Below are 123078 nucleotides of genomic sequence, written 5' to 3'. Positions count from 1 at the left end.
GTTTCAGAGGACGCATGGCTTTCGACCTTCGTCTCTCCTGAGCCCGTAATGGGAGTTGCAGCAATGAGACAAGATAGTAACTACTAACAATTGGGTACCACGCAGACCAGCTGGCTGGTGTGTTTACGGACATATTCAATCGCTACCTATCCCAGTCTGTTGTCCCCACATGCTTCAAGATGGCTACCATTGTTCCTGTACCCAAGAAGGCAAAGATATCTGAACTAAATGACTACCACCCCGTAGCACTCATTTCTGTCATCATGAAGTGCTTTGATAGACTAGTCAAGGATCATATCACCGCCACCTTACCGGCCACCCTAGACCCACTTCAGTTTGCATACCGTCCCATAGGTCCACAGACGACGCAATCGCATTCACACTGCACACTGTCCTATCCCATCTGGACAAGAGGAATACCTATGTAAGAATGTTGTTCATAGACTACAGCTCAGCATTCAGGACCACAGTACCCTCCAAGCTCATCATCAAGCTGGAGGCCCTGGGTCTCAACCCCGCCCTGTCCTGGACTTTCTGACAGGCCGTCCCCAGGTGGTGAAGGTAGGAAACAACATCTCCACTTCTCTTCCCCTCAACACTGGGGCCCCACAAGGGTGCATGTTCAGCCCCCTCCTGTACTTCCTATTCACCCACGACTGCGTGGCCATGCATGCCTCCAACTCAATCATTAAGCTTGCAAATGTCACAACAGTAGTGGGCTTGATTATCAACAACAATGAGACAGTCTACAGGGAGAAGGTGAGGGCACTGGGAGTGTAGTGCCAGGAAAACAACCTCTAACTCAACATCAACAAAACAAAGGAGATGATCGTGGACTTCAGGAAAGAGCAGAGAGAGCACCCCCCTATCCACATCGAAGGGACAGTAGTGGATAAGGTAGAAATGTTTAATTTCTTTGGCGTACACATCACAGACAAACTGAAATGGTCCACCCACACAGATAGTGTGGTGAAGAAGGAGCAACAGCGCCTCTTCAACCTGTGACGACCCTCCCACTCTGTCTGCCGTATTCTCTTTTTGTTATTTCCTTATTAGGATGCTGGTGGGCGGAGTTGTGAGGGTCGTCAGCTACATGGGAAACACCTGGGCCCGGTGTCTCCCAGGATAAATACACCACTTCCCCATTCATGGAGGAGACTCTCTCCATGCAGACACCTTTATAGATTTGGTTGTTTTTCTTGGTGGTTTTTTGGTTGTTTGCGTTAACATCTTTCAACACCCTGCATTATCACATTCATGCATGCAAAACACTCACTTACACTACTGATTACTGATTACAGACACCATTGTATATTATACTTAGTTACTTATTTAATAAATATATATTTTGCTACTCCTTATCTCCACGTTGTCTCCCTTTTGTTACGGGCTTTGAGCCGGTTCGTGACATACCTCAGGAGGCTGGCTGAAGAAATTTTGATTGTCACCCAAAACCCTGTCAAACTTTTATAGATGCACATTTGAGAGCATCCTGTCGGGCTGTATCTCAGCCTGGTGCGGCAACTGCACCACCCTCAACGCAAGGCTCTCCAAATGGTGGTGCGGTCTGTACAACACATCACCGGGGGCAAACTACCTGCCCTCCATGAAAGCTACAGTACCCAATGTCACAGGAAGGCTAAAAAGATCATCAAGGACAACAACCACCCAAGCCACTGCCTGTTCACACTGTTACCATCCAGAAGTCGAAGTGAGTACAGGTGCATCAAAGCTGGAACCAAGAGACTGAAAAACAGCTTCTATCTCAAGGCAATCAGACTGCTAAACAGCAATCACTAACTCAGAGAGGCTGCTGCCTACATTGCGACCCAATCACTGGTCACTTTAATAAATGGATCCCTAGCCACTTTAAACAATGCCACTTTAAATAATGCTACTTTAATTATGTTTAATCATGTCATCAGGCTTTCACGCCTCAACCAGATCGTCAGGCTCCCACGCCTCAGCCGGTTTGCCAGGCTCCCACGCCTCTGCCGGTTCATCTGGCTTCTACGCCCTAGCCGGCTTGTCCAGTGCCCATGCCCCGGCCGGCCCGTCAGGCCCTCCCAGGTGGCGCCCCTAGAGGAGGGAGGGGGTGGTACTGTCACTCCTGGTCCCAATCTCTCCCTCTCTGGCACTTGAGGGCGCCAGACTGCCTATCATTACGCACACCTGTCCCCTTCATAAAGTGCACCTGCGCCTCAGTGGACCCACCTGAACTCCATCATTATTTGATTGCCTCCCCTTGATCTGTCTGTTTCCTCTGTTCCATCCCTGTGTCAGCATTGATGTCGTTATTTTGTCCGCTGTCCAGATGCTGTTCCTGTCCTGTTTCATGTCCGTTATTTATTCAACGTTCTCCCTGTATCTGCTTCCTGTCTCCAGCTTCGATAATCACACAGATAGAAATGCAAATGGAGGAGGTGTTGCTATGTATGTCCATAGTCATATTCCTGTTAGGCTGAGAGAGGGTCTCATGTCAGATTATATGGATGTAACGGCGTTCTTCGTTTGTCGAAAGAGAGACGGACCGAAATGCAGCGTGGTTGTTACTCATGTTCTTTAATGAATGAAAATGACGATACATGAAATAACTATACAATACAAAACAACAAACGGAACGTTAAATCTAATTACAGCCTATCTGGTGAAACTACACAGAGACAGGAACAATCACCCACAAAATACACAGCGAAACCCAGGCTACCTAAATACGGTTCCCAATCAGAGACAACGAGAATCACCTGACTCTGATTGAGAACCGCCTCAGGCAGCCAAGCCTATACAACACCCCTAATCAGCCGCGATCCCAAATACTACAAACCCCAATACGAACATACAATATAACATAAACCCATGTCACACCCTGTCCTGAACAAATAATTAAAGAAAACACAAAATACTAAGACCAAGGCGTGACAGAAACCCCCCCTCCTAAGGTGCGAACTCCCGGACGCACCTCAAAACCATAGGGAGGGTCCGGGTGGGCGTCTGTCCATGGTGGCGGTTCCGGCTCGGGACGTGGACCCCACTCCATTAATGTCCTAGTTCCTCCCCTTCGCGTCCTGGGATAATCCACCCTCGACCGCCGACCATGGCCTAATAGTCCTCACCCAGAACCCCACTGAACTGAGGAGCAGCTCGTGACTGAGGGGCAGCTCGGGACTGAGGGGCAGCTCGGGACTGAGGGGCAGCTCGGGACTGAGGGGCAGCTCGGGGCTGAGGGGCAGCTCGGGACTGAGGGGCAGCCCGGAACTGAAGGGCAGCCCGGAACTGAGGGGTAGCCCGGAACTGAGGGGAATCCCAGTACTGAGAGGAAGCCCAGTACTGAGATGAAGCTCAGGCAGGTAGTAGGCGCCGGTAGATCCTGGCTGGCTGGCGGAACTGGAAGATTCTGGTTGACTAGCAGATCTGGAAGATTCTGGTTGACTTGCAGATCTGGAAGAGACTGGTTGACTGGCAGATCTGGAAGAGACTGGTTGACTGGCAGATCTGGAAGAGACTGGTTGACTGGCAGATCTGGAAGAGACTAGTTGTCTGGCAGATCTGGAAGAGACTGGTTTTCTGGCAGATCTAGAAGATCATGGCTGACTGGCGGATCTAGCTGCTCTATGCAGACTGACAGCTCTGGCTGCTTCTTACAGACTGACAGCTCTGGCTGCTTCATGCAGACTGACAGCTCTGACTGCTCCATGCAGGCTGACAGCTCTGACTGCTCCATGCAGGCTGACAGCTCTGACTGCTCCATGCAGGCTGGCAGCACCTTGCAGACTGACAGCTCCTTGCAGACTCGCAGCTCCTTGCAGACTGACAGCTCTGGCTGCTTCATGCAGACTGACAGCTTTGGCTGCTTCATACAGACTGACAGCTCTGACTGCTCCATGCAGGCTGACAGCTCTGACTGCTCCATGCAGGCTGACAGCTCTGACTGCTCCAATGCAGGTTGGCAGCACCTTGCAGACTAGCAGCTCCTTGCAGACTGGCAGCTCTGGCTGCTTCATGCAGACTGACAGCTCAGGCTGCTCCGAACAGGCAGGAGGCTCCGGCAGCGCTGTAGAGAAGGAAGGCTCTGATAGCGCTGAACAGGCGGGAGACTCCGACAGCGCAGGAGGGAAGGAAGGCTCTGATAGCGCTGAACAGACAGGAGACTCCAGTAGCGCAGGAGGGAAGGAAGGCTCTGGCTGTGCTGAACAGGCGAGAGACTCCGACAGCGCAGGAGGGAAGGAAGGCTCTGGCTGTGCTGAACAGGCGAGGCGCACAGAAGGCCTGGTGCGTGGTGCGTGGTGCGTTGTGCTGGAACTGGTGCTACAGGATCGAGGACACACACAGGAAGCCTGGTGCAGGGAGCTGCTATCGGAGGACTGGTGTGTGGAGGTGGCTCTGGATAGACCGGACCGTGCAGGCGCACTGGAGCTCTTGAGCACCGAGCCTGCCCAAGCTTACCTAGCTCGATGCCCACTCTAGCCCGGCCAATAGGAAGGGCTGGTATGTGCCGCACCGGGCTATGCACCCGCACTGGAAACACCGTGCGCTCCATAGCATAACACGGTGCCTGCCCGGTCTCTCTAGCCCAACGGTGAGCACAGGGAGTTTGCGCAGGTCTCCTACCTGGCATAGCCATACTCCCTTTAGCCCCCCCAAAAAAATAATTTTTGGGCTGCTTTTCAGGCTTCCAACCGCGTCGCCGTGCTGCCTCCTCATACCAGCGCCTCTCCGCTTTAGCCGCCTCTATTTCTTCCTTGGGACGGCGATATTCTCCAGGCTGAGCCCAGGGTCCTTTACCGTCCAGTTCTTCCTCCCATGTCCATTTCTCCAGGTGGTGCAGCCTCTCCCACTGCAGCTGCTCCTCACGATTAACAGGGAGAGTAGGCTCAGGTCTGACTCCTGACTCTGCTACTCTCTCCCTGAGCCCCCCCCCCCAATAAATATTTGGGGGTTACTTTCGGTTTTCGCTCTGCGCCGACGTGTCTTTCTTTTTGACTCCATTCGCCTATAGCCCTCTTCGCATTGCTCTAGCGAATCTCAGGCGGGCTCCTGCACTCTCTCTGGGTCGGCCGCCCACCTGTCGATTTCTTCCCACGTCGTATACTCCATGCCTCTGCTATCCATAACGTCCTCCCTTCGCTGTTCAAGCTGTCGCTGCCTGTTAACACGCTGTTCGGTCCGTGTGTGGTGGGTGATTCTATAACGGCGTTCTTCGTTTGTCGAAAGAGAGTCGGACCGAAATGCAGCGTGGTTGTTACTCATGTTCTTTAATGAATGAAAATGACGATACATGAAATAACTACAATACAAAACAACAAACGGAACGTGAAATCTAATTACAGCCTATCTGGTGAAACTACACAGAGACAGGTTCAATCACCCACGAAATACACAGCGAAACCCAGGCTACCTAAATACGGTTCCCAATCAGAGACAACGAGAATCACCTGACTCTGATTGAGAACCGCCTCAGGCAGCCAAGCCTATACAACACCCCTAATCAGCTGCGATCCCAAATACTACAAACCCCAATACGAACATACAATATAACATAAACCCATGTCACACCCTGGCCTGAACAAATAATTAAAGAAAACACAAAATACTAAGACCAAGGCGTGACAATGGAAGTAATATGGCTACAGGTTCATCTGCCTCACCTAAAGCTTATTCTCGTAAGAAGTTGCTATAGACCACTGTGTGCTAAAAGTCAGTATTTGCACTATATGTCTGAAATGCTCGATAATGTATGTGATATAAACAGAGGTATATTTTTTTGGGTGACCTAAATATTGACTGGTTGTCCTCAAGCTGACCACTCAAAAAGAAGCTTCAAGCTGTATCCAGTGCCTGCAATCTGGTTCAAGTCATAAGTCAACCTACCAGGGTATTTACAAACAAAACAGGAACTTAATAATCCATGTGTATTGATCACATCTTTACTAATGTTGCAGAAATCTGCTCTAAAACAGTATCCACACCCATCAGATGTAGTGATCATAATATAATAGCCATATCTAGAAAAACCAAAGTTCCAAAGACTGGACCTAAAATTGTGTAAAAGCGATCATACAATAGGTTTTTCACGATTCCTATGTCGAAGAGGTGAACAATATGGTCTGATGTTGGTCTGATGTGTGTAATGAGGAACATCCAGACGCTGCACTTGAAACTGCTTCTTCCGGTTACTGATAGGCATGCGCCCATCAAGAAACTGACTGTTAGAACTGCCAAATCCCCATGGATAGATGATGAATTTAAGAACTGTATGGCTGAGTGGGGTGAGGCAAAGGGAATAGCAAATACATTTTAAGTATCGCTGTTAATTCAGTTGATTGTGGTGTGCCGCAGGGCAGCCAACAAGGACCATTCTTATTTTCTGTTTTCACAAATGACCTTCCACTTAACTTGAATAAAGCCTGTGTGTCTATGTATGCTGACGACTCAACAGCATACACGTTGGCTGTAACAGTAAAATAAATAAATGAGACACAACACAGAGCTCCGGCCTGTTTTCTAATGGGTAACTAGTAATAGGCTGATGCTAAATATCTCAAAAACTAAAAGCATAATTTTTGAGACAAATCACTTCCTCAACGCTAAACCTCGTTTAGATCTATTATTGAGTAATGTGGCTATTGAGCAAGTTGAGGAGACTAAACTGTTGGTTGTAATCCTAGAAAGCAAGCCGTCATGGTCAAAACGTATAGACTCAATGGTTGCTAAAATTGGAAGAGGCCTGTCCATGACAGGGCGTTGCTCTGCCTTCTTGATATCTCAGTCGACCAGACAGGTTCTGCAGGCCCAAGTTTTGTTGCACCTGGACTACTGCCCAGCTGTGTGGTCATGTGCGGCAAAGAAGGACATGCTGTAGGTAAATTGCTGTTGGTTCAGAACAAAGCAGCACGTATCGCACTTAGATGTATATGGAGGGAAAGTGTCAGTAACATGCATGTCAGTCTCTCCTTGATCAAAGTTGAGGAGAGATTGACTGCATCACTATTGGTCTTTGTGCAAAGCATTGATACGTTGAAGGTACCGAACTGTCTGTTCAAACAGTTGGCACACAGTTCAGGCACTCATCGGTACAACACAAGACGTCTCTTCGCAGTCTCCAGGTCTGGGAAACGCACAGTATTAAATAGAGCCATGACTACATGCCACCCCAGGTAACTCAAGCTAGCAATAAAACCAGTTTCAAGCAGATAGAAAAACACCTTTCCGCACAAAGGGGACTGTGAAGAAAGAGCCATTTTCTATATATATTATATTGTAATTTGCAATGTACTACGTATTAGACCTAGATCTTGTGTGTATGTACTGATAGGTAGGCTATGTGTGACGTTTTAAATGTACTGTATGTATTTCAGTCCTTGACTAATAATGTTCTATACTATGTATTATGTCATGTCTCATGTGGACCCAGGAAGAGCAGCTGATGCTTTTGCAGCAGCTAAAGGGGATCGTAATTAATACCAAAAAACAATAGAGAGGTCTATTTTCATTTATACTCTATTGTGTACAGTTCTAAAGTTTGGTTTGAAAAGGTCAACACGGTTGCACATATTGGCTTCTTATGTTTTGGTTAGTGGGAAGTGGCGGCTCCTGATAAGGTCACTGTCCACCATCCTTTTTTGCTGAACTTTGGAATTGTGATTCGGTTGCGGTCTGCTTCAATGGTGCTGAATTGGCGATTGGCGCTGTTACACCTTGTTTACTTTACCCCTGACCTTTTACATTGTGACAACAAGTTTACCACAGGAGTGTCGCTCAGTGGGCAAAGCTTGAGACCCCCGAAATAGAGGACATATCAGCAGTAGGGAAGTGTCGGAAAATCCAATTTCACCACGGAGACCTTGTCAGTTGGTGTGTACACTGCAAGTCTACCCACACAATTTACAAGGAGGGATTGTGTAGTTCCCTTGGGTTTAGCTAACTCTAGGTCCATGTGAAGATGAAGAATAAGACTGTCGTGTCCTCTGGGTCCTTTGAGGAATAAACAATGCTTCCTCCAGTTAATACTAAACCCTGAACCAGTCCTATAGTTACCCAGCTGCAATGTACCTTTATATCAACACAACCGTATTGTTCTGTGAACGTTTCCTAGTTCCATTATTCATTATTTAGTGCGATGGGGTTCTCAGGAAGCGAATGGAGGAGACTGTTTTCCTTGTTGTCTCTTCTTATTACAGTACAGATGTGTTAAAGAAATTATTCATAGAGTGTGTTCTCTGTCCCTGCAATGTCTCGAAGCCTTGTCTGTGCCACCACTCAAGCCTTAGTCACTATACAGCAATAAAACAATGCAAAATAAATCATTATCCCACCAAGAGTGTCCATAGAGAGCGCATGCAGTAACTGAACCAAGATGGCTGTTTAGTTTTGCTTGCTGACTGAGCTACCCTGCTTTATTTTAGGCATTGTGACAAATCCATTTGTAGGCTACTCTCTGTCTCAACTCCACATGTCCTATTTAGATTCCAAGTCTCATCACCTCATACTCAGATTGAGGCTACCCTGTCTCATTGCAAAGGGTCTAGCAGGATTGTGTGCATTTCTTTGTCTATTGCTGTTGTGCCGACCTGAGAAGGATTGATTTAGTACATATATTCAGGTGTCCCGCAGTGGACCTTTACTGAAAAGGTGACATTGATCTGACGTTATGAAATATGACTTGTTGACTGGGATATAATCTCAGTTAAGACATAACTAAAATCTAGGGTTATTTGGTCTGATGCTTTTTGTAGTCTACCCATGAGAGGCTAGAATGGATTATTTTTTAAATCAGTTCATCTCTAGTAACAGCGAGGTCATCATCTTGTCAGGACTAGGACACAAACATTTTCTTGTTCATCATATTCCACTAGAGGGCACACAGGCATGCCACAATATTGTTAAAGCAAGGGAACTAAAACCAGCCATGATTAATATTTGTTATCAAGAGCCTTAGTTCTTAGTTACATTTCCACAGAATAAAATGTTACTGAATATGCTGGACTCTCCCTTCTATTCAATGTGCTTGATTGTCAAGGAGATCTGAAAATTAGTGGTGTCAGGTTTTCTTGGTGAATATTGGACAGTAGTAAATAGTAAAACAAGACACTTATAGTAAAACAGAACACTTCATCAGTCTTGGTGTTACTGTAGCCCACAGTATTTCATTCCTCGTGTACTGTACATTCAATTAATTCACAGTAAAAGCATCCCTATCCTCTCAAACCACTTGTCTGTGCTGTAGTATCGAAGGGAGACCAGCAAAAGCCACGATAGTTATATCGTCTCAAGAAGCTTGTGATCGAGACAATGAGGGCAAATACATAATAGTATCAGCATCTGATTTTTGCCATCCATAATCTGAGGATTTATCATCTTAATCTGTGGGCTACTGTACTTCAGATCGCCTCGCTTCTGTTTATAAAGTGAGCCTTGTTTGTTACCTCAAAAAAAACTAAATATTGAAGATTTCCAGAGTGGCCACTCGAACAATACCTAATTTCCTTTGAAATAATAATGAGATTGCTGAATAAATTATGGAGCATTCAGCTTGTTTAGCTGAGCCACAACTTTTAGAAAGAGGGATTGTGACAGTCACGGCACATCTTAGGTTTGGACGAGGAGCCGCAGTCTCATTGGATCACCATCAGAAACCCTCTCTACATAAATTAAGTGGTTAGTAGGGGAACACGGTTAAAGATGATGATCAACAAGATTTATGAAGACAGTGAGGAGGACCGTGGCAGTAACGATGTAAACAAGAAGAAGAAGAAGAATACAGACGGACATAAACACAATATTGGATACACTACGTAAGGCTATTGGCGTTTAGAGGGGCAAGTCCATGGTCCCCACCAATACTAAACTGTGGTCTCTTTATGTTCCGAGTCAGAGTAAAGCCTATTGCTAATTCACTTCTTACACAAAGTGAGGGAATCAAACATAAAGGATGTGTCAAATCTCACTGGGCAAATGTTCTCTTATTGTTCTACAGCCATCCATTAGTGTTGGATTTGCATGGATTTAAGCACTATTACAATGATTTTCATGTAATCTTCACAGAGCTCTGTCTCTAATGATTTTCTGTCCAAGGATAAAGAGAAGGATTTCGGTTATTCGGGAGAAGGAACTAAAAGTCACATTTACTAAGTCTTACCACTATGTTCTGGCTATTTTCAGAGTGAAATCTTTCTCTTTTCAAGATACACAGTTTATTAGGTACACCCATCTAGCACCATGTCGGACCCCCCTTTGCCTCCAGAATAGCTCATCAGGGCATGGAAACGTTGCTCAATTGATATCAAGGGACCTAATGTGTGCCACCAGCCTGTATCATTGACATCAGGCAGAATGGGGCAATGGACTCATGTTGCTTACGCCAAATCCTAACTCTGCCATCAGCATGACGCAACAGGAACCAGGATTCGTCGAACCAGGTGATGTTTTTCCATTCCTCAGTTGTCCAGTGTTGGTGATCGCACGCCCACTAGAACCGCTTCTTCCTATTTTTAGCTGATAGGAGTGGAACCCGATGTGGTCATCTGCTGCTATAGCCCATCTGTGAAAAGGACTGACTAGTTGTGCATTCCGAGATACCGTTCTGCGACCACTGTTTTACTGCGCCATTATTTGCCTGTTTGTGACCTGCCTGTTAGCTTGCACTATTCTTGCAATTCTCTTTCGTCCTTTTATTAACTAGCTGTTTTTAACAATAGGTCTACTGCTGACTGGATGTTTCTTGTTTGTTGCACCATTCTCGGTAAACCCTAGACACTGTCATGCGTGAAAAGCCCCAGCCATTTCTGAGACACTGGAATCGGCGCGCCTGGAACCGACGATCATATCACGCTCAAAGTCACTTAGGTCACTCGCCCAATTTAATGTTCAACAAATAGTAACAGAATGCTATGTCTGTCTGCATGCTTTATATAGCAGGCCACAGCCACTCACTGTCTGTAGCAGCGAACCATTTCTGTGAACAGAGTTAGAAACAACACCATAAATATTCACCTCAGATGTCCCACTTCCTGGTTGGATTTTTCTCAGGTTTTCATCTGCCATATGAGTTCTGTTATACTCACCGACATCATTCAAACAGTTTGAGAAACTCCGGAGTGTTTTCTGTCCAAATATACTGATAACATGCACTGTGAGAGACGGAATCTAAAACAAAAATCCAGAAAATCACATTCTATGATTTTTAAGTAATTAATTTGCATTTTATTGCATGACATAAGTATTTGATCACCTACAAACCAGTAAGAAATCCGGCTCTCACAGACCTGTTCTTTTTTCTTTAAGAAGCCCCCTGTTCTCCACTCATTACCTGTATTAACTGCACCTGTTTGAACTCGTTACCTGCATAAAAGACACCTGTCCACACACTCAATCAAACAGACTCCAACCTCTCCACAATGGCCAAGACCAGAGAGCTGTGTAAGGACATCAGGGATAAAATTGTAGACCTGCACAAGGCTGGGATGGGCTACAGGACAATAGGCAAGCAGCTTGGTGAGAAGGCAACAACTGTTGGCACAATTATTAGAAAATGGAAGAAGTTCAAGATGACGGTCAATCACCCTCGGTCTGGGGCTCCATGGAAGATCTCATCTTGTGGGGCATCAATGATCATGAGGAAGGTGAGGTATCAGCCCAGAACTACACGGCATGACCTGGTCAATGACCTGAAGAGAGCTGGGACCACAGTCTCAAAGAAAACCATTAGTAACACACTACGCCATCATGGATTAAAATCCTGCAGCACACGCAAGGTCCCCCTCCTCAAGCCAGCGCATGTCCAGGCCGGTCTGAAGTTTGCCAATGACCATCTGGATGATCCAGAGGAGGAATGGGAGTAGGTCATGTGGTCTGATGAGACAAAAATAGAGCTTTTTGGTCTAAACTCCACTCGCCGTGTTTGGAGGAAGAAGAAGGATGAGTACAACCCCAAGAACACCATCCCAGCCGTGAAGCATGGAGGTGGAAACATCATTCTTTGGGGATGCTTTTCTGCAAAGGGGATAGGACGACTGCACCGTATTGAGGGGATGATGGATGGGGCCATGTATCGCGAGATCTTGGCCAACAACCTCCTTCCCTCAGTAAGAGCATTGAAGATGGGTCGTGGCTGGGTATTCCATCATGACAACGACCGAAACACACAGCCAGGGCAACTAAGGAGTGGCTCCGTAAGAAGCATCTCAAGGTCGTGGAGTGGCCTAGCCAGTCTCCAGACCCGAACCCAATAGAAAATCTTTGGAGGGAGCTGAAAGTCCGTATTGCCCAGCGACAGCCCCGAAACCTGAAGGATCTGGAGAAGGTCTGTATGGAGGAGTGGGCCAAAATCCCTTCTGCAGTGTGTGCAAACCTGGTCAAGAACTACAGGAAACGTGTGATCTCTGTAATTGCAAACAAAGGTTTCTGTACCGAATATTAAGTTCTGCTTTTCTGATGTATCAAATACTTATGTCATGCAATAAAATTCAAATTAATTACTTAAAAATCATACAATGTGATTTCATGGAGTTTTGTTTTAGATTCCGTCTCTCACAGTTGAAGTGTCCCTATAATAAAAATTACAGACCTCTACATGCTTTGTAAGTAGGAGAACCTGCAAAATTGGCAGTGTATCAAATACTTTTTCTCTCCACTGTATATGTCACACACTGATCTGTTTCTTCTGTCTTTGTGCTTGTCTCCACCCCCTACAGGTGTCGACCATCTTCCCCATTATCCCCTGTGTATTTATACCTGTGTTCTCTGTTTGTCTGTTGCCAGTTCATTTTGTTTCGTCAAACCTACCAGCGGTTTTTCAATGCTCCTGTCTTTCTCTAATTCCTGTTTTCTAGTTTTCCCGGTTTTTACCATTCTGCCTGCCATGACCCTGAGCCTGCCTGCCGTTCTGTACCTTATCACACCACCCTGGATTACTGACCTCTGCCTGCCCTGACCCTGCCTGCTGTTCTGTACCTTCCGGACTCTGCTCTGGATCAGTGACCTCTGCCTGCCCTTGACCTGTCGTTTGCCTGCCCCCCTGTTTTCGTAATAAACTTTTGTTACTTCGAAACTGTCGGCATCTGGGTCTTCTCCTGAGCCTTGACAATATATACATATACATACGGATCATTACTTTATTTGAAAAATATTTGAACACATTCACAGATCATGGTTTCATTTGTGAAACATTTTAATGTATTCACAGATCATGGTTTTATTTGTGAAATATTTGTATATAGTCACAAATCATGATTTTATTTGTGAGTTATGGTGAAAATTCATATGGATTGTGGGACACTATACAGACCAAACATTGAGACTTTTCTCACTCCATGCTAGACGACCAGGCGTGTGTTTGTGCGAAGAACATTGTCCATATGATTTGCTTTTGCTGCCAGGATGACCTGAAATGCACAGCTTAGAAGATCAAAAAACATCAATAACTTTTTCGTCTAGCTAAACACGGACAAACTGTGGACCCCCAAGGTTTCTAGTAAAATCATGTTTTGTTTGTTTTTATTCAAGAAGACCACTAGGAATTCAGCCAAAAAAAAATGTTTAATATTTATAGGAAATCTGTTCCCAAAATTCCCACCAAAAAATTATATATATATATAATGCAATGAAGCTGTGAAATTATGTTATTTTCAAATACAATCTCCTTTTGGGCTTAGTTGTGGTCAATTTGAGGTGGACAAATTATTATTATCCAACAAACAACCACTCGTTCCGACAAAAATCGGACTGAATCTAGTTGCCTACAGATGCCTACAGATGTTGCTGTCGTACACATGAACGTTAACAAGATCTTGTGGCTCATGCCAATGGTTGGCGCGCGCTGTCACTCATCATAGCTCAAGGCGGTAAGAAGTCTGCATGCCTATGGTTCGGTACATTCCACGCATATCTCTCACGCAACGGAAGGAAAGTCTATTCCATCCCACGCGCTCATGTTCCCAATCCGCTCCACACTCTTTTTTCTGTTTTTAGCGCTAACCCTCGCATGGACCTCTGAGCGGTGTCAAGACTGAACACGATGTTTAATGGATTATCTGCCATTGTAGTAGCGAGAGATATATTTGGATGGAACGCGGAGCGAGGTGGAGTACTGGACGGGTTACAGCAGTAGCCTAAAAACCGGGCGGCTGGGGGGTTCCATTCAACCATGCTTTACTTCCAGCTGGTGATCATGGCTGGGACTGTCATGTTGGCATACTACTTTGAGTACACCGACACTTTCAACGTGCACGTCCAAGGGTTTTTCTGCTATGACAATGCCTACACCAAGCCCTACCATGGACCCGAAGCGTCCAGCGCTGTTCCTCCTGTAATACTTTACGCAGTGGTCTGCGGATTGCCGTTGCTTTTGGTGAGTTTTGGAAAATGGGCAAATATTTGTATAAGGAAGGCATAAACTAATGGACACACCAACTGCATAGGGATGAACCACACAAATGTACAACTTTAGGTTACAACAGTAGCAGTTGAACAGGTCTCCATTGGGAAAGAGGTATTCAGACCTCAATGGTGCAACCTGTCTAGGTAAACATTAAGTGTTTGTTTTTCTACATTGGCAATGAATCGACGGAAATCAGTTGTGCCAACCATATATCTTATTGATAAGACATACAATATATCCCCGTTGCTTTTACATGGCTGATACTGTGTAGCACCCGCTGTACTGTACCCTTTTGAAAGTCCCCATGGATGTTTTCAGGTGTTTCGTGACATGTAACTTTCTACTGGGCAAAAACTGGTTGAGTTGTTTCCGTCATTTAAAAAAATAATAATATGTGATTAAATTGAATCAATGCGGAAAACTAATTGGATTAGCAAAAAGTGGTGCTGAGTTACTGCTTTTTGAGGTCGGTTTAGGTCAAATATATAACGTTTTCAATTTCGGTTTTTGCTAGTTACATTAAATGCACTATACATTTTGTGGGTTGAATTCTGTAACAACACAGTATACAACAATTAATAAAAGCCCCATGATGGTAGTGTACCCCATGATTACTTTAATAAAATAATTCAATTGTTATGTACGGGTTAGAATGGTTCAGGGAACATAACCTAAAACTGGAAAATAACGAAATGATTTGAGGAACAAAACCCAAACCGGAAGCGATCTATACTGTTCCGAAAGAGAAACATTATTTTAAAAGCATGGGAACCGCTTAATAACGTTATTTTACGTTCCGTGCATTTTTTCCAGCCCCACAAAAATCGCAACAAAGCGCCTATGCAAAAGCCCTCACTCACTCTGTCACTCAGAAATGTATTCCAGCATCTGCCTGCCAGCTGGAAATCTTGTGCCGGTGGGTGTGTAGGCTACATGCCCCACCCCTCTGAAGTTACTGTTGCCTGCTGATGACATTACAAGAGTGATTCAGAAATTAGGGAGAAATGTTTAGAAGAATGCATTAACTTTTTAAGTGCTTGTTAATAACCTCTTAATGCTCCACAGCATACTGCTCTATCCACACTGATTGGTGAAGTAATTTAATGTTGAGCTAAATGTTTTAAAAAAAATGGTTTTGTTCAGAACAAAATTGGCTCTATACACTGAACAAAAATTTAAATGCAACATGTAAAGTGTTGGTCCCATGTTTAATGAGCTGATATAAGAAATCCCAGAAATGTTCCATACGCACAAAAATAGTATTTCTCTCATATTTTGTGCACAAATCTGTTTACGTCCCTGCTAGGTTTTGCCAAGATAATCCATCCACCTGACAGGCATGGCATATCAAGAAGCTGATTAAACAGCATGATCATTACACAGGTGCACTTTGTGCAGTTTTGTCACACAACACAATGCCACAGATGTCTCAAGTTGAAGGAGCATTCAATTGGCCTGCTAACTGCAGAAGAATTGAATATCCATTTCTCTACCGTATGCTGCCTCCAATGTTGTTTTAGAGAATTTGGCAGTACCTCCAACTGTTCTCACAACCGCAGACCACGTGTATGGTGTTGTGTGGGTGAGAGGTTTGCTGATGTCAACATTGTGAACAGAGTGCCCCATGGTGGCGGTGGGGTTATGGTATGGGCAGGCATAAGCTATGGACAACAAACACAATTGCATTTTATTGATGGCAATTTCAATACACAGAGATACCGTGACGAGATCCTGAGGCCCATTGTCGTGCAATTTTTATTCATTTATTTGATTTCACCTTTATTTAACCAGGTAGGCTAGTTGAGAACAAGTTTTCATTTGCAACTGCGACCTGGCCAAGATAAAGCGTAGCAATTCGACACATACAACAACACAGAGTTACACATGGAATAAACAAAACATACAAGAAAACAAAAAGTCTATATACAGTGAGTGCAAATGAGGTAAGTTAAGGAAATAAATAGGCCATGGTGGCAAAGTATTTACAAATATAGCAATTAAACACTGGAATGGTAGATCGGCAGAAGATGAATGTGCAGGTAGAAATACTGGGGTGCAAAGGAGCTAAATAAATAAATGAATACCGTATGGGGATGAGGTAGATAGATGGGCTGTTTACAGATAGGCTAAGTACAGGTGCAGTGATCTGTAAACTGCTCTGACAGCTGGTGCTTAAAGCTAGTGAGGGAGATGTGAGTCTCCAGCTTCAGAGATTTTTGCAATTCGTTCCAGTCATGGCCAGCAGAGAACTGTAAGGAAAGACGACCAAAGGAGGAATTGGCTTTGGGGGTGACCAGTGAGATATACCTGCTGGAGCGCGTGCTACGAGTGGGTGCTGCTATGGTGACCAGTGAGCTGAGATAAGGCGGGGCTTTACCTAGCAGAGACTTGTAGGTAACCTGCAGCCAGTGGGTTTGGCGACGAGTATGAAGCGAGGGCCAACCAACGAGAGCGTACAGGTTGCAATGGTGGGTAGTGTATGGGGCTTTGGTGACAAAACGGATGGCACTGTGATAGACTGCATCCAGTTCATCCATCACCTCGTGTTTCTGCATGATAATGCATGGCCCCAAGGATCTGCACACAATTCCTGGAAGCTGAAAATGTCCAAGTTCTTCGATGTTCTGCATAATCACCAGACATGTCACCCATTGAGCACGTTTGGGATGCTCTGGATCAACTTGTACGACAGCATGTTCCAGTTCCCGCCAATATCCAGTAACTTTGCACAGCCATTGAAGAGGAGCTTGATCAACTCTATGTGAAGGAGATGTGTCACGCTGCCTGAGGCAAATGTTGGTCACACCAGATACTTACTGGGTTTCAGATCCATGCCCCTGCTTTTTTTAAAAGGTATCTGTGACCAACAGATGCATATCTGTATTCCCAGTCATGTGAAATCCATAGATTAGTGCCCAATAAATGTATTTTAGTTTCCTGATTTCCGTATATGAACTGTAACTGAAATTGTTGCATGTAGCGTTTATATTTGAGTTCAGAATAATTTTGGTTCCAACTCCTGGTTGTGTATATTACATTTGTTTTATTTGATTACTTTATTATTTCATTCCAAATCATCATCAGATCTCTATAGAGCTGCTGCCTATGCCTTCTGACAAAATCACTATTTTAGTAATTCTTCAAAGTAAATAAGGCATACTTTTATGACTGCTGAAAATGAACTATCAATCACTTAGATAATGTCTTTTCAAGTATAGATACCTCACGAAGCAACCCCTCTTTATCGCGCATTCTTCTCTCTCCTCTCCCTGTCTGGCCCACACTAACCTAATGTAGCAGGCATAAAAAAACACACTGGACAAGTAGGCGCTCAATGGATTATGTAGTTAATTACCACGTTTTCTGAGCTAATATGTTGATTTTTGGTCTTTTGGAAACTACAACTCCCTACTATATCACACAGTTCAGGGTTGAATTGATTTATCTCTAGAGAAACAGTGCAATGTGCGCATTGAGCTTACATAATAGAAACATACAAAATGGAATTCAAATAATTGAACCTAATTTATTTCAGGCAATTAGTGGTTTAAAAAAACTAGCAAAAAGTCATTAAAGTAAGGGCATTTCATCCTTCTTTTAACCCAACTTTTTACCTAAATCCAATGACATGGTGAATTTTTTATATATTTTTTATTTCACGTCAAATTAACGTTAGTTAACAACTTAACCAAAGGTACATCAAAATTAAACGTCCCAAGTGGGTAGTTTTGCATATAAATAAATGTATGTCTGTGCATCAAGCAGATGTCTGAAAGGAATAGTGAAGTTGCCATATGGCCAAATAGAACTACTAGGCATAATGTAACTTTCAATAGTCATTCAGGTGCTGTACTCTGCTGTTTTGGATTCAGGCTTAAAAAACAGCTAGATGTATTGGGTAACAAGGATAATAAGTATAATTATTGGCCATGGCCCATGGGGCCCTGCCGTTTGCCAAACCTATCTGGTTTATTTATGAAAAACACAGCCAAACCCTGTCTATGAATTTACTCATATTCTTATACTTATCTCTTCGTATCTGTCAAGATATGTCCTATTTGTCAAGATGTGGTCCCCTGAGTCTGTTCGCTTACAGGGTCGTTCCATGGCATTTCAGCAAGCCATGACACCCACCATCTCAGATTGCTCTGAAATCGTTTCTGTAGTTAGAAACAGATAAGAGTATCACTTCTGAAACGTTATTTAAGTTGAAATATAATTTGATCTCAGAGAAATTAAGCTAATTGATTGAAGAAAATGTAGTCTATTTCAGAAGAACAGAATAGCATACTCGGAGTTGTCCTTATGTTTGGTCCTGATCTGGCTATGTCAAATGGCTGTGGGCTACACTAGTTCATTTAGCAGACAAGATTTGCTTAGAATTCTATGTCATTTTTTTATAGTATGAAGAATTCAATTGAAAAAAGCTGAATAAAATAGAAAGGATATTTTCTCCAAACGATTTGAGGGAGTGCGCACATACAGCTATTCTGTGTTGAGTGGTTAACAAAGAAATAGGTATTCCAGATGCTTAATTTAGTTATTAATGTAACTTTAGTTTTTATACAAACGTTGGGCTATGTGTTTCGATTTTTAATACATTGTAAGGCTGCATGATACGACTCTAATGATGATTCGAAAAAAGTTGCTTGAAGTCATCAGCTCTGCTTTTGTTTTTTTTGCGCAGGCTGTACACACTAGATCAGTCACTCATTCACAATTGGACAAGCACTGGATAATGCCTAGAATTTAACGGCAGCATCCCCTTTGTGTGGGCTTAACGCACCATAAAAAAATCCATGCCTTTTGCAGCCAGTGGCCTGTGTGCCCTTCTCCCTGAGTGCTGAGTGCTCTGAATTACCTCTCACTCTCATGACTCTTCATCACGTGATCGGGTCTTTCTCACAGGCTACAAGTGAAGACAGACACATCGGGGACGCAATTGCGCGGGTCCTTATCCAATTCCAGAGTTGGAATTGAAGATATTGCAATGCACACAAGGTAGTAGGCTATAAGCGCGAATGTTCCATTATCAAATTGTTATGCTTTTATTATAAATGCACATTTTTATGGTGAAAATGGTCTTCCCCAAACTTGAAACACACATGTATGCCAGTTAGGCTCTGCACCCCTTGTAAAGCGGATTAATGTGCTTCATTTTAAGAAGTTATTTGGCAACTTTAGTTGTGATACAAACTATCAAAACATACAGGCCTATGGGCTAGGCTACATGAGGTGTGCAACTGATTTGAAAAAGACACACAAAAAAGGCATTGTTTCTTATGCTGGGCATCATTCACAAGTGATAGGCTAATATTGTCACCCATCAGACTATTCTTGATTTAATTTTGTCTTTACATATACTAAATAATATATGTCTGAAATTTGTTTTTGATTTAGAATGGACCATTATCATGCACCTGTATCGAAACAGGGGCAGCGGGAATACAAGTAATCTATGTACTTGAATAGCGAATGAAGGATGTTTTTGGCGTGGTTCAGTAAAACAAAGTTTAAATATAAAAAAAAAAACATTTCACGCAAGCCAGGTAGGCTATACTCTGTTGTAAATATAAGCAATGTGCTTGTTATTAGGAAAGTTGAGAAATACATATAGTAGGCCTCCTCCTCTTTTTTTCTCTCTCGCAATTACATAGCCTATAGAAATGTTGCTCAATATGAGCTCATGGGCTCTCATGAAGTGTTTGATTTGATTTACGATTCATTTGCATTGATGCCAGAGTGATTAGAGGGACAATAGAGTGCTGAGTACCAGTCAGTTAGCAAGTTTGGTAGGCTACTAATGACCATCAGCAACATCATAGCTTGAATATTAAGTCAACTTTGTATAAGACTGTAATTACATTTACATTTACATTTAAGTCATTTAGCAGACGCTCTTATCCAGAGCGACTTACAAATTGGTGCATTCACCTTATGACATCCAGTAGAATAGTCACTTTACAATAGTGCATCTAAATCTTAAAGGGGGGTGAGAAGGATTACTTATCCTATCCTAGGTATTCCTTAAAGAGGTGGGGTTTCAGGAGTCTCCGGAAGGTGGTGATTGACTCTGCTGTCCTGGCGTCGTGAGGGAGTTTGTTCCACCATTGGGGGGCCAAACTGTACAGCCTAACTGTGCTGGAGGACATCTGCAAGATGGTGCTGGCATGCTTAAATAAGGAAATTAATGTAAAATCATTTGCACTAAGTTGTTGATCTTTTTGTTTGCTGTCACAATTTACCGTAAGTTGTAAAAAAAACTAGTTCTTAAGTAGATTTCTGACCAGATACCTTTTTACTTTTACCAGAGTCGTTTCTCAAGAGGGTTACTTTTACTTGAGTAAATTACAATCTAAGTAAGCTACTTTTACTTTAGGTCAAACGTAATATCAGAGCTCTGACTTTGTGATAGACTGAGTGTAACAGCATTCCCCCTTCTTCTGAGGAGGAGGAGTAGCGAGAAGGATTGGAGGACCAATGCGCAGCGTGGTAAGTGTCCATTATGTTTCATACGAAAAACAACAACTCACGCCCTGACCATACTAAATAAAGACACATCAAAGGAAATAAAGGTCAGAACGTGACACTGAGTCAGGGCAGGCTTTGGGTCAGTCCTTACCTCATCTCCCCAACTGAGTCTGACTACCCTACACCTCTGTGCCGTTAAGCGCTTCTATCCTGTCTCATTACTGTCACTCATCTCGCACACCGCTCCTCTAGACCCATCCATTCCCATTCATTCCCCCAGAGTTGTTAGCTTTGAGAAGGAAGGGGACAGAAAAAATTAAATCCATACCAATATAAGATTCAGGGTTTTTTTTCAAATAGAGAGGGAACAGCGAAGAGGTTCATAAAAAATTAAGCTTTTACTCAACTACACTGAGACCTGAGCTTTGGGCAAATTTACAGAGGTAGAGAGCTAGATTAAAAAACATGATTCGACACCTCAGTGTACTTGTCACGGCCGTTGTTGGTGGAAGAAGGTGAGGACCAAAGCACAGCGTGGTCATGATGTTAATATTTAATGAATCAAACTGAACACTGAAATACAAAACAACAAAGTGAAAGAACGAAACAGTCCTGCCTGGTGAAGACACACAACAGAAAATAATCACCCACAACTCGAGGGTGAAAACAGGCTGCCTAAGTATGGTTCCCAATCAGGGACAACGATTGACAGCTGCCTCTGATTGAGAACCATACCAGGCCAAACACAGAAATCCCAAATCATAGAAAAAAGAACAGATTGCCCACCCCAACTCACGTCCTGACCATAATAAAACAAAGACAAAACAAAGGAACTAAGGTCAGAATGTGACAGTACTATTGCAAATTTTAACTAGCTAGCGAGAGCACGTCATGGCTTGTCGAGTGGTCACCTTTCTTTGGGCCATGAAGTATTACCATATTTTTGGTAGGCTACTGATTGTCAGTAGCTATGGTCTTACATATTGTTGTGAACTCAAGTCTTTTTCAACCCTGCACCCAAAGACTTTTGTCTAAGGACCTTTGATTTGAGTGCACCAATCCTTGACTCTGTGGGTTCCTATCCTGGGCGGGCAGCAATGGATGTTACATCATTAGATGGGACAGTCCGACTCCTGAATCCTAGGCAGACGAGAATCAGAAACATCCACTGAAGAGTGTCTCACCACTAGCCTTCCCCTAGCCTTCCCCTAGACTTCCCCGGACATCCCTTATGGCCCTATGTAATGTTGAGGGGGAATTTATGATGAGCGGATATTGACGGACCCAGCTATCAATAAAACAGTAGCAGCGTGACCATTGAGACCAAATCAAATCAAATCAAATTTATTCATATAGCCCTTCGTACATCAGCTGATATCTCAAAGTGCCGTACAGAAACCCAGCCTAAAACCCCAAACAGCAAGCAATGCAGGTGTAGAAGCACGGTGGCTAGGAAAAACTCCCTAGAAAGGCCAAAACCTAGGAAGAAACGTAGAGAGGAACCAGGCTATGTGGGGTGGCCAGTCCTCTTCTGGCTGTGCCGGGTGGAGATTATAACAGAACATGGCCAAGATGTTCAAATGTTCATAAATGACCAGCATGGTCAAATAATAGTAAGGCAGAACAGTTGAAACTGGAGCAGCAGCATGGTCAGGTGGACTGGGGACAGCAAGGAGTCATCATGTCAGGTAGTCCTGGGGCATGGTCCTAGGGCTCAGGTCAGTTGAAACTGGAGCAGCAGCATGGCCAGGTGGACTGGGGACAGCAAGGAGTCATCATGTCAGGTAGTCCTGGGGCATGGTCCTAGGGCTCAGGTCCTCCGAGAGAGAGAAAGAAAGAAGGAGAGAATTAGAGAACGCACACTTAGATTCACACAGGATCAAATCAAATCAAATCAAATTTATTTATATAGCCCTTCGTACATCAGCTGATATCTCAAAGTGCTGTACAGAAACCCAGCCTAAAACCCCAAACAGCAAACAATGCAGGTGTAAAAGCACGGTGGCTAGGAAAAACTCCCTAGAAAGGCCAAAACCTAGGAAGAAACCTAGAGAGGAACCGGGCTATGTGGGGTGGCCAGTCCTCTTCTGGCTGTGCCGGGTAGAGATTATAACAGAACATGACCAAGATGTTCAAATGTTCATAAATGACCAGCATGGTCGAATAATAATAAGGCAGAACAGTTGAAACTGGAGCAGCAGCAGTCAGGTGGAATGGGGACAGCAAGGAGCCATCATGTCAGGTAGTCCTGGGGCACTGTCCTAGGGCTCAGGTCCTCCGAGAGAGAGAGAAAGAAAGAGAGAATTAGAGAGAGCATATGTGGGGTGGCCAGTCCTCTTTTGGCTGTGCCGGGTGGAGATTATAACAGAACGTGGCCAAGATGTTCAAATGTTCATAAATGACCCAGCATGGTTGAATAATAGTAAGGCAGAACAGTTGAAACTGGAGCAGGAGCATGGCCAGGTGGACTGGGGACAGCAAGGAGTCCTCATGTCAGGTAGTCCTGGGACATGGTCCTAGGGCCCAGGCCAGTTGAAACTGGAGCAGCAGCATGGCCAGGTGGACTGGGGACAGCAAGGAGTCATCATGTCAGGTAGTCCTGGGGCATGGTCCTAGGGCTCAGGTCCTCCGAGAGAGAGAAAGAAAGAGAGAAGGAGAGAATTAGAGAACGCACACTTAGATTCACACAGGACACCGAATAGGACAGGAGAAGTACTCCAGATATAACAAACTGACCCTAGCCCCCCGACACATAAACTACTGCAGCATAAATACTGGAGGCTGAGACAGGAGGGTTCAGGAGACGCATTTCTCCGCACCATAACTTGATCAATGAAAGGTTGCCCTTGCCTGATACCAAGGCCTCTTAGATTCCCTCTCCCAATCACTATTATTATCCGCTATGTTCTGGGGAATTGTGTTCGATAATGGGCTAGGATGGATGGGACTACTAACAGGTCATAATCTCACACTCCACTAGACACGTAATGATAGCCATTATTATCATAAACCCTCCAGAAGCTGTTCAGGGATGCACTGAAAAGCGAACAAATTCTCTCCTGCACCCTGAGGGTTATGGTGGTGCACATCCATTTAGTAATCTTGACAATGGCTAAGGGTGCTAGCTTTGCTGCAAGGTTGATAACTTACAAAGAGAGTATACAAAACAAGGACAGGAACCATGCCTCATTTATGAACGTGTTATGAGCACAAACACGTGTAATGCACAGATTATACATGTTATGAGCTACAAAGGGTATTTCTTTGGTATTTTAGGGAATGGTGCTCCTTGGACTGAAGTCTCACAACATGAGGGTGACAAGCCGTTGTAAACATTGACTTTACGATCAAACCGTTTTTGATTCATAACCACAGGTCCTCACTACTCTGTCTTGTCCTGACCCACAGCAGTAACTCGCAGCTGTAAGAAATAAACTCTGCAGGAGAAATCGATATGTGTGTGGAGAGCTGTCTCCGCACACACACACACACACACACACACACACACACACACACACACACACACACACACACACACACACACACACACACACACACACACACACACACACACACACACACACACACACACACACACACACACACACACACACACACACACACAGACATACATGCAGGCACTTACTCACACACACTGACAATTCGAACAAGGACTACTCAAGCTGAATCAAAGGAGACGGCCCAGTTATCCACTGTGCCATCTGTCTGTCTGTCTTAACAAAGGAGTTAAGAGACTGAAAACAGAGACTGTAAAATACAGTCCCACAGTGGAACTAGAGAGGCATATTTGGTTGTTGTAGAGAATATAGTTGAAAGCGGCAATCTGCACTTGCTACATACATTTTTGGACTTATAAATGAATGATGTGTACCCATTGATTCGTGAAGAATATAACTTATTAATTGCTCATGAGCTTAGTTCAACTGTACAATATAAGCTTGTTTTACTCCGTAGTTTGTTAACGATGTACACTGAACAAAAATGTAAATGCATGATATAAAGTGTTGGTCCCATGTTTCATGAGCTGAAATACAGTGGTGGAAAAAGTACCCAATTGTCATACTTGAGTAAAAATATAGATACCTTAATAGATAGTTACCCAGTAAAATCAACCAGTAAAATACTACTTGAGTAAAAGTCTAAAAGTATTCGGTTATAAATACACTTGAGTATCAAAAGTAAAAGTAGAAGTATACATCATTTCAAATTTCTTCTTTTAAGCAAAGCAGACGTCATCATTTTCTTATTTTTTTTATGTATGGATAGCCAGGGGCACACTCCAACACTCAGACATCATTTACAAAAGATGTATTTGTGTTTAGTGAGTCCACCGGATCAGAGGCAGAAGGTATGACCATGTGTTGTCTTGATAAGTGTGTGAATTGGTAAATTTTTCTGTCCTGCTAAGCATTCAAAATGTAACAAGTACTTTTGTTGTCAGGTGAAATGTATGGAGTAAAAATTGCATTATTTTCTTTAGGAATGTAGTGAAGTAGAAAAGTTGAAAAATATAAATAGTAAAGTACAGATACCCCCCAAAATGACTTTAGGTAGTATTTTAAAGCATTTTTACTTCAGTACTTTACACCACTGCTGAAATAAAAGATCCCAGAAATGTTCCATACACTCAAATTTTGTGCACTTATTTGTTTACATCCCTGTAAGTGAGTATATCTCCTTTTCCAAGATAGGTGTGGTATATTTGCCGAGAAAGGTGTGGTATATCAAGTAGCTGATTAAACAGCATGATCATTACACAGGTGCACCTTGTGATGGGGGGACTATAAAAGACCACTCTAAATGTGCAGTTTTGTCACACAACACAATAGCACAGATGTCTGAGGTTTTGAGGGAGCGTGCAATTGGCATGCTGACTTCAGGAATGTCCACCAGAGCTGTTTCCAGAGAACTGAATGTTTATTTCTCTACCATAATCCACCTTCAATGTCGTTTTAGAGAATTTGGTAGTACTCCCAACCGGCCTCACAACTGAAGATCACATGTATGGTGATGCGTGGGTGAGCTGTATGCTAATGTCAACGTTGAGAACAGAGTGCCCCATGGTGGTGGTGGGGTTATGTTATGGGCAGGTATTGTATATGGACAATAAACACAAATGCATTTTATTGATGGCAATTTGTATGCACAGATATAGCATGATGAGATCCTGAGGCCCATTGTCGTGCCATTCATCCGCCACCGTCACCTCATGTTTCAGCATGATAATGCACGGCCCATGTCACAAGGATCCTGGTGGTCACACCAGAAACTGACTGGTTTTCTGATCCACACCCCTACTTTAAAAAAAAGGTATCTGTGACCAGTCGTGTGAAATCCAAAGATTAGGGCCTAATGAATGTATTTCAATTGACTGATTTCCTTCGGTGAACTGTAACTCAGTAAAATCTTTGAAGTTGTTGCGTTTATGTTTTTATTCAGTATAATTGCAAACAAACACTCTATAGCTGTCACGTCCGGACCTTAGTTCCTTTGTTATGTTTCTTGTTTAGGTTGGGAAGGGTGTGAGTTGGGGTGGGCATTCTATGGGTTGTTCTAGTTTTGGTTTTCTATGTGTTTGGCCTGGTATGGTTCTCAATCAGAGGCAGCTGTCAATCATTGTCTCTGATTGAGAACCATATTTAGGTAGCCTGTTTTTCCCCACTTGATTTGTGGGTAGTTGTTTTCTGTTTAGTGTATTTCACCTTACAGAACTGTTTTGTTTCATTCGCCGTTGTTATTGTGTTTAGTGTGCTCTGTTTAATAAATATGAACATGGACACGAACCACGCTGCATATTGGTCCGATCTCTCCTACTCCTCCGAATGTTACAGAACTACCCCCCCCAAAGGACTAAGCAGCGTGGTAACGGGCAGCAGCAGCGATCTCAGGACTCCTGGACATGGGAGGAGATCCTGGACAGCAAAGGACCCTGGGCACAGGGTGGGGAATAGCGCCGCCCCAAGGCAGAGCTGGAGGCAGCGAAAGCTGAGAGGCGACGGTATGAGGAGTCAGCACGGCAGCGTGGCTGGAAGCCCAAGAGGCAGCCCCAAAAAATTATTGGGGGGGGCACACGTGGAGTGTACACGGCGAGTGTGGCGAAGTATGGTAGGAGACCTGCGCCAACTCCCCATGCTTACAGTTTGTATAGTAGTGTGTATTACTGTATTTAGTAGCCTCAAGCATCCTGACATATACTGTACCTCTCCCCAACTCATCAAACAATATATTGGTTGCAATCACTTTGCTCTCATTGTAGCCTTGATAGGACTAGGAAAATCTCAGGGCCCTCCAAACCATTGTAATTATCATTATTGAGTAGTGATTTGACATCCATTATCCACAATGTGAAAAAAAGTCCATGCCTGCTATTTAATTATTGTCATGGTATTATTTATTTTCATACCATGACATGTATAGCATCATGGGATGGGACACATTAGCTCTACACATTGTGCACTGCTTCTGACTTGATCAGGACATCAGTCTCTCTCCATGTCCAGTAGAGTATGTCAACATTGATTAAACCACACATTGATTAAAACACACATGAACACACCCATGCATCTACTCAATCATGCAGACACAATCATTTGGACACACACACACACACTCATACACACTTATAACTTCTCTTTTTCCTTTTGATGGATGAGGTTGCAAGTTCAAATCCCCGAGCTGACAAGGTACACATCTGTTGTTCTGCCCCTGAATAGGCAGTTAACCCACTGTTCCTAGGCCGTCATTGAAAATAAGAATTTGTTCTTAACTGACTTGCCTAGTTAAATAAAGGTAAAATAAAAATAAATAAATACAATTTCATTAAAACCGGAGCTATGTGAACCTGTCATTATGTGTATAGTCCCCACACATATAGTGAACTTGCTTCCTCCCCCCCTTCAGCTTCCAGCTTTATTTATACTGTACATCATCTGTTTAAAGCACTTCAGGCCCCTGCGACTGGATCTCAGGATGCTTAAAGCTAGATCTAGGCATTTATTAATCCACGGTGCTGCGTTGTGAGATTTTCCACTTGACGCGTTGCTTTAAAAGGGTTCATTTGACTCCACGAGGTGGACTCACTTTACCAGGGTGATTTACGCAAGTGAGATTTTAGGGGGAGTTGGTCTCTTTCCCTAATCTCAATATTGTGAAAGACTGAATTTGGGTCATCATTGGTAGTCACAAAACTTAATTTCAAGTGGAAATGTTTATTTGTAATTCTTTAAATGGATCATGTGGTGTATTGGGATATGTGTTAATGAGTTTCGCTGTAAAATGGTTGCAAATAGCCAATGGGATTTGTATGCAGGGGTTGAGTTATTTGAATTAACAAATGATAATGGGGTTTCCGTTCTTGCATTGAAGGGATTGGATTATGAGATGCAAGGGCGGTAAAAGTTCATTGATGTATTGGAGAGTTGGGTTGAAGACACTGGAGACAGTAGTTGACTGCAATGTGTTAAGGAGAACATTAAAGAAATCTGTTCCATTTACAGTGGGGCAAAAAAGTATTTAGTCAGCCACCAATTGTGCAAGTTCTCCCACTTAAAAAGATGAGAGGTCTGTAATTTTCATCATAGGTACACTTCAACTATGACAGACAAAATGAGAAAAAAAGTATTTGGTCAATAACAAAAGTTTATCTCAATACTTTGTTATATACCCTTTGTTGGCAATGACAGAGGTCAAACGTTTCCTGTAAGTCTTCACAAGGTTTTCACACTCTGTTGCTGGTATTTTAGGCCCATTCCTCCATGCTCACCGTTCTTGTGATCCTTTTGACCCCACGGGGTGAGATCTTGCATGGAGCCCCAGATCGAGGGAGATTATCAGTGGTCTTGTATGTCTTCCATTTCCTAATAATTGCTCCCACAGTTGATTTCTTCAAACCAAGCTGCTTACCTATTGCAGATTCAGTCTTCCCAGCCTGGTGCAGGTCTACAATTTTGTTTCTGGTGTCCTTTGACAGCTCTTTGGTCTTGGCCATAGTGGAGTTTGGAGTGTGACTGTTTGAGGTTGTGGACAGGTGTCTTTTATACTGATAACAAGTTCAAACAGGTGCCATTAATCAAATCAAATCAAATCAAATGTATTTATATAGCCCTTCGTACATCAGCTGATATCTCAAAGTGCTGTACAGAAACCCAGCCTAAAACCCCAAACAGCAAGCAATGCAGGTGTAGAAGCACGGTGGCTAGGAAAAACTCCCTAGAAAGGCCAAAACATAGGAAGAAACCTAGAGAGGAACCAGGCTATGTGGGGTGGCCAGTCCTCTTCTGGCTGTGCCGGGTGGAGATTATAACAGAACATGGCCAAGATGTTCAAATGTTCATAAATGACCAGCATGGTTGAATAATAATAAGGCAGAACAGTTGAAACTGGAGCAGCAGCACGGTCAGGTGGACTGGGGACAGCAAGGAGTCATCATTTCAGGCTGTCCTGGGGCACGGTCCTAGGGCTCAGGTCCTCCGAGAGAGAGAAAGAAAGAGAGAATTAGAGAGAGCATATGTGGGTGGCCAGTCCTCTTCTGGCTTTGCCGGGTGGAGATTATAACAGAACATGGCCAAGATGTTCAAATCTTCATAAATGGCCAGCATGGTCGAATAATAGGGCTCAGGTCCTCCGAGAGAGAGAAAGAAAGAGAGAAGGAGAGAATTCGAGAACGCACACTTAGATTCACCCAGGAAACCGAATAGGACAGGAGAAGTACTCCAGATATAACAAACTGACCCTAGCCCCCCGACACATAAACTACTGCAGCATAAATACTGGAGGCTGAGACAGGAGGGGTCAAGAGACACTGTGGCCCCATCTGAGGACACCCCCGGACAGGGCCAAACAGGAAGGATATAACCCCACCCACTTTGCCAAAGCACAGCCCCCACCCCAGGTAACGAGTGGAGGACAGAGGAGCCTCTTAAAGAAGAAGTTACAGGTCTGTGAGAGCCAGAAATCTTGCTTGTTTGTAGGTGACCAAATACTTATTTTCCACCATAATTTGCAAATAAATTCATAAAAAATCCTACAATGTGATTTTCTGGAATTCTTTCCCTCATTTTGTCTGTCATAGTTGAAGTGTACCTATGATTAAAATTACAGGCCCTCTCTCATCTTTTTAAGTGGGAGAACTTGCACAATTGGTGGCTGACTAAATACTTTTTTGCCCCACTGTATTAGAAGTACGCTTCGGAGTTTTCAGTAAAAGAACCCAGCTTCTTAGGATGCAACAGATCAGTTATCATTTTACAAGATTCTCCAAGGCATTAGATAACAAATAGTTAATTATTATAGCAGTTTACGACAGTCTTGTCTTTCAGGCTTTTATTTCACAGTTATTCTGCTTTGTTCAGTTCTTCAATGTCTTCACAAGTTCTTCAGAGGCAGACACAATATACTAGTTAATATACTAGTTAAGTTATACAGCAGGATGTCCAATATGTCCTCTTTGCCATTGTCACGCCCTGACCTTAAAGAGACGTTTTATTTCTCTATTTGGTTAGGTCAGGTTGTGATGTGGAGTGGGCAATTCAATGTTTTGTTTTCTATGTTTCTTTATTTCTATGTTTTGGCCGGGTATGGTTCTCAATCAGGGACAGCTGTCTATCGTTGTCTCTGATTGGGAATCATACTTAGGTAGCCCTTTTTCCCTCCTTTCAGTGTGGGTAGTTATCTTTGTTAGTGGCACTATAGCCATGTAAGCTGCAAGGTCGTTTGTTGTTTTGTTGGTGACATTTACTAAAATAAAAGGTAAATGCACGCGTACAACTCTGCACTTTGGTCTACTTCTTATGACGCCGTGACAGCCATCTCATGTTAGCACATCATTTTCAGATGTAGCCTAGCTCTGATTGTCCAGGCCAGCTTTGATTGACCACTAGCCGCACAGCTTGAGTAACCTCTAACTAATACTCACCTCATTTCAATGTAATTTGAAGCTTCAAATGAGCAGTGTAAACAGCAAAGTTTAAAGCCATCTATGATGTACACACCAGAACACCAGATCCCTTTTTTTTTTTTCACCCAATCAAATGTGTACTTATGAGAGGCATAAAGTGCAAGTATCAAATTCCACCCAAAGTTGTGCCCCATATGGGAATGAGTTGTCATCTGTGACAGAGCCACATATATGGGTTGGTTTCAATACTAGACCAGTGGTTCTCAACTTGTTTTGCTTTGGGACCCAAATTGAACCAGGTTGTCTCAGTCGCGATCCAATATTCACATCACAATGTTTTTGTTGTTGAAAAATGCAATCTGGAAAACTATTTGTAATGATATATTAATCGTAAATGTATCAGTTATATTACAAGGGAACGAAAGTCCCCATTTTTTCGTTGTCAATATTTCCATTTTGCCTATATTCTTGATGAAGAATGTTAAGCTCACTGCTATGAGACCACAACATCAACCAAATACGCTAAATAGCGCTGCTAATAACTCTATTTTGAAAATACTGTGATTGAAGACATAGTTCAAACTTCAAAGGTTACTTTCTACCTGGTTTTAGTCGTTTAAGTTTCGACTGGAGTATTTTTCATTAAATACATCTGAAACTCGTGACCCATTTAAAACCTCCCACCAGCTCCAGACTAGCTCCCCTCCCCTGGTCTTCTGTCAATCATGATTATCAATCAGTCAAATGTATTCATAAAGCCCTTCTTACATCAGTTGATGTCACAAAGTACTGTACAGAAACCCAGCCTAAAACCCCAAACAGCAAGCAATGCAGGTGTAGAAACACGGTGGCTAGGAAAAACCGGAACCAAGGATGAAACCGAGAGAGGAACCAGACTATGAGGGTTGGCCAGTCCTCTTCTGGCTGTGCCGGGTGGAGATTATAACAGAACATGGCAAAGATGTTAAAATGTTCATAGATGACCAGCATGGTCAAATGATAATAGCCGACCATTCAGAGTACTCTACCGCTCCCGCTGTCTCTAGAGAGTTGAAAACAGCAGGTCTGGGACAAGGTAGCACATCCGGTGAACAGGTCAGGGTTCCACAGCCGCAGGGAGAACAGTTGAAACTGGAGCAGCAGCACGACCAGGTGGACTGGGGACAGCAAGGAGTCATCAGGCCAGGTAGTCCTGAGGCATGGTCATAGGGCTCAAGGAGAGAGAGAGAGAAATAACTTAAATTTACACCGGATAAGATACAGTATATCTGGAGAAATACTCCAGATATAACAGACTGACCCTAGCCCCCCGACACAAACTATTGCAGCATAAATACTGGAGGCTGAGACAGGAGGACACTGTGACCCCGTCCGACGATACCCCGGACAGGGCCAAACAGGCAGTATATACCATTAGAGGGATATCTTCACCACCAACTTACTATCCTGAGACTAGGCAGAGTATAGCCCACGGAGATCTCCCCCACGACACGAACCCAAGTGGGGGCGCCAACCCAGACAAGTCACTCAAGTGACGAACCCCTCCTAGGGACGGCATGGAAGAGCACCAGTAAGCCAGTGACTCAGCCCTTGTAATAGGGTTTGAGGCAGAGAATCCCAGTGGAGAGAGGGGAACCGTCCAGGAAGAGACAGCAAGGGCCGTTCGTGGCTCCAGTGCCTTTCCGTTCACCTTCACACTCCTGGGCCAGACTACACTCAATCATAGGGCCTATTGAAGAGATGAGTATTCAATAAAGACTTAAAGGTCGAGACCGAGTCTGCATCACTCACATGGATAGACAGACCATTCCATAAAAATGATTAGGTTTGCAAAATTCCGTGAACTTTAAATATATTCCCTGATTTTCCCAAAATCCCTGATTTTCCCAAAATCCCAGTTGGATCCCAGTTGAACTATTGAAAGTTGCATCCCTAACTAGAGGTCAACCGATTATGATTTTTCCACGCCGATACCGATACCTATTATTGGAGGACCAAAAATGTGTAATAATGACAATTACAACAATACTGAATGAACACTTATTTTAACTTAATATAATACATCAATAAAATCAATTTAGCCTCAAATAAATAATGAAATATGTTCAATTTGGTTTAAATAATGCAAAAACAAAGTGTTGGAGAAGAAAGTAAAAGTGCAATATGTGCCATGTAAGAAAGCTAATGTTTAAGTTCCTTGCTCAGAACATGAGAACATGTGAAATCTGGTTGTTCCTTTTATTATGAGACTTCAATATTCCCAGGTAAGAAGTTTTAGGTTGTAGTTATTATAGAAATTATAGGACTATTTCTCTCTATACGATTTGTATTTCAAATACCTTTGACAATTGGATGTTCTTATAGGCACTTTAGTATTGCCAGTGTAACAGTATAGCTTCCATCCCTCTCCTCGCCGGTACGTGGGCTCAAACCAGGAACACATCGACAACAGCCACCCTCTAAAATGTGTTACCCATGCAGAGCAAGGGGAACAACTACTCCAAGTCTCAGATCGAGTGACGTTTGAAACGCTATTAGCGCTCACCCCGCTAACTAGCTAGCCATTTCACATCGGTTACACCAGCCTAATCTCGGGAGTTGATAGGCTTGAAGTCATAAACAGCGGAATACTTGAAGCATTGCGAAGAGCTGCTGGCAAAACGCACAAAAGTGCTGTTTGAATGAATGCTTATGAGCCTGCTGGTGCCTACCATCGCTCAGTCAGACTGCTCTATCAAATCATAGACTTAATTATAGCATAATAACACACAGAAATACGAGCCTTAGGTCATTAATATGGTCGAATCCGGAAACTTTCATTTCGAAAACAAGGATGGCATCCCTAAGTCTAATAAATATTGCTGTTACATTGCACAACCTTCAATGTAATGTCATAATTACGTAATATTCTGGCAAATTAGTTCGCAATGAACCAGGCGGCCCAAACTGTTGCTTATACCCTCACTCTGCGTGCAATGAACGCAAGAGAAGTGACACAATTTCACCTGGTTAATATTGCCTGATAACCTGGATTTCTTTTAGCTATATATGCAGGTTTAAAAATATATACTTCTGTGTCGTGATTTTAAGAAAGGCATTGATGTTTATGGTTAGGTACACGTTGGAGCAACGACAATCCTTTTTCGCGAATGCGCACCGCATCGATTATATGCAACGCAGGACACGCTAGATGAACTAGTAATATCATCAACCATGTGTAGTTATGGTGGTGAATATGGTGAATATGATTGATTGATTGATTTTTTTTATAAGTTTAATGCTAGCTACCAACTTACCGTGGCTTCTTACTGCATTCGCGTAACAGGCGGGCTCCTCCTGAGGCAGGTGGTTAGAGCGTTGGACTAGTTAACCGTAAGGTTGCAAGATTGAATCCCTGAGCTGACAAGGTACAAATATGTCATTCTGCCCCTGAACAAGGCAGTTAACCCACCGTTCCTAGGCCGTCATTGAAACTAAGAATGTGTTCTTAACTAACTTGCCTCGTTAAATAAAACTGTAAAAATAAAACTGAAAAGAATATATATTAAAAAAATTCTGCATCCAGAAATACCGATTTCCGATTGTTATGAAAACTTGAAATCAGCCCTAATTAATCGTCCATTCCGATTAATCGGTCGACCTCTAGACTTGACCATTCCCACCAACTGGTGATCAAGTCAAAGTGACCCATTTGGGTAGAGTTTGGGACACGCAAAGCGGGATGTAAAGGCAGCCAACAGCATCACAGAATCCTACTATAACTTTGAGAGTTTTCATTGGCTCGATAGGCTGCAAATATAGCTCGGCGCTGACAGTATACGGAACAAGAATAAAATAATAACCTGCTGAAGTTCTTGTAAAGCGTCCAGAGGAACATTCCCACTTATCAGGGTTATACTGCTGACATGTATGGGCCAAAGATGGCAAGATTGCTATTATTAGTGAGCAGTGAATAAGGCTCTGGTTCGTTCCTGTTCACAGTAGCAGGGGGATGGGTTTGCAGTGAGATGTGAATAAATTAAATAGGGTTTAGGTCCCCGTGCTTTGCCGAGATACACTGGAAAAGGTTGAGCTGGTCAGAGCTTCATTAATGGCTGCCTTTTTGAATGATGTAGTTTTAGTGAAATATGAACAATATATTTGCATGTTTTTTTATCGCAAAGAACGAGTGATGTGTCATTAAGCAGATTGACAAAACTCATGTCTTATTTACAGTAACCTTCTAAAGCCTAAATAATGAGTGTTAGACAACATTAAAAGAAAAGTGGGAATAGATTAAATGGATGGTTTGTTAAGTCACATATAAATTAAAAAACAGTACTACAATAATAGAGTGAATGCGGTTTGTTGGTGCTCCACAGTAGGCCTACCTGTGAAAAATTCTGTTGTGCACTGGGCTCAAGTGCTGATGGGTCAAATGGTACAGTGCCTTCAGAAAGTATTCACACCCTATTACTCTTTCCCCAAAAACTGTGTTACAAAGTGGTATTATAATTGATTTAATTGTCATTGTTTTGTGAACGACTACACTAACTGCTCTGTAATGTCAAAGTAAAAATAAATCCAAAATAAACAAATATATCTTGATTAGGTAAGTATTCAACCCCCCATGTTAGAATCACCTTTGGTAGTTATTACAGCAGTGAGTCTTTCAAGAGATTTACACACCTGGATTGTGCAATATTTGCGCATTATTCTTTTTAACATTCTCTTAACATGCTCTGTCAAGTTGGTTGTTGATCATTGCTAGACAGCCATGTTCAAGTCTTGCCATAGATTTTCAAGCCGGTTTAAGTCAAAACTGTAACTACAGTAGGCCACTCAGGAACATTCAATGTCATCTTGGGACGCAACTGTGTATATGTGGCCTTCTGTTTTAGGTTATTGTCCTGCTGAAAGGTGAATTTATCTTCCAGTGTCTGTTGGAATGTTGGAATAACCGGGTTTTCTAGGATTTGCCTGTGCTTAGGTCTATTCCATTTCTTTTTATACAAAAAACTTAATCTTCCTTGCCGATGACAAGCATACACATAACATGATGCAGTCACCACCATGCTTGAAAATATGAAGAGCGGTACGCAGTGATGTGTTGTGTTCGATTTTCCCCAAATATAACACTTTGTATTCAGGACAAAAATTGAATTTCTTTGCCACATTTTTTGCAGTTTTACTTTAGTGCCTTCCTTCTTTTCACTATGTCAATTAAGTTAGTATTGTGGAGAAACTACAATGTTGTTTATTCATCCTCAGTTTTCTCCTATCACAGCCATTAAACTCTGTAACTATTTTAAAGTCACCATTGGCCTCATGGTGAAATCCCTGAGAGGTTTTCTTCCTCTCCACCAAATGAGTTAGAAAAGACGCCTGTATCTTTGTAGTGTATTGATAAGTGATGTAAAGTAATGAAGTAAAAATACTTTTTTGGGGGTATCTGTACTTTACTATTTATGTTTTTGACAACTTTTACTTTTACTTCACAACATTCCGAAAGAAAATTACGTATTTTTTTCCCATACATTTTCCCTGACACCCAAAAGTTATATTTTGAATGCTTAGCAGGACAGAACATGGTCAAATTCACACATGTAAAGGGTGCGTAACCGGTGGCAGGGAAGTCAGACTCAGGAGAGCAGAACTTTGTAATAGCCAGAGTAGTTTAATAGCAAAACCAACGGCATAAACATAACAAGATATTGGGTACAAAAACCCGTCGCGCACCAATCAACACGTGCACAAGCACTTACAATAAACAATCCCACACAAAGACATGGGGAGGGGGGCAGAGGGTTAAATACACAACAAGTGATTGAGGGAATTGAAACCAGGTGTGAGGAAAAACAAGACAAAACACATGGAAAATGAAAAGTGGATCGATGATGGCTAGAAGACTGGCGACGCCGACCGCCAAGCGCCGCCCGAACAAGGTGAGAACCCGACTTCGGCGGAAGTCGTGACAGCACACTTATCAAGAGAACATCCCTTTATTTAAATATATTTTAGCAACTACATTTACTTTTGATACTTAAGTATATTTAAAATTAAAATAAATGTACTTCTACTCAAGTAGTATTTTCCGGGGCGACATTCACTTTTAATTGAGTCATTTTCTATTAAGTTGCCTTTACTTTTGCGAAGTATGAGAATTTAGTACTTTTTCCACCACGGGTATTGATACACCATCCAAAGTGTAATTAATAACTTCATGCTCAAAGGGATATTCAATGTTTGCTTTCTTTTTTCTTTACAAATAGGTGCCCTTCTTTGTGAGGCAAAAGAGAAGAAAACCTCTCTGGTCTTTGTGGTTGAATCTGTGTTTGAAATTCACTGCTCGACTGAGGAACCTTACAATTATCTGAATGCGTGGGGTACAGAGATTATGGAGTCATTAAAAAAAACTATTCTTGCACACAGAATGAGTCCATGCAACTTATGTCAAATATTTGAGTGCTTCAGAACTGTACCATTATGACTTGTGAAATGTATGTTTACAGCTTACATAGTGCTGAAAATCAAAGTACTTACAAGGGATAAGCCCAGTTGGCATACTTTTCTGGTGTGATTCCATCATGATTATGTTCTTGATTGGACCACACTCACAAACAGTGGCAAACAAAACAAAAAAATATGTGATGCATGCCAGCAAAGCCACTACACTACACAACACAACACTAAGCAATATATTAATTGCACTATAACGGTGACAAATGGTGCCCACAAACTGTTATGGCTGTCCCAACAGCAGAGTCCCAACAGCAGTCCCAACACCTTACCACTGCTACACCTGGCTATCAGCAGAGCCTTGTCTGGCAGCGAAACAGTTCATTCAGCCTCCTTTAATGCCTTTAAAAAAACATAGCTGATATGGCTCACTTTCTTAAACAAATGTGGTTAATACTGACAATTGAGATGTACAAACTTTGGCATAAGGGGACAACAAGCAGATAAGAGGCAATCCGTAATTTCGATTAAGACATTAATGAGCGAGCTAGGACAGACGTAGTCAATTTAACTATTGGTTCAGCACTTTTGAAATGTACAGCGACAGAATTCAGAACATGGGCCATTCTTTCAGTGTTCTCCCTGTACACCAAGTCGGAACAGTAGGTAAAAGAAAGGGGGCATATAAGCACACAATGAAAGCTCTTACAATATTTGATGATTACATTTCTCTAAAACAGGTTATTGGCTACATGTGCACCACAAATGTGATACCTGTGCACCACAAAGTCAGAACAGTAGGTGAATTTAAGAGGGGAAAATATACCAAATTATTAGGGTGAGGCACATGGGCTACTAACAGCTTACTACACAACATACACTTAGTATTACTTTCTTACCTACAGTATACATATCTCCCTGGCATATTACATAATTTATGCAGCAGCGTACAACACGTTTATGGACTCACCTTGTTGTGCTGTGCTCACTTGCACAGGAAGGTGGTGCGCCAGTCCTTTGTGGGCAAATTTTGTCATTAAACTTTGTCATCACAGTATGGCATTCTCTGGATTTATGGTGCTTTCAAGACAACTGGGAATTTGTTGACGTCAGTGATCTTCAGGTCGTAGCTCTAGAAAGAGGCCCGAGTTTCCGACTTACAATTCCGAGTTGGCTGACCGTTCAAAACGTATTTTCCCAGTCGGAGCTCGTTTTTTCCCCAGAGTTCCCAGTTGTGTTGAACTCATTGAAGTCAAATTTCCCAGGTCTGTGTTAACAGTTGTTTTGAGCGTGGCAGAAATCATGCTGGATTGACAGCATGGCCAATGTTGAATGTTTATCATTTTAAGCTTGGAATAGAGACACTTAGACCCAGAATTAGGACCACACACCCACTCCACTGAATAGCAGGCTAGTGATTGCTTTGCAATGCTTGCAGTTAGCCACTGATTCCTTCCAAACCTTTCATTGTTAAGTTTGCGATTTGCAACTTGTAATGTTTATATGCAATGGTCGATGAGCACCGATACATTTTGTCTATAATTTCTCTTTATAATTTCTCTTCATATGACAAGAATTAAAAATTATTTGACAGTAGAATGTCAACTTGATTCATGATGATGACTGCTATCTAAGATTTTGAAAGTATGATGTTGATCAGTCCAATCAAAGCTACTGTAGATATAACGTGATTTGACGTCATTTTATCTGTGGCCAATGACCTTGAGTCTTCTTGGATGGGCACTTCTAATGCAACTCTATGGCAGCACCCAAGGGGCTTGAATTTTCACTGTGTCCCCATTAGTGACAGAACAATGAGCCAATCATGGCGCAACTAGAGAACATTAACAATCCCAATTACCAATTTTCTGCTGGCTGCCCCACCCCAACAGGAAGCACTGAGCTAGACTGAAACGTCTACATTTTGGAGCTGTCTTACTCAAGAAAGCAATAAAGAGACCATGCCTTATTAACTCAAAGATTATTATTTATTTTTTTGACATTGTTTGCAAACTGATATATAACACGTATTAATGCCAACACTTTTTTCCCAAAATAATGTGGGGCTCAAAACAGGTGGGGCTCTGACTGCAGCTAGAGTCTAGGGACACCAAGGAGACAGTATAATATAATCTCACTGAAATGGATTCAACTCACTGAAGTGGATTAAACACAGCATTCCTGATGCGCTGGTCTAGGTGTTGGAATAGGTAAACCTGCAGACTAAACCTGATGCCCTGTGTCACGAATGTGTCATGATCGCCAACCTACCTTGTCACATACCAAGGATAAACACTCTACCACCACAAAACGCCTATGTTTGTTTCCGGGAAATTATTGCAGACATTATACTGGGTGTCTGCACAGTGTCTTTACCTAAAGGTGCTTATCACCCCATTGAACTTTGGCAATTGGGCTAAATGGCCCAGTCAAGTCCAACAGCTGTTGTTGAACACTGGCATTACAGCTGAACCGAATCTCAGCCCAAATCAATTTCATTGTTCACTGGTGCAGTATTCTTCCGTCTTAGGTCTAAGTGTTGTACTCTATGCGTGGTTGCAGAGAGAAAACAAAATAGATGTTAAATGCATGCCCTCAATAGGACATTTGGTTGATGTGGCACGAAGGCATTGCTACAGGGAAGATGGTTTAACGGGGACCATGGTGTGCATTCTTTACCCACAAAATTCACAATATTCAGATCCTGTAATCAGTGATTAAAATCTCTCTCTCTCCCTCTGTATGTTAGATCACAGTCATAGAGTCGGTGTTGTTTCTGCTTCAGTATGTGTCAGAGGACCTGGACAACAGGGAGAAGATCATCGTCATGGGAGACTGCTGCTACCTCAATCCTCTGGTGCGCAGGACCTTCCGCTTCCTGGGTATGTGTTTTGGCAGTAACCTACCTCCATACCACTTGCCGAATGCTTACTGTCCCCATGCAGAATGGCTGCCCGAATTCATGATGTGGTAGCAAGGACCTTCGTTGCAATGTGATGTCAAAGGTCTGCACTCAAAATAAGACAAAGATTGTTGGTATACAGTAAGTGGTGTACAGGAAATGTCTGACTCAAAAGGATGAGTGATGATGAGTGATGTTTACCTATATTTAATGCAGCTAGAAAAGTACAATGTAGCAACATTTTCTAAGCTATCATTAGTGTCAACAAAGTTAAACCTACCCACATATGCCTAGGTCTGGCTGCAGTCAAGATGGTGAATGGAGTGTTTGTCATTGTCGTGTGCTTGCTTGAAGCCATGCTCTGTGGTGTTTACCCTTGCTGTAAGAAAATAACATTTCCAAAAGCCCCAGAGAAATTAAGTGGAGCGGAATTGATTGGATAAAAGCTGTTTGAATATCTGTAATGTGAGACTGTGTTTTGGCCAGTGACAGCTTATAGGACAAGAAGCCCAATGCTAGTGTAATCAAATCAAATCAAGTGTTATTGGTCACATACACATATTTAGCAGATGTTATTGCAGGGATGCGAACAAGTCACCTTTCGGGGGAAATTCGTCGTTTTGAATCCAAAATAGGTGACCTACGTGAATCGTGCAGATCCGATGAGAAAAGTTTAGGAGGGAGAGGCTTGGGATCATTACTGGCTGTAAGCAAACGAGTGATGTGCGTTTGGAGAAATACCTGCTGTATCCAAGGCTCAGCCAGTCGTTCACATAACAACAGAATGCCGCACGCGACTGAAGAATCAGCGTGCGCTCTAGAAAGACAGCAGGTAGTGCAAAGACAGTTACAGCAGTGTGTCCCCTGAACTATAACGAAGAGGTAGATGAGAAGCCTTAGCTCGCCAGAGAAATGTTGAGCAACATTAGCCTACTTAGCTGATCTAATAATTGAGTTTAATGTGTGAAACTTTTCTGGCTAATAAAGTCAGACAGCTAACATTAGCTAGCTAACGTTACAACATCAGATGAGCTAACGTTAGTAACCTAACCAATTCGCTACAGTATTAACTGGTATACGACTCCTTGCCGTTCCTCAAGTTATAATGCGTTAGTTGCTTATTGGACCCTGGCAATCTGTGTGAAATGTTAACTAGCTAACTAGCTAACGAACTAACTACTATCTGTGAAGTAATGTTTTTCCTCTAAAGAATGCGGTTCATTTTCAGAATGAGAGAATTAGGTGAAAATGTGTAGCTGGAGTTGGGCCTGGTTTATTATGCTAGATGCTAATCGAGGTGAAAGAAATGCCATAGACTAACCCTCTCAATACAGTGGATAAAAGGGGTATGCCGGGTGTACTCTCTGCCTGAAAGAGATTATACCAACCAAGGGTATCATGCTCTGCTGGCACATTGTAGAACAGATGTCCACAGGCAGAAAGTGTACAATGTAATAATGTGCAGTGTAGCTCAAGGATATTGCTTTTTTTGTGTTGAACTTGACAGGAACACTTTTGTGTGAGTGAGGGGGGTTATTTTTGCACACATGTAGCCTTGTGCACTTGATCAATGTCTCCTATAGTGGCCACTATAATAGAGCAAACTTAGAATGCCTGTTTGTTTCATTCTATTTCTACTTTAACCCTAGGATGCATAGTAAACATGGCGCCCCAAGAATGCATATGCCGGGTCAAAATGACCCGATAATGTAATATCTGTGTTTTATTTATATGTGTCTAAAATATTATTATTGTGGAACATAATTATTTTGAGTGATGATTTGGACCTTTCAATAATTATTTTGTTTGAAATGCTTTTAGCCGCTCTTCAACAGAATTGATGCACATTTCAATGATAAACATATTATGAAAATTCATTACAGCTTTTGAAAATCTTAGCATATTTTTTATTACAATCAATCTTACAATCAAAGTTTCACATTCAACCTTTTAGTGTGAAAAACAAAATAAAACCACCTTAAGACTGTTTATAATATTTCAAAACATTTATTTGAAAATCCGAAGTTCATCATCAATTTCAACGACAACACTAACAATTGTGAATTCAGAAAACATGAACACTAAAAGGAACAAAGTGTGCATCTTGCATTTGTTACAAACCACAAGCATATGACTGCTCTTTGCAGACACGTGTGTTGCACTGAGAACACCAGCAGCTGACTTTTCCATCCTTTGCGCTTGGGCAGAGCTGGCACCTCTTCCTCTTCTGGACCTGGCTGCTCTGAGTGGTGGTGGCATGGCTCTCTTGCATCACCCCACATCTTTCCATTGCCTCACTTCTTCTGTGGAGATGGGAGAACCGTCCAGAAGAATAACCATCTCTGCAGCACTCCACCAATCAGGCCTTAAGGTAGACTGGCCAGACGGAAGCCACTCCTCAGTAAAAGGCACATGACAGCCCGCTTGGGGTTTGCCAAAAGGCACCTAAAGGACTCTCAGACCATGAGAAACAAAGATTCTCTGGTCTGACGAAGCCAAGATTGAACTCTTTGGATGGAATGTGAAGCGTCACGTCTGGAGGAAAGCTGCTCATTCACTGTGACGCAGTCGCTGGGTATGAACCTTCACAGTTTGCTGGACAAGGTCCCACACATACCGGAATGCTGCCAGGTGGTCAGTTGCCTCTCTGGACACTCTGGTCCTCTTGTCATCAAGGCAAATGATTTACTGTATGACAAATTAATACTACTACCAATATTGTTAATACATATTTCTAAAACAAAAGTCAAAGAGAATAACACACAGCTCAAACATGTTTTTTCTTCTTCAAAAGTGGCTTGTAATTCACCTATCATCTTGGCGATCTCACTGCAGAGTTACAGGGTCAGAGAGTTAGAGGGCTAATCCTTAGGAAGACATCCTGACCATCCAGCAGACCCAATCTGGTGAAAGTTGTTATTGAAGCAAGAGTAACTCAACCATTACCAACATATTTTTCCTTTTACTGGCAGGCATGTGAAGAAAAGCTATTTTGCATATTTACCAAAGGCATAGGAAACCTAATTTGCATATTTACCATAGGGGACCGGTAATACCCCTTTGGATACATGACTCTCACATCGTGACTCATGCGTCCCCAAAAACCAACACTGCCTAATAAATCAAAAATAACAAATCAAATTACAGCTCTTGATAACTCCATAAAGTAAAAATAATTGTATCTCATGAGGTAATGGTAAAAACAGACTAGAGACAGGTGTCCCACATTCAGGGGCAGCGCTCTCTCCCTGACATTCACGTGGCCTGAAAGCACACATTAGCACACACTCTGAAATGCCTGATTTGGTCAATTGTTGAACACGACACTTGATTAACTACAAGTTAGACATTTCAGAGTTTCCTAGTTCTGACTAGCAAGTGAATATGGCATCAGTTCCCCCCCCCCCAAAAAAACTATTCTGCCACAAGTTGCCCATCCCTGGTCTAATCAGACACTGCAGTCAAGCCTTTAACAAATGTTCATTTTCTGGAGGATTTCAAGCTGAAGGAAGGAAGACATTCAAGGTGAAGGACTCTCGTCTAGGCAAAGATAATCACATACTCATCATTAGTCTATGACTCATTTAACACAGTGGTTGGAGACCGACCACCCTTTCTCTTCACTTCCTCACCTCTAACCTTTGTTGATTTTTTTCTCTCCCTCTCTCTCTCTGCTCTCTCTCTGATTCCCATCTCTCTCCAGGTGTGTATGCGTTCGGACTGTTCTCCACAGACATCTTTGTAAACGCAGGCCAGGTTGTAACAGGAAACCTGTCCCCCCACTTCTTGACTGTGTGTAAGCCCAACTACACGGCCCTGGGCTGCATGGAGACCGCCCGCTTCATCAACCAAAAGGGGGTGTGCACGGGAAACGAGGACGACATCATGCGCGCCCGCAAATCCTTCCCCTCCAAAGAGGCGGCACTCAGTGTCTACGCCGCGCTCTACACAGCGGTAAGTGTCGTACACTATTTGTAGAAGTTACTATTATGTATTATTTATTTATTACTATTATTTATTACTATTACGTAGTTTGTTTGTTGGTGGACTATTAGGGATGCAGGATGATATTACCACAGTTATCCATTATACAGTACATACGGTGAAGTGGGGGATCTCATGCTAACTATGCATATCCGATCCTGCCGACTACGCCAAATGTACTTCTAAGGACAGTTTGAAGATGATCTACACCACTTTGTTTAAAAGGCCTATTATCCATAGTTAATTTCTATTGGTGGTCCTACTTCAGAAATTTGATGTTGATAGAGAATCTTCCCCGATCTGCTCAAGCGAGGTTGTTGCTATCAAATCCAAAACGGAATTTCTGCTTATTTCAGAATGTTAATGATTGCCCATTAATTTTTATGAGACTGAGCTTAGTTTCATTGTAAGGTTTTTGGCTTTACTTCTTTGAACAGACAAATTATGTTAAATGTGTACAACAGACATTTTTACAATATCCTTGTGGTAACCATCTGTTTAGTTCAGATTTAGAACCAAATTGCATCCAGGTTTTCAGAAAAGTAGGCCCATGGCTTTTCACTCCGAGCCTATATTGTGCTGCTGTGCTATTGAATGAAACAGTTGGATCTAGACTGAGCAGAATGCTTTGCTCTGCTCAGAATGCTCCTCCGTTGATATTTTGGAGGGTTGCTGCTGTTGTTGGTGGTGTCTATGCTGTTGAGCACCTTGATCAAATTAGTTCTTATTGAAGAATTTCCTCTCCGAAGATGGTGCAGGGGAAAGGGTGCTCCAAAATCACTTCCCCATCCTATTCTGTGCTCCCTCCTTTCCAATTTCAGCTCAAGTGGCCCGCCCTCTAAGATTGGATGTCTCTGTTTTTCTCAAAGCGACTGATTGTACGTGAAGCCTGAGGGTAGAGGCTAGACACAGCAGTTTGGTGACATGCTTATCATTAACACTCATCCAGCATTAAGAATGTTTAGAAGACAGTATTTATATTTGCGCAATCATGTCTAATATTTTGTTTGAATTATTTATTGTTGCCATAGGAGGGGTGCATTTGGAGTCAATGCAGGGCTAGTTATTCAAATTGCTTTCTGGTTCATACTGTAGGCTATGTCTCTGGGCCTCAGGGCTGCTCTGTGCCTACTAGCTAGCGCTTAGCGGTAATTGCTGCCTCTTGCTCTTCAGCCTTATTGGACGTTGTCTCTCAGAATCAGACACAGAGCCGGCTGAATAACCCTTGTCTCTCCTTCATTCTTGTCGCTAGAGGGGTGAGGGACTGGAGGTTAGTTGGAAGAGCAGAAACAATGTCCTTTCCAAACGTTACTAGAGCAAATGTTTCATATCCACTTCATTGAAACTTCAAATTAATTGAAAGTTTAAATATATACTGAACAAAAATATAAACACAACATGTAAAGTGTTGGTCCCATGTTTCATGAGCTGAAATAAAAGATCCAACATTTTTTCCATACAACACAAAAAGCTTATTTCTCTCAAATTTGTTTACGTCCCTGTTAGTGAGCATTTCTCCTTTTCCAAGATAATCTATCAACCTGACAGGTGTGGCATATCAAGAATCAGCATGATCATTACAGAGCTGCACCTTGTGCTGGGAACAATAGCAGGCCATTCTAAAATGTGTAGTTTTGTCACACAACACAATGCCACAGATGTCTCAAGTTTTGAGGGAGCGTGCAATTGGCATGCTGACTGCAGGAAAGTAACCACGCTAGCCCAGGACCTCCACATCCGGCTTCTTCACCTGCTGGATCGTCTGAGGGGGCAGTTCTGAAGAGTATTTCTGTCTGTAATAAAAATATTTTTGTGGGGAAAAACTCATTCTGTTTGGCTGGGCCCTGCCCCAAAGTGGGTGGGCCTGTGCCCTCCCAGGCCCGCCCATGGCTGCCCCTGCCAAGTCATGTGAAATCCATAAATTAGGGCCTAACAAATTTATTTCAATTGACTGATTTCCTTCTATGAACTAAATCTTTGAAATTGTTGCATCTTGTGTTTATATTTTTGTTCAGTATAATTAACCTTTGGTGGCAGATTCAACATGACTTTCTTTCAGCAAATTAACTACAGCGACATAGAACTTAGAACTCTTAATAGTGTTCATTGCAATTGACCCTGGAGCGGTAGGTAGGAAAAGTAAGCCTTGCCTGAGTCAGACTCCTGCCCTATGGGCTATTCTATCTCCTGTTTCTGTAGTGTGAGGCAGCTTGACATACAAGCACAGCCCCATAGACAGCAGAGACACCAGGTCCCAAATGTTTTGTCTTTCAAATGAAACGACTGGAAATCGAACACTCAACCTTCCAATCTGATGTACTGAGTACGGAGACTACGCTTCTCGGAGTCATGGCTGAACAAGGACATGGATAATATACATCTAGCTAGTTGTTCTATGCATCGGCAGGACTGATTGGCAGATTCCGATAAGATCAGGGGGGGTGATGTGTGTCTCTTTATTAACAACAGCTGGTGCACAATCTCTAATATTAATAAGGAAGTCTCAAGGTTCCAAAAGGGTTCTTTGGCTGTCCCCATAGGAAAACCCTTTTTGGTTCCAGGTAGAAGCCTGTGGGGAAAAGGTTTTACATGGAAAATAAAAGGGTTCTACCTGGAACCAAAAAGCATTCTTCAAAGGGTTTTCCTGTCGGAGAACCCTTTTAGGCTCTAGATAGCAGCTTTTTTTCTAAGAGTGTAGAACACCTCATTATAAGCTCTATACCAGGGTTATTTAACGCTTGCCCTACGAGGTCCGGAGCCTGTGGAACTGGCTTCGAGGTTCAGTGTTGACTTTGAGGACTGTAAGACCACACTATTCACCAAGAGAGTTTTCAACTGTATTTTCCGTAGTTGTCTCTTTACCATCACAAACCGATGCTGGCACTAAGGCCGCACTCACCGAGCTGTATAGCGTCATAAGCAAAACCGAAAATGCTCATCCAGAGGCGGCGCTCCTAGTGGCCGGGTGATTTTAATGCAGGAAAACTGAAGTCCGTTTTACATAATTTCTACCATCATGTCACCTCTGCAACTAGAGGAATAAAAACTCTAGATCACCTTTACTCCACACACAGAGACACATACCAAGCTCCCCCGCCCTCCTTTTGTCAAATTGGACCATAAATATATCCTCCTGATTCCTGCTGACAAGCAAACACTCAAATCACACTCTCTCATGGTGAGTAAGATATTTAAACAGGTTAACATTCAGAAGAATTACCAGGACGCATACATAGAGCTTGTACTTACCAGTTGGCAAGTGTCCTCACTGACATTTTAAACCTCTCTCTGACACATCTGTAATATCTAAATGTTTCAAGCAAACCACCATAGGCCCTGTGCCTAAGAACGGCAAAGTAACATGTCTAAATGACTACCGCCTCTGTAGCCATGAAATGCTTTGAAAAGCTGGTCATGGCTCACATCAATACCATAATCCCATACACCCTGGACCCATTCCAGTTCGCATACTACCCCAACAGATCCACAGATGTTGCAATCTCTATTTCATTTCATACTGCCCTTTCCCACCTGGACAAAAGGAACACCTATGTGAAAATGCTGTTCATTGACTACAGCCCAGCGTTCAGTGCCCTACAAGCTCATCACTAAGCTAAGGACCCTGGGATTGAACACCTCCCTCTGCAAATGGATCCTGGATTTCCTGATGGACCGCCACCAGGTGGTGAGTTTAGGCAACAACACATCCGCCATTCTGACCCTCAACGTGTGGGCTCCTCAGGGGTGCGTGCTGAGTCCCCTTCTGTACGCCCTGGTCACACACGACTGCATGGCCGCGCACTACCCTAACAGTATACTTAAGTCTGCCGACAATGTGCCGGTGGTGGGCCTGATCACCGATGACGATGAGACAGACTATAGGGAGTAGGTCAGAGACCTGGCAGTGTGGTGCCAGGACAACAACCTCTCCCTCAACCTCGGCAAGACAAAAGGAGCTAATCGTGGACTACAGGAAACGGAAGCCCGAACAGATCCCCCATTCATATCAACAGGGCAATAGTGGAGCAGGTGTACACATCAACTAAGGACCTATCATGGTCCAAACACACCAACACAGTCGTGAAGAGGGCATGAAAACGCCTCTTCCCCCTCAGGAGGCTGAAAAGATTTGGCATGGGCCCTCAGATCCTCTATGTTCTACAGCTGCACCATTGAAAGCACTTTGACTGGCTCCATCACTGCTTCGTATGGCAACTGCTCGGCATCCGACCGTAAGATGCTACAGAGTGTAGTGCATACGACCCAGTACATCACTGGGGCCAAACTCCCTGCCATCCAGGAACTCTATACCAGGCGACCAGTTGGTGTCAGAGGAAGGCCCTAAAATTTCTCAGACTCCAGCCTACCCATTTACATTGACTCCCTTTATTACCTATTTATTTATATTAGTTGTTTTGCGCTGGCTCTATGCACACTCACTAGACTCTACCCACACACTCACAGATACTACTCTGACACTCCAACACACACACACACACACACACAAACACACACACACACACACACACACACACACACACACACACACACACACACACACACACACACACACACACACACACACACACACACACACACACACACACACACACACACACACACACACACACACACACACACACACTTCACATATGCTGCTGCTACTCTGTTTATTCTGTATTCTGATTGCCTAGTTACTTTTACCCCTACCCACATGTACATACTGTATTACCTCAACTACCTCGTACCCCTGCACATTGACTCAGTACTGGTACTCCCTGTGTATAGCCTCGTTATTGTTTTTATTGTGTTACTATTTCCTTTTTTATTTAGCAAATATTCGTCTTACTTTTTAACTGCATTGTTGGGAATGGGCTCATAAGTAAGCATTTCTCTGTAACGTCTACACCTGTTGTATACGGCGCATGTGACCAATAAAATTGGATTTGATGTGTGTCTCCCTGCTGCAGATGTACATCACGTTAACAGTGAAGGCCAAGGGGACCAAGCTGGCCAAGCCTGTCCTATCTCTGGGTCTCATATGTCTGGCTTTTCTCACGGGCATCAACAGGGTGGTGGAGTACCGCAACCACTGGTGTGACGTCATCGCCGGATTCATCATCGGAGGGGCCATAGCAGTCTTCATGGTGAGGGATCTCAACATCTTTATACTACAGCCTTCTTTTTAAAGATAGAGGGATCGTTTCTTTGAACGGGTTTGTTACGTTTTGTTAGGTTCTTATTTTTCAGAGTAAATGACTCACGGACGCTAGAGAAGCTTTAATCAAGTTTAATTCTTCCCAAAGGTTCTGTACAGCTGTATTCAGACGGCAAAACATTTCTCTCCGTAACAGTTATATACATCCCACTTAAGACCCTCCTTCTCTCCAATCCTTACATCTTATGGTTCAACAGAAAGAGGGTAACAGGATACCAAACCCTTATTACTACCTTAAGGGAATCTGTCCTCACCTCCTGACCTCAACCCCTCCGTCACCTAATCCACAGATATCCATCTGCCTTGCCTATATCAACAGTTGCTCTCCTCTCGTTCGCCCAACACATTCCAAAGCCTTCTGGCTTTCTACAGAGAACCATTCACTTGTGACATAAAACCGGATCTCTTTCGCTCTTTCTATTGAAGGCTTCTTCTCTATCATTTATATAATATCTCAATGTTAAAAGTTTTGCCGATTCCAACAGTATGTATTACATGCTTATTATATGCTTGCTACATTAACTCTTCATGATAAGGCCTTCTCTGTGGTCACATGTACATACGTTTTACATGTAACATGTTTGAACTCTATACAGTCCAAGGTGAAAGTCTACACATCCCTTGCACAGTCTTCATATTTTGCTGCCTTAAACCTAAAAAGTGTTTAGTTTAGATCCCCCCCCCCCTACTGATCTACACAACGTCCTCCACATTTTCAAAGTGAAAGAAAATAAATGACTTAGTCTGGTCCAAGTAAATTTGCCTACATAACTCATTTGCATGATATTGTGTAAGTGGGAAATGCTGGTCTTGAACGTACCTTGGTAAGATTTCAGGGAATAGAAAAGACTGCCCTATGAATATTTTAAATGAAATGAATGCAGAGATGACAATCTGTAGGGGACTATGACACCACATTCCAAGACTGTCCTAATAACATCATCTGGGATGCCCCTGGAACATACCGGGAACTAGACAAAATCTCCAGGGGACCATAATACAATGCCCAAGAACGTCCTAAAATAGTCCTTGTGGACGTCCCTGGGTAAATGCAGGAACTACACAAACCTCCAGATGACCATGAAACAAAATTCTGACAACCTTTGGCACACACACCGCGGCGGTGAGGTCAGCATGTAATGGACATCATAATAATTTGTTATAAAGTTATACTGTGACCAAACCGGGACCTATACTGAACATCCTCTTCTGGTCCCGAGGTTAACGATATGTTTTAATATTCCTGGAACGTTCCCAGAACGTGAGTTGGATAAAGTCTCGCCAAAACCCTTAAATAGACCTAATGGGAACTTTGCAGAATGTCCTTAGGACGTCCCCTGTTTGCTGGGTAGTGAATACAACCCTGTGTGTGTCCCTTTTCTCTCACCATCTTTTAAAAAAAGAGACACCAGGGATAGCCACAAGATGTAGGATGAAATGTCCTCTAAGCACTGATCTAAGGCCTGTTTTACCATTCCCTCCCAATGATTAATCTTAAGACTGTCATAGATTGATCTGTGTTTAACTATCTACTGTAGATCTGGGTGGAAAACCTGGAAAATCAATGGTCATGGCTCAGTTCTGTTTTCTGTAAGTACATGGAGTAGCCAGCCAAATAACAAAAGTAACCAACCAGGGAGTTCTGGGCTTAAGAGGTTCGGGGGGAAAACATTGCAGAACAAGCTCTATTTTGGTGGCCTCTGGTACATTCGAATGCCTTGAACTACACAGCTAATTTGAATACTTTAACAACTTTACCTCTAAGATTGTGGTATTGAGTAAAAATACATTACTTTACAATTAAAATGACTGAAAATGTATGAATTCAGTGTTTCGGATATCGTCTATTGTCTAGGTCTATATGATTAGGACTATTTTTTTAAAGTAAGATAACCTTTTTTAACATTTAACCTTTGTCCTCTTGAGATTAAAGTCATATTTACAGTTTTACTGCAATATATGAATTGCCACAATAATGTTTGTTTTTCAAATGACAGTGCATTCGGAAAGTATTCAGACCCCTTGACTTTTTCCATATTTTGTTACTTTATAGCCTTATTCTAAAATGGATGAAATAGTTTTTTCCCCCCTCATCAATATACACACAATACCCCATAATGACAAAGCAAAAACTGTTTTTAGAATTTTTTTGCACATTTATGAAACAAAACCCCCCCAGAAATCATGCATTTACATAAGTATTCAGGCCCTTTACTCAGTACTTTGTTGAAGCAGCGATCACAGCCTCGAGTCTTCTTGGGTATGACACTACAAGCTTGGCGGAGTTTCTCCCATTCTTCTCTGTAGATCCTCTCAAGCTCTGTCAGGTTGGATGGGTAGCGTTGCTATACAGCTATTGTCAGGTCAGAGCTGTTCGTTCGGGTTCAAGTCCGGGCTCTGGCTGGGCCACTCAAGGACTTTCAGAGACTTGTCCCAAAGCCACTCCTGCGTTGTCTTGGCTGTGTGCTTAGGGTCGTTTTCCTGTTGGAAGTTGATCCTTCGTCCCAGTCTGAGGTCCTGAGCGCTCTGGAGCAGGTTTTCATCAAGGATCTCTCTGTCCTTTGCACCATTCATCTTTCCCTCGATACTGACTAGTCTGCTGCTGAAAAACATCCCCACAGCATGATGCTGCCACCGCCATGCTTCATTGTAGGGATGGTTCCAGGTTTCCTCCAGACTTGACACTTGGCATTCAGGCCAAAGAGGCCAATCTTGTTTTCATCAGACCAGAGAATCTTGTTGCTCATGGTCTGAAAGTAATTTAGGTGCCTTTTGGTAAACTCCAAGCAGGCTGTCATGTGCCTTTTACTGAGGTGTGTCTTCTGTCTGGTCTCTCTACCATAAATGCCTGATTGGTGGAGTGCTGCAGAGACGGTTGTCCTTCTGGAAAGTTCTCCCATCTGCACAGAGGAATTCTGGTGCTCTGTCAGATTGGTCATCTGGTTCTTGGTCACCACCCTGAATAAGGCCCTTCCCTGATTGCTCAGTTTGGCTGGGCGGCCAGCTCTAGGAAGATTCTTGGCGGTTCCAAAGTTCTTCCATTTAAAAATTATGGAGGCCACTGTGTTCTTCGGAACCTTCAATACTGCAGACATTTTTTGGTACCCTTTCCCCTGTCTCGGAGCTCTATGGACAATTTCTTCAATTATCATGGCTTGGTCGACTGTTGGACCTTATATAGACAGGTGTGTGCCTTTCTAAATCATGTCCAATCAATTGAATTGACCACAGGTGGACTCCAATCAAGTTGTAGAAACATCTCAAGGATGATCAATGGAAACAGGATGCACCTAAGCTCAATTTTGAGTCTCATACCAATACTTATGTAAATAAGGTATTTCTGTTTTTTATTTGTACATTTAAAACAGTTGTTGCTTTGTCATTATGGGGTTTTGCATGTAGATTGATGAGGGAAACAAAATGATTTAATACATTTTAGAATAAGGCCGTAACGTAACAAAATGTGGAAAAAGTCAAGGGGTCTGAATACTTTCCGATTGCACTGAATGTATTTTATTGGCTCTGCTGCTATGGACACTTAGGGTAAGGAAAGCAAATGTCATTTTGTCATTTGGGTGAACTATCCCTTTAACAGTTTGTACTTTCAATCAATCACTGTGGGTGGGACTGTCGGGAGGGGGCAGGGTGTTTTTGAGTCACAGAGTTGTTAGGGTTTCAGACCTGTCAACCACTGTGGGTGGGACTTAGAGGAAGGCTGTAGATTAGTAATCAAGTCAGAAAAACTAGTCTAGTCTACTCTTTTAATTGAATTTATTGTGGCAAAATCTAAATCTAGTCTACACTTCAATTGAATGTATTGTGGCAAAAACCTAAAAATGTTTTGTGTTCTTTCAAGTAAACATTGATTCCCTGTTGAGAAAAAATATTGAATCACAGGAAATGGTTTTAAAAATGCTACATTTTCAGGGGGAGGACCCTCAGACCCCCCCGCCAGATACAAAGTCAGGCACCCATGAATAGACCTACAGGTATGATTCAGTGGAGGCTGCTGTCGCGGGGCGGACGGCTCATAATAATGTATGGAACGGAGTAAATGGAATGTTATCAAACCATGTGTTTGATGTATTTGACACCATTCCAGTCATAATGCTCCAGCCATTACCACGAGCCCGTCATCTCCAATTAAGGTGCCACCAACCTCCTGTGGTATGATTCCTTGTATCCTGATGACTAATATCCAATTGCTGGATAATAAACTTTGTGACCTCGAGTAAGGCTTCAATTACAGAAGGACATCAGGGAATGCTGTATCTTTGTTTTTACAGACACATGGCTTACATACAATTCACTCGACTGTGCTTTGTAATTTTGCGTATGGATCGTATGGTGGCTTCTGATTAGGGTATGGTGGAAGGTGTATGCTTCCTCGTCAACAATTCCTTGTGTACCGAAGTTGAAAACGTCTCGAGCTCCTGTTCACCTGACATGGAGTTTCCGATGCCTCAATTTCGACCCCACGATATGGCGAGGGAATTCACTTGTGTTATTATCACAGCTGTGTACATACCCTACAAGCACACATCAAGGCCGCACTTAGTGAACTATATAAGCACATTAACCAGCAAGAATTGTCTCACCTGGAAGCAGTCTTGATTGCCGTGGGAGATTTTAACCAAGCAAATTGTAAAGAAAATGATTCCAAAGTATCACCAACATTTAAACTGCCACAGGAATGGAAACAACGTGCTGGACCATGTGTACGCAAACAGCCGTGATGTGTAAAACGCCATCCCCCACCCTCACTTCGGCCAATCAGATAGCGTCTCTCTGTTCCTTCTCCAAGCCTACAAGCAGCAACTCAAGAGGGAGCCATCAATACAGAGAATAGTGAGGCGCTGGGCATAGGAGGCAGACTCGATGCTTGCAGGACTGTTTTTGAAAATACTGATTGGAATATGCTCAAAGATTGCTCAACCCAGGATTCATCCATCGACTTTGAGGAATATACATCGTCAGTCACGGGCTTCATTATGAAATGCGTTGATGATGATGTACCCACAATAACAATCTGGACATACCCCAACCAAAAAAACTGGATGAACTGAGAAATCCATACCTTGCTGAGAGCCCTAGGCTCAGAATTCAATGTCAGCAGAACGAACCCCGACAACTCTGTGTCGCGCAACGCATAGAATGCAAGTAGGTAGGAGCTCCGCAAATCCACCTGTGTGGTGCACACACACATAGAGTATATGCATTCATGCTACACACAAATTACAACGACTGCTACCAGACTCGATTTGCTCATACTGCACAATTTAAACACTTGCCCTCCAATCCCTCCTTGTGTAAATATTGCACTATAAATTGTGCCTTCCTGTATTATACTTATGCTAAAATGTCTATTCTATTCTACACAGCCATTTACTGTATGTTCATATTTTTATTTTCTTATTTCTTATTGTTGTTGCATTGTCGAGAAGGAACCTGCAAGTAAGCATTTCGTTGGACAGTGTATACCATGTGTATCATATACATATGACGAATAAAACCTGAAACATGATTGAAGCATGTTGGTGATCAGGCACTGTTGTGTCATCAGCAAACTTGATGATTGAGTTGGAGACGTGTCTGGCCACGCAGTCATGGGTGTACAGGAGGGGGCTGAGCACGCACCTTTGTGGGGCCCCCATGGCGAGGATCATCGTGGCGGAGGTGTTGTTGCTTACCTTTACCACCTGGGGTCGGCCAGTCAGGAAGTCCAGGATAGTTGCACAGGTCGGGCTACAGACCCAGGGCCCCGAGCTCAGTGATGATCTTGAACAGGGAGAGGAAGTAGGGGGCTAAGCATGCACCCTTTTGGGGCACTGTGTTGAGGATCAGCTTGGCGGGAGTGTTGTTGCCCATCTTCACCACCTGGCGTCGGCCCGTCAGGAAGTCCAGGCCCAGTTGCACAGGGTGCGGTTCAGACCAAGGGCCCCGAGCTTAGTGATGAGCTTGAAGGTCACTATGTTGTTGAAGGAGAGTGTTCAAACAATAAATGGTGTTCAATGGCGTTCAATCAAGAAATTGATAATTCAAACTTTTGCTAGACTTTTGACTTTGCTGAAAAAACGTATATGTATATATTATTGATTTATTGATTTATTGATCTAACCGAACACAGAGGGTGTTCTTTAATATAATTCTCTTCAACATAATCCAGGTAGAGTCGGGCACTCCCCAGGGCAGCTGTTTACTAATGACCTGTGTGTGTCTATGTATGTTGATGACTCAACATTATACACGTCCGCTACCACAGCAAGTTAAATCACAACAATACTTAACAAAGAGCTACAGTCAGTTTTAGAATGGGTGGCAAGTAATAAGCTAGTCGTATATATTTCTAAAACTAAAACCATTGTATTTGGGACAAATCATTAACTAAACCCTAAACCTCAACTAAATCTTGCAATGAGTAATGTGGAAATTGAGCGTAGGACTAAACTGCTTCATGTCATCCTGGATTATAAACTGTCCTGGTCAAAACATATTGATGCAACGGTAGCTAAGATCGAGAGAGGTTTGCTTTCTTGACATCGCTATCAACAGACCAGTCCTACAGGCCCTAGTTTTATTGCACCTGGACTACTGTCCAGTCATATGGTCAATTGCCACAAAGAGGGACATAGTAAAATTAAAATTGGCCCAGAACAGAGCAGCACCTCTGGCCCTTAAATGTACACGGAGAGCTAACATCAATAACATGCATGTTAATCTCTCCTGGCTCCAAATAGAGAAGCGATTTGACTGCATCACTGCTTGTCTTTTTGAGAGGTATTGACTTGTTGAAAGCACCGATCTGTCTGTTCAAACGGCTAGCACACCCATGCATACCCGACAAGACATGCCACCAGGGGTCTCTTTACAGTCCCTAAGTCCAGAACTGACTCTGGGAAACACACAGTACTACATAGAGCCATGACTACATGGAACTCTATTCCACATCAAGTAACTCAAGCAAGCAGTAAAATCAGATTTAAAAATCAGATAAAACTACACCTTATGGAACAACAAGGACAGACACGCACACGCATATGCAAACATATTCTAAACACACTACACAGACGTACATTGTAACGTTGAAATATTATGGTATTACATATTTTGTATTGTCATTATGTAGTAGTAGAGTAGTGGTGTAATAATGTGTTGTATGATGTTAAATAAAGCAGTACATGTTGGGGGATGTAATTGCCTTAATCCTGTTTGGACCTTGGCAGCAGCTAAATGGGGATCCTTAATAAATACAAATGCAAAATCTGTTGTCTTTTATCGTATTTTGGACCAGACTGAGGCACTCTCTTCGCTTCCTATTGATCCTGCAGTGAGGATTCAACACCGTTGAATGTTTTCATGATTTATCTGCAGATAATCGGCAAAAAGCAGTAGCAGCCTACCAGTATGCACGTGCCACAAAACAATAATTAAGTGGATTTCAACTCATCGTTACCAGTTACATTACATAGGACGTGTAAATTCACTTAAAGGAGATGAGGAAGAAGCATCATGCTCTCCTCCGTAAATAGATTTGACTTCAGCCAACCACAGGGCACAAAAAATAACACCGGTACCAAGAGGTGGAACAGACAGCAGATTGAAAAACTGTACAAACCAGCAGTCTCCCTGTCATCGCTCGCTTTGTGACTGACAGGTGCCTGTCCTACCAATAGATCAATGTAAGATGCACATCGTTCATTCTAGCGGGAGAAGACTACGGATTTTTCTGGCTAGCGAATTGAAACGTCTAAATGAAAAGAAACCTAGTTAATTTATGAAGTGGAAAAAGTAACCAGCTTACAAAGACTCTGTTATTGTCTATTTAGCCGACGGGCCAGCACTTACGGAAAACACTGGGTTTTCCCCCTAGTATGGCTGGATAATTGGCTCAGATGAACACAGTAGGGCCATGTGGATCTGTTGTGTTTAGTATAGGGAAAGTGACTGAGCTCCTCTATGAGTGGGCTCCTTTTGATATCTCTGCAATACACGTATTAGTTGTTGTGTCTCTTGCTAGAGCGAGTATGAACACCGTTAGATTTGCTTGAGTTTCTCGGATTTCAGATTTGCACTACTCCATGGAGAAATCTTGGGTTGTGCATACAAATTGGGTGTGGAAACATTAGTGCAAAGTTGCTGCTCATGGCATGTTTATCCTCAACAACTCAAAATTACTACTAGCACAAAGATCATCAATTTCTGACAGGATAGGTGGAGAGTTGTAGTGTATCCCTGGGTAGAGGAGAGGTGGAGGGTTGTGCTACTGTGCGTCCCAAATGCCACCCTATTCCCTATTTAGTGCACCACTTTTCTAACGGCCCCTGTCAAAAGTAGTGCACTATGTAGGGAATAGGGTGCCATTTGGGACACAGTCTAGTATGACCTAGTTAACGAGAATGGGGAAAGGTGGGAAAGGACCCAGCAGGAGATATCGGAGATCAAACCACCGTATAACAGGCGAGCAGGCGCACATCACGCATCATCAGCAAGAAAGCACAGTGCCTAACAGAAAACAGCAGGGTGCCTGGGCCGTGTGTGTGTGTGTGTGTGTGTGTGTGTGTGTGTGTGTGTGTGTGTGTGTGTGTGTGTGTGTGTGTGTGTGTGTGTGTGTGTGTGTGTGTGTGTGTGTGTGTGTGTGTGTGTGTGTGTGTGTGTGTGTGTGTGTGTGTGTGTGTGTGAGCGTGTGTGTGAGCGTGTGTGTGTGAAAACCGCAGGGTGCCTGGGCCATGGGGTAAAGGTGTGTGTGTGCAGGTTTACTTGCATCCATGTCTGTGTCTTGTGTGACTGCATGTTTTTCCCCCTAAAGTGTTATAGAGTACATGAACCTATAACGACAGAATGCTATTTCCTGGATGTATTCGCAACATGTGTATGTGTCTCACGTTAAGTCAAATATGTCTTTTACCTTTGATGTGCCCTACTTTTGTCAATTATCTGTACTCCTGTGCCCTGCTTGTGTTATTCACTCTCACATGCAGTGTTCAGTCATGCATGTGTATATAATTTAGTGCCGTGGCGTAAGATTACAACTTGCGCACAAACTATTATTACTACATTGCAATTTCATAACATACCATATCTGAAGCAGAAGTATACTGACCCATATACTGAAAAGAAGTACCACACATACGGTATTATTTATTGTTGGGATATAAGTCAGCAAATGACTGCAGGGCCGTTTGGTCTTGTAATGGTAATGGAAGAGTCCCTCTAGATCAGTGGTCACCAACCTTTTCTGAGTCAAGATCACTTTCTGAGTCCAAAAGCAAGGCAGGATCTATTAAACATTACTTTAAAAAAACAGAAGCGAATGCAACATTAACTTGTTAAAAAACAGTTCTGTAGCAATGAGGTTTGTGCAGTAGGCTATAGGCCCAATACATTATTACTGTATACTGGCTTTGCTTGAATTGACTTGCCAATGTCGTTCTTCTCAGAGCATTTTGACATTATACTGAACAAAAATATAAATGCTACATGTAACGTATTGGTCCCATGTTGCATGAGCTGAAATAAAAGATCCCAGAAATGTTCTATATGCACAAAAAGCTTATTTCTTTCAAATGTCGTGTACAAATTTGTTTACATCCATGTTAGTGAGCATTTCTCCTTTGCCAAAATAATCCATCCACCTGACAGGTGTGGCATATCTAGAAGCTGATTCAACGGCATGATCATTACACAGGTGCACCTTTTGCTGGGGACAATAAAAAGCCACTCTAAAATCTGCAGTTTTGTCACACAACACAATGCCACAGATGTCTCAAGTTTGAGAGAGTGTGCAATTGGCATGCTGACTGCAGGAATGTCCACCAGAGCTGTTGGCAGATAATTTCATGTTAATATCATAAGCCGCCTGAAACGTAATTTTTGAGAATTTGGCAGTACATCCAACTGACCTCACAACCACAGACCGACCACGTGTAACCACGCAAGCCCAAAACCTCCACTTCCGGCTTCTTCACCAGCGGGATCGTCTGAGACCAGCCACCCAGACAGCTGATGAGTATTTCTGTCTGTAATAAAGCCCTTTTGTGGGGAAAACCCATTCTGATTGGCTGGGCCTTTCTCCCCAGTAGGTAGGCCTGGCTCCCAGTTGGGTGGGCCTATACCCTCCCAGGCCCACCCATGGCTGTGCTCCTTCCCAGTAGTGAAATCCATAGATTAGGGCCTAATGAATTTATTTAAATTGACTGCATATGTCGGGGGTCACTACTTCACAGGAGAGCCGTTTAAACTTTTAAAATGTTTAAAAAGAAGAAATGCCTTCTGAAACATGTGAACTTTCATGTGCTTTAATAACAAACTTGTATGCCATCTGTAAATACAAATAAAATTGTTAAATGACAAGCCTAGTTGGTTTGGCCACATAAATAGACAGCAACCTTCCCACTAGCCATGATTGGCTGAGATAGAGTTCAGTGATTGGCTGAGATAGAGTTCAGTGTGTCAAATCGGAGGGCCTGTTGTCCGGACCTCTGGCAGTCTCTATGGGGGTGCCACAGGGTTAAATTCTCGGGCCAACTCCTTTCTCTGTGAATATCAATGATGTCGCTCTTGCTGCTGGTGATCAACCTCTACGCAGACGACACCATTCTGTATTCATCTGGCCCTTCTTTGGACACTGTGTTAACAAACCAAACAAGCTTCAACGCCATACAACACTCTTTTCGTGGCCTCCAACTGCTCTTAAATGCTAGTCAAACTAAATGCATGCTCTTCAACCGATCGCTGCCCTCATCCACCCGCCCGACTAGCATCACTACTCTGTACGGTACTGACTTAGAATATGTGGACAACTATAAATACCTAGGTGTCTGGCTAGACTGTAAACTCTCCTTCCAGACTCACATTAAGCATCTCCAATCCAAAGTTAAATCTAGAATCGGCTTCCTATTTCCTACCGATCCTTGACTTCGGCGATGTAATTTACGAAATAGCCTCCAACACTCTACTCAGTAGATTGGATGCAGTCTATCACAGTGCCGTCCGTTTTGTCACCAAAGCCCCATATATTACCCACCACTGCGACCTTTATGCTCTCGTTGGCTGGCCTTGCTACATATTCGTCGCCAGACCCACTGGCTCCAGGTCATCTATAAGTATTTGTTAGGTAAAGCGCCGCCTTATCTCAGCTCACTGGTCACCATAGCAACACCCAACCGTAGCACGCGCTCCAGCAGGTATATTTCACTGGTCATCCCCAAAGCCAACACCTCCTTTGGCCACCTTTCCTTCCAGTTCTTTGCTGCCAATGACAGTTATTTGCTGCCAAATGAGAACTTGTTCTCAACTGGCCTACCTGGTTAAATAAAGGTGAAATAAATAAAATATATATATAAAAAAAAGAATAAGTGGACTGGACATGCCGAGAGTTGAGTTTGGATTGGTCTGCCATATAGCATGCTTCTGTCTATTTGAGCTGGTCAGTATGTCTAGGTAGTCCTCTTTAACGCTGCTTTGAAAAAAATGTATCGCGTATTAAAACTTCATAAGCCTAATGTCAAGTTAAAGTGTACTGTTAGCTAGTGTAAGCTCTCCACTTTCTGGAGGACTGAGTTTTGAGACTAGTGGAATTTGAGTATGATAGCTAAGGAGATGGAGAAAACACCTGTCTCCATCTTCATACTAAGAGCAACCATGGCGTCCGAAGGAGATGCATCCATCAATGATTAGTTCGGGTAAGATAGCTAGCTACATTTTCAGATTTTGACAAAGTGGTTGCATTTAAATTTAAAGTGTACTGTTAGCTAGCTAACGTTAGCTGGCTGGCAAGCTAGCTATTGTTCTGTGTGTGATCTTATTATTTGTATCTCAGACCTATTTGCTTGACTAGTTATAGCCTAATGTTAGTTACTGTAGCTAACATTAAACCTGGTTGGTTAGCTACCTACCGATTCCTGCATGGTAATAACGTCATGAGTTAAGATAGTGCCGGAAGAAATGGCAGCCGTTTTACAGGCGCCTAACCAATTGTGCTATTATGTGGTTTTTTTGCCCTATTTGTAACTTATTTTGTACATAATACAGGAAATCGCTCACCCAAAGGCAGCGCTCCTAGTGGTCGGGGACTTTAATGCAGGGAAACATAAATCAGTTTGACCTAATTTCTATCAGCAACCAGAGGGAAAAAAATTCTAGATCACCTTTACTCCACACACAGAGATGTGTACAAAGCTCTCCCTCGCCCTCCATTTGGCAAATCTGACCATAATTCTATCCTCTTGATTCCTGCTTACAAGCAAAAATTAAAGAAGGAATCACCAGTGACTGTCTATAAAAAAAAGTGGTCAGATGAAGCAGATGCTAAACTAAAGGACTGTTTTGCTAGCACAGACTGGAATATGTTCCAGGATTCTTCCGATGGCAATTTGGAGTACACCACATCAGTCACTGGCTTTGTCAATAAGTGCATCGAGGATGTAGTCCCCACAATGATTGTACATACATACCCCAACCAGAAGCCATGGATTACAGGGAACATTCACACTGAGCTAAAGGATAGAGCTGCCACTTTCAAGGTGTGAGACTCTAACCCGGAAGCTTATAAGAAATCCTGCTATCGTACTACACCGGCTCCAACGCTCATAGGATGTGGCAGGGCCTGCAAACTATTACAGACTACAAAGGGAAGCACAGCCACGAGCTGCCCAGTGACACGAGCCTACCAAACGAGCTAAATACATTCTATGCTTGCTTCGAGGTAAGCAACACTGAGGCATTGATGAGAGTATCAGATGTTCTGTGTGATCTCGCTCTCTGTAACCAACATGAGTAAGACCTTTAAACAGGTCAACAGTCACAAAGCCGCTGGGCTAGACGGATTGCCAGGACTTGTGCTCCGAAGCATGTGCTGGCAGGTGTCTTCACTGACATTTTCAACATGTCCCTGATTGAGTCTGTAATACCAACACGCTTCAAGCAGAACACCATAGTCCCTGTGCCCAATAGCACTAAGGTAACCTGCCTAAATGACTACAGACCTGTAGCACTCATGACCATAGCCATGAAGTGCTTTGAAATGCTGGTAATGGCTCAAATTAACACCATTATCCCAGAAACCCTGGACCCACTCCAATTTGCATACCGCTCAAACAGATCCACAGATGATGCAATCTCTATTGCACTCCACACTGCCCTTTCCCACTTGGACTAAAGGAACACCTACGTGAGAATGCTACTCATTGACTACAGACTACAACTATGACTACACCATAGTGCCCTCAAAGTTCATCACTAAGCTAAGGATCCTGGGACTAGACACGTCCCTCTGCATCTGGATCCTTGACTTCTTGACAGGCCGCCCCCAGGTGGTGAGGGTAGGTAGCAACACATCTTCCACGCTGATCCTCAACACTGGAGCCCCTCAGGGGTGCGTGCTCAGTCCCATCCTGTACTCCCTGTACTCCTTGTTCACCCACGACTGTATGGCCAAGCATTGTTCCGACACCATCATTAAGTTTGTAGACTACACAACAGTGGTAGACCTGATCACCGACAACAAAGAGACAGCCTATAGGGATGAAGTCAGAGACCTGGTCGTGTGGTGCCAGAATAACAGCTTTTCCCTCAACATATTCAAAACCAAGGAGATGATTGTGGACTACAGGAAAAGGAGGACCAAGCACGCCCCCATTCTCATCGACGGGGCTGTAGTGGAGCAGGTTGAGAGCTTCATGTTCCTTGGTTTCCACATCACCATCAAACTAGAATGGTGCAAACACACCAAGACAGTCGTGAAGAGGGCACGACAAAACCTATTCCCCCTCAGGAGACTGAAAAGATTTGACATGGGTCCTCAGATTCTCAAAAGGTTCTACAGCTGCAACATAGAGAACATCCTGACTGGTCGCATCACTGCTTCGTACAGCAACTATTCGACCTCTGACCGCAAGGCACTACAGAGGGTGCTGCATACGGCCCAGTACATCACTGGGCTAAGCTGCCTGCCATCCAGGACCTCTATACCAGGCGGTGTCAGAGGAAGGCCCTACAAATTGTCAAAGACCCCAGCCACCCCAGTCATAGACTGTTCTCTCTGCTACCGCATGGCAAGCTGTACCGGAGTGCCAAGTCTAGGACCAAAAGGCTTTTCAACAGCTTTCCCCTCCAAGCCATAAGACTCCTGAACAGGTAATCAAATGGCTACCTGAACTATTTGCATTAACATTAATAATAGTTTATTTTAAAATGACCAGAGGAAATGAAATATTCCTCAATATTAAAAAATACACAAGCCGCTAAAGAGAATCTTGCAAGCTTATCGAAACGCTTTTCTATACTCATTCATTGCAGCTGCAGTGCTGGTTGTAGTGTGAGTGGAAGTAGTGAGAACACACATTTAAGACTTGTAAAAGTGTTGAATAAAATGTTGATAGTGCTGAATAACAACTTAAACATGAATTTACTTTTAAAAACAGTAGCTCTTTGCTGTATTCATTGTCTCTCTCTAGTCATGGTTTTAAACGTTTGGAAATCTCACAGTATCAACTTTGCGGTGGGCTTTGTTTTATGTCTATGGCTCGAGGAAACTGCAGACACAGTGATCTGAACTATCTGATTGGCCAGCGATAGGCCTATAGGTGCACTTGCTCTCTGGGCCTGTCGGGTATGAAGAGTTCTACCTTCAGACACATTAAATGGTTCAAAATAGGAACACTTTGCCTTCTTGGCGCTAGTGCTGCTGAATCATGTGCACCTACCACCAACAGCGCTAAACAAAGAAAGAGTTATAGGAACGCAAGGCTTTATCATTTTTTTTTTTTTTTTTTTACAGAAATGTTTGGTCAACGACTACAAATGCCTTAGAGGTTGAACAGGTTGGTGACCACGATCGACTGGTTGGTGACCACTGCTCTAGATGATCATTGTTCTCTGAGTTGCATTTCTCCTCCATCTGAACATTGCCTTAGATAGACGTCTCACAAAAAAAGCTCATTTGGGCTCTGGTAATGGATGAAACTCCTTGAAGACACATGAATTCATGAAACTCCTTGAATTCATGTTTTTGAGCAACAAGCCATGCGATTCCTTTATAATAGAAAAAAAAATACTTACATAACCCATACTAACATAACCCATGTTATGAGAAGTGAAAGGCACTCTGCCAGGCACTCAGCTCTGCAAAAACACCACAGAGCCTCTATTTCCATCTCAGCCTAACTAACTTACTAAGTCTCCCACTCCTTCTCCTCTCTCTCACATCTCTATTTCTTCTTTCTTTCCGTCTCTCTCTTCCGCACACATCTATCCCCCCTATCTATTTTCCTTTGTCTGTCCCGTGACCGTGGCTGTGAGTGCAGGTTCTAGGGGTGGTGCAGAACTTCAAAGGGAAGACCCTGCTGAACGAGATCCCACCGGAGGAGAGAGTGGTCGGCAGTGTTCCTATGATGGGCCAGCCCCGCATCATGGACAACACCATGGAGAAGTACATAGCCTCACAGGTATTGTCAGCTACACTTCACTGCAGTAGGCTAAATATACAATATAATGTGCTTTTGCTTGGAACAGTTTTCTAGAGTACCTTGTTTGTCAGCCTCAGTCCATTCTGCTGTGTCCACCATACAGAAAGACACATCAGATACAGTATATCCTTCATTATCTCTGTATAGAAAGATACAAATGTCTTCCAGATGTGTATTATGAAGGTTGAAAATTGACCAAAGAATATGAACATTGCCAAAAATATACATTGGGGTTTAGAATATAAAGTATGTATCACTGAGAGTCTCATCTTCTTAGTTTTGTAGTCCAGGTAACATTTCTATAAGCTCTTACAATGCCTCTGGCAAGAGGTACACAATCCCAGTCACTGAAAATAGTCTGTCTACTAATAATCTGTATACAGGTGATTAGCAAGAAGCCACACACATTGTTACATTGGGCTAAATCGCACACTGTTTAAACTGATCATGTAAGAATGAAAACCTGCATGCCTCGTTACCTACCTGTCTATACAAAGTGTCTTGATAGCAAAGCTGTTCGGGTATAAACATTGTGTGTCAAATTGGGTTAAGTAGCCCATTTGCTGTGTATTGATTAAAACACTGTTCAGAACATTGGGAGCAACAGTTACCACATACGGTTGAAGTTTACATACACCTTAGCCAAATACATTTCAACTCATTTTTCACAATTCATGACATTTAAACCTAGTAGAATTCCCTGTCTTAGGTCAGTTAGGATCACCACTTAATTTTAAGAATGTGAAATGTCAGAAAAATAGTAGAAATAAAGATTTATTTCAGATTTTATTTCTTTCATCACATTCCCAGTTGGTCAGAAGATTACATACACTCAATTAGTATTTGGTAGCATTGCCTCTAAATTGTTTAACTTGGATCAAACATTTCTGTTAGCCTTCCACAAGCTTCCCACAATAAGTTGGGTGAATTTTGGCCCATTCCTCCTGACAGAGCTTATGTAACTGAGTCAGGTTTGTAGGCCTCCTTGCTCACACACACTTTTTAAGTTCTGCCCACAAATGTTCTATAGGATTGAGGTCAGGACTTTGTGATGGCCACTCCAATACCTTGACTTTGTTGTCCTTAAGCCATTTTGTCACAACTTTAGAAGTATGCTTGGTTCCATTGTCCATTTGGAAGACCCATTTGCAACCAAGCTTTAACTTCCTGACTGATGTCTTGAGATGTTGCTTCAATATATCAACATAATTTTCCATCCTCATGGTGCCATCTATTTTGTGAAGTGCACCAGTCCCTCCTGCAGCAAAGCACCCCCACAACATGATGCTGCAACCCCGTGCTTCACGGTTGGGATGGTGTTCTTCGGCTTGAAAGCCTCCCCCTTTTCCCTCCAAACATAACGATGGTCATTATGGCCTAACAGTTCTATTTTTGTTTCATCAGACCAGAGAACCTTTCTCCAAAAAGTACGATCTTTGTCCCCATGTGCAGTTGCAAACCGTAGTCTGTCTGTTTTTTATGGCTGTTTTGGAGCAGTGGCTTCTTCCTTTCTGAGGGGCCTTTCAGGTTATGTCGATATAGGACTCGTTTCACTGTGGATATAGATACTTTTGTACCCGTTTCCTCCAGCATCTTCACAAGGTCCTTTGCTGTTGTTCTGGGTCCCTCGCTGTTGTTCTTGGATTGATTTGCACGTTTCGCACCAAAGTACATTAATCTCTAGGAGACAGAATGCGTCTCCTTCCTGAGGGGTATGACGGCTGCGTGGTCCCATGGTGTTTATACTTGCGTACTATTGTTTGTACAGATGAACGTGGTATCTTCAGGCGTTTGGAAATTGCTCCCAATGATGAATCAGACTTGTGGAGGTCTACCATTTTTTTCTGAGGTCTGATTTATTTTGATTTTCCCATGGTGTCAAGCAAAGAGGCACTGAGTTTGAACGTAGGCCTTGAAATACATCCACAGGTACACCTCCAATTGACTCAAAGGATGTCAATCAGCTTATCAGAAGATTCTAACACCATCACATCATTTTCTGGAATTTTCTGAGCTGTTTAAAAGGCACAGTCAACTTAGTGTATGTAAACTTCTGATCCACTGGAATTGTGATACAGTGAATTATAAGTAAAGTAATCTGTCTGTAAACGATTGTTGGAAAAATTACTTGTGTTATGCACAAAGTATTGTGGAGTGGTTGAAAAACTTGTTTTAATGACTTCAACGTAAGTGTATGTAAACTTCCGACTTCAACTGTATGTGTTGACTGAATATAAGCTGAATAATCACGTTGATGTTGCAGTCATATAGCATACATAAAGCTGAGTGACTCACTCATTCATAGCTTTGGATCAAAATAAACAAGTACCAACATTCTTTCTGATAGACTTTAATAAAGAAATGTTTTGGTTATCCTGACCTGGACACCATGTATTATATTATAATAGTCCATTATGGGCTATTAGCAGGAAAATAGACTCTTTCCAGTATGTTGATACTTTGTGCAAGGCATTAAAAACTTTGTGGATGGGGCCTCCCAAGTGGCGACGCGGTCTAAGACACTGCATCGCAGTGCAAACTGCGTTTCGAAAGATGCTGGTTCGATACCTGTCCCGACCGCGACCGGGAGACCCATGAGGTGACTTTGGGCTTTTGGTTTCATCTCCCTCTAAAAACAGAAATAAATAATTCTAAATAACAAACTGGCTTTATTTGCAATTTAGTAAGAATATCTCACCCCATGTTCAAGAATGGCCTTTTTCTCACTCACTTTATTTAGGTTATATTGAAATTCTACAAAATATTGTTATTCTTTAAACAAAGTGATTATTATTATCATTCTTAATTAATTTAGAATGATATAAAAGCCCCTTAGATATTCTCATAGATCCGATTTGCTCTAAAGAAAAATACCCCTTAGATATTAATTTAGAATCCTATAATAATCTAAATCTAATTATTGGCGGAGAGTCACGTCATTGAAAAAGTATTTTTCAATATACTGTAGGCCTACCGTCGGCGACATGAGTCTCACTAGTGTTGAAAAGTTAGAAGCAATAGGATTTGAAGCAATAGCCTACCCGCCGTGGTGAACTATTTAGCACTGTTGGGGACTGGTCTTGATGAATCAATGAGACTTGTATTTTCACTGAATTTCCATTTGGGTATTGGTTAGACTACAATTAGGATGTGGAAATGGTATGCTCTTAGTACTGTAGCCTACTCCCGACCGTCACGTAGTACAGTGCCATATTTTCGGATATATAAATATATATAAACACTGAGGGTTTCGTTTTTCTTGGAATAGAAACACTATAATATTAATTATATTAAGCTAAATTTCTTAAAACCAGTCCCATAGATTCTTACAAAAAAGGTTTTAAATTATCTAGTACAGCCAATATTGAAGGCTATCAAATGTTTCTCAAGCATTTTTTTTCTACCTTTATTTAACTAGGCAAGTCAGTTAAGAAAAAAATCTTATTTCCAATGACAGCTTGTTCAGGGGCAGAAGGGCAGATTTGTACCTTGTAAGCTATGGGATTTGAACTTGCAACCTTCTGGTTACTAGTCCAACACTCTAACCACTAGGCTACCCTGTCGCCCCAAATATGCATACACACATATCCTCTGGTGGTCAAGCTAGCACTAACTAGCATTAATGGTAACAATGGCTGACAATTAAATAACTTGCCATAGATCTCTGCGGCAGCCTGCAAGGTGTACTGCAGTACACAGGAAGAAACACTGCACTTTGAATGCGCTGAGGGGCTTGTTAGGCTGTCTGTCCACATACACACACACACCTGCATGCACACACACACACACACACACACACACACACACACACACACACACACACACACACACACACACACACACACACACACACACACACACACACACACACACACACACACACACACACACACACACAAAGTGGGCAAAGTAGCATGAGGCTAGCACACTGTACAGCTCCTGTTTTGCCTCTATAAGCATAATACAGTAGCATTGCTCCTGGAGATTAATGATGTAGCCTTTGCAGACCCTATAGCGAGGGGAATGCAAGGTCATGCATTACAGGGACATACAGTATGTCTCCGGCCCCCTTGGTAATTTTGATGAAGTGCCTTATGGAGACCCAGTGCTCCCCCTATTTGAAATCACAATGAGTCCAGGGGAAGTTACATTGGGCCATTCGTCAACGCAAAGGAGGATGACCACATCTCATTAGACTGAGGTTTGTGAGGTGAATAAGAACGAGGAGATGTGGAGAGGTGTGTTTGTGTTTGCGTTCATACATGCATGCATGCGTGAGAGGGAGATGAGCAAAGCATTAATGGCAAGAAGAGTCAAATATGTAGTAGTTGAGGTTTGAGGGACTATATGTACTTTAGAAATCCCAAAACACCCAGTGGAAACCTAAACTGCAGTATGGATTCACTCATTGCACAGTTTAGTGTAGCAGCAGGGAGACTGTAGCTAAATGCATTTCCACACTAAATGCATTGCTACACACAACATCAACATGGCCATAGGCCATCTTCAAACTCAGTACAGAAGGTGACCCAAATAAACCTTTTGGAGCCAGGCTCACTGCTCGCTTTGACTGCCTTGCTGCCTGCTTCAGTGTTCATAGATTTTAAGGGAGGGTAATTAAACACGCATACACCATCCCATAATTATGCCAGTAGTTAGTAGTGAAGGATATCATGCCTTGCTAAGTAAGAAAGAATGAAAAATAATATACAATTATTATTTTAAAAGGCATTTTCCCAATTGATACTATTGATGTATATAGGATACATGAATTCATCTGAAAACAATAACTATAGTTTTGTCAAGTTGGTTCGGACATCTACTTTGTGCACGACACAAGTCATTTTTCCAACAGTTGTTTACAGACAGATGTATTTCACTTATAATTCACTGGATCACAATTCCAGTGGGTCAGAAGTTTAATTACACTAAGTTGACCTTGCCTTTAAACAGCTTGGAAAATTCCAGAAAATTATGTGATGTCTTTAGAAGCTTCTGATAGGCTTATTGTCATCATTTGAGTCAATTGGAGGTGTACCTGTGGATGTATTTCAAGGCCTACCTTCAAACTCAGTGTCTCTTTGCTTGACATCATGGGAAAATCAAAAGAAATCAGCCAAGACCTCAGAAAAATAATGGTAGACCTCCACAAATCTGGTTCATCATTGGGAGCAATTTCCAAATGCCTGAAGGTACCACGTTCATCTGTACAAACAATAGTACGCAAGTATAAACACCACAGGACAATGCAGCCGTCATACCGCTCAGGAAGGAGACGTGTTCTTTCTCTTAGAGATTAACGTACTTTGGTGCGAAAAGTTCAAATCAATCCCAGAACAACAGCAAAGGACCTTGTGAAAATGCTGGAGGAAACAGGTACAAAATTATCTATATCCACAGTAAAACAAGCCCTATATCGACATAGCCTGAAAGGCCACTCAACAAGGAAGAAGCCACTACACCAAAACAGCCATTAAAAAAGCCAGACTACGGTTTGCAACTGCACATGGGGACAAAGATCGTACTTTTTGGAGATAAGTCCTCTAGTCTAATGAAACAAAAATAGAACTGTTTGGCCATACTGACCATCGTTATGTTTGGAGGGAAAAGGGAGAGGCTTGCAGCCTGAAGAACACCATCCCAACCATGAATCACGGGGTTGCAGCATCATGTTGTGGTGGTGCTTTGCTGCAGGAGGGACTGGTGCACTTCACAAAGTAGATGGCATCATGAGGCAGGAAAATTATGTTGATATATTGAAGCAACATCTCAAAACATCAGTCATTCGCTTGGTTGCAAATGGGTCTTCCAAATGGACATTGACCCCAAGCATACTTGCAAAGTTGTGGCAAAATGGCTTAAGGACAACAAAGTCAAGGTATAGGAGTGGCCATCACAAAGCCCTGATCTCAATCCTATAGACAATTTGTGGGCAGAATAGAAAAAGCGTGTGCAAGTAAGGAGGCCTACACACCTGACTCAGTTACACCAGCTCTGTCAGGAGGAATGGGCCAAAATTCACCCAACTTATTGTGGGAAGCTTGTGGAAGGCTACTGTAAACATTTGACCCAAGTTAAACAATTTAGAGGCAATGCTACCAAATACTAATTGAGTGTATGTTAACTTCTGACCCACTGGGAATGTGATGATAGAAATAAAAGCTGAAATAAATCATTCTCTCTACGATTATTCTGACATTTCATATTCATAAAATAAAGTGGTGATCCTAACTGACCTAAGATAGGGAATTTGTACAAAGATGAATTTTCAGGAATTGTGGAAAAAACTGATTTGAAATGTATTTGGCTAAGGTGTATGTAAACTTCCGACTTCAACCGTATATCTTAAGAATATCATGGAATATAATTGAACATTTTAATTTCTCTTAGAATAAAAACCTTAGTGTAACAACAGTTTTAGGAAGTAATACTGACGAGTAGGATGTGTGCATGCAGGACAGAGGAATAGCAATTCTTACACTATTATTCTAAATTCAAATCACCTTCTTCATCCTCATCATTCAGTTCATTGAAATTGCAAGTCGTGCAGTTAGAGACACATTAGTGCCTTGGGATCCAAAAGCATAATCAGTGCTCTAACTCCCCATTGCGCTGACCTGGAGAAATGAAGTAGTGACGCAGGGTACCGTACTAATCCACAAATTACCTCTATGTCCCACAGCATAATCTGAAATCTTTTAGTTGAGCAACCACTGTAGAGGCAACCCAAGAGCTGTACACTGTGCTAGCCTCATGCTACTTGGCCCACTTTGTGTGTGTTATTTGTGTCTGTGTGTGTGTGCGTTTACATTTTGTGTGTGTGCATGCGTGTGTGGACTGTCAGCCTAACAAGCCCCTCAGCGCAATCAAAGCAACTGGCTCATTAGCTCGAGGTTATGTAAGGGTCGTTATATAATTAAAATACGGAAAGCAAGGGATGTTGGGGAACAAGATGTCACAGGACTGATACTGTATCTTGACTGTGCTAATTTGTGTTTTTTTCGCAAATATCATGTTACCAAGTAATGTTGAATCAAAAGTAATCAGTTTACTTCATAAAAATGCTTCAGTACTTAATAGTTCCTTTATGGCGTTACTAATCTTGGGATGTATTGAATGCAGAGAATGTCTTGAATATTAAATATACTGAATCTTTGACGACAAATTTTTGTTGTTTCTTCTTTTGCTTCTTTTTTCCTTTAGAATTCTAATACTTTCGCCGAGGTCACATGACAATGAATGTGTCACCTGACACGCAGTTGGATGTGGTTGCTGCTCACTGCCATGGTCGCCAGAGGGCAACACAGATCCTGAAGATGAAATCTATGTATAACAGGGTTGTGGTCAGTTGCATTTAGTGAATTCTGGAAGTAAACTGAAATTGCAATTCAATAATTGAAAAAAAGGCATCTGTTTTCAAGACTTCTCAATAAAAAAGTTGTTTTCCATTATTTTATTTTAAATTCAAATCACTTCAAGAATTGACTTCAATTCAAATTGACCCCAACCTTGATCTATACAGTATGACCCGATTTCCAAATCAAACATCCTTTAGCTTTACTTTTCCCTCCTTCTGTTCTTCGCCTGATGAATGGTGTTCATTGATCATTGATTTCCCAAAAAGTATTCCTTATTTGTATATACTATAAGTTACTGTATCAAACACGTCTCATATATATGTGTGTATATATATATATGTATTGTACGGCATTTTAATTTTATTTCCTGCAATGTCAATGATCATGAATCCTAGCCAACAGCGTAAACGTGTATAATGTCTTTTCTATCATGGCTATTTATTACTTTTTATGTGCTTGCTTGTGAAAGTGCAATCCAAGCTGTATCTTGTCAGAGCCAATATGTATGGGCTTACTTCTGTCTAGATTTTACCAACCAGACCTGAGAGAATGAAGAGCCAAAAGATCATTGCCATTTTATATAGGCTTTGGTAGTTTTCAGAGAAATCCATGAATGAATTGTGTCCCTCTTACGATTAGCTCGAAATACATGGGCATTTAGGTGTGCAACTATGCGACTGTGTGTGCATATGTGCATGGAGCCGTAAAAGTGTGTCCGTGTGTGTGTGCTTGACAAACCTTTGAACATCATTTTCTCTTGTGGATTGAAGGATGTTGCTTAGGGCTTGCCAGACAATCAACAACCATAATATGACCACGGTCAGGCAACAGAGCCAGTGCGGAAATAATATGGAAATAAAGAGATGTTTTTTCATTTTTCTCGGGTTTCATTCCTCCTATTTTATTGTGTTGCAAAAGCATGGATCTATACTGTTTGTTGATATGTCAGATACCTGTTAAGCACAATATGGAGTATTGTTTTAAACTCACAGGCCAGCAATGATATTCATAGTTGATGCATGACCAGACTTCAGTTTCTCAAATGCATTATGGGTAAAGTTGTTTTTATACCACCACAATTTGATGAAAACCCCTGTTATGTGTTAATCTCCAAGGTGACATTTTTACACTGTTGTACTGTACGTGGCTGTACCGTGTACTGTCTGAATGGTATGTCGTACTGTATGACCCCTAACAGTCTCAGACCATCATCTGAAAATAGAGGGTTCTACTATTCATGTGCAGTTAGAAAAGGTTTCTATACATGTACAATGTGATGGCATGGTTTTATACTTTTAACATCTCATTATTTACTTTGTCTTAGTTTTTATAGAAAATGTAGGGGGCATTTGAATGATTCTGGAGATATTGTTCACTATCAACCATTTCGTTACTTAAAAAATATGTAAATATATGAATTATAATATATAATATAACATGTATAATATTAAAGTTGGATTTGTGTATTGTTTTGATCTTATATATAGTTTCTGAGTGTTCGTTTTTTCGCTTGTACAGATTTCGTTACTTTTATAACTCTTTTGTTTTGATATTGTCCCATTATCCCAGATATTTGTTTATTGATCTCATCACTATGAGTAACATTAACCCAGCAGCAGCTGCAGGACCTCTTACACTGTAGAACATGAAAAAAATAACTAAACTGTGAGAAAGTTGCGGTGTAAATGTATTTGAATAAAATCTAAATAAATAGCTTTGACCAAAGCATGTCTGTTTTGAAGTTTCATTTCAAAACCTGATACTATATATCCATTTTCAGAAATGTTTTTAAATTGACATGAATTAACAACACATCTTGTGAAAGAGATAGAGCTCAGCTTTTTTCATCTTAACATGACATGGGCTAGTGAAAAGACAGATAATTTTGTTTCAAATATATTTCAAGGTCATTTTATTTTAGAGAGACAAATAACCATGCTTTGTGGCAAAATGCTATATATCCACTTCAAACAACAAAACTCCAATAGAAAAAGTATCATGATTGGGATTTAAACAGTTATATGTAAGAAAGTATCGATATACAAATGAATAAATATTAAAATAATCAATTTCTTTCAACTTTATTGTGCAAAATAGCCTATATAACAATGCCCATTTATTGTATCCAGAGAGCAAACAGTGTATACAATGTGTTTTTTCTTTTTGAACATTTATGCAACTTTTGAAAACAATTCAGTGGGTTTTACAGGTTTTATCATTAGGATAAATTAAGGAAAGCTTTTTGAGTTTCATTATACAGTGCCTTCAAAAAGTATTCACACCACTTTAATTTTTCCACATTATGTTGTGTTACAGCCTGAATTTAAAATTGATTAAATTGAGATTCTTTGGTTACTGGCCTACACATAATATCACATAATGTCAATGTGGAATTATGTTTTTAGACATTTTTACGAATGAATACAACATTTAAAGCTGAAATGTCTCAATAAGTCAAAACGTATTGAACCCTTTTATTGTGGCCTAAATAAGTTCAGGAGTAAAAATGTGCTTAACAAGTCACATAATAAGTTGCATGGAAATAAGTGTTTAACATGATTTTTGAATGACTACCTCATCTCTGTACCCCACACATACAATTAGCCTAGTCAAGCAATGAATTTCAAAGTCAGATTTCCAATGCCTCGCAAAGAAGTGCACCTATTGGTAGATGGGTAAAACAATTTTTATTTATTTTTTAAAAAGAGACATTAAATATTCCTTTTGGAATGGTGAAGTTATTAATTATACTTTGGATGGTGTATCAATACACCCAGTCACTACAAAGATAACATGATGCGTCATTCCCAACTCAAAAATTGCCAGAGTGGTACTCAGTGTGTCCACTCTTATATTTTACCATGAGGCCAATGGTGATTTTCTTACACAATTGAAGGTGTGATAGATTTTGAGGATGAATCAACAACATTGTAGTTAGTCCACAATACTAACCTAAATGACAGAGTGAAAAGAAGGAAGCATGTACAGAATAAACATTTTCCAAAACATGTATCCTGTTTGCAATAGGCACTAACCTAAACACTACAAAAATATTTTTTTCTTGTTTTTCAAAGAAATGTCTTTATGTCCTGAATGGGGCAAATGTAACATAACACATCACTGTTTAAGGGCACAGGGGTGAGACCCAGATTAAGCAGACACATTCTAGGCAGATGGTTATGTTCTGATATTTAAAAAATATTTTGAGGCAAGAGAATGGTTGTGGACAGAAAAATATAATTGAAATCTTAAAATTAGTCTTTTTGAGGTACAGAACGTGGAGGCAGGCTCATCTGGGCAGGCAGAATGATCAGGCAGGCGGGTTCAGAGCCAGGGCAGGCAAGGGTCAAAACCCCTCTTGGAGGACTAGAAATTTTGTTTTAAGAAAACTGTCAGCATGGGAAAACCACATTGGTTGACTTGACTTGACAAGATAAAACTGTCACAGAGAGATAGGGAACACAGGGATAAATACACCGGGGAAAATAAGTGACACCTGGAGGGGTGGAGAAAATCACAAGAACAGGTGAAACAGATCAGGGATTGTGACACACTGATTACCACTCTTCATATTTTTAAACGTGGTGGTGGCGGCATCATGTTATGGGTTTCTTGTCATCGGCATTAGGGAGTTTTAGGATAAAAAGAAACAGAAAGGAAAAGGAAAACTTGGTTCAGTCTGCTTTCCAACATACACTGGAAGACATTCACCTTTCAGCAGGACAATAACCTAAAACACAAGGCCAAATATAATATATAATAATAATAATATATGCCATTTAGCAGACGCTTTTATCCAAAGCGACTTACAGTCATGTGTGCATACATTCTACGTACACTGGAGTTGCTTACCAAGACAACATGGAATGTTCCTGAGTGGCCTAGTTACAGTTCTGACTTAAATCAATTCTAAAATATCAAATCAAATCAAATGTTATTTGTCACATACACATGGTTAGCAGATGTTAATGCGAGTGTAGCGAAATGCTTGTGCTTCTAGTTCCGACAATGCAGTAATAACCAACAAGTAATCTAGCTAACAATTCCAAAACTACTACCTTATAGACACAGGTGTAAGAGGATAAAGAATATGTACATAAAGATATATGAATGAGTGATGGTACAGAGGGCATAGGCAGGAGACCAGTAATGGTAGAGCCAGTATATACATATGAGATGAGTATGTAAACAAAGACTGGCATAGTTAAAGTGGCTAGTGATACATGTATTATAAAGAGTTGCAGTAGATGATATAGATACAGTATATACGTATACATATGAGATGAATAATGTTAGGGTATATAAACATTATATTAGGTGGGATTGTTTAAAGTGGCTAGTGATATATTTTGCCAATTTCCCATCAATTCCCATTATTAAAGTGGCTGGAGTTGAGTCAGTGTGTTGGCAGCAGCCACTCAATGTTAGTGGTGGCTGTTTAACAGTCTGATGGCCTTGAGATAGAGGCTGTTTTTCAGTCTCTCGGTCCCAGGCTTGATGCACCTGTCCTGACCTCGCCTTCCAGGATGAGCGGGGTGAACAGGCAGTGCCTCCAGTGGTTGTTGTCCTTGAGATCTTTATGGCCTTCCTGTGACATCGGGTTGTGTGGTGTCCTGGAGGGCAGGTAGTTTTCCCCGGTGATGCGTTGTGCAGACCTCACTACACTCTGGAGCGCCTTACGGTCTGCCCAGCACCGCCAGCAGTTGCCAGTCTGCCAGGCGGTGAGTCTGCCCAGCCCGACAGGATGCTCTCGATTGTGCATCTGTAGAGGTTTGTGAGTGTTTTTGCACACAACATTTTTTTTTGGCTGACAAGTCGAAGTCTACACCCCTTCCTTGGTTATTGGTCAACAGTGCTAATCTTAGTAGGAGTGGGAACATGAAGTGTTTGGTGTCGACGACGACTGGTTTTCATGCACATTTTTTCACGAGAGGAATAATGCACCAAATATCTTAGCGAGATGTAAAATTGCGTAACTAAGACCTTGGCAAAAACATCTAAATGAATGATAGATTTCTTGATTTATCTTAGATTAATTTGGACTATTTTGAGGAAGTGTTTCTGCTTATGTTGTTGCTACGGTGGCTCAAGACGGAGACGTTTTTTCTTGTTTTTCAAGCAAAGGTCTTTAGTGAGGTCTTTAGTGAGTGTGAGAGCTTATGTATGCATAACTTAAGCCAGGGGTTAACCTAAATTAAGATTGATTACATTCTACTGATACTGATTATGTTCCTAAGGGTGGAAAAAATATTTTGAGAAACCTAACTTTTGACTGAACAGAAAAATATAATTGAAATTATTCACTAAAATACCCTCTTTTGCACCAATGGGAAAAAAAGTATGGAACGTTCCATCCATCTGGACAGTGGATATAACCAGCCATACATACATAGCCATAGAGTGGCTTGCGAAAGTATTCACCCCTCTTGGCGTTTTTCCTATTTTGTTTTATTACAACTGTCACGCCTTGGTCATTGTATTTTGTGTTTTTGTTATATGTTTGGGTAGGCCAGGGTGTGACATGTGTTGTGTTTCGTATTGGGTTTTATTAGCATTGGGATTGTGTATGATTAGGGGTTTGTGTATGATTAGGGGTGTGTCTAGTTAGGCTTGGCTGCCTGAGGCGTTTCTCAATTGGAGTCAGGTGATTCTCGTTGTCTCGGATTGGGAACTGTATTTAGGTAGCCTGAGTTCGCTTTGTATTTTGTGGGTGTTTGTTCCAGTCTCTGTGTAGTAGTCACCAGATAGGCTGTAATAAGTTTCACGTTCCGTTCTGTTGTTTTGTATTAGTTTCAGTTATTTCATGTACCGCGATTCAGTTCATTAAAGTCATGAGTAACCTATACGCTGCATTTCGGTCCGACTCTCTTCCTTCAACAGACGAACGCCGTTACAACAACCTGTAATTTAAATGTATTTTTATATGGATTTCATGTAATTGTCATACAAAGTAGTCCAAAATAAGCAAACACATTTGGTGATCACCAAAAGGCATGTGGGAGACTCCCCAAACATATGGAAGAAGGTACTCTGGTCAGATGAGAGTAAAATGTAGCTTTTTGGCAATCATAGAAAACGCTATGTCTGTCGCACACCCAACACCTCTCATCACCCCGAGAACACCAACCCCACAGTGATGCATGGTGGTGGCAGCATCATGCGGTGGGGATATTTTTCATCTGCAGAGACTGGGAAACAGGTCAGAATTGAAGGAATAATGGATGGCGCTAAATACAGGGAAATTCTTGAGGGAAACCTATTTCAGTCTTCCAGAGATTTGAGACTGGGACAGGGGTTCACCTTCCAGCAGGACAATGACCCTAAGCGTACTGCTAAAGCAACACTCGAGTGGTTTAAGGGGAAACATTTAAATGTCTTGGAATGGCCTAGTCAAAGCCCAGACCTCAATCCAATTGATAACCTATGGCATGACTTAAAGATTGCTGTACACTAGCTGTTACGATTGCAGGTCCTGATTCTAATCTCTCAGAACCCGTTTTTCTGTAAACACTAGCGAGAATCCCACAACGTTAGGAACCACTCGTGTCCTTGGTTCTCCCATTTTGACGTCAATACTATTAATGATAATATTGTGATTCATAGATGCTACTGAATGCAAGTGCAATGAAAGCGACAATGGAAATGCAACAATTCCTCCAGCTAAGGCTTGAACCACAGTTTTCACCCTACCAACCGTGCCATTCAGCTCAAAGCAATGAGCTACAGATAAAGTTTCCTTCCCACTAAGGCTTCAATTTAATCCTTCCCCTCAGCAACCACGTTAGAGTTTTCTCCAGCGAAAGTTTCAATTTAATTCTTCACTTTAGGAAATTTTGTGGACTCTTTAGAGATCCATCGCTCCATTATTATCATCAGATGGGCTTCACTTATGTTCTTCACCCTGTCTAGTGCATGGGAATGAACTAAACCAAACATTTGCTGTGTAAACAGTGAACCTCCCGTAAATGAGTTATTCATAAAAATCAATAAAGTTTCCTTAATATGGAGTTTCCTCCGGTTCTCATGACCTTATTCTGCATTTCCATTTTCATTCCCCACACTACGCTTACATCCAGCAGCATCCAGTCACACACAAAATGAGAATATACTTTCATACACTTCAATACAAATTTGCTCTACTGACGAACATCAGTAAGCTGACCAGACTATCATATCATATGGATCAGTGTGTTCTTACTATACAGAGGCTTTGCTTTCGAATACTTTCTCTGAGCAGGCTTTGATGTCCTGATCTTTAACTTTATCTTGTCTTTAACTTTAACCCAAACACCAGATATGCTCAGGAGGGAGATGTTCCAGCTATTTAGGTCAGAGGAGTTGTGCTGTGATGTGCATTTTCTTAAGCTACTTTTGCTGCTTGTTTGAGTGATTTGAGATGGCAGGGACTTCCATACTATCATGGCTTTATATGTTATACCTTGAATCGGGACTATGAAGAGACCTTTAGTTGCATGCTGTTCTGTTTTGAGCCAGCTGAAGCTTTATTATTTATTTATTTGCAGCACCAGAGGGATCCCTCAAATCCAAGATGGTGGCCAATCAGTCTGTCTGTTTGTATGTGTGATCCTTGAGATCAGAGGTTTAAGAGTTGCAATGTTTTAATGACCCTGATCCTGTTTACAGAAGCAAATACTTTTTATGTGAAGGTGGATGCTGTATATAAAAACTATTATTTTTTTTAGATCTCAGCCTCTATTTTACGAAATTTACATGTACAAAGATTTCGGATTGAGAAGGCCTTTATTTTTTTCCTACACATTTCTGGAGTTGGAGTCAGCCGTGTCAGGAGTTACCGGATTGGAAAACCTGATGCACCGTGGGCGTTGGGGAAATCTACGTTGTTCTACACAACGTCTACTGGTCGATGCACACCTGTGCTGAAATACGTCTAAAAACCGGCATTATGTATCGGTTATTGTGCCTGCTCTTTACTCAATGCCATCCTGGATTAAATAGGCTGAATGATCAATGGTTGAGTGAATTATCCTCGTCTTATGCCCTACAATTTGCAAACACTTTGACGAGACCATCATGTCACCAGGGAACTTGGTCTCTCTCTGCAAATGCATTTGTACCACTCTCTAACGCAACTGGACCTACACTTGATGGCATACTTCCAAAATCTCAAGATATTGAATGACTTTTTTTCTGTGTTTTCCAAAAATAGATTAGAAATAGAATATGGGCCAAAATGACAAATGCTTATCCATTGAAAAAGTGTCATCCTACAAATACTTAGGTATTTGGTTGTATGACAAGTTGTCCTTTAAAGTTTATGTGGATAATCTTGTGACAAAGCTTAAATTGAAATTGGGTTTTTATTTTCGTAATAAGGTTTGCTTCCCACTTATGGCTAGAAAGAAGCTTGTTCAAGCCAGTTTTCTCTCTGTAATTGATTATGGTGACTTGTTGCATGCAACCTCCTCCATCTTACAGAGACTGCACTCTGTTTACCATGCAACCTCCTCCGTCTTACAGAGACTGCACTCTGTTTACCACGCAACCTCCTCCGTCTTACAGAGACTGGACTCTGTTTACCATGCAACCTCCTCCGTCTTACAGAGACTGCACTCTGTTTACCATGCAACCTCCTCCGTCTTACAGAGACTGCACTCTGTTTACCATGCAACCTCCTCCGTCTTACAGAGACTGCACTCTGTTTACCATGCAACCTCCTCCGTCTTACAGAGACTGCACTCTGTTTACCATGCAACCTCCTCCGTCTTACAGAGACTGCACTCTGTTTACCATGCAACCTCCTCCGTCTTACAGAGACTGCACTCTGTTTACCATGCAACCTCCTCCGTCTTACAGAGACTGGACTCTGTTTACCATGCAACCTCCTCCTTCTTACAGAGACTGCACTCTGTTTACCATGCATCCTTGGGCTTTATTACAAATGCCAAGTCACTCACTCACCATTGCACATTGTACCAAATGGTAGGTTGGACCTCACTTTATATGCGCAGAAAGATACATTTGTATGTGTTCATCTACAAAGCCCTTTTGGGTAAACTCCCTCTTTATCTCTGCAGTCTGGTCTCCTTCACCACCAGCAGTTACCATACCCGGTCTGCTTGGTGGTTGCTACTTAAAGTCTCCAGGGCATTCACAGTATTAGGCAAGACTGCCTTCTCTTCTTGTGCACCAGACGCATGGAATAATCTACAGTCCATGCTTCATCGAAATATGTTAGTGCCACTGAATTCATTGAAAATATTGATGGAGGAGTGTAAATGCTTTTTTAGGCTGGATCATATTGTGTATTGTATTGTTGTGTGTTTTAATTATGTAATGTATTGATTGTTGCTGCCTTATTGGCCAGGTCTCACTTGAAAAGGAGACTCTGGGTCTCAATGGGATTTTCCTGGTTAAATAAAGGTTAAATAAAAATACAAATATTACTGGGCAGTAGTCAATATGTGATCAAACGAGAGTAAAACATTGGAAATCATCTTTAAAAATCTAGATTTTGCACATCAGCCAAACACTAGTTCCTCATTCTGAAAATCATTCCGCTCTCGGTAGTTATGATGCACTGGTAACAATGGCAAACTTGCTCAATCAGCTGAGCAAGCCTGCTCCAGCTAGCAGCCTAGTGCAAGCTTGTTTGAATGGCCTATATGGTAGCTAGTATGCCAGCTTGTTGATTAAGCACCAAAGTTATGGGACTGTTCTCAGAAGTCAGCATGTATTTGACAGCTGGCACTGTGCCTCGCTAGCTTTGTAACATTTGGCCATAATGCTGCACACACATTCATCTGTGCAGTAGAACTCGGCGCCTAATTCCTGAGCTGAATAGATATCATAAAAACTAATTTGTGCATTAGCTAGAACTTCACTATGCTGCCTAGCTAGCTAAAGGGAGTATTCAGCATTGAGTATGTGAACTGGTGTTGTTAGCATCCCTGTCTATTGTTTCATATGGATTGATTTCAGACTGGTTCAGACAGCAAGCAGACGCTAGCTAACACATTAGTTAGCACATTTTCGTGCACATTTAGAATGTTAGGACAGCATATTGTAGCCAAATGTATTTTATGCTATGCCACGAGTGTTTGCAAAATATCAGACATATCATCTGACGTGAGACAATGGGCTAAATATATCATAATGATCTTTCTGTAAACAGGAGCTAACATGGCTGCCATACAATGTTAGAATGTTGTGTAGTGTCATCTAAATGCATCTTTATAGTAATGTACAAACCGTAACGTTCCAACTCTCTTAAGATTTCAAAAGAACACATTCTAAAGCACATATAAAGTAAATATTTGAACAGTATGAGAACAGCTATAATTCATACACATAAAATGGAACCCATGAGATTAATTTCAGATGGAAAAATGCAAATGTGAAAAAAATGTGTTTATCAGGTTTTTAAATCAAACCCTTCATATGTATCAGACTAGTGATGATGACTGGGCAACGAGCAGATCAAAAAGAATCAGGTGCTGGCCAACTCAAGAGGTTAGGCCAATTTATTCAAAACCAGAGTGTTACTGGTTTAAATCCTATATAGTGTCTATACAGCAGTGGAATGAATGCCCTTCACAAAGACCTATGCTCAGTTAAATTAAATTGAAGCCTACTCTAGACATGGCTCATAATTCTGGTTTGGCATCCCATACTGGTGATATTAGGATATCAGATATCAAGTTCCTAATATGGATGCCGTATATTCAAAAACTGGTTGAATCAAAACTCTTTCCGCTCAATTTCAACGAAAACATTCTATGTGATGACGTTGAATCAATGTGGAAAATTGATTGGATTTGAAAAAGGTCCTCGTAACGAATTTTGTCTTTTTTTTCACCCAGTTGTTTTGAACCTAAATCCAATGACATTGTGAACTTTTGTTGTTGATTCCACCTTGAATTCAGGTTAGTTGACAACTCAGCCAGATGCAAATCAAAACTAGACATTGAACTGAGGTCTGTGGCCGGTGGGTGATCTCTTAATGTATACCATAGGCCTACTACGCCAAATCCTATAGGATTCCTGGAAATAAAGTCAGTGGCATAAATAAAAAATAGTAAAACATTGTTATTGTCACATACACCAGATAAGTGAAATGTGTTGTTTTACATGATCAACCACAGTATTACGGCGCACCTGTAACAAATTAGGGTTAAGTGCCTTGCTCAATGGCACATCAACAGATTTTTCAACTTGTTGACTCAGGTGTTCGAACCAGAAACCTTTCATCTGGCCCAATGCTCTAACAACTAGACTACAGTACATAGCCCTCCCCTAGGCAGCCTAGTGTGGTCAGCCCAATCCTCAGAGGAAGAGGAGGACCATCCTCCTCAGTGAATTTCATACAAATTTAAATGGTAAAACATTTAAAAAGTTATAATTTTTTGAAAAAACTATACTAAATATAATCACATCAACAAATAATTGACTAAAACACACTATTTTGTCAAGAAGGTCTACAGAAGCTTCAACAGCACTCTGTAGGGTAGCACCATGGTGCAGCCGGAGGACAGCTAGCTTCCGTCTTCTTGGGTGCATTGACTTCAATGTAGGAGGCTCATGGATCTCACCCCCTTCCATAGACTTACACAGTAATTATGACAACTTCCGGAGGACGTCCTCCAGCCTATCAGAGCTCTTGCAGCATGAACTGACATGTTGTCCACCCTATCAAAATATCAGAGAATTAATCTAGCACTGAAAGCATAAGCTATAGCTAGCACTGCAGTGTATAAAATGTCATAAGTGGTTGACTCAAAGAGAGAGAAATACAATAGTTGAACAGTTTTATACAAATTAATTTCTTCCAAAATAAACGAGAAGCAAGAGAGAAATTAAAAGAGGGAGGTCATTTTTTTAAACCTTCAGTTTCACTTACATAGCTAGCAATTGCAACTAGCTAGTTTAGCCTACTGAACGTCCTGCTTTAACAGAGGGATGCTATGTTAGCTAGCTGGCTAGGACTTTTCAACACAACACTGGTAGTTATGGTAAGCTTTTGGTACTGCCAATTTATTGCCACCGGAGGCCGCTGGTGTAACTGCTTACCTGACTGTACACTAATATTACTGCGTAATTGTAGCGCATTTACTAACGCCTTAGTTCCATTAGCTATGCTGACTATGACGTTAATTTAGCTAATATGGTGACAATGATGTAGGCTGTGTGTAGCGGTTTGGCTTGAAAAGTTTTTTTCGCCTGGTCACATACACATACAGCTGATGTGCATTGAAGTCCACAAGTGAAAGGAAGAGGTGAGAGGAGGAGAGCGCATAAATGCGAGAAGGAATACAACGTGGCTGAAAGTGAACTGTGTTAACGCTTGATCAGGGGTGTATTAATTCCTGTTAAATGTTTAAACGGAAGCAAACGGAATTAAACGGGGACAAACATACCTGGATTTGTCCAATAGAAACTCTCGTTTGCAACTGTTGGACTAATGATTACACCCTATATCAACTAGAAGCAGGGGAGAGTGTGCAAGGCGGTATTGAATGTCACTGTTTGTCCATGCGTTTTGTCTGTCCAATTTGTCTCTCTACCTGTGTGCACCTACGTAGTAAACTTTCAGTCGTAGGATAGGTTGTAGCAACCTCATGATGGGTATAAGGAAAATGTTTGTATCATGTAGTAGTCTGAACCTATCGCTGTTACGTTGAACTGGGTGAATGGAATGTGAATGAGAGGCATCCAATATGCTGTAATACAATTAAGGTCATGCTCATGAAAAGAAAATTGTCCTCCCTCATTTTAAACGGCACTGACCACTGGTCCATTCTGTCTATACACATCACATATAGACAGGTGAGAACGGTGCCGGAGGGGATGGCTGCCGTTTTACGGGCTCCTAACGAATTGTGCTATTTTGTGTGTTTTTTCACATTGTTTGTAACTTATTTTTGTATATAATGTTGATCCTACCGTGTCTTATGACCGAAAAGAGCTTCTGGATATCAGAACAGTGATTACTCACCTCGAACTGGACAAACATTTTTTCTTTAATGTTGCTCCTAGACAAGACCCAAACCCCTGTCATTTGCATGATGAAAATAAGGAAATATAGGTGGCGGAGATCCGGGTGCCTTATGAGAATACATTGGCGAGTGCTTATCCCACCTCTTCCATCCGTTCTATTAGCCAATGTGCAATCCCTGGAGAATGAAGTGGATGAGCTCTGTTTGAGACTATCCTATGTACCAATGGGACGTTAAAAACTGTAATATGTTATGTTTCACCGAGTCGTTGCTGAACAACGACACAGAAAATAAACAGTTGGCTGGGTTTTCCCGTGCATCGGCAGGACAGAACAGCTGCGTCTGGTAAGACGAGGGGTGGGGGTGTGTGTCTATTTGTCAATAATAGCTGGTGCACGATGTCTAATATTAAGGTAGTCTCGCGGTATTGCTCGCCTGATGTAGAATACATCATGATAAGCTGTAGACCACACTATCTACTAACGAGTTCATCTGTATTTTTCATAGCCGTCTATTTACCACCACAAACCGACACTGGTACAGAGACCGCACTCAACAAGCTGTATCAGGCAAAAAGCAAACAAGAAAATGCTCATCCAGAAGCGGCGCTCCAAGTGACCGGGGACTTCAATGCAGGCAAACTTAAATCCGTTTTACCAAATTTTTACCAGCATGTCACATGTGCAACCAGAGTAAAAAAAACTCTAGACCACCTTTACTCCACACACAGAGACGCGTAAAAAAGCTCTCCCTCGCCCTCCATTTGGAAAATCAAACCATAATTCTATCCTCCTTTTTTATCCCGCTGATTCCCTCTTTACAAGCAAAAACAACAGCTGGAAGTACCAGTGACTCACTCAAAGAGGAAGTGGTCAGATGACGCGGATGCGGATGACGCGGATGCTATGCTACAGGACTGTTTTGCTAGCACAGACTGGAATATGTTCCGGGATTCATCCAATGGCAGTGAGGGGTATACCACCTCGGTCACTGCTTCATCAATAAGTGCATCGACGACGTCCCCACAGTGCCCGAAAGTACATATCCCAACAAGAAACATAGTAAATAGGCAACAACTGCACTGAGCTAAAGGCTTGAGCTGACACTTTGGAGGAGCGGGACAATAATCCGGAAGTTTATAAGAAATCCTGCTATGCCATCAGAGAAACCATCAAACAGGCAAAGTGTCAATACAGGACTAAGAATCCTGTACTAGAATCCTACTACACCGGCTCTGATGCTCATCAGATGTGGCAGGGCTTGCAAACTATTATGGACTACAAAGGGAAGCACAGCCGTGAGCTGCCCAGTGACGCGAGCGTACCAGATGGCCTAGATGCCTTTTATGCTCGTTTAGATTTTCGCAACACTGAAGCATGCATGAGAGCACCAGCTGTTCCGGACGACTTTCCAAAGCCAATGTGAGCAAGACGTTTAAACAGGTCAACATTCACAAGGCTGGGGGCCAGACGGATTACCAGGATGTGTACTCAGATTATGTGAGGACCAACTGCCAAGTGTCTTCACTGACATTTTCAACCTCTCCATGACCGAGTCTGTAATGCCTACATGCTTCAAGCAGACCACCATAGTCCCTGTGCCAAAGAAAGCGAAGGTAACCTGCCTAAATGACTACCGCCCCATAGCACTCACGTTGCTAGCCATGAATCTCAATCGCACTCCAGACTGCCCTTTCCAACCTGAGCTAAGGGAACACCTATGTGAGAATGCTGTTCAATGACTACAGCTCAGCGTTCAACACCATAGTGCCCACAAAGCTCATCACTAAGCTAAGGACCCCGGGACTACACATGACTACAACACCATTGTTACATTTGCTGATGACACAATGGTGGTTGGCCCGGTCACCGAGAATGATGACACAGCCTGTAGGGAGGAGGTCAGAGACCTGGTTGTGTGGTAGCAGAACAGCACCCTCTCGCTCAACGTGAGCAAGACAAAGGAGATGATCGTGGCGTACAAGATTTAAAAAAAAATGAAATATCAAAAATTAGCCATCAAATTTATATAAGTATTCAGACCTTTTACTCATTACTTTGTTGAAGCACCTATGGCAGTGATTACAGCCTCAAGTCTTCTTGGGTATGACACTACAAGCTTGGAACACCATTAACATCTGCTAACCATGTGTATGTGACCAATAAAATTTGATTTGATTTACCCCAAAAATATTGACGTTTATGTATTTAAATCTAAAATATTGCCAGATTGGTTTTCACAGCTGTTTCGTAAGGTGTTCATTATTGTAAATTGTAACGATTCCCTTAATGGTATTTGTTTGTTCAACATTATTCATTATTCATTGTTGTATCATAAGACGTAAAATAGATATATATTCAACCACAAGGGTGTACTAATGAGTTATGTTTAAAAAAAATCATAATAGAGGATTAATATTATTTCAGTGTTGATAACGTAAGACCTGTTTAAAATGAAAACGTGCCAGCCAGATAAGCCGATGTATGATTAAAAGGTATTTGCATATGAAGGGAGTGGAAATTAACTGAATTTCTGAACTGTAAGGTAAGTAACATTAATGTGTGTGGAAGGAGGGGGCATTGAAGTTATATTTATTTTTTTACCCTGATGCCATTTTATTCATAAAAAGCAGAAGACGGTAAATAAGATTAATCGCAATGGTTAGCCTATTAACAGGTGTGATATGTTAAAAGTTAATTTGTGGAATTTCTTTCCTTCTTAATGCATTTGAACCAATCAGTTGTGTTGTGACAAGGTAAGGGTGGTATACAGTAGAGAAATGACAGTCCATAATTACTTTAAGACATGAATGTCAGTCAATCCGGAAATGTATTCAAGTGTAGACGCAAAAACCATCAGGGGCTGTGATGAAACTGGCTCTCATGAGGACCGCCACAGGAAAGGAAGATCCAGAGTTACCACTGCTGAAGATGATACATTCATTAGAGTTAACTGCCGCTCAGATTACAGCCCAAATAAATGCTTCACAGAGTTCAAGTAACAGACACATCTCAACATCAACTATTCAGAGGACACTGCGTGAATCAGGCCTTCATGGTCAATTTCTGAAAAGAAACCACTGCTAAAGGACACCAATAAGAACAAGAGACTTGCTTGGGCTAAGAAACATTGGACAATAGATCGGTGGATCGATGTCCTTTCATCTGATAAATCCAACCACCATGTCTTTGTGAGACGCAGAGTAGGTGAACGGTTGACCTCTTTTTCGGTTGCACCGGTGTAATGATTCCATCCACCACTCATAGTTATTCGTAACAAGAATGGTGTCGTCTGCGCCACCAGGCAGGATAAATGTTTTGATTGAAACAAAAGATGCATTCAAGAATGGCCAATAGTTTGTTAACCACCATCTGCCTTAATTCTAGATGTTGACCGATTATGGTTTTTCAACGACAACACTGATACCGATTATTGGAGGACCAAAAAAGCCGATACCGATTAAACTGCCACTTTTAAAAAATATATATATTTGTAATAATGACAATTACAACAATCCTGAATGAACATTTATTTTAACTTCATATAATACATCAATAAAATCAATTTAGCCTCAAATAAATAAATGAAACATGCTCAATTTAAATAATGCAAAAACAAAGTGTTGGAGAAGAAAGTAATATGTGCCAATATCCAATATGTGCCATGTATGTGCCATGTAAAAATGTGTGCCGTGTAAAATATGTGCCATGTAAAAAAGCTCATGTTTTAAGTTCCTTGCTCAGAACATGAGAACATATTTAATTTTTAATTTGACCTTTATTTAACTAGGCAAGTCAGTTAAGAACAAATTGTTATTTTCAATGACGGCCTAGGAACAGTAACTGCCTGTTCAGGGGCAGAACGACAGATGTACCTTGTCAGCTCGGGGATTTGAACATAAAACCTTTCGGTTACTAGTCCAACGCTCTAACCACTAGGCTACCCATATGAACGTTGGTGGTTCCTTTTAACATGAGACTTCAATATTCCAAGGTAAGAGGTTTTAGGTTGTAGTGATTATAGTATTTATAGGACTATTTCTCTCTATACCATTTGTATTCCATATACCTTTGAATATTGGATGTTCTTATAGGCACTATAGTATTGCCAGTGTAACAGTATAGCTTCCGTCCCTCTCCTCGCCCCTACCTGGGCTCAAACCAGGAACACATCGACAACAGCCACACTTGAAGCAGCGTTACCCATCGCTCCACCAAAGCCGCGGTCCTTGCACAGTGCAAGGGGAATAACTACTCCAAATCTAAAAGCGAGTGCCGTTTGAAACGGTATTAGCGGACATCCAGATAACTAGCTAGTCATTTCAAATCTGTTACACGAGCCATTAGGCTGATAGGCTTGAAGCCATAAACAGCGCTGTGCTTGTGAAGAGCTGCTGGCAAAACGCACGAAAGTGCTGTTTGAATGAATGATTACAGGCCTGCTGCTGCTCAGTCAGACTGCTCTATCAAATCAGACTTAATTATAACATAATAACACACAGAAATACGAGCATTTGGTCATTAATATGGTCGAATCTGGAAACTATCATTTCGAAAACAAAATGTTTATTATTTTAGTGAAATAAGGAACCGTTTGGTATTTTATCTAACGGGTGGCATCCCTTACTCTAAATATTCTTGTTACATTGCACAACCTTCAACAATATGCCATAATTACGTAAAATTCTGGCAAATTAGTTCGCAATGAGCCAGGCAGCCCAAACTGTTGCATATACCCTGACTCTGTGTGCAATGAACGCAAGAGAAATGACACAATTTCACCTGGTTAATATTGCCTGCTAAACTGGATAAGTAGTTATAACTAGTGATTATGATTGATTGTTTTTTATAAGATAAGTTTAATGCTAGCTAGCAATTTACCTTGGCTTCTACTGCATTCGCGTAACGGGCAGGCTCCTCGTGGAGTGCAATGGTTAGAGCGTTGGACTAGTTAACTGTACGGTTGCAAGATTAGATCCCCTGAGCTGACAATGTGAAAATCTGTCTTTCTGCCCCTGAACAAGGCAGTTAACCCACCGTTCCTAGGCCGTCATTGAAAATAAGAATGTGTTCTTAACCGACTTGCCTAGTTAAATAAAGGTATAATCGGCCATTCCGATTAATCGGTCGACCTCTACTTAATTCCCTCACAAAACAGTCATTCAAGAAGCTCCAAAAGACATATTCCCATGAAACTGATTGAGATCAAATGATTGGCATGCAGATGTGGACATTTCGCCGGTAAAACGTGAAGAATTTAAATTCGCAATTGACAGTGTTGATGGTCTATTTTGAAATAAGGTATGCCTTAACTTGGTGTTTGAGGGTATTAAAAATAAAAAATGGCATACTGTAGGCAGACGATGTAATTGGAGGATGCATTTTTATCTACAATGAAATTCAAACTACACCATGTTTAGATACCACAGTATCTCTACTTGCACATCCATCTTTTGCGCATCTACCATTCCAGTGATTAATTGCCATATTGTAATTAATTCGCCACTATGGCCTATTTATTGCCTCAACTCCCTTATTTGACCTAATTTGCACTCACTGTATATAGACTTTGTTTTATTTTGTTCTACTGTATTATTGACTGTATGTTTTGTTCATTCCATGTGTAACTCTGTGTTGTTGTATGTGTCGAATTGCTAAGCTTTATCTTGGCCAGGTCGCAGTTGCAAATGAGAACTTGTTCTCAACTAGCTTACCTGGTTAAATAAAGGTGAAAAAAAGGGGCAAAACATTCTGGTTCACATGTGATTAATTCCTTTCGTTCTGCATTAGGTAAAGAAAGGCACAGCTTGAGGGTACCTACACCTGTACACAGTAAGATGGATGGGAAATCTTTACTTGTATGAACAGACACGAAGAAAGTGGCTTCAACCATTCTACAACCCCTAGCAAAAAAATTATAATGAGATCTTTATGAAAGGCAAAGAAAGACTCAGCATGCAGGAAGAGAAAGGGAAAGTACATTTCTATCCTGCAGTGAACTTTTGGAAAATAAGGTTGTTGGTTATTTTGACACTGGCGGTGAGTGCGGTTGGCTGTTAATGAGTCCAAGGGGTGAGAGGAAGGCGATAAGAGACAGTGAAAGAAAGGAAAGCACCATACAGTGAGGGTTGTCAGGTCCTCATGTCTGTCTCTCTTTCTCAGCAGTCCATCTCTAATGTGTTCAGCCCTTTCTTCCTTTCGTGTTTACTTAGGAGCGTATTCAGACTGTAGAGTAAAAGGTTCTCTGAAGGCTCGTTACAAGGCATTCATTACATTCGCAGGCCTGCATCATATAACATGCAATTTGTCATTCAAAAACCCACTGGGCAAAAGCTGGTTAAATCATCAATGTTTCCACATCATTTCAACCCCAAAAAACACTGAGATGACGTTGAATCAACGTGGAAAATTGATTGGATTTGCTAAAAGTCATCGACTTTTAATCTAAACCCAATGACATGGTGACCTTTTGTGTTGGTTTTGTTGATTTGGCAGTTACTCATCCTGGTAAAGCTATCAGTCGGACTACTGTTATCACCACTACAGATGGCACGTGAATCAAACAACACTTAGATTTAGCCATCTAGTTTATCCCCTGAAGGTTAGCTTGTTAATTAGCTCGACGTGATCAGTTATTACCTCACTAGCCAATTTTAACGTGGTCCTCTTAATCAATGTAGCCTATTGAATAACGTTGAAAAGGGGATAATGTTAGCTAACTTTGCTAGGTAGGCTTACATTAATTGGAGAGAAAAAAAGTACATTACTCACCACTATGTTTAGCCAGCTGTTCAAAGTTTCTACCGATAGTTTGCAAAGCAAACACCATCGGCTAACAGTACATCAGCAAATGCGCCCTTCTGCTGCTTGACAGGCAAAGCCCACAAAGAAGGTGAAATGAACCTAAGCAACTCATACTTGTCAGGTATAGTTCACTTGTATTTTATATCACACAAATATCCAATTAATGGTGGACAATATTGAGAAATACACAACATGACCAAAAGTATGTGGACACCTGCCAGTCAAACATCTCATTCCCAAATTATGGGCATTAATATGGAGTTGGTCCCCCCTTTGCTGCTATAATAGCCTCCACTCTTCTGGGAAGGCTTTCCACTAGATGTTGGAACATTGATGCAGGGACTTGATTCCATTCAGCTACAAGAGCATTAGTGAGGTCGGGCTCTGATGTTGGGCATTTAGGCCTGGCTTGCAGTCAGCGTCCCAATTCATCCCAAAGGTATTTGATGGAGTTGAGGTCAGGGCTCTGTGCAGGCGAGTCAAGTTATTCCACACCGATCTCGACAAACTATTTCTGTATGGACCTCGCTTTGTGCATGGGGGCATTGTCACGCTGAAACAGGAATGGATCTTCCCCAAACTGTTGCCATAAAGTTGGAAGCACAGAATCATCTAGAATGTCATTGTATGCTGTAGCGTTAAGATGTCCCTTCACTGGAACTAAGAGGCCTAGCGCGAACCATGAAAAACAGCCCCAGATCATTATTTCTCCTCCATCAAACTATATAGTTGACACTATGCATTGGGGCCAGTAGTTTTCTCCTGGCGTCCTCCAAACCCAGATTTTTTTCCGTCAAGACTGCCAGATGGTAGAGCGTGATTCATCACTCCAGAGAACTTGTTTCCAGTGCTCCAGAGTCCAATGGCGGCGAGCTGTACAACAATGCAGCAAACGCTTGGCATTGCGCATGGTGATCTTAAGCTTGTGTGCGCCTGCTCGGCCATTTCATGAAGCTCCCGACGAACAGTTCTTGTGCTGACATTGCTTCCAGAGGTAGTTTGGAACTTGGTAGTGAGTGTTACAACCGAGGACAGACGATGTTCAAGCGCTTCAGCACTCGGTGGTCCCGTTCTATGAGCTTTTCTTGCCTACCACTTTGCGGCTGAGCCCTTGTTGCTCCAAGAAATGTCCACTTCACAATAGCAACTTTTGCCCGGCAGCTCTAGCAGGGCAGACATTTGACAAACTGACTTGTTGGAAAGGTGGCATCCTATGACGCTGCCACGTTGAAAGTCACTGAGATCTTCAGTGAAGCCATACTACTGCCAATGTTTTTTTGATCAGCCTTAATATTGCCAATAAACTGTAGCTTCCATCAATGTAATTGTCTGCATCATTTCCAATCCCCAATTATTTTTGTTGTTGTAAATATATACAGTACCAGTCAAAAGTTTGGGCACACCTACTCATTCAAGGGTTTTTTATTTCTACATTGTAGAATAATAGTGAAGACCAAAAAAGTGTTAAACACAGTGTTTTAATAAATAAACGCAACATAATCCAAAACAAGAAACACAAACAACGCACAGACATGAAACTGAAACAGAAACAATGACGACTGGGGAAGAAACCAAAGGGAGTGACATATAGGGCAGGTAATCAAGGAGGTGATGGAGTCCAGGTGAGTGTCATTATACGCAAATGCGTGTACCGCCGGTGACAGGTGTGCGCAATAAACGAGCGGCCTGGTGACCTAGAGGCCAGAAAGGAAGCACACAGTGACACATTCTCTCATTTCTTTCAGCCTACCGGTACATGATTTATGAATTCATCATTTGACATGGATAATGTACCCGTAAACCCCTCAACAAAAGAATGACAAAACCAATAAAAATGTGCACAAAAAACATAAAGGTCAACAGTTTAACTGGGTGGCAGCGCCAGGGAAAGGTCAGGGGGAAGTGTGTGTCTACTACGTGGCAGAGATGGCGCTATCAGACAATGGATCTGGACAGAGCTGTTCTCTGTTCTCTCTCCCTGTCCTTCCAAACCACCTGGACTAATCTAAAAGCAAATATATTTTTATTTAGGGGCTATATATGCTCAGGGGTCTTAATGCTCAGCTGTTTCAGTTATTATAATTCTTTAACCAGGCAATGGCAGCCTACCCCAGCCGAACCATCCCCTAACGACACTGAAACAAGGTGCAGCGAGAGTTGGGAAGCAAGTTCAAGGAGTGAACCAGGGTCTGTAGTGACACTTTCTAGCACTGAGAGGTTCTGGACAAAATTGTGTTGCGCTGCTGTTGCGCCTTCTTCACGATGCTGTCTGTGTGGGTGGACCAATTCAGTTTGTCTGTGATGTGTACGCCGAGGAACTTAAAACGTACTACCCTCTCCACTACTGTCCCATCGATGTGGATAGGGGGGTGTTCCCTCTGCTGTTTCCTGAAGTCCACAATCATCTCCTTAGTTTTGTTGACGTTGAGTGTGAGGTTATTTTCCTGACACCACACTCAGAGGGCCCTCACCTCCTCCCTGTAGGCCGTCTCGTCGTTGTTGGTGATCAAGCCTACCACAGGTTCAGTATTCACACCCCTTGACTTTTTACACACTTTTTTGTGTTACAGCCTGAATTTAAAATGGATTAAATTTAGATTTTGTGTCACTGGCCTACACGGAATAACCCATAATGTCCATTTGGAATTATATTTTTGGAAATATTTGCAAATGAATTAAAAAACGAAAAGCTGAAATGTCTTCAGTCAAAATGTATTCAACCCCTTTGTTATGGCAAGCCTAAATAGGTTCAGGAATAAAAATGTGCTTAACAAGTCACATAATAAGTTGCATGGACTACTGTTTAACATCATTTTTTTATGACTACCTCACCACTGTAAATCACACATACACTTACAGTGGGGAGATTTTGCAGGTTTTCCAACTTACAAAGCATGTAGAGGTCTGTCATTTTTATCATAGGTACACTTCAACTGTGAGAGACGGAATCTAAAACAAAAACCAGAAAATCACATTGTATGATTTTTAAATGATCAATTTGCATTTTATTGCATGACATACGTATTTTATACATCAGAAAAGCATAATTTAATATTAGGTACAGAAACCTTTGTTTGCAATTACAGAGATCATACGTTTCCTGTAGTTCTTGACCAGGTTTGCACACAACTGCAGCAGGGATTTCAGTTGCTTCTACATCTATGCCTAAACTGGAGGTTTTCGGAGTTTTGATGATAGTCTCCCCATGGAAATGCCCAAGGATGTGAATGATGATTCATCAGCAGCTTTACAGTAGCAAGTGCAGAAAAGAGCTGGCATACTCACTGACTGCCAAGATGACTTGACTCTGACTGATGATGGTTCACGCCGACTTGACGGACCTGACAGTTCAAGCAGTCCTGGGGTCTTACGTGACTTAGGTTTGACTGATATTGACGTCAAGTGTCTCCTGCTGGTAAGAAGAAACTCATCCAGCTCATAGCCAAGTACCAGTCCATCTTTTCCAGGCACAAGTTGGATTGTGGAAAAGCTACTGGATGTCTTCATCGCATTCAACTGAGTGATGAGAAACCCATTCGGATGCCATCCCAATGCATTTCACCGAATCATTATGAGATGCTCAAGCAAGCGTTGAATGAGATGGAAGAATGTGAAATAATAAGGAAGTCTATTAGTGAGTTCGCCTCACGCCTTGTCCTTGTCTGGAAGACGTCTGAAGACCTGAGACTCTGTACTGATTTTCATTTGCTCAATGCTCGCACCATCAAAGACTCCCACCCAATGTATTTTTATCGACAATGGACCTTACCTTCGGTTACTATAATGTGGAAGTGCATGAGGATGACCAGAGATTCACAGATTTTACATTGCCATTTGGATTGTACGAATACAACCATATGCCACAGGGTTTATGTAATAGTCCTGCAACCTTTATGAGGATGAAGCTAAACATCTTTGGGGATATGAACGTTCTTAGCCTGTTGTGTTAACTTGACGATGTGTTGGTCTATGCTGAAGATCTAGCTATACAGAACCTGGAAATGTTTTTTGAGCGTCTCAAAGCTCACAAACTGAAGTTGGCGCCAAAAAAGTGTCACTTTATGCAGAGGCCTGTGAAGTTTCTGGGGCATATCATTAGTGCGGATGGTGTAGCTACAGACCCTGAGAAGGTGAGGGCCATTACAGGAGTGACAGAAGCTGATCTGATGGAAGATGGCACTGACATTCCATCTCAGAAGAAATTGAGGTCATTCCTTGGGACGGTGATTACCAACAGTCCATTGAAGGTTGCTCGACCATTGCAAAGCTTCCCTTTGGATTGACAACTGGACACAAGGCTCCACGCTGGAAAAAGGGCGACACTCACCTGTCAGGAAGTTGATGGCTGCCAACTGGACAGCAGAATGCAGACAGGCGTTATTCCAGCTAAAGCAAGCCTTACTGGACCAGGTTTTGTTGGCCCATCCAGACTTCGACAAACCCTTTCTACATCAAGAGTACATCCCTGGGCCAAAAAATGTTGTTGCAGATTCTTTGAGCAGAGAGCCAATCTTATGACCCATTCCACTCCATCGCCTGACAAGGGTCCCGTACGAGACCTTACTAGCAGAAGCTAATGCTGTGTGCACAGACAGAGTGCAAGACGTGTTTCGCTGGTCCAACCATCCCTTTGACAAAGCATCGGACTCCAACGAGGTGGTCATTAGCTGCCAGGCTACTGTTGACCCCCAATCTGGTGCTATATCAAGATATGAAGTTGCAGCTGTACTTCATTCACACAGGTGCTGGGTGGGTGATGTGGGCTCACATGCACTGCTGTTGCCACAGCTTCCGCTGGCTGTTATGCCATCAGAGCAGACCTATGTTGATGTTCTGCCACACGACCTACTGATGAGTAAGCAGCGCCAAGACAATGTGATGAGCAGAGTGATCTTCTTTTTGGAGAGGGGGAGAAGACCATCCCGGAGAGAGCGTGCCCACAAGAGTGTTGAGGTTTTGTGTCTTCTCAGAAGTTGGGACAAGTTGACCATGAAGATGGGTGTACTGTATCGCGTTTCGAAGAATGTGGTTACAAAGAGGAAACTTATCTGCATGTGGTTCCAGCCTCCATGAAAGCAATGGTGTTGAAGGGTGGCCATGATGAAGCCACTAGGGCCAACAGAGAACAGTGTACCTGACAAGACTGAGGTTCTTCTGGCATGGCCTGGAGAGGGAGGTAAAGGAAAATGTGAAGTGCTGTAGGAGATGCTTTGTGAGCAAAACTCCTGATCCAGAAGCAAGAGCTCCTCTGGAGAGCATAATAACAACTGAGCTTCTTGAACTAGTGTGCATAGACCTTTGGTCTGCAGAAGATTCTTCAAACAAGTACCTGGATGTGCTCATTGTTACTGACCACTTTACCAAATTGGCTCATGCCTTCTTGTGTCCAAACCAGTCTGCTAAGTCTGTAGCTCATCACTTTCTGTGTCTACGGGATGCCTTGCCGTATACACTCAGGGAGTCAACTTTGAGAGCTCTTCAGAAGTCTCACACCACGCTGTACCATCTGATAGGGAACGGGTCCCGCGGAAGGATGAATAGGATGTTGGGAAACATGATCTGGGCCCTGCTGGCGAGAGCAAAGCACAGATGACCTTAGGCGCTGAAGTCCCTCACGTTTGCGTACAATTGTACAATCCACGAGACCACAGGCTTTGCCCCTTTCCTGCTAATGTTTGGGAGGACGCCAAGACTGACTGTTGACATAGTCTTTGGCTCTGTCATAGAGAACCCAGAAGTTGTCGACTATGACAAGTTTCTTCAGTCCTTGAGGGGAGATCTGAAAGAAGCCATGAATACAGCACAGGCATCTGCAGCAGAGGAGTTGAAGAGGCATGCTGATCTGTATGACAGAGTCAGAGGAGCAGAAGTGGAGATTTGTGATCGAGTGTTGCTGGCTAACAAGGTGGAGTGTTGAAAGCGGAAGCTCGCTGACCGTTGGGAGGATACTGTCTATCTTGTCACTGGAATGTGGACAATCACACTTTTAAGATTCAGATCAGCTCCACTGGACGGGAGAAGACAGTACATCGCAACTTGATAATGCCAGTCAACTTTATTCCTCTTCCCCATGCTGCTGTTGATGATGAAACATCAATATACACTGTATTCTATACCATCTACTGCATCTTGCCTATGCCACACGCCATCGCTCATCCATATATTTATATGTACATATTCTATTCATCCCTTTACATTTGTGTGTATTTCAGTGTATAAGGTAGTTGTGAATTTGTTAGATTACTTGTTAGATATTACTGCATCAGAACAAGAAGCACAAGCACTTCGCTACACTTGCATTAACATCTGCTAACCATGTGTATGTGACCAATAACATTTTATTTGATTTTATGTTGGCCTTCTAAATGAGATACTTGTTAAGATGTAAAGTTTTAACTAGTCAGTGGCCAATTGGTGATTTGACACAAAATGGGATGGTATTGTTAATGTTATGCCCCCTTGAGAGTTCATGAATGGGGTGCTTCTTCTTTAAATAGCCTGATACAGCATGCAATACGCATGCTGTATCAGGCTATATAAAGAAGAAGCACTCTATTGCCAGATTCAGTTCGTTGTGATATCTCGTCTGCACAGGTCACCGTCCTTAGTGAAAAGGGAATTCATATGTTTAAAGTAATGACTAAAGAATTCCACCTTGAAACATTATTATTAGATATATATATATATTAGACTATGTGAAATGTATTAGAATAATTAGGCTATAATCCAATAATGTAAGCGTGAGAAATGCGTGACTGAGAAAACAGAGAGGACAAATGAACTATACATGACCTGACCTGGTTGGAACTCTGAAAAATGTTTGACAGGACAGAGGCCCTGTCAAGGCCCCTCTAATCTAGGGAGGAAAGGAACAGCAAGGAACTGCCAGCTTGGTAGAATAGTGATAAACGAGGAATGTGAACTATGGAAAAAGATACAGCCCACCTACTGTTTGTGTGTGTGTGTGTGTGTGTGTGTGTGTGTGTGTGTGTGTGTGTGTGTGTGTGTGTGTGTGTGTGTGTGTGTGTGTGTGTGTGTGTGTGTGTGTGTGTGTGTGTGTGTGTGTGTGTGTGTGTGTGTGTGTGAGTGAGTGTATATATGGGGGGGTTAGAAAGACTGCTCACATTTTGGTTGACTTTAGAACGTTCTCTGAATAAAGAACAACTAACCTTTTGCAGAAGTCTTTGCCTAATTAGCATTAAACCCAAGCTCTTACAAACCTCTGGGATTGTTCAAACTTAAATAATTGTTAAGTTATCATCATTGGGATTGAAAATTCTCGTGACGCTTAGTTAGTTAGTGAACTAGCTAACGTCAATGAAGCAAGCTAACGTTAGTTCATTCTCACAAAAGTGAGAACTGCTCTAGATTGGAAACTTACATTAATGAGTGTAAAGCCATATTGGCTTTATGGAAATGATAAACAATATCTGGGACAGAATATAGGAAATAATACAAACCTAGTTCTGCCTAATTAGGATATAACGTTAGCTAACGTTAGCTAGCTAACCGTACTGTAGCTCATACAACGGTCAAACCCAGCTTTCTAATGTTTATGTTAATTCTTCAGAACTATAGCTAGCTAACGTGACAACTAATGTTATGGAAACTATTAAAGAAGACCATAATTGTCTTCATTATTCATGTGTATTTTATATTATTATATAATTGTTTCCGATACATATTCAGAGCTAAACGTCAACTCAACTTACCTTTTTAACTGTTGTCACATTCAAACTTAGCACAAGTGTTTTCAGTTGCAATTGAGAAGTTCCCCGAAGAACTCTAGCAACAATGGAGTACCTCGATGAACCCCACCTCCTAAGAAGTTCTTTGAAGAACCTTTTAGGGCTTTTTTTCATTGCCAAGAACCCTGAGGTTCTTCAAGGATCTTTGAGGATCTTAGAAGAACTCCAGTTGAACCCCTATTTTTTACAGTGTAGCATACATATTCTTACCTCTTTGTTGATTGATATCCATTGAATTGTGTCCATTTTCTAATTGTGTCATTTTCTAATTTCTAACACACCCCTCCCATTCTTGTGTCAATATTTCACACATATTTCAGATGCTTTGCTAATCAGCTAGGTCTATAGCCACATGCGCTGTCCAAATGGCGGGTTTCCCAAATCACCAGTGTTAAATTCACTGTGTCAAAAGTGATCGACTCGCATAGAGTTGTTTTAGCAACTGGCAGTGCCAAATGACCCTTACTGTCAGTGCTGCTAACTGGTATTAGTTGCTAAGGTATAACATTTTACTCTATTAGTGTAGACTTTTACAGTAAGTGTAAACATCATCACAACCCCACCCATAAATTCAGATTCTGCGTTCAAATTTCCTCTTTTCTCAACGCCATTGTTGGATAAACAAACTCCTAATTTGCTCCACGCAAAGGTGGGTTTTAAAGAATTATTTCACTGATATTATTTAGTTATTTTAATTGAAATACTTGATACTTGGTTGTCAGACTGCACTGTAACTTAAAAAGGTCTAACAGTTTTGATTGCATGTGTGCAGCTAATGTCAGTTACTTGCTTTTCACTTTTAGCACGTCTTTGCTAGATAGCTAGCATGCTATCTAACTAGCTCGCCCCTGTCCTGTGCAGTTAGTCTGCTCCACGTGGTGGATCCATGGGCGCGTGTCTCATTTCAGCACCAAGCTTTTTTAACCTCATGTCAGTTTGTTCTCTTTATTTCAGCTGCTTACTATATATTGATGACTAATCTGATTGAGGTGAGTTGTTTATTTAGCCAAATTATAACAGAACTTTCGACTTGTGGGTGATGGTTATAGATACATATTGTGGTCATTGCATTGACAGCTACCTAGCTAACTGCATTTCCCACTCACTTTATCATCAGTTCATTTTGGCGGTCTTGTAAGACTGCTCCTAGAACATGGCAACAAAATATAGTGACTAGTTGGAATTATGAGTGTATTTCACTGGACTAATTAGCCTGTGTCCATATTTCGGGACAGTGAATGTAAGTTGAATAGACTGTTTGCTGTAGTTTGGGACCTGCTTCAAGAAATATCAGACAAGTTCTAGTCATGATCCAATATTTTCATAATGCTAAGTAAAGGAGTATTGGTGAAAACTTTTGTAGTCATCCTTATGTAATGTGTTGTCACGATACGAAACCTTCAGCCCCGCCCCTTGGCCGGCAGCGGGTGCGAGAGGTGGTTAGCGTCCCGTTCCCTGGATTGGACAGGGCACTATAGATACTTCAGGTTATCTCGGTATAACCAGGACCGCTCGCGTAGCCCTGCCTCTCTTTCTATATCGAAGCGTTGTCCGCGTAGAGAGGTCTTTTGCCTTGTCACTCTCAACGGTCTAACTCTAGCTGGGATGTGTGAACCCCACCTTTATCCTCTAGACTCTTTGCTTCACCACTAATTGGTCCTTGAGTTGTTATTAAGCACTAGTCCTACCAGTCTCTATATGATTTCCCTGTGGTTGAGTATTTCCCCTCTGTGATGTATCTAGTTTAAAGTGTGAAGACCCTTAGTCAACTTAGTCTCACTACTCTGCCCATCGGCTATGTATCGCTTGGAAAATAAAACGTAGATAGATCGATAAGACAATTAAATTAATCACTACTGGACACACCTTCCTCCTTGTCTTTTAATGGTAACTCATTCTGTCATAGAGCATTGATCCCCGTTTCCAGTGTCCCGGTAGCGGGGAGTGTCAGAGTTGTTATCTCCCGTGCCGTTAACTGTCTTTGAGAGAACCTTTTACTCGAGACAAAATAAGACTACCGTTTATTTTTGAAAACAACTCTGTTTTTTGTCTTTTACAATCAAACACAAAGCGTTAATCAAAAACATGCAAATGCCTTAATGCTCTAAATGCCTGGTACAATGATAACACTTATCTCTAATAAAATATAATACTTCAACTTAATTACCTTTAAAAGATGACAGAGAGACCCACGAGATCAGGAGCGGTTTTTCAATCGGTCAGAGATCTGAGAATTTAGTTTATGTATCGATCTCTCCTATGAGGAATCATTGGTTCAACTAAATTTCGAGATTCAAGTTAGACTGAGTACTCTAACCTGCCCTCAGGTTGGATAGTATTGTCAAATAACCCGCAACCTCGATTCCAGGGCAAGGCACTGTGTTACAACAGTACACGTGTCACTGGGTCAGTCGGAGACAGAGTCGATTCGAACAATTTTCCAACCGTTCTCAGCAGGTGGTAATTCTGCCGTTGATCTACTGCAGTGTCTGGGGCAAGCAACCCGGCCGGTGCTACAGTGTTCCTCGGTCAATTAAGACTTTGTCACAACGGTACACTCGGTCCAAACGTATGCTGCACACAGGGTCAACTGGTCGATAGGTAAACGGACTCTTACCCTGGTATCCAGAAAGTTAGAATCTTTAAGTAATTTGAGTCAGGTGGCAATTACCCGAAGTCAAATGGTTGTCTAAATGAATTCAGAATTCAAGAAGTCAGCGCCAAAGTAATGGCAAATGTCACTTTATATACCTTTTGATTCTCTGCACCCGATCCGCTGCTCCTCCCATTCCCTCAGAGCAGAGAGGGTGATGACATATCTTACAACAGGAAATACTTTTCTTACAGTGCATATATGGGCCTCTGGTTATGACAAAGCCTATTACTCTAGCAACAATGAGGAAACACTTTTCTTACAGTGCATATATCAAATCAAATCAAATTTTATTTCGCTACACTCGCATTAACATCTGCTAACCATGTGTATGTGACATGCAGATGCCCTCCCTGTGGCGATAGAGGAGCGCGTCCAGCAGCACGCGACCATGTTGCACCGTCTGGGCACCGCCATGGATCGCGTGCTGCAGGTGTTGGGAGAGAGGAGGAGGTCTTCCAGCGCCTCCACCAGCCCCACTACAGCAGGCCCCACTGTCCCACCCCTCCTTCAACCGGTCCCAGCAGGACTCGGCTCGCGCTCCCGAGGGAGTATGATGGGACGGCTGCCGGATGCCAGGGGTTTCTATTCCAGCTGGAACACTACCTGGCGACCGTCCACCCGGCTCCTTCGGGACGTGAGAGTGTGTCCGCACTCGTCTCCTGCCTCTCAGGCAACCCCCTGGAGTGGGCCAACGCCGTATGGAGTGAAGAAGACGCTGAGTCCACCCACCAGTTTTCGAACATTTGTTCCACCTGAGGCAGGGGATGAGGAGCACGCAGGATTTCGCTTTGTACTTCCGGAGCCTGGCCGCCAGCGGGAGATAGAACGACAGGGCCCTGATCGATCACTACCGGTGCAGTCTGTGTGAGGACGTCCGTCGGGACTTGGCCTGCCGAGACACCACCCTCACGTTGGACCAGCTGGTGGACCTGACCATCTGGCTGGACAACCTGCTGGCTACCCGCAGATGTCCGGATCGGGGCCTGTAAGTTCCATCCCCCAGCACCTCCGTTCCAAAGCCCATGGAGCTGGGAGGTGCTGCGCTTAGGGCGACCAGAGGAGGGGCCATTCCCTGCACCATCTGTGGCCGCAGAGGGCACACTGCTGGTCGGTGGGGTTCCTCAGGGAGTCGAGGCAGCATGAAGGGCACTATCATGTCACCCCAGGTGAGTCGGCACCAGGCTCACCCAGAGCCCCCTGTTGCTCACATGTATGTGTTTATTAAAATTCCTTAGGGTGTCCCCGCATTCCCAGCATACGGCACTCGAGATTGAGGTGGAGATTCAGGGAATTTTATTGACCGTTCATTTGCCCATAGTTTAGGGATTCCCCTTGTTCCTGTGGATATGCCCTTCCCTGTGCAGGCCCTAGATAGTCGACCATTAGTGTCAGGGCTGTTTACGGAGGCCACCGCTCCACGAGGCATGGTTACACAGGAGGGTCACAAGGAGAGAATCAGTCTCTTCCTTATTGATTCTCCTGCGTTTCCCGTGGGGCTGGGCCTACCCTGGTTGGCCTGTCATGACCCCAATATTTCGTGGCAACAGAGGGCTCCCAAGGGGTGGTCACGGAAGTGCCCAGGGAGGTGTGTAGGGGTTTCCATCGGTGCGACAACAGTGGAAAGTCCAGTCCAGGTCTCCATCGTGTGCATCCCCTCAGAATATGCCGATTTAGCTCTCGCCTTCTATAAGAAGAGTGTGACTCAATTACCACCCCACCGACAGGGGGATTGTGAGATAAATCTCCTGGTAGACGCAGCACTTCCCAGGAGTCAGATGTATCCTCTGTCACATGAGGAGACGGCGGCTATGGAAATATATGTCTCCGAATCCCTGGTGCAGGGATACATTTGGCCCTCGGATTCACCTGCCTGCTCGAGTTTATTAATTTTGTGAACAAGGATGGCGGTCTGCGCCTGTGTATTGACTATCAGGGTATCAATCAGATCACTGTGAGGTACAGCTACCCGCTGCCTCTCATCACCAGTGCGATCGAGTCAATGCACGGGGCGCCCTTCTTCACAAAATTGGATCTCAAGAGGGCTTACAACCTGGTGCGTATCCGGGTGGGGACGAGTGGAAGACGACATTTAGTACCACCTCAGGACACTATGAGTACCTTGTCATGCCGTACGGGTTGATGAATGCTCCATCAATCTTCCAGGCCTTTTTTGACGACATTTTCCGGGACCTGGACGGGCAGGGTGTAGTGCTGTATATCAACGACATTCTGATATACTCCGCTACGCCACCGAAGCTTCACCCCTGTGCCTTCTTTTCGAAGAAGCTCAGCCCGGCGGAGCAAAACTATGATGTGGGGGACCGGGAGCAAAACTATGATGTGGGGGATCGTCTAGGCTCTGAAGGCGTGGAGACATTGGCTTGAGGAGGCGAGACACCCTTTTCTCATCTGGACTGACCACTGCAATCTGGAGTACATCCGGGCGGCGAGGAGACTGAACCCTCGCCAGGCAAGGTGGGCCATGTTTTTTTACCTGTTTTGTGTTCACCCTGTCCTACCGACCAGGTTCCCAGAACGCTAAGGCAGATGCACTGTCCCGGATGTATGACACAGATGGATCACACTCCCATACTCCTGGCCTCTTGCCTGGTGGCACCGGTGGTGTGGGAGCTGGACGCGGACATCGAGCGGGCGTTACGTATAGAGCCCACTCCCCTCCAGTGTCCAGCTGGGCGTCTGTACATTCCATCTGCTGTTCGCGACCGGTTGATCTATTTGGGACCACACGTAACCCTCCTCTGGTCATCCTGGCATCAGTCGCATGGTGCGCTGTCTTAGTGGGAAGTACTGGTGGTCCACCTTGGCCAAGGGACGTGAGGGTTTTTATGTTTCCTCCTGCTCGGAGTGCGCCCAATGCAAGGCTCCCAGGCCTGCCCAGAGTGAAGTTACAACCCCTACCCGTTCCACGGCCGTGGTCGCACCCGTCGGTGGACTTCCTGATGGATCTTCCTCCCTCACAGGGCAACACCACAATCCTGGTCGTTGTGGATTGGTTCTCTAAGTCCTGCCGTCTCCTCCCTTTGCCCGGTCTCCCTACGGACCTACAGACTGCGGAGGCCCTGTTCACTCACGTCTTCCGGCACTACGGAGGTTCACGTCCAGGGTCTGGAAGGCAATCATGGAACGTCTGGGGGTCTCGTTCAGGTTTTCACCCCGAGAGTAATTGGCAGGTGGAGAGAGTAAATCAGGATGTGGATAGGTTTCTGCGGTAATATTGCCAGCACCGGCCGGGGGAGTGGGCAGCGTTCATTCCCTGGGCAGAGATGGCCCACAACTCACTCCGCCACTCCTCCACTAACCTCTCCCTCTCCCAGTGCGTACTGGGGTATTAGCTGGTTCTGGCACCTTGGCATCAGAGCCAGATCGTACTGCCATGACTTCCGCCGAAGTCGGTCCCTCTCCTTGTTCGGGCGGCTTTCGGCAGTCGACGTTACCGGCCTCCTAGCCATCGCCGATCCACTTTTCATTTTCCATTTGTTTTGTCATTGTCATACACACCTGGTTTCAATCCCCTTATTACTTGTTCATTATTTAACCCTCTGTTCCCCCATGGTTGTTTGTGAGTGATTGTTTGTTTGTAATACGGTACGTTATTGTGGGCTTGTTTTATTGTGTTGTATTTGTGAATATTTGAGTAAATTACGTTTATTACTCATATCTGCTGTCCTGCGCCTGACTCCTCTACACCAGCTACACACAGGCACTATTACAGTGATTGGGATCTTGAGAGTGAGCTGTGTTCAGGGGATCTGTGTTTGAGTGTGTGAGCTGGAAAGTGGGCTGGAAAGTGAGCTGCGTTCAAGGGATCTACGTGTTTGAGAGTGTGAGTTGGAAGCAGACGTTACAGACCCTACATGAGAATCACGTTCCAACGTAGTTAGTGACCAAGAAAACTATCAGAAAACTTGTTGGTAATATCGCTATCATACTACTAAATTTGTTCAACCGTATCTGTTGCCACTGACAACCTCACATGACAGGCTGCTTGGAAATCACTTGTGTCAATCCCTCTGAATTGGTGTTTTGTCATTTCCTGTCATTCTGGAAAACAGGTGGGACTATATACGACAAACTGAGATCGATGACACTGGAATCCCTCTCTTTTCTCCCTTTTTTTCTCAGAAAATGCGATTTGAATATTTAATTTTATTAAGCCAAGTCGATAACCTACTGTAAGGATATTTTGAAGATAAATACACAACACAGAGGACTAAAGGTCAAGAGGACTAAAGGATGAATATCTACCTCTCAGCATAACATCTATGATTTGTCCTTTTTAAATAAACCTATTTTTCTCCCCCTGATTTGCTTTGTGGTCTGTGTTATTGAAGAGTAACATCAACTGCTAACAGTACTTAGAATCTGATCACGCAGACATATCACGCTGAGTCTGCCCTTTATGTGTGCATTATTAACATACACTTGAGAGGAGCACAGTTTTCTAGTTAGTGTTTTCTTTTCCTTTAACTGCTTAGTATATTTCCTAGTCTCAGTACATATGGCAAGGATCACTTTTGAAGCACTAACTTGAAAAATTACTGTGACTTGACAGCGGAAAGGCACACATTCATAGTCAAACACTTGCAGCATCAAGCAACCAGAGTAACATACATAAAGTACACGGACCCATAACTGTGTGTTATATCCTCTTCCTCTGCCTTTTTGAACTCTCCTAGACCAAGTGACCACAGTTCGGCCTGAGGGCAATTCCACCCACTCACCTGCGATTCCTTCGTACAGATACCCTCACAACAACCAACAGTGGAGCCTGTTCAATCCGCTGGAGGTCAGACAGTCTGGTAAGCATCCAAGTCCAAGGCTCCGGTGGTGGAGGGAATACATGCAAAAACCAATGGGTGCCAGAGGTCCTAACATTTGAAGCAGCCACCATTGTCTGTCTAACCCGAGTTGTGACAAGAAATAGGAAATAGACAGCTCGTCTGATCAAGTTTCTGACGAGGAAAAAAGTACCTTGTAGGTCGTATTATCATGTTATTATTTTGAACATTCTACTTCGTACCATGTTTAGTGTTAAATGTCAGACTATAAACCCCGTCATGTAAATCACCTCATGTTAAACCACCAGAAGCTCAGCCTCCTTGCTCACCCTTTCAATGACTATCCTTTGACTTGCATCAGACTGTGACTGACAGCATCCCAGAGACTCACTCATCTTCAGGTTCAGTTACCTCATTACCCCGTCTTCACAAACTCTCTGCCTCATCAAACCCACTCAGCATCACATCCTCTGGAGCAGAGCTGTCTACATGTCTGTACGTCATAGATGGAAGCTATGCAGATACAGACTGTATCACCAATTCTATGTGTCAACTCTTTGAATAGTCGCAAAATGGTCTGATTAGAATATGTCGAAATAGTGACATTTAACTTTTGTAGTTATACTCCTTATATGTCACATGTCATATATCACACATGGTCACATACAGAGACACATACTTACAATTCAATCTAGCGTAGATTTAAGCTCAAGGTGGACACTCCTGTCCCCCCCTTTGGTATGCGATTGACCGAGAACCGGAGGCCCATGCAGTGAGTGACAGTTCCCTGTCAGAGGAGGTTAGTCCAGCTGGTGGTTCATGTGAGGACCCTGCTGTTCTGTTTCCCCCTGACCTTTAGCAAACTGCCTCTCTCAGACAGCATCTCTCCTCCCAGCATCGGGTGTAGCCAGGACTGCAGGATGCAGGATGATACACTGTAGGATGATACACTGGCTCGGTTATTGACTAAGCCGTGTCACACCCGAATGACTAATACACGGCAAGTGAATGGATCCACGGTTCAAATCGATAGATTATCCTTACCGCCAATGTTAATGTTGGGTCATGTACAGTTGTACAAAACCTGTGAGAGCATTAGCTGTAAACAGAGTGTATTTTAGGAAAACCATCTTCTTGACACATTGCACTTTGCAAAACAACATTAGCGTTCAATAAGTGTAGGAGCATTCAACATGTTTGGGTTATTCTTGGGGTTTTTTTCAGGACATTGCTTTTTGTACCCTACACATACATTTTTTTGGGATGCACTTTTGAATAAGTCCTCTTACTCCCACATAGCATTTAGGTGGATTTAGATGTGACAAACACTCTGCTAAATCAATGTCCTTAATTGATGCAGACCGTGTCCACCTCTTTCAGTAATCATCCTTGTTGCCATGGCATCACCATGGCAATCCCCTGGAAGTTGCATTACCTGAAAGTTATTAACAGTGCCATTTATAGAAGATGAGAGAAACTCGTCTTTTTATATTATACCTTCTCTCGTCACCACCCGCCTGCAGACGCTGGTAGACTTCTCAGGGGGAGTTTAACAATATTCCAAAGATTTATTTCAGATATGAGTGGCAGTAGTTTGGGGTCATTAATAACAGTAAAATGGCGAGAAAAAGACAGACGCTATTTACTTCTGTGAAAAGCATTGATAGTCAGGCAATCTCATCCTGATGTCTGGAATGAAATACCTGTCACTCAGATCTTTCCTAGTAAATACCACCCATGACTGTGTATGGTGATAGACTGGGGATAGAGCTGACACTAGAGACTCTAGTGTCAGCTATAACAGGGGTCTGTCAGGACAGCCATAGTTCAGAGGAATTTCTGTAACTCCTCTTCTCTCCGTCCCTAAATGTGACTTCAATTGTCATTGCTGGCACAGTAGCGCAGACACGAGGGGACAAAAACTCACCATCCTTGAGCATGACTTGACTTGTCTGTTCACGACCCTGGAATCGACACTAATTATCAAGCTGCAATTTCCAAGCCGGGGACGCTGTATTAATAAGACAAGGGGCTGCACCTCCTGGAGTGGCATCACCATCAATTATTCATTGGCTTGTCGATCATTCTCCGAAGACAACAGGGAAGAAGCAAGGAAGCCTCGGGCGTGGGAGAGGCGGCCATGTTTGTTTATTTCACTGACTTGAAGAGGAAGTAAAACATCACAGTGGTAATGAATGTATGGGTACGGATGGTGGAAGCCGTGATCATAACCATGCTCGACCAAGGCGATTGATTGGTTCAACTGATTCCAGGAATATGTTGTTTTTGCTCGATTAGTTCCACACAGTATCATGGTCACTGGCTTTCTGGACGAGTCTCGCTTCCCAGACTCATGGCACTCCACGGCAGCTGTGGGAAGAGACTATTCTGGAGAGGTACAGTATGTGTTGACATAATACTGCATCCAAAAGTGAGGACAGCCTTGAGCATTTGATGAACTCTCTGATATGTTAATAGTTGCACCTGTAGCTGTGGAGTCCTCTTGTGACGATTGATTGACATGACTCTACATGACCGGTGCCCAATTGCTATCCCTCCCATGCACCAACATTACTATAGCTCCATGAACAAAGTAATTCAATTGAAAAACATAATTTACAATTAGTGTTTTATGCAATATTTGAAATTCCCACATCACCAAAATGATGTTGCTTCAATTATCTCAAGAGTGCACTTCTGATGAGAAAGCTCAATGAAAGATGTTTACAGGCTGGTTCTGAAGTATTGGACCCATATTGAAACTAGCCACTTGCATATCATAAGGGCTCTTTGGCTGCCTGCAATCAAATGCTTTGTTCTTGGTAAATGAGAGTAGCTCTAAGTATCTGCTTTCTTTCATCCAGAGTGATCCTTAATCAGAGAGACTATGGTACTCTCACAAGAAAGTGTGTGTGTGCGTGTACTTACGTGTGTGCGTGCATACATGTCTCTCTGTGGGCTCTTTTTTCGTCTGCCATTAAAACCTCTTGGGGATAGGGCTGTCTACTGCCCCCGCTGGAGTAATTGCGTGCCCATAGTAAACATAATTTTTTTTTGTCAAAAGTTGCTAATATATGCAAATAAAAATTATAAAAATTAATATAAAATAAAAATAAAATAAAAATTATTAATAAAAATATTATTGAATAGAAAACACTCTAAAGCTTCTAAAACCGTTTAAATTATGTCTGTATGTAAAGCAGAACTCTCAGGGCAGTCATTCTCCCAAACTCTCTCTTGTCATCATAAAAGTTGGCCCAACTTTGACGTCATCGCTCCCACCCTTCCCATGCAGTTACAGGTCTGGGAACAGTCTCTCTGTCTTCAGCGTGATCTCAGCTTTCAATGGGGCTTCTCATTGTGAGAATCGCGCACTCACGAGAGTTTTGGCGGGCCGAAACCTTTCGGTCACGCGAAAAAACAGGTCACTTTTATGCGCGCTCTGCTCAGGTCCTGTCTTTTTTCCAAGATCGATTATACAATGCATGCGTTTCTGTTCGTCCTCACGGTTGCTGTACACCTTTATAACATGTTAAAGCTTGATTATGAAGTTAGTTTGACAAGTTTAATCGACATATAATATGTAAGTTCGACATTTTGGTGCGCATCCACTTGACTTTTGGCTACATTTCAACCGAAATGTGTTGTGTTTGAGAACCGAAAGACACAGACTGCAAAACTAAACGCTGTTTTGGTAAGTATAATTCCTTCCAGGTCTTCTGATGGAAGAACAGCAAAGGTAAGGGAATATTTATGTGGTAAATTTGGGTTTATGTGGACTCCAAGATAGAGGAGCCATAATGTTACTTTTTGAGCGCCGACTCATAGTATAGCCTAGTGAACGAAACCTGTAACTTTAAAAATAAATGTAACACAGCGATTGCATTCAGAAGAAGTGTATCTAACTATATATATGTAGAACATGCATATTTAGTCAAAGTTTATGATGTGTATTCCTTGTTAGCTGACGTTATCTGCCGGAGCTATCGTCATTTCTCAGGACATTTGAGTAGCATTTTTTGAACGATGCATCATTGTAAACAGAGATTTATGGATATATATAGCATATTATTGAAAAAAACATAAATGTACTGTGTAACATGTTATATTACTATCATCTGATGAAGATTTCAAAAGGTTAGTGCATTATTCTTCTTTTAATCCTGCGTTTGTTGATTGCATATTTTTTTCAACTTGGCTATGCAAATTAGCTGTGTCTTCGGTGGTGGTTTGACATAAATATGTGCTATGTTTTCGCCGTAAAACGTTTTAGAAATCTGACTTGCTGGGTAGATAAACAAGCTGTTTATCTTTCATTTGAGCCATTGGACTTGTTAATGTGTGGAGGTTAAATATTTTTAGGAATATTTTTGCATTCCATGCGCCACCTTCCAGCTGAACGTGGGGGGGGTTCCAAAATTGGAACCCTAGTCCCCTTCTGGTTAAGTCAGCGCTAGTGTCAAACACACAGAGGTTTGCAGTTTTGTCTTGTAAACCAAAAGCTGCATTTAGCAGTAACGCAGTTGGTTATGGCAAACATTTTGACAGCGGAAATGCGGCCTATCGAGCGTGACACACACCCGAACGAGACTATCCTACTAATGTGCTTTTGGTGCCTTTACACTTCCTATTTAGAAACATAAAAAGTGATTTTTGTTTCCATTTTCCTTTTATTTGATTGTAAATTATTTATTTGTGGATCTGCCCAATACAATGGTAAAGTAGTCAAAACTGCCGATAAAGGGTTCGGCTCCTGAGACTGCAAGGGAATAAATCTTAATCATCAAAGCTTTATTCAAATATGAAGTTTGAGAGAAGTTAAACAGTGAGCTGACATTTCCTTTCTATCTATGCATTGTAGGCAGGCCCACATTATTTTAGCCATGCAAGTCCCATTTTGGATTTAGTCTGTATTGTTTTGGCATTTCGTTTTCTGTAAGCCATTTAACGGACTAACTTTGGAATTGGAGTTGATTCCAAGGCAATACATAAAAGGCAATTAATAGACAACCTGAAGCAACCACATATTTCTCCATGGAGCACGTTCTGATTGGCCAGTGAGGGGCCAATCCTCGACACACCCACAACTTCTTCATTCATTTAAACCCAGCGCCAGGAAATGTGTCAATAATTGTGATAGTGAAATTAGCTAAATAATTTATATCACACATATAGCACTACCGCCTGGACTTTTTGTTTAACGAGGCAAGTCAGTTAAGAACAAATGTTTATTTTCAATGACAACCTAGGGACAGTGGGTTAACTGCCTTGTTCTGGGGCAGAACAACAGCTCGGGGATTTGAACTTGCAACTTTGCAACCTCTAACCACTAGGCTACGTTGGCGCACTTAGATTTAGCATTGCGTTAGATTTGTTAAAGTAGAGCCCTGCATCTTTCAGGTTCGCTAATGTGTGCTTGCACGAAGGCATGTCCACATTTGTGATACTGTGTACAGTATGGGATCTAATTTCATACGGTGTTAAGGCTGTGCTAGTGTCAAACGTTTAGTTTGCAAATTCATCATGTAAAAACTGTCGCACTGGCATTTTCCAGCCCTAACGCCAGGTTCTGCAATTTACCTGTCTTTTATCAGCACGCTTGTTCTCAGATGGGCAGGGTGGAAATATTTGAGGTGCGTTCTTAAAAACATGATCCAAAGTGCTAATTTCAGGCAGCGCTTATAGGGATATTTAAGACCAACCAAAAGCTGATTTTAGCAGTAATGCAGCTGGTTATGGAATTAATTCTGACGGTGGAAATGCAGTGTATCCAGCAGTGACACACACTACCCATGCGTGCATGGAACAAGAGTAGCCTAATGTGATTTTGGTGCCTGTACACATAACAACTTTTTTTTTTAACTTCCCATTTTATTTGTTTCAAATAATTATGATAGTGATAATAAAAATAGCTCAAATAATTCCCACACACCTCTGAACTTATAGAGCTATACTGCCAAAAAATACTGCAAAATAAAGCCTCATATGTACTGTCTCTTTCAGTTTCGATGTGTGTATAGTATCCACATTATGAAGTTCTCTTAGTTGTCAGACAAAACTAATTTAGTCTGACAACCGAGGGACATCCTAATATGGATGCCGTATGTGCGTGTTGGATACTTTGACTATGTGTGCTGTGTTGTGTAAATGGCTGTTCCAGCCCGTGGCCCAACAGAAGGAGACTTCACTGAACACAGCTGGGGCACTGACATAATCATCTAATTGCTCAGTGGCCGGGTTGTGTTTATTGTTCTGTGTACTTTGCTTTCAATTTCATTATTATTATTTTTTTTTTAACCTTTATTTAACTAGGCAAGTCAGTTAAGAACAAATTCTTATTTACAATGATGGCCTACCCTGGCCAAACCTTCCTCTAACCCGGAACGATGCTGGGCCAATTGTGCGCCGCCCTATGTGACTCATTGTTCTCGTTCTGTATTCAGGCTTCCCTGCTGTTCATTGTTCAAGTATTATATCTAGCCTTTGTTCTGTATTTTATGTAGGTGCTGTACTTTAGGTACTTACTGTATATTGCTATTTCCTGTGTTCATTGATCTATGTTCTATGCATAGCCGCGGGAAGTAAGGGTGCTGAAAAATCGGAATAATAAAACATATATTTTGGGAAAAACTTTTATTTTCACAAAAGTAGTGCACAGTACTCGCCGTTCCACAAAGGGGGCTTCATATAGCCTATAGCAGTGGGTGGCACACCTTTTTTATATGAGTGGCAATTTACAATTGATCCAACAATTTGTGATTTTCATATAAGCATTGTAGGCTACTCAACTGTGCACAACAACAAAAAATGATAACTGCCCACAAACTGCATAGCCTAATTCTAGCTGGCTAGTAGAGAGACACTGTCCATTCAGTAATACGCCATGGAGCTCCATGCCTACCTGTTCTCGAGGAGTTTCTGAATCAAGGGTACGGCCTTAATCTAGATTTTGTCCTTTAGTATTTCATGATTTTCTTAATTCCATGGTCAAGTTTGTTTGTCTCTACGCGTCCTTGTCGGCTGTATAGGCCTAAGAAATCATTTGATTTATGTTTTTTATTTCAATGCATGTGTAGGATTTATCTGGCATCGTTTGCATTCACTGTCAGCTATTTTATACTCTGGTTACTTTCACATTGATGTTTGTCACGTTCGTCATAACGAGGAGACCAAGGCGCAGCGTGATACGCATACATTCTTCTTTAATTAACGAAGAACACTAAACAAACTAACAAAACAACCGTGAAACTATATAACACGAGTGCTGACAGGCAACTACACATAGACAATAACCCACAAAACCAAAATGGAAAATGGCAACCTAAATAGGATCCCCAATCAGAGACAACGATAAACAGCTGCCTCTGATTGGGAACCAATTCAGGCCACCACAAACCTACATTTACCTAGACAAACAAAAACCCATAGATACACAAAAAACCCTAGACAAGTCAAAAACACACATACCACTCTCGTCACAATCTGATCTAACCACAATTATGTACTTTTTACTCCATACATTTTCCCTGACACCAAAAAGTAGCATACTCTTTACATTTTGAATGCTTAGCAGGACAGGAAAATTATTTAATTCACACGCTTACAGTATCAAGAGAACTGGTCATCCATACTGTCTCTGATCCAGCGGACTCAATAAAGACATGCTTTGTTTTTAAATCATGTCTGAGTGTTGGAGCGTGCCCCTTGCTATACGTAAATAAAATAATGGAAAAAACACTATTTCAGCCTACTTGTGGAACAGTGCAACATGAAATAGATACATAATAAACGCTAACAAGACCGACTTCAAATACCAACATTGTCACGCCCTGACCTTAGTTATCTTTGTTTTCTTTATTATTTTCTTTAGGAATGTAGTGAGTAAAAGTAAAAGTTGTCAAAAATATAAATAGTAAAGTAAAGAACAGATACCCCCAAAAAACTACTTGAGTAGTACTTTCAAGTATTTTTACTCAAGTACTTTACACCACTGTTCAGCATAAAGTTTCCTACAGATTTCCTCTATTTAAAGTAATGTCAGGCGCGGACTGGTACAATCATTCGGCCCTGGCATTTTATCCACACGAACCCACATCACTGTGCTTGCCACCAACTCACCATCAGACCCAAATCATGAGTAATCATCGTATAAAGTATTTCATAGTACTTTATTAAGAAGTGTAATAAATAGACTACTGAAGTATTCAAGAAATACGTTGTTTCATCTAACACGTCCAAGCAGGAATGCATGACTAAAGTTATTTCGTACAACCTAATCCAATGATTGTCATGAATTTTGCTATGTTTTACTGTCAAAATAGGACTCCAGAATTTCCATATTTTTATTTTGTTCAGTTGATTTGAATTGTATACATCTTTTTGTGCACCAACTATCATCGGATAATTACTTTGGGGTTCAACACCTGAGGAAGTGTAAACTACGAACACATTAATTAGATCACTAACTCTAAACACAATTTCCACTGCTAGTAACGGTAAATTGAATGTCCTTAAAGAAATGGCAGTTGGAAGATACTACCCATGAGACCTATAGGCCTATGCCCTTGCAATGGCCAGTGCGCATTTCGAGCTCACGCCACTCCATATCTCAAAGCCACATCAAATATCTTGGCATTAAAATAGTTGCTATTGACCTGAATATTGACAGTTGAGGAATAAGAATTATACCTACAGAAAGCTGAGATCCTCCTCACTTCGACAGGGACAAGGGGATGAACCTTCCAAAGCAGTGTTTTCCCACAATTGCATTTTGAAATGTTATACGATCTGAACTCCCCATCGCATGGGGAGAGAGGAGAGTGGTTCACTCATACAGCAACATGCCACAGCAAAACAGGCTCAGTGGCAGGATCCCACTTTCATTACAGGAACCATGAGGATAATACACTTTCCTGTTTGACCAAAACATGGGTTTAGCCGCCCTCCATTGAGGTGACAATGTAGAACAGGCAGCAGGTAATCTAGTGGTTAAGAGCATTGGACAAGGAACCAAAACGTTCTGCCTTTGAGCAAGGCAGTTATCCCCAGGCAGCTTGATTAAGGAAGCCCCCTGCACCTCTCTGATTCAGAGGGGTTGGGTTAGATGCGGAAGATGCATTTTGGTTGAATGCATTCAGTTGTGCAACTGACTAGGTATCCCTCTTTCTATGTTTATAGTCACCCTTTTAGTTTTTTTACGATCCACGATCTTGGCTGTCTAACTGATAACAGAGTCGGAGCAGGTCTCTAGGCTGATGCTGCGTTTGACTTTGAATGTGAGCTTGCGTGACCTCAACTCAGCCTAGCCCATCATGGTAGGGGATCATTATAGATTAGCGTAACAGAGAAATTGAGCAAAAATCTTAACACAAAAATCCTATTTAACAGGCCCATGAACCTCTGGCCATGTCACCGTTTTCGTTTTTTCATTTTATATATTCCAAAAAAATTTGTGTGTCAATTTCGACCAGCCCACCCAACAGAAAAATTGTCCGGCCCATCTGGCATTTGCCAGAATTGCCAGTGGCCAATCCTCCTCTGAGTAACGTCCTCAAATTGTTCCGAGAACATTAAGAGAATTTTCAGTACTTCAGCATAATGTTTCTAGAGGTTTCCTCATGGTTCTATTTAAAGTCATGTCCTCAGAACACTAAGAAAATGTTCTAAAAAAGAAAACACAAGAAAACATTAGTAATGTTCAAAGGACGTTGTAAGAATGTTATTTTAAAACATATACATTCCGTTATCAGTGTCAACAAAACTCTCTCTATCCTCTATCTTGTTAAGTGTGTTCAGGTGTGTTGGCCGCGCCCACTAATTGGCCACACATAATCTTAATGAGGGCTTGTTTCCTTTGAAATAGGGTCTGTTTGAATAGACTAAAATGAACAGCTTTGTATGAGTTTAAAAAAACGTGGCATGTTACAGTAGCTCCATCCTAGTGGCGCAGTGGACTGATTCCATGGACAGAGAACAGATTATAGATTTGAATCTTACTGATGCCATGCCACATTAAGAAACTAATGTGTTTGCATGATTAATGTCTAAACAAATGAATTTGTATCTGTGCTTGAAATGAAAAACAGTTAAACTAAGTGTGCATTGTTATTGAAACAGGTTCCCTGAAAACATTCAGGGAACCATAATGAAACGTTCTCAGAACCTCCCTGCAAACAAAACATTTAAGCTTGCACTATGTAGAAATTGCTCTGCCATATCGTGGTTGCAAAAATGTAAACAGTTCCCCTAATTTCAGTTTATGTGACAAAACATGCTAGTATAGTGTAGTAGGGAATCATTGTACTATCTAAATCACAGAAAAATATATTTTCCATAACCGTGTGTACAAACCCGAAAGCAAAATATGCAAAAATGAAATTTAAGAACGGGAAACATATAAATAGCTCACACAGAACAGATCTTCCGTTTATTAGACTTACTTTCAATAAGAATGGCAAAGCTATAACTCACATCTCTATATGAATTTGGTCGGATAGCCCAAAAAGTGACATATTGCAGCTTTAACATTCCGAGAACAGGTGACATTTTCACTTCCGTTCTATTTTTATTTTTTTAAACGTTCAGTTTCACCGGTCAGGAAACTTGTGGCTACATTTACAGAACCAATGGGAAAGCAAAAACCTACGTTCCAACAACTTCCAAGGAACCAAATGTACTAGCTGCTGGGTTGTGCATACTGTTCTCAGTGATCTCTGTGTCCTGTACTGTCTCTCACTCTAGCCAGGTCATCTTATTAGTTACAATGACTAAGCCTGCATGTTAAAACAACATTGCCGTGGAAAAATATATATATATTTTAAACACCAACTGAGCCACTGTGAACTCCCTTAGATTGTTTGGCTTTTTATGGCCTCCATATTAGGAAGTTGTCAGTTGTCAGGCAAAACTCCCTAAGTGGACTCAAAATTGATTTGGGTGTATTATATTGATTGCTAACTAAAATATACTATGTTATTTGCTAATTAATTGTAATATTTCTGCTTTCCCAGGGTAAATAAGGAAAAGAGCAGGATGGTTTTTCTGAGTGGGTACTTTTTTTGTTATTGCAATGCCCCCACCTATTGGATAAAAGCTGTTAGTACACCTTTGATTTGATTTGATTTGCATTAGTTAGGACAGTTGTGCAGCTCCAGATGCAAATAAACAAACATTGTCCCTTAAATGGCGCAGGTCTCCAATACCCAATATCATGGCTAGAAACTCAATATTTTGGTATATTATGATATTAATTTAAAAGGGGATTTACCTCTCAGGAAGTTTTTTTTAAATCATGTGGTTGCATTGCATTGTGAAATGTTTCAGCAGCTTTAATGACTAACGACACTATAGTTGTTTTGAAAATCAAATCAAATTGAAATCAAACAATCCGTAGTCTTTTTTATTTACTACAGAGAAAGAAGGGTGAGGTAAGACGCCACAATATGAGCAGTATAAGCTAATGAACCCTGTGCTTTTTTAAATCCGTTTTACCATCACCTCTTTGGATTTTTTTCACCGACCTTTTTTTCAGGTCAAAGCTGCCAGCAGCTCAACACTTTACAGGAATAGTAGAGGAGAGGAGATCCATAAGGTTGAAATGCACCATCAAATTCAAATAAATCAATCAAATTTCAATCAATCAAATTTTATTTATATAGCCCTTCGTACATCAGCTGATATCTCAAAGTGCCGTACAGAAACCCAGCCTAAAACCCCAAACAGCAAGCAATGCAGGTGTAGAAGCACGGTGGCTAGGAAAAACTCCCTAGAAAGGCCAAAACCTAGGAAGAAACCTAGAGAGGAACCAGGCTATGTGGGGTGGCCAGTCCTCTTCTGGCTGTGCCGGGTGGAGATTATAACAGAACATGGCCAAGATGTTCAAATGTTCATAAATGACCAGCATGGTCGAATAATAACAAGGCAGAACAGTTGAAACTGGAGCAGCAGCAGAGTCAGGTGGACTGGGGACAGCAAGGAGTCATCATGTCAGGTCGTCCTGGGGCACGGTCCTTGGGCTCAGGTCCTCCGAGAGAGAGAAAGAAAGAGAGAATTAGAGAGAGCATATGTGGGGTGGCCAGTCCTCTTCTGGCTGTGCCGGGTGGAGATTATAACAGAACATGGCCAAGATGTTCAAATGTTCATAAATGACCAGCATGGTCAAATAATAGTAAGGCAGAACAGTTGAAACTGGAGCAGCAGCATGGCCAGGTGGACTGGGGACAGCAAGGAGTCATCATGTCAGGTAGTCCTGGGGCATGGTCCTAGGGCTCAGGTCAGTTGAAACTGGAGCAGCAGCATGGCCAGGTGGACTGGGGACAGCAAGGAGCCATCATGACAGGTAGTCCTGGGGCATGGTCCTAGGGCTCAGGTCCTCCGAGAGAGAGAAAGAAAGAAGGAGAGAATTAGAGAACGCACACTTAGATTCACACAGGACACCGAATAGGACAGGAGAATTACTCCAGATATAACAAACTGACCCTAGCCCCCCGACACAAACTACTGCAGCATAAATACTGGAGGCTGAGACAGGAGGGGTCAGGAGACACTGTGGCCCCATCCGAGGACACCCCCGGACAGGGCCAAACAGGAAGGATATAACCCCACCCACTTTGCCAAAGCACAGCCCCCACACCACAAGAGGGATATCTTCAACCACCAACTTACCATCCTGAGACAAGGCTGAGTATAGCCCACAAAGATCTCCGCCACGGCACAACCCAAGGGGGGGGGGCGCCAACCCAGACAGGATGACCACAACAGTGAATCAACCCACTCAGGTGATGCACCCCCTGTAACATGACATACGATAGACATAAATCCTCTACACATATTACAAGGTTTGTATACACGATTCATGCTTCTTTTAATGTTGTATGCATATATTTATTTGGACATTTTCTGGAGAGAAAAAATGGATACATCACTGAGGGTGTGAGAGTCTACTCCTCAATGCTGAGTTCCAATTGGGTTGTCCCATAATGTGAACAAGCCCTCCGTGGATTTAGGACAGTGATTATAAAACCAGTAGAGAAATCCACTTTCACAAAAAAAGATAAGGAGGAGAATCCTTAAAAAAATGTTTTATTTTTTTATGTACTCCAAAGGGACTATAAACCTATTGGGTGAATGAGTGACTCTAATGAGAGAGAAATTAGAGGCTTTTGTCAGACGGCTGACTTTCCCCATCTCCAGCTGTCTTAGGCCTCTCCATCCAGCACCGGCAGATACGGCACAGGACTGGCTTCCTCTCACAAAGGAACGGGGCTCACATGTGCCCCGCCGAAACAGCTCCAGGAAAACAGCTCTAATCTACTCCTAATTGGAACATTTTAAGAGGTATGAAGTGAACTCCAAGACTTTTGCTACGCGATCCCTGAAATATCATTTGAAGCACAGTAAGTATAAGGCTGCGTTTACACAGGCAGCCAATTCTGATCTTTTGCCCGCACATTCTTGAGTACTACCTCCATTTTGATTGCCGTATATACAATAATTGATCATCGATCGTTTGGTACAGAGGCCATACTTATCCTATATGACATTACCGATTCATCTGAGATCCAGTGTCCGTCCACCCAGTATTTCTATAAATGCTGCAGACTGATCCTTGATCATTGGTCAGATTATGTTGTGTCTCTATTCTGTGATTCATCCAAAAGGTGTCACTGTTGTTCTGGGAGTTTATTGGTGCGTCTGCATGTCATGCCATAAGGGAAACCCTTATGGCAAAAAATAAATAATCCACTTGATAGTTTTGGCTTAATATATACTTTCCATAATGTACTGAAATAATTAGAGCATGGTTCTATTGGCAAATGGATTATGTGTTTCATATGATCCCATGTTTTTCCTATACACCTATATTTTTAAGCATTTCCAATGACGTATTTAGGGTAAGGTACAGTAAGGTTAAAAACCTATCTCTACCAGGTATAATCAATATGGTAATGTCTCCACCTTGCCCTCTAATAGACCAGGTAGAGCTTTTGCTTCTCCCTGTCTAATCCTTGCTGATCTACTGTGGTGCGCAGAGAGTAGGGGATTAGGGCATAGGGGCTATGGTTTGGTGTGTGGTGTGTGCTGCAGCCATTGATTGCTTTCATTGTCACTGTCAAATTGTCTCTAACCTTTTAGACAAGCTATAGGGAAGTGAGTTGGGCCTTGCCCTCCCCTCAGACTGGGTGACATCAGGGCATTTTGACAAAGGTCAGCCCTGGCACTGGTGGGATATCAGCCTGCTGTGGCAACAGACACAGAAAAGGTCAAGTAAACCAGACCCTATTCATCCAACTAACTTCATAATGGCATTTTCTCTTTATCAGATTATATAAGATTCATTCAAACCCAATTAATTTCAAATCTGAAACGTATTCCCAGATAAAAGCATGTATACATGAAAACAGAAATCTGAAACCACAAAAAAATGGAATTACACAGAGATAAAGAAATCAAAAAATTCTAACATGACAAACGTTGTACATTGATTAAAGATCGACTTTGATGGCATTGGCACAATGTAGAAATGGCATTGCATAAAAGCAGGAGAACAAAACCCTGGGTCTAATACATTTAGAGATGATGGAAGTCAGCTTGCTAGCTAGACAACATGGAGACACAACTTTATACCAAACACATGCAGGGAGACAGAAAACCCCATAACCCCATGAAGATAAATGCATTCTTAGCTGCTCTCCAGCATTTGCCAGTAGTGAGAAGGAAGGCCATGCATCCTGTCCTGAATTGGGGGCTGTTGATGCTGATGTGGCTGTCCCAGACCTCCATCAATGCAAGCTGGTAATCAGATCATGGCTAACGCTATCGCTAACCTAGCCACCCACTCATCATGGTTAACGCTATAGCTATCACTAACCTAGCCGCCCACTCAACAGCAGGTTCCATAGATCAGCCCTCCCTAATGCCACATCCTATCTCCCTGACAGTGGATACATTAGTGTCATTGGTCAGGCTGGCTGCTGTGAAGGCTCCTCAAAATGCCCTGTCTGGATAGAATGGTATTGTACACTCCGAGAGACAAATCGAAATTTACTGGGGTTGACGGTCTGGTCCAACTCAAGGTGTCATAATAAAAGATGCACCCCCCCCCCACCCCTCTCCCTGACATTAAAAATATTTCCACATCACCCTCTCCTTGTACAGTAAAATAAATTGAACACCCTACCCCTTCACCCAATGAAATAAAAAGAATGTTAATGGCCACAAATAACAATAACTGTAGCAAACCTTTGTTTATAGACATGGATATCGACTTTTCCCCTTCAGCATGCTTTTGTAGCACAGTCGAGGCCACGCAGGGCTACAAGCCAGACTGTTGGGGGTTTGCTGACCACCATAGATGAGCTCACTCTCCTTGCCAGTTTCTTTAGACTACCATCAGAACTGGCTGCAGAAAATGATCAGCAAGGGGGAAATCAGATTTTCAAAATTTGGCTGCCATATTTATAATTATATCAATTTTCCAGCAACAGGTTCCTGTGCCAATGCACATCACAACCAATAATCAAAGCATACCTACTTCGGGCACTTCAGTACCATGGTTTGCGTTTAACACCACAAAAAAATAAACTATGTCAATCTCTTTGAACAGAAAATAATACATCACTCCCTACTTCGTAAGCTTAACCAATACAGAAGGCTTGGCTTGACAATCTTCGAGGGTCATTAAACGTTTTGATGTTTTGTAACAGGTGTCTCTTTCCATTCATCAATTGACCGCTGTACATTTTGAATTGATTGATAGAGTTTAATTGTCAGAAAAAAAAATTGTATTTAGTATTTAGACCCCTTGACCTTTTCCACATATTTTTAAGTTACAGCCTTTTTCTAAAATGGATTATAAAAAAACAATTCCTCATCAATCTAAACACACTACAATAATGGCAAAGAGAAAATGACAAAGCGATAATTTTTTTGCAAATGTATAATAAAAAATAAAAAAAAATACCTTATTTGCATA

General features: G+C 42.2%; 1 protein-coding gene across 1 annotated transcript; it reads left to right on the top strand.

Moving 5' to 3' along the window:
* Positions 1 to 13884: 13884 nt before the first annotated feature.
* Positions 13885 to 73850, top strand: LOC118402233 (phospholipid phosphatase-related protein type 5-like). Its single transcript, XM_035800266.2, has 6 exons — positions 13885 to 14344; positions 39949 to 40081; positions 43805 to 44055; positions 49056 to 49232; positions 64606 to 64746; positions 71971 to 73850. Exons 1-6 carry the CDS (start codon positions 14141 to 14143, stop codon positions 71998 to 72000), a joined length of 936 nt encoding a protein of 311 aa, XP_035656159.1. The 5' UTR covers positions 13885 to 14140; the 3' UTR covers positions 72001 to 73850.
* The last annotated feature ends 49228 nt before the right edge of the window (positions 73851 to 123078 follow it).

This window comes from Oncorhynchus keta, chromosome 23 (genome assembly GCF_023373465.1).
Source record: "Oncorhynchus keta strain PuntledgeMale-10-30-2019 chromosome 23, Oket_V2, whole genome shotgun sequence".
NCBI lineage: Eukaryota > Metazoa > Chordata > Actinopteri > Salmoniformes > Salmonidae > Oncorhynchus > Oncorhynchus keta.
Note: the sequence above shows the minus strand (reverse complement) of the source record. Positions and strands in the feature narration are given on the sequence as shown.

Excerpts from the sequence above, each read along its gene's own strand:
- LOC118402233 (XM_035800266.2), top strand. The coding sequence starts at position 14,141 with ATGCTTTACTTCCAGCTGGTGATCATGGCTGGGACTGTCATGTTGGCA. Across the intron at positions 14,345-39,948 it reads GCGGATTGCCGTTGCTTTTG|ATCACAGTCATAGAGTCGGT; the intron begins GTGAGTTTTGGA and ends TCTGTATGTTAG. Across the intron at positions 44,056-49,055 it reads ACGCCGCGCTCTACACAGCG|ATGTACATCACGTTAACAGT; the intron begins GTAAGTGTCGTA and ends TCCCTGCTGCAG.